This window comes from Ascidia mentula, chromosome 3 (genome assembly GCF_947561715.1).
Source record: "Ascidia mentula chromosome 3, kaAscMent1.1, whole genome shotgun sequence".
Lineage (NCBI taxonomy): Eukaryota > Metazoa > Chordata > Ascidiacea > Phlebobranchia > Ascidiidae > Ascidia > Ascidia mentula.
In genome coordinates, this window is record NC_138568.1 from 18,873,465 (window position 1) to 19,001,879 (window position 128,415).

The 128,415-nt window shown below is 37.2% G+C and overlaps 15 protein-coding genes across 19 annotated transcripts; 11 read left to right on the forward strand and 4 right to left on the reverse strand.

The window, feature by feature from the left end:
* The first annotated feature begins 1,414 nt into the window (after positions 1-1,414).
* On the forward strand, positions 1,415-4,084 carry LOC145895870 (uncharacterized). The gene is made up of 8 exons (XM_082984651.1): positions 1,415-1,553; positions 1,909-2,024; positions 2,269-2,325; positions 2,503-2,589; positions 2,867-3,022; positions 3,272-3,437; positions 3,493-3,558; positions 3,984-4,084. Exons 1-8 carry the CDS (start codon positions 1,415-1,417, stop codon positions 4,082-4,084), a joined length of 888 nt encoding a protein of 295 aa, XP_082840777.1.
* Positions 4,085-8,067: 3,983 nt separating this feature from the next.
* Positions 8,068-10,519, forward strand: LOC145894688 (T-box transcription factor T homolog 2-like). The gene is made up of 9 exons (XM_082983325.1): positions 8,068-8,166; positions 8,255-8,427; positions 8,502-8,670; positions 8,848-8,991; positions 9,119-9,180; positions 9,451-9,518; positions 9,595-9,822; positions 9,898-10,273; positions 10,333-10,519. The coding sequence occupies exons 1-9, from the start codon at positions 8,068-8,070 to the stop codon at positions 10,517-10,519; spliced, it is 1,506 nt and encodes a 501-aa protein (XP_082839451.1).
* A 5,086-nt stretch (positions 10,520-15,605) lies between these two features.
* LOC145895269 (uncharacterized) lies at positions 15,606-19,650 on the forward strand. Of its 2 annotated transcripts, XM_082984047.1 has the most exons (5): positions 15,606-15,812; positions 16,525-16,569; positions 16,643-16,831; positions 19,114-19,255; positions 19,489-19,525. In XM_082984047.1, exons 1-5 carry the CDS (start codon positions 15,630-15,632, stop codon positions 19,503-19,505), a joined length of 576 nt encoding a protein of 191 aa, XP_082840173.1. In that variant the 5' UTR covers positions 15,606-15,629; the 3' UTR covers positions 19,506-19,525. The 2 variants fall into 2 exon arrangements, with proteins under 2 accessions (XP_082840173.1, XP_082840172.1); XM_082984046.1 differs by having other exon boundaries at positions 19,114-19,650.
* Positions 19,651-20,581: 931 nt separating this feature from the next.
* LOC145895347 (methyltransferase-like protein 27) lies at positions 20,582-21,439 on the forward strand. Its single transcript, XM_082984135.1, has one exon. It carries the CDS (start codon positions 20,598-20,600, stop codon positions 21,270-21,272), a length of 675 nt encoding a protein of 224 aa, XP_082840261.1. The 5' UTR covers positions 20,582-20,597; the 3' UTR covers positions 21,273-21,439.
* Positions 21,437-24,314, forward strand: LOC145895346 (thymidylate synthase-like). The gene is made up of 7 exons (XM_082984134.1): positions 21,437-21,544; positions 21,608-21,754; positions 21,812-21,970; positions 22,532-22,686; positions 22,970-23,101; positions 23,325-23,448; positions 23,905-24,314. The coding sequence occupies exons 1-7, from the start codon at positions 21,541-21,543 to the stop codon at positions 24,120-24,122; spliced, it is 939 nt and encodes a 312-aa protein (XP_082840260.1). The 5' UTR covers positions 21,437-21,540; the 3' UTR covers positions 24,123-24,314.
* Positions 24,315-28,350: 4,036 nt separating this feature from the next.
* Positions 28,351-29,498, forward strand: LOC145894845 (methyltransferase-like protein 27). The gene has a single exon (XM_082983506.1). The coding sequence runs from the start codon at positions 28,382-28,384 to the stop codon at positions 29,060-29,062; it is 681 nt and encodes a 226-aa protein (XP_082839632.1). The 5' UTR covers positions 28,351-28,381; the 3' UTR covers positions 29,063-29,498.
* An 839-nt stretch (positions 29,499-30,337) lies between these two features.
* Positions 30,338-40,484, reverse strand: LOC145894540 (uncharacterized). Of its 4 annotated transcripts, none has more exons than XM_082983158.1 (19): positions 40,395-40,484; positions 39,047-39,132; positions 38,628-38,977; positions 37,832-38,520; positions 37,676-37,767; positions 37,245-37,590; positions 36,192-36,288; positions 35,499-35,610; positions 35,122-35,300; positions 34,996-35,057; positions 34,488-34,575; positions 33,985-34,056; positions 33,272-33,361; positions 32,996-33,140; positions 32,576-32,654; positions 32,077-32,142; positions 31,946-32,016; positions 31,527-31,562; positions 30,338-30,969 (listed from the first exon to the last, which is right to left on the reverse strand). In XM_082983158.1, exons 2-19 carry the CDS (start codon positions 39,082-39,084, stop codon positions 30,831-30,833), a joined length of 2,751 nt encoding a protein of 916 aa, XP_082839284.1. In that variant the 5' UTR covers positions 39,085-39,132; positions 40,395-40,484; the 3' UTR covers positions 30,338-30,830. The 4 variants fall into 4 exon arrangements, with proteins under 4 accessions (XP_082839284.1, XP_082839282.1, XP_082839283.1 ...); XM_082983156.1 differs by having other exon boundaries at positions 37,832-38,523; XM_082983157.1 differs by lacking the exon at positions 40,395-40,484 and adding an exon at positions 39,251-39,300 and having other exon boundaries at positions 37,832-38,523.
* A 1,898-nt stretch (positions 40,485-42,382) lies between these two features.
* On the forward strand, positions 42,383-50,605 carry LOC145894539 (nuclear factor related to kappa-B-binding protein-like). Its single transcript, XM_082983154.1, has 17 exons — positions 42,383-42,591; positions 43,144-43,271; positions 43,692-43,914; positions 43,977-44,095; positions 44,391-44,586; positions 44,646-44,727; positions 44,945-45,098; positions 45,422-45,506; positions 45,936-46,062; positions 46,289-46,410; positions 46,753-46,903; positions 47,392-47,591; positions 48,081-48,204; positions 48,588-48,687; positions 48,860-48,909; positions 49,143-49,912; positions 50,311-50,605. The coding sequence occupies exons 1-17, from the start codon at positions 42,529-42,531 to the stop codon at positions 50,485-50,487; spliced, it is 2,871 nt and encodes a 956-aa protein (XP_082839280.1). The 5' UTR covers positions 42,383-42,528; the 3' UTR covers positions 50,488-50,605.
* Positions 50,606-54,516: 3,911 nt separating this feature from the next.
* LOC145894726 (twisted gastrulation protein homolog 1-B-like) lies at positions 54,517-61,621 on the forward strand. The gene is made up of 3 exons (XM_082983372.1): positions 54,517-54,838; positions 60,571-60,783; positions 61,030-61,621. Exons 1-3 carry the CDS (start codon positions 54,580-54,582, stop codon positions 61,326-61,328), a joined length of 771 nt encoding a protein of 256 aa, XP_082839498.1. The 5' UTR covers positions 54,517-54,579; the 3' UTR covers positions 61,329-61,621.
* A 7,530-nt stretch (positions 61,622-69,151) lies between these two features.
* LOC145894800 (uncharacterized) lies at positions 69,152-71,428 on the forward strand. The gene is made up of 7 exons (XM_082983445.1): positions 69,152-69,291; positions 69,584-69,807; positions 69,970-70,091; positions 70,241-70,310; positions 70,494-70,645; positions 70,913-71,060; positions 71,229-71,428. Exons 1-7 carry the CDS (start codon positions 69,230-69,232, stop codon positions 71,327-71,329), a joined length of 879 nt encoding a protein of 292 aa, XP_082839571.1. The 5' UTR covers positions 69,152-69,229; the 3' UTR covers positions 71,330-71,428.
* A 169-nt stretch (positions 71,429-71,597) lies between these two features.
* Positions 71,598-74,101, reverse strand: LOC145894799 (uncharacterized). Its single transcript, XM_082983444.1, has 5 exons — positions 73,788-74,101; positions 73,407-73,586; positions 72,915-73,046; positions 72,284-72,398; positions 71,598-71,849 (listed from the first exon to the last, which is right to left on the reverse strand). Exons 1-5 carry the CDS (start codon positions 74,060-74,062, stop codon positions 71,598-71,600), a joined length of 954 nt encoding a protein of 317 aa, XP_082839570.1. The 5' UTR covers positions 74,063-74,101.
* A 1,178-nt stretch (positions 74,102-75,279) lies between these two features.
* On the reverse strand, positions 75,280-77,733 carry LOC145895065 (uncharacterized). Its single transcript, XM_082983815.1, has 5 exons — positions 77,308-77,733; positions 76,927-77,106; positions 76,446-76,577; positions 76,057-76,171; positions 75,280-75,611 (listed from the first exon to the last, which is right to left on the reverse strand). The coding sequence occupies exons 1-5, from the start codon at positions 77,580-77,582 to the stop codon at positions 75,360-75,362; spliced, it is 954 nt and encodes a 317-aa protein (XP_082839941.1). The 5' UTR covers positions 77,583-77,733; the 3' UTR covers positions 75,280-75,359.
* Positions 77,734-81,054: 3,321 nt separating this feature from the next.
* On the forward strand, positions 81,055-82,348 carry LOC145895871 (uncharacterized). Its single transcript, XM_082984652.1, has 2 exons — positions 81,055-81,496; positions 81,553-82,348. The coding sequence occupies exons 1-2, from the start codon at positions 81,055-81,057 to the stop codon at positions 82,113-82,115; spliced, it is 1,005 nt and encodes a 334-aa protein (XP_082840778.1). The 3' UTR covers positions 82,116-82,348.
* A 401-nt stretch (positions 82,349-82,749) lies between these two features.
* On the forward strand, positions 82,750-118,074 carry LOC145895872 (uncharacterized). Its single transcript, XM_082984653.1, has 39 exons — positions 82,750-82,916; positions 83,442-83,602; positions 83,881-83,954; positions 84,469-84,558; positions 84,884-84,915; positions 85,218-85,270; positions 85,499-85,537; positions 85,600-85,662; positions 87,219-87,305; positions 87,728-87,871; positions 88,176-88,454; positions 89,505-89,639; positions 89,868-89,993; positions 90,127-90,240; positions 90,487-90,687; positions 91,013-91,174; positions 91,291-91,413; positions 91,566-91,787; positions 91,960-92,088; positions 92,317-92,598; positions 92,893-93,075; positions 93,407-93,553; positions 94,101-94,199; positions 94,698-94,979; positions 95,047-95,837; positions 96,061-96,076; positions 96,256-108,162; positions 108,411-108,509; positions 109,391-109,426; positions 109,490-109,576; positions 111,493-111,564; positions 113,478-113,545; positions 113,957-114,141; positions 114,538-114,633; positions 114,931-115,093; positions 115,335-115,415; positions 115,651-115,751; positions 116,116-116,321; positions 116,881-118,074. Exons 1-39 carry the CDS (start codon positions 82,804-82,806, stop codon positions 117,015-117,017), a joined length of 17,385 nt encoding a protein of 5,794 aa, XP_082840779.1. The 5' UTR covers positions 82,750-82,803; the 3' UTR covers positions 117,018-118,074.
* Positions 118,075-119,180: 1,106 nt separating this feature from the next.
* On the reverse strand, positions 119,181-121,387 carry LOC145895873 (uncharacterized). Its single transcript, XM_082984654.1, has 3 exons — positions 121,241-121,387; positions 120,615-120,858; positions 119,181-119,302 (listed from the first exon to the last, which is right to left on the reverse strand). The coding sequence occupies exons 1-3, from the start codon at positions 121,385-121,387 to the stop codon at positions 119,181-119,183; spliced, it is 513 nt and encodes a 170-aa protein (XP_082840780.1).
* Positions 121,388-128,415: the final 7,028 nt, after the last annotated feature.

Below are 128,415 nucleotides of genomic sequence, written 5' to 3' on the forward strand. Positions count from 1 at the left end.
ACAGGATAAACACGTGATAAAATGCGATTATGACGTTGCAAGTTCGTGTGTGGCAATTTTCCGGATGAATGGAAAGCATTCGTCGGGAAATGAAAAACCGTGAGTGACATAACAATGCAACCGGAAGTTGGACATTCCTATGTTATTCTGGCGATCGTGCGACACATTTGTGCCTGACGAAACCCAAATACTTGGTGAAATTTGGTTTGGGAAGTCCAACTTAACTTTCAACTGAATTTTAAATGTGTGCGGCATGGTTTGGCCGCTCAACAATTCAATTTAAAACTTTTTTTCGCAAAAGGGCAATTTGTTTTTTTTTGATACATTGATAATTTCTTTTTTTTTTTAAAATGAATCCTTTGACTTTTCATTCAAATGCTCAACAAAAAGATGGTCTTTTGTTTTATTACAAAATGTGTTTTGTTTGGCCACTCAAAGAAGGCATAAAATACTAAGGAACTAAAGTAATACCAAATATGCTGATATGTCAATAAATTAGCAAATGACTTCCGCAGTTTATGGGAATAGAATTGACGATTTACTGAAAGGTAACGCAAAAGCTTTACAAATATACCAAAATCTCGTGCGTTGTAGGTGCATATTATTGCGTGACAAGAGTGGGGTGTTACGCCATAATAGCGATTGTCAAAACGATGACACATTAGGGATGTCGGCGTGGTACACCTGCTGTTCTTGGTTAGTGTTGATTCACGGTTTCTTACCTTGCTAAGAGGTAATTGTAAACACTCATAGCTCTTAACTGGAAAAGTCTGTTCCTGATTTGACCACTCCCACTTGACATTTTCACATGCAACACTCAGCGATGAACTGTTATTTAATGCCGGGCACATAAACTTGGTTTAGGGCGATGTCAGTCATTGAGAGCGATATTTTTCAACCCCAAAAATGTCAACATTCAATTTCATAAGAGCATATTTTTCGTCCCCAACCCAGTTTCATAACCTCGGTCCCTTTGAATTATTATCTTGTTTAGAAAGAGAAAGTCCATTAAAATCAATTGTTAGTCAGTATGTTTAGACATCTTGTCATATGTTCCACACATGATTCTAGTTTGGACGACTTGAGACAATACACACAAAGCAACTGTTGTTTGAGTGTTTCTGAAGTGAAAACTCAAAGCACACCTTGTTACACAACAATCGGACGATGACACTTGTGTGACGTAACAACAGAGAACTATGAGCGCACAATTCGTTTCAACGCTATCGCAGTTTAAAACATAATAATGTATGTATGTCAGACATCACAGCATTTACAAACGTCAGAAAGCAGTTGGTTGATATTCCACAGTGAAATCTGACTAACATTTTCAGAAATTTGTCGTGTAAAGAATCTTGCATGGTTTGCCTGAAAGGTTTTTAAATCAGATTTATTTGTGTACTGACGTCAAGTGATGGAATTGGCAGAATGTTGTGACGTTTACTGCACGTCATGCAAAATTTGGTACCTCAAGTTCCTTCGACCAGGGGACACTGTTCCTTTTCGAAAACCAAAGCATATTTTACCACTGGGTGTTGCAGAGATAATGATAGGTAAGAGAAAGACCCGTTGACAATAATCAGTAAAGTCATAAGCCTATGTATGCGTAATTTCAGGTGACTTTTTCATATGCAACTTCTATCATGAAGTTTCTTGACAAACATACATTTTCCTATAGGTGCAAAATACTTAGGAATGAAAAACCTTGATTAAGAAAAGGCGAATGCTAAAGTGGTGGCCATATTAAGCAAACGTTTTAAACACGCTTGTGTTCAGCAACATACATTTTATTTTTACACAAAGATCTTGAATATGTTAAAGTTCGTCAAAAAGGATTAAATTAAGTCGTTTTTTTAAAAAAACAGCTTTTCCAAACAGTAAAAGTTCAGACAGATTCTTTATTTACAGCTTGTGTGGTGATAGTTCTTAACACCCTTGCCTTGTTCTGCCAAAACATGGAATTCACGGCCCCAGCTCCCTCCTTTCTGGGTAGTCCGGGTTTTCCCCTTTGGATATCGACTTTGGTAAGAAATGTTTTAACACTGGATGGCAGTGAAGACCACTGTTATATTCCATTGTATTTCAGTAAACATGCCACTAATAATGATCATTTATTTTTATGTATAAGTCCTTTAATTTAAGTAAAAAGTTGTTAACTTGTCCAGCATAACAATTAATTAAATATACTTTGTGTGACAAGGATTTTAAAGCGGCAAATTAATACACGCCAAGTTTAAAGTACTGACCGCAGCATTATCATTGTTGCAGTTTATCGTGGGCGGTTGCACCAACGTCTCATGTTACAAAAAGAAGACCAGATTTTCAGTAAGTGTGTTTCCTTACATTCGCACACTTGTATGGTTTTATTGTTGGGTTTTTCGATAAATTGTACTTACGTGTTTTACACACTTGCCTGCGCATACAAATAACTAAAGTCCAAAGTGGTGATTTTGTTTGTTTATGGCGGTAATTATGGTTTAATGTTTTTATCTGTCGTTTCAGACCGCCATAGCGTTTGGTGTTTCAATCATTACAACTGTTCTCTCGGTGACGTTGCTCTCCGTGATGACGATGGCAATCGCACAGGAGGTCCACAATCTTAATTTTAACCCATCATCTTAAGTCTTTAAACCCTAACACCAAAATGTGTCTGTTACAACTAAATTACATAATGCAATGTGCCTTAAGCCTGTTCTGCCTACTACAAAATGATCAGCATCGGGCTGATTGAAACATTGGATCATGCAATGTACAAAACCTGTTGACAATCACCGTAATATCCAGTAAAAGGCGTCTGGGTTTATAGATGTGAAAACCAACTCACGGTCAGGTTTTCCGCCAAAACGAACTCAAATTTGTCGTACAGCTCACTTATTACCACGAAAGCCTCAACGCAAGTGGCGTGGTCATCTCTTGCGTAATTTGCACGCTTACTCTCGTGCAACTGGTAGTGGCGTCGTCTTCTGCTTTGCTGTGCTACCTCTCTCTGGCGTCACACGACGACCGGTGGTTCACCGACAGGGTAAAAACCCGATATTTTGTTTTCTCATTGTCATTTTCGTTAACTGAACAACCTGTTTTGCAAACAAGGCCTGAAATAATTAATGTATGATGTCAGTTAAACAATATTATGCTTTCATCAAACGACTACATTATTTGCGCCACACTGGGATTCGAACCCAGGCGGTTTTCCACTTGGCATATGGTTCGTGCGCTTGACCGATGTTGCCAATCGCCCCCACTTGTGAATAACGCGATTTAAAACAAACAGGGAACACAATATGACCCAGCAGCGACATCGTGCGACAACAATTCCAACGCAAAATTAAGCGTTCCAAGTGGTCAACCGGCTTTCTTGTTTTACGCGCCATCCAATGACGCAAGCAAATACACGTCAGTGTTTCGTGACGTCATGAAGGGTGTGGAGAAACATACCGGTGGGTGTTCGGTAAAACTTGGTCGTAATCGGTTGAAATGTTTGATATTTTGAAGGGCTGAAATCCCACCCCACGATCGACGAAGATTATGACGAAGAAACAGATGGACGGAAGACTGCCGGTAAACCTAAAACTCTTCAAATTAAATAAAGCATAAAATTGTGTTTTTCTGTAACTATCCTTTGGTATGATTAAGATACTGTAGTTAGGCTTATGCGCCTATGCATTTACGCGTAGTAAATTTACAAAAGTGAGAAACACTTTTTGTTTACTTTGAAAAGGAAAGCCAAAGCTAGGATGCTGTTGATCATATTGCTAGTGCAGCTGTTCAAGACTGCGTAGAATACGCAGAAAAGAGACTCCATAGCGGCGACCAATATACTTGGGTGCAAAATATCTGGAGTTAATAACTTTGAAAAGGAAAGCCAAAGCTAGGATGCTGTTGATTCAAAGTTATTAACCCCAGATATTTTGCAACCAACTTTTTATTGAATTTATATTTTTGCCGGTAGACCAACTTCTGTTTTATTAATTTTATGTCGGCAGACTTTAGCGATGGGACAACGATCGACAATCTGGAATCAACTGAGCCCCCTACAAGCAAACAGGCTCCTGATAACTATCTCACTACTCCTGCTAATATCTGATTTTAATGCTGTCTTTTCTTTGGGGCATTGCAGCGTTCCTTGTGGTCACTTCTTGCGTTTCGACTTCACGGAAAGTAACAGTTTATTCAGTTTAACTACGTTTCCAAGTACTTGAACATTCTAAACGTTCCTGATGTTCTTATCTTGTTATAATTGTGTGTTTTCTTTCTAATTAAAACATTGTGGGTTTTATTCTCCCTTAATTAACTGCAAACGTTAAACATGTATGGTGTGTAACGTATGATATCTATATGTTAGAAAAATCTTGGGGTTGAGATTATTGTGCGTTTTTGGGTCTTAAAAAAACTGTCTTCGGATGTTATGGTTGTTATCGAGACTATCGTTATTAATCGGATTTTTCACATAAATAAACATTCGTTTCTGATCTGGTGACGAACCTTCTGTGGCAATACATTACATGGTGTTAATTGTCAAAGCTTTTCCCTTTAAAAATCAATAAACTGGTTTTCATCAAGGTTTATAGTTTATTAAATTCGCTTTGAAGTAAAAGTAAAAACATGTCCCCTTTTTACGAGGTTGTACAAATTGATGTTTTCTGACCGATCACCTTCAAAAATAAAAAGGTCAACCATCCTATACCGAACCGAAAAATGATATCCACGGAGTCGGACTCAGACACAAATCCAATATTTCGACATCAACATGCAGCGTGCTTATTTTTTGTCCATGTCGACGGTGACCCTGTGTATAATACAAAATCACAAACAACCTGAGATTGGTCGTTAGGCATCTTTTGCATAAAATAAACATGAGGTTATGAAAACCACGACATTTCAGAGGCATGAAGCACGGGGGGGGGTCAGAAAATCACCAAAGGGACCAAAAAAGGAAAATATTTCGATGTGTTACGTCACGAAACGTTTGTAATCACCATTTGATAGATCAAACCAGACGTTCCATCGCGACGCACAGATTGTTGGGGGTGTGTTCAAAGAGAATTTCCAACAAAGTTGTTGTTTGTTGTGACGTAATAATGTATGAAGGTACGAGTTGGTTTGGGAATTCTTTTTTAAAAGCGTTTCGAGTGATTGCAGGGAACATAAAAATACACCAAACTCACATTGCAGTTTAAACTTGCATCGATTAAACGGTTCTTGGAATAATTTCCCATTCTGTTGCAGTCACCGTGGCAATTTCCACCGTATAGTTTATACTACAAGCCTGGAAACGTTTATTCCCAGCAGGTCAACATCTGCCAACTTTCGTACTTGCAGAGAAATATGTTTTGCTTTAAAATGTAATGTTCTATACGCGAATAAGACGCTGATTTTAATCTCGCTTTATTGTGGCAACTTTCTCCTATTTTATAAAATAAAGATTTAAAGAAAGTTACAAAGGAATAAACACATTGAAATGTGATTTTCCATCGCTTGTTCTTGCCAGAAGGAAACCAAGGCCTTTTTAACAACCACACTGTGAGATAATTTATTGCAACACAATATATCCAGCTTTATTTGGCGGAAATTTCAATCCTAGACCTTCCCAAGTTTCAATTATGACGTAACAACGGTTTTCGCGGGAGTACGCGAATTGTCAGCGAACAATGAGTGATTGTTTGCTCTGCAAATGCAAACGGGAAAAGCGAAAGTAAATATCCAGCTTTGCGTTGGACCAGACTGACTTTGCGGGACTTCGGTAGTAAACAAAATGTTTGTTTCGGTTTTCGCGCTCAAGGTGATGGTGTGGGATTCGGTTCCGTTGGTCGGTTTGAGATTGCGCAAGTGTTCGTCAAATTACCATGGATCCGAATCGATCATGTTGGACAATTTTGTTTATTGTAGCCTTTATTATTTACCTTATTTTATGCGGTTATATTTAACTTGTCTTATATTTAACGTTAACTATGTTCAATTTATCCGCTTGCCTGTATATGATATTACAAACCACACGAATATACACAATATATAAGTGTAAATATTGCAATGTTGTGCGTCACGCATGAACCTCGCGAATTCTATCCATATAAAAAACAAAAACAGCTCAAATTTTTAGAACAAGATCATTCACAAAACATCGACCTTCCACATATCTAAGGCCCTTTAAACACAAAACTATAAAAATATAACAAGTAATTAAAATGTCTTCTTCCAAAATGGTTTAGCGTGGAACTAACAAAGGTAGCCAGCAATCCCTTGATCTTTAAAGTAGTTCAAATTAAATGCATCCTCGTGTAATAAGACTTAAACACAAGTTAAAAAACCTTCGTTTGTTTGAAACTTTGTATTTTCATGTTCTGAATTCGAATTGCGCTAACGGCGCTCTTTGCTCCCTTGCGTCTCGGCTTTTTGCAAGTAACAATTCAATCGGTTTTAACCCGGTTCCCGAGTTCACACCCTCGTATCAAATAAACAGACATTGCAACGTTCGTAGGACATCAAAGCTCAAGCAAATGTACGGAGCTGGTTTTTACAAATTAAACGATTATCAGTAAAATCAAATTAAACGATACCGGGAATCACTCCACCAGTTTAGCCGTATTTGATCACAGCGATTTCCAACATTTGGTTTTGACCACATTTTTGAAAATACATGGATTTAAACTTTGGAAATAATTGTTCCATAAAAATAAATAAGTCCAGGAGTGAATTTTTCACAATTGTTTTTCATTGTTCAACCTATTTTGGATAAAAATTAAACCAAGGGTTAAATAAAAAAATAACACCTGCAAGATGATAAGAACAGTGTAAAAAGGTGATAAGGAAAACTTCATACAACCGCGAAGCTGTTTGGCCGAGGAGCTCGTTTTTTTTAATTTTTAAAAGTTATGGAAATAAACAAGTGAATATTACAGTGAACGTCACAAACGGAAACGTATTTCCTACCTCCACAGCAAACAAACAACGCACAACTTGCAACTCCAACTTGAAAACAAACCCTCTATGACGAAACAATGGAAAGGGAACGCGTGCCGGCGCGTCACAATAGTATGGAAGGAAGCACAATCGGAAAAACAAATATCGGCCGTGATGGGATTGTCAACATCAGGGGACTCCCCTGTACGAATACAAACATTTTTAAGCGTCTCCGACATGACCTGGTTCGATCCCCCGCTGCTACGCTAAGGCCACGTAGGCAAACCTTTAAGTTTGTGACGACAAAAAAGAGGCAATGTGACGTCACAGTTAGCGTTGCGGTGAGTATAAACTTTGCACCAGGGTGCCACTTGAAACCATAACTCGCTTCGGGTTTTCGAAGACTGGTGTGAGTGAGTTGCAGGCGACCAGGCAAGATTTTGTCGTGATGCTGATTATTAGACGAGTATCTTGTCACACCACAGTGAAGGTTTAGCGAGGAAATGCAAAATATTCGATAACAGGTTATTGCTATAGTGGAAAGGTTATGAGTTTTGGCAGCACAGTGCAATATTGTCGCATCATATCAACTACGATTTGAATGCGAACTTGAAGTACTTTTAATCCAGATCATATTTTATATTTTGAATAAGGCCATTTAGTCACGATTCGAGCCAAATTACTTCCATATATTTTCATTTGCATTCTCATCATTGTAAATAAATTGACAAAACATGAGCGAGTGCCGACAGAAATAAAATAGAACGAAGGGTCATAAAAATGCATTAACAAAGTTGGTAATTTGTGAATTCATTGCAATATTTCGTTACGACTGAACTCTTCCAGGACCTTAAGTCACATGTAGGAATCAGCATCAATAATATAGTTCACCGAGATTTAACAAATATTAAATTTCGAATGCCGATATCGTGTTATCTTACGAGCAATCTAAGATGTGGCCATTAACTAAACAAAGCCAACATCACATAAATCTTACGTCACAAGTTTCAAATTCGTTTTGACAATATCCAAAGCATTCCATTAAAATATTTAAGCAACAACAAAACTTCGATATGCTTTGATTTAAATGTGAAAAAGACTGAGGTAATTATATAACTGTTATTCTTCGTTTCAGACGATTACCTATTTAAAATATTGTCAGTTAACAAAATGAGTGCCGTTCACTCCAAAACCCCTAACGACATCCTTACATCATCAATCATGACGTCATCAACAAATGACGACGCAACTTCAAGCAGCGGAGTGAAAGTAAGTTCTGATACTAATATTGTAAAAATCTGCCTTTGCCAACTTGCATACATTGTGTTCTAATTATGACGTCATAACGTACGTGCAGATGACTCTTCTCGAACACCAGCTGTGGTCAAAGTTCCATAGTTTCGTCAACGAAATGATCGTGACGAAAAATGGTCGAAGAATGTTTCCAGTTCTAAAAACTTCAATCGCGGGACTCGATCCCAACGCCATGTATTCCGTCATGCTCGATTTCATTGCCGTCGACAGCAACAGGTGATGTCATCACTCATTGCGTCACTTATGCTGCGCAGGAACAGTTTGTGACATCAATATTTTTACACGCTCAGATGGAAATATGTGAATGGCGAGTGGATCCCCGGGGGAAAACCCGAACCTCACGTGTCTTCGTGCGCTTATATTCACCCCGATTCGCCCAACTTTGGCTCTCATTGGATGAAGCAACCGATCGGTTTCAATCGCGTGAAATTGACCAATAAGACAACCGGAAATGCGCAGGTTAGCTCTCACTCTATGTTTGAATCTTATGCAGATAAAATTGTTTATTAAATAATCGTACGCAGATTTCAAAACGTTAAAAGAGTCGTCCAACTAATTGAAAAAGCGAAAAAATATAGCGTTTTTGGTACACTTTAGCATAATTTGAAGTTATCATGTTTATTCTATCTTCCGCAGCAAATCATGTTGAATTCCCTCCACAAATACGAACCACGAATCCACGTGGTAAAAGTTGGTGGTCCGGACGCACAGAAGGTGGTTGCCAGTCATTCCTTCCCGGAAACACAGTTTATTGCCGTCACCGCTTACCAGAACGAAGAGGTACAACACATATTTACTAATACTTTGACCTTGTGATCACAGACATCTTATTATATATGTTATTTCAAGTTGATTGTAATCTAGGCACAGGTTTTCGAACATTGGTTGATTTTGTTTCGTTATCTAGGTTACTTCATTGAAGATTAAGTACAACCCGTTTGCAAAAGCATTTCTCGATGCCAAAGAAAGGTAAGATTTTAAGATGCCTGTAAACAGAATCTGGTGGTAGCTTTGCTTAAGTCTCTCGCAAACAAGACGGAATAAGTGTATTGACAGTGGTGCAAAAAAAAACATAATAAAATGTAATTGTGACGAAATAATAATGTGTCACAGTATCACACAATTTGAGATAAAGTTTGGACGGCTGAACTTTCACTTGAGGTCACCCGACGAGTGAGGGAGTGCGTCTCCCAATTTGATTGAAATGTCATACGCTTATATCAAACTTCTTTTCTTCAGCCGCAACGAAATGGAACCGCTGTACGGTGACGTAACAAAGACCCAAATCTCTCCCAACCCCCCTCAAAGTAAGTATTACCTCATAAACCAATTTTATTTCGCAAAATGGGATTTCGAATCAACTCTGTCTCGTTTTGCTCACAGTTCACTCCTGGGGATTACCCAACAACGATACCATGCCCCACCAGTTTCCCCCCTCTAGGGGATTTCCCGCTCACCTCTACCCACCGGTACCCCTGCAGCAGCCGATGGAGCACCCCGGGATGTTTGCAAACACCTACAACCACCCCTGCAAGGATCGCGCCACCAGCTACAGGTCGCATCGCCATTCACCCTACGCCTACACCCCTGTGCCAAGATCCTCACCAACAGGTACCTTGTGACGTCATACGGAATGTTTATGACGTCGGGGTTCGCGTAATAATTGTCTGCCTTTGTTATGGTTAGGCACCTACACCACTCCGTCATACCAGGATATGAATCCAACTCCTCCATCAACAAGCAGCCCTGCAGAATGCGTGTTTCCTCCAGCGGCCGAATCTTGGCCGGTATCTCAACCGCTAGAGAGCGTACTGAGCACCGAGCAGTTTCAGTTTGACGTTCCAACATCGCTTGAAAGCTTTGCCCACAAATTCGAGCCAAACCCGTACGGATTACCTGAAACCGAGTACCCGAATATGTCGGCCAATTATCCAATATCATCAGTTTATGACACTACCGGCCAATACGCTGGTATGACGTCATACGACGTACCTTACTCTTCAGAATATGTGGCGACAAATTTGGATGACGTAACGAACGGTGTGGAGCAGTCCAACCAACAGTGAGTGCGACGTTACGCATATTTATTGCAATTTATTGACCACTTGAATTGGATTTCAGATTTTTTTCGCTAATGACGCAACCGCAAGAAACCAACATCACAGTGACGTCACCGAACGGCAGTCATGTGATGATGTCATCACTTTACGACACCCCATCACCTCCAGTTATCGAAATTAGTCAAAGTTCGCCACTTCATCACGAAGGAAGCCCTCATTGGTCCCCGCTGACCCCACCTGCATTGTGACGTCATATATTATGTTCTTAAATAAATATTAAAAGCGCCAATTTCCGTTGTGTTTTCTCAGTCTCCAATAATTGCTGGTTTATTTTGTCTCGAGGCAAGTCGTAAACACGTGACCAGCTTGCTTATTCATCTGCAAAACACGTGACCTTTCAGGCGCACGTGCAAGATTTGCAAGGTCATTATGATAGGTGCAAAGTTGCTGATAAAGCCAAATTTAATCATCCACGCCCTGAAGAAACCTTTCGACCATAGGTCAGTAAAGATTTTACCAAGCATAGCTTCCAGGCGAATCATAACAACGTCTGCTGGACGCAATTTTGACACTTGTCTTGAATGACATTTAAAGAAATTTAATGCCCTCAAATTTGATCGCGCCCGAATTGCCGGTCTGTTTGCTGTTTGGCAAAATTAATCATTCCGATGCGAGCGGGTGACATTTCAAACATTAAAATTATCTTTAAAGAAACTGTCGCTCAGCATACAGCTTTTTGGAGCACAGTGAATTCAGGATTAAGTTTTGTCAACGTTCTCTGCCAGCAGCCATGGCAAATAAGGCCAAAAAATAAAACTTTCACTTTTAAACAGCTCACCAAACCGAACGCACGTAGGCAAATTTATTGCTTCATTTTTGTGCATTATTTGTTTTACTGCAACGAATCGCAATAAACGTTCCAGTTATCGTGCAGTGATATGAGTACAATCGCTCGTCTTATCGCAGTTCAATCGCGCCTTGACCTGGCTATTTTTTTTTGAAAAGGCAAATCATCTTCTGTTCAACAGATAAACAAACGATCTTGTGGTATTGTGGTGGTTTAACAAATACGGTTGCTCCATAGCATAAGGGATTATTCTTTCCAACATAAAGTGCCACCCTTTTCGACAAACTTCTGCTGGCCGATCAAAGTGCAGAAAACCAAGTGTTAAAAAACTTAATTAATTTTCCAAAAAAGTTTCATGCTGGATTTGATACACGACACGTGCGGACCACTGTGTTTCGCTTGTACACTCATGATTAAATCTATTTTTGCAGGATAGGCGTCTAATGTATCTAATCAGTACTGCAGTGGCTCCAAACCAGTTGGGCAGCGCTGACGCAATGTATATCTTATGCACATTCCACAAACCACATAATTATGCATCAAAGCAAACAAAGCGGAAAGTTGATTCAACGTCAAAGCTGTTGTTGTCAGCATTCTCAACCTCAGCTTTTTGCCGGGCTGGAATTGTGAGTTTCCTTATCTGAAATCACGTCTCGTGTGGTCGCTTTCTTGGAGCTCTGAGATATCGACACCAATGTTTAGTTTGTTGGATAGAAATCAAACGTGCTGCTCACTTGCACTTTTTTCAAGATTTGTTGGAGATGGTTTAGTAAAATAGGCAACCAGGAAAAAAATATGTTGCAGCGATCAACCGTAAACCAGAATTATTTCGGTCACACAAACATAAATACAAATGTTGAACACGGAAGTTTAGATTATCTTCTTGTGCTTCTGTGCAAAAAAAAAAGTTGTTTGTATCGATGCGATTTTAAGTAGCAAAACTCGAAAGATATCAAACCAGAAAATGTGGACTCGGGTTTCCCATCGTAATAAACGTGTTAGGGCACTTCAACACCCACACAAATCTCTAGCAAAACGCAAGAAAAAGAAAAATTTTAAAAAAAGAAAAATTTTATTAAACTTTGCCAAATTTGGGAACTCATTAGGCCTGTTCTTACCAGACCAGATTTTTTTTTAAATGGAATTCCTTTTACGATTTCTTTTATCATAAAGTTACCCGAAAACAGTTAATTCGTGCATCTACTCTCTTAGTATAAAATACCATTAATTTCTGTTAAACTTTGATAACTGACAATAAAAACGTGGCTGAATTTATTAGAAGTTAGGTTGTGAAACTTGGAGTTGAAAGATTAAGGACTATGTCCACATAAAAACATTTTAAGGCACTTAAATACCCGAAACACCCACGCAGAACCACCAAAACGCCACGAAGGTACCTTTTAGCACACTTTGCCAAATCTGGGCATGTTTTATGTCTTTTTTGGCGAACATTTTTGCTGTATTGGTTGCATGATACGATCGCTATTGCCTTCAACGTATATTCCCGTGGGCGATTTATCGTTGTATGCTACTGAAAAAACCGTGTGTGTATGCTACTGTGCGGGCGTACAAATTTACTCTCTAGTTAAAAATCATGAGAAAAAAAGCCCAAAACTATATTTTTCGACCTACATTTTCCACACTTTCCAGTATCTATAAAATATGCTAATTTGTGTTGAAAGTATTTTGTATCACAAATATTGAATGAATAAAGGCCGGTTTCTTTTGGGAGTAAATATGTTACCCAACACGCGCACATTTTGCAATTTTGTTTGCGGAAAACTGCAGCGATTCTAACAAAAAAAGCTTGGACAAATTGCATCTTATGTTTTTATTTGTTTTCGCAATTTTGGGAAGTTAGCCAGGAAATGGAAAAAAACTCTTCTTCAACGATTCGACTCCAAAAATAGGCGTTGGGGACGGACTGTCCAGGTGTTGCGAGGTGACGAAAGCCTTGGAAGCATTGATTGTTGTGCTTTGAGCAGAAAAAAAGGTCAATGAAACTAATGCTGATGACACAGATAAATCGTGATAAAGTAGTTGAACACAAAAATTTTAAATCGAAGACTATGCAAAGTAAACTGAAACTAAGAAAATTTCAAAAATTTTTTTTTTAAATTAACCGATGTAAAAATTATAACATATATAATGGAATGAATTTGTAAACGAAGAGTTGTATGAGCTTATTAAGGCGATAATTGCTTTCCAAAACCGCGTCACGACGCACGTGACTTTGCACCCCAACGGCTGATGAATTCTAATCAAGGCGGCTAAATTATTGCGCGGCAAAATATTTAGCCTGCGGCAAAGTAGCCGTACTTAATGGTGTCGCCTCTCGCATGCCGGGCAGGTAGACGCACCATTGTCCAAGTGGGCGTTACACCTCCATATATATTGTCAGGCAAGCTGTAATAACAGTATCTGGAGAGGGAAACCACCCGCAGTTTGTCAGTTATAGGACAGCTTATGAGTTTCGGGAATTCACTTTTTGTTAGACTCGATTAAATGCTGGTGGAGAATATGTGATTCGAAGTATTACGTGAAGGTGAAATCAAATTGGAAAAAAACAGGCAGTTCGTTCGCACATTCACTTTTAGAGAAAGCAAAGGTTCAAATGGGTTTACGGTTTTCGGCATTTTTTCATTTCAATGAGATTTTGGGTAGGTCACGCCCTTATCGCGATTATGTAACATTGAATGACGTCCGTAAATGCCATCATCGCTAGATTTGGTGCAATTTATGCTGCACAACGTTCTGTTATTTGAGGAATTGGCAAAACCTCATACTTTCAGAGCACTTTTAATAATCACGTGTGTGCAACCCAAATGCAGAAAAAATCGTTTTCAATTTTCATCCCTAAAATTGTTATTGAACCGCAAACCCACTGCTGGCTAATATTTTCGGGGCCAAAAGGTATTTCCCACAATAACCTTACAACTGATGACTTGTGGACCAAACCACACACAACTTTAATAACCCGCACATCTCTTTCTCCATTGATTTGATTCGACAAGTTAAAAGAAGGGTTTTAAGATAACGGTTTAACTGCAGCCCGAGCGGTTCAGTCTAAGCTGTTGTTTTAAAAACAAACAAATCATCCCAAAGCAATGTGAAGACGGCTATATTTGCCAACTATCGTGATTTGAGAATCATGAAGTCGGTTAAAGGTTGCTAGCTGCGTTTGGTGTAATTTCTCAAACAGCACCGAATAGTCCTTGACACTGAATTGACAAACCAAGCACCGGATAAAGGTATTTTTTTGGATCGATTAGGTTTTACTGGGAAAGATCATTGCTTGGAATTTAGCCTCTGGTTGTAACAAGAAAAGCTTTACTCATTCGATATGTATTTACATGTTATATATACACACATATCGTAAGGCCGACGTAACATTTATAGATGTATTGGGCAACAAGTATATTGATTACAATTTGTCGAAGCACATTTGCAGCCAAGCATGTGTATTCTGACGTCGGAATGCAATACACAGTAAAACTACGTATTTCTTTTGTTAATCCTTTGTACAACGACGATGAATATGTTATATATTGAACAAAAATAGGTCGCATTTTTCGGTATTGATCCCAATTACGTCCAAACAGAAAGTATGCCAATAAACTGCACGTAACGATTCACCGGTTAATTGGCAACTGGCATGCTTCCTTTGATGCCTGAGGCCTAATTTTTCCTCTATGTCATCGGCAACCGACGTCAGAAAATCGAATGCGGTCGCGACTCTGAATGACTCACTGAAGGTTGTGGGGTGGTGTCCCTAATTTGCTAGCGGCACGTGGATCGCTAGTGCCGGCGATTTTATCAAGATAATGTCACATTTTGACTTCTCCCATGTGTTACGACCGGCAAACTGGAACAATGTCATTTCATGGACACGTGCAGTGAAGGTCACGCCACGTTGTGTAAGTCAAACCGATGGGATAGCGTCGCAAAATGTTCACACGTTTAACTCCGAAGCGCGCAAAAGGCTTTAGAAAGTTTTGGAATGAATCACAGATATTAAATTAGGTTCATTACTTCTCGTGTGTGACTCGGAGCGCGGTTGCATGGTTCGTCATTGGAGGAATAAACTTTTTTCTCAACCTCACAATAAGAGCATCACCATTCCATCAATTTCGTGCGCGTTATTTAAAATTCCTATATATTGCTCGTGTGAGAGTGAAACTTGCGCAAACCAGCGGAGAAACAGAGCAGAATAGTGTGTAAGCATTTTGAGTGTTGGAACCTTTAAGGTTTTGTTTGTATTTTTTTCCGGATAGCAATTGATAAACTTAAAGACAAATATTTTGCAAGTTTATTCCTTTTTTTCAACATAAAGAGTGTGTCATTGATAAATACATATGAATATAAAGGCATAAATTTTAGTTGTGTTCAATTGCAAAGGAGAATTGTTTAACAAAAAAACTTACAGCCGCCTTTTCTGCAGAATTTGCTCAGATGGTTTAGCGAGTTTACGAAACGGAAACCATGCTGGTTGCAATTTTCCATGACTTAAAATGAGAATATATTCAACATTTGCTTTCATCACCATGTGCCTTACCACTGTTTCTTGCCACAAACTTCCACAAACGTCTGCACGACGAACCAAAAACGAAGCGGATCTGATAAATGTACGAAATCTGCGACTTCAACTTATGAGAAAGTTTCGACAATCCAGGGTCGATTTAAGAATATGGAAAGTAAGTATGTTTAAACAGATTGATAGCATAATAGCTTTCCTGTTTAGAATAGTCAACTCCACGTTTTTTGCACCTAAGTATGTTGTACAAATTTGTCACAGACTAAAGACTATGTGATATGTTGCCATAATCACGCTTTTTAAATGTAAACGTTGGATCTGTACAACACGTATGCTACAGATCTGAGCCCGAGTTTGGTTTCTTTCTCTTTATCTGTTTATATAGATTTTGAAACGACGCGGCGTGAATTTGTCAGGTTTTTGTTGTGTTTCCGACATAAACTGTTCAAAACACAAAATTAATGTAAAATTACACAGGATATACAGCATGAGTATCAAACAATATGACGTAATTAGCATTTAACCTCGCAATATGTTCACACGTAATGGAAATACACAAGCTGTTACGCCAAACTTACTGCTAAATGCTATTATGGTAAATTATCTGATACATTAGAGCAGTGCTTCTCAAACTTTTCCGCATGTGATGCACTTGGAAAGATTCACGGCACTTACAACGCACCAATCATATAAATCTACCAGGACGATTTGTTCCAATGTTTAGTGCCAAAGCGCTGACATAAATTGTCATTTGTGTCAATTTTTCTTTTGAAATTGTCACGCGGCGGCCCTGGAAATTCAAAACGACCAACCAGGCGTCGCGTCACACAATTTGAGAACCTCAACATTGGAATAATTTTTAATTTGTTTAGGAACAGTTATCTGAAGACTGCTTCGTCACCGTTCACTGGGATGAGGTAATATTGAATGCCTTTGACTCGTTAATTTATAAACACATGCTCATACGTGGTCATTCCTTTTTTTACACAGACTCTAGCTCGAACCCCGGGCTCGCATCTAAAACACCTGCTCCAACTCCAGCTATCACTCCATGCCCTCGAGACTCTCATATCGAGATGCTCTAATTCAACATCTTCTTCAAGTTCTGACACCCGTACTTCTTCAACATTCCGTGACTATCTGCGTCATTTTGACGAATATATGCGTCGTTTTGCCCAGGTGAGATTGCTTGAGGTTTCACTGGATCAATATAGTGACGACCTTTCGTTATGCTGCCCAAAACAGTGCCAACAATGATTGCGATATTCTTCAACCAAATGAAGTCTTGAGACCAATATCGCGACTTAAATAACGTTAAATTGGGTTGAAAATGATCCAATTTACCTTCGTTCGATCATCGTAGTAAAAAAATACAACGAACGTATTTCGGAACACATGAAATGCGCCAACGTATATATCTGTCAGCTGTTTTTGTCGGTATTAATGGGCCATCTTTTGAAGCTACTTAAAAGTTGACAATTGTCAGGAGTTTTAAATTCTGTCATTTGTCTGGAATGCATTTGGGTGCTGACAGGACACGAAGAAAATGTGTGAAAAAAACGATGCCGCGGTTTCCTTTCCTCGCCCTTTTGACATTAAACAATGCTTGCTTTGCGGATAAATATACTTTAGAGCAGTGGTTTACGCTTACGGACCCGGGAGCGGTCCTAGGCCATGTGGGGCCCGGTTAAAAAAATAATTGCGGATGTATTTCACAAAAAAGACTCAAAATTAGCGAAAACAAAATTTTGAGATTGGACGTTTGTTCTTCATGGTTAACTGTGGGATTTGGTTAAAACGGTTAAGTGTCTCTATACAACCGTGTGCGCACCGGTGCAATTTCAAACATCTAATGGCCCGCTAATTGAAAAAAAAATGGAACGAGCATCAGAGCATACTAATAAAAAATAATATTTAATATTGTAAAAGACCATACGCTCTTCAGCAGAAAAACAATTAACGTAGAAAATCTCTGCCTTAGGGTGCTCGACAACATTGCGAATTTTGTCTGAAAAGTCTGATCAATCATTTTGCTTGAAGATAAAAAAAAAAGATTTGTCAATATTAAAGTCATGTGAGATTCGATAATTGCTGTGAAACTCGGAAAGTCCGCATTAAATATGCGGTAGCAAATTTCGCAGCCTGAGGTTTTTTCTTTCACTTGTCAAGTCCACAAATTGGCGCCTTCCCTATCGCTTTCCGGGAGATCTTGCGCAACAGTTCACAGCTCAGTGACGCAAATGCGTGATCAACGCCGCTTGGGCGTGTCCGTCGAATCGAGGCCGTTGGACGACTCCTGAACTTTTGAACTTGCAACGCAAAAGATTTTGGAAAGATTTTGAACGTAAAGTGGTTGTTCGTGCGGCACGTTTAACTGTTTTCCCGAAGGCGTTGTAAAGTGCATTGAGCGTTGGAAAATGGCAAGGTCGTGTGCAACATTTTTACTATATTTGCTCGAGAATATGCACGAAGTTTTCCAAACCGACATCAGCAAATCGTGCAAACAATATTCAGATATTATTGGCTCCACATTGCTTATAATACTCAGATAATTTGATGACTTTAGCCGTATTGCCTTCCGCATCATGATCAGCCAATGATCTCCACATGTTTACGAGTAAAACATCGAGACAATAACAAACTGCCCGCATGTGTTGGTAAACAATGCTTTATCGCATCAAAATATCTGCGTTAAATTCCGAGGCGGGCACGTGATACATGAAACAGTCCAATGCATTAATTTTTTGCATGGTCCCACTTCAACTTCTTTTCAAAAAGTCCTAAAACAAGTAATGCATTCTGCATTAAATAGGTTTAAAATAGTTTGGCATCAGTAGTTGAGAAACGTTATTGTGTCTAAACAAACTCGACCTTTCAATTGTATTAGCTTGTGCATTTGCCATTTATAAATATTCATATTGTAGTTTGCGGAAGTTTCATCTCACGCATTGCTCTCCTCTTTGGGTTGGTTTGTTTCACTCCATACCAAAGGGCAGCCCTGTGCGTCATATAGCGTTCTCCAAATATAGTTTAATTTTATGTTGGCTGTCTCAAAGCGCAACATTATTCATCGCTCAAACAAGTTCCAATCGGAACTTCATCCGTTGTTGTGCCAAAGAGCTTATTGTCATGGACAACATCATATTGACCATTTTAATGTCATTAAATTTTCTCAATAAAGGCAGGGACTCAGTAACACCAACCAAATGATCGCTGTCTTGTCGTTTCGAAATGTCACTTGTTTGTTTGTTTCAACCGCATTTCGGTATGTTGCGCCATTAGTCTCACCTGACGAAGCGACTGTTACAATGTGCCAAGTTTGTCCTGTTATAATGCTTGTCCAAAACAGGGTAACCTCATCCGCTCTAGTAATCATAACAAAAACCAATGTTATATTATGTCCCAGTACCATGTGTAAATAATATGCTTTTTACGATAAACTTCTTAACTTTTGTTGCCAGGTGCATGCAATCCCCTCTTCGTCACCGATGACGTCATCTTTGACGTCACGTACATTTTACAGTCGTTGCGTCAATCATTTGCACGATTATCTGAACAAACTTCTGCGACTGAATCATCGAAAACGGCAGAAACACGTTGAAGGTCATGACCTTTCACAATTGATGGTTCAACATTTCTCAAAATGTTTATGACGCATGTAGAAATAACGTTATATAGATTATTGTGTATATTGTGTTTAGGAAATCTTTTTAATCTGATCTCTGGAATATGCAAACTGCATCTAGTTCAGAATTTTTCCTGCATTCTTCGCCGTCCAAAAACTTTCCAAAGTTTTATGGATGTATTTAAAACAACAAACTGTTTTGTTGTTTTAGAAAGCATTGCTTGTTGACGCGGAATAACTTCCCCAACTCCGCCGATGTGGATTGGCAATCTTGTGTTTTTTGTCGTAACTGTGTTTTACAATTATATTGCAAGTGACAATGCACGCTTTAAAATGTATTTAATATTCTTGCATGCATGCAAGCCTTAATCGTCGTTAAGTGTGTGTATGCAGTTTTGTCTTTAGAGGAATTTTGTGGATGATGTGGGATTATTCAAACTGTCGCAATATAAAATATTTCTGTTATACATATCGAATGTTTATTGAGACATTACACAAAAGAAGCAATGACAGTATGTTCAACTTTGGCAATATTTAGCGCTACCTTACAAGATGATAAACAAACCAACGGCCCCGCAAGGTGACAGCAAAGAAAAAAATGTCGACGAAGCAAATTTTTAAGAAAGGGACCATTGAAAGGAATTAAAACAAAAATCATGTATTTAATTAAATGTTTCTGTGGAAGTATTCGGTTATATAAAGATAAAAAAAAGTAAATTAAACTAAAAGCATAATGATCTCCAAAAAGATTTTGATGAATAATGGCGGGTAAAAATAGCTGAAGTCATGCTTTTGTTAGAGCTCAAATTATTTTTGTTTGCTGCTTCGCAAATAAAAAAGCAAAGCATTGCAACTTTTCCTGGCTAACCTGCAAATTGTGTGGAAAGGATTTGGCATATAAAGCGCCAAATATTTACCGTTTATTTTAATTTATGTTACCAGAACGGAGATGACATAATATACGAGTTTGGAAAGAAGGCATATTTTTCAAATTTTATTGGCCATTCGCTCAGAAAAGATAAACTGCTTCTAGGTACTTTTAAGATTCTAGTCCACACACCGTTTTTCCAATCGTCTAAACCAAAATAATACATGCAAATTACATATTTTTACAAATTACAAAAGAATTCTTCATCAACATTTCTGTGTTCAAAGTTTTCAATTCCATATTACATAAACCTGCAGTTCTGCACTGGTAATAATTGTTAAGATGGGTGGAAGAAAACATCCACTTTAACTCTTTTAAGCCTGTTGTGTGTTATTAGGTTTACTTTTGTTTCATGTTTATTTTTCCAAACAGATCATTTTTAATAATTAATCATGTCAGACAATAAAGATATTAAATTGTACAACAAAATATACGGTGATTACATCAATGTAAACAGCACAGAAGCAACTGTTTCCAACTACACAAAGCTTGCAGAAGATTATGAGAGTGATTTTGTTGGCCTTGGGTATGAAACACCACAAGTAGTTGCTTCTACTGCATTAGAGTTTATTAATGGCGGAGAGGGCAAAATACTTGATATTGCCTGTGGCACTGGGTTGGTGGCGGAAAAACTTCGCTCTGAAGGGTTTAAAGGTCAAATCGATGGCATTGATGGAAGCTCTGGTATGCTTGATATTGCAAAGGCCAAAGAAGGACTTTACACAAAGCTGGTAGAAGACTTTGTGAATCCAGGTGGCAACCTTCCATTTGAGATTGCATTTTATGATGCTGTTGTGTGCTGCGGGGGGTACGGTCCTGGCCATCTGATGCCTGTTACACTAGAACAACTGGCAAAGGTCACTAAGCCAGGTGGGGTAATAGTGTTTGCAACGAGGGATAATGAGCAAGCCACTGATTATGTCGTTGAACTCGGCAATGTTATTAAACAAATGGAAGAAAATGGAACATGGAAGCAAAAGAAAGTTGCGAAGACAACGTACTTCCGATTTGATAAGGGAAGAGACACCCCACTACATGCACTCATATATTGCTGCCAAAAGTGTTAATGTTGTGTGCCAATTGTGTCAATCATCTGAATTTGTGTGTTACCTGCAATTTATTTAGTGGGTCATAATGTATGCAAATGGCTCCTGCTACTGTAATTGCATTGTTGCTCTTCATATTGCATTTATGTATGGCACATCTAATCCTCGAGTGGTCTAATCATTTTACAGGTGCAATAACTAGATGTCTTTAACTTTTTAAAAAACAGTGATTTGCTTTAAAACTTAAATTACATCATTAAAGATTTCAAAAAGATCGTTTTTTTGCAATATGGGTAAGCACGATGAAATATGGAATTTTGATTGAAACCTTCTCTCCACTTGGTGTTTGTGTGCAGAGATTGTGGACACCAATTTACCATGTGGAGACCCTCAATCTATTAACAAGGAAAACATAAATTCAGAGAAAAATCACGACGAGCAGCAATACTTGAATCTAATATCTCAAATTCTTGAACATGGTCGAGTCAAAGGAGACAGAACAGGTAAATGTATGAAAAATCTTAGCATCAAGGCCTGTAAAAAAAAGTTCATTTTCACAGGTACTGGAACAAAGTCTATTTTTGGAGCACAAATGCGATTCAACTTGCGTGAATCTTTTCCCCTTCTAACAACAAAGCGTGTCTTCTTTCGTGGGGTGGCTGAAGAACTTTTGTGGTTTATAAGAGGAAGCACAAGTGCCAAGGAACTGGCTCAAAAAGGTAAATAATATACACTGCTGGTAGTGCAAGTTGTTTAAACTCAGGTGTGAACAACTTTAAACTTGCATGAAATAAAAAAGTCAAAATTATAATCATTATAAGCAAACGTTTTGAACACTGCTGTGCTCATCATCAGTGGTGTAAACTGATTAAGTTGCTTAATGAATAACATATTAGTTTTGGCTTTTCTGTGTGTTTAAACTTCGTTATGATATTTGAAAATCCACGCTATATAGTTTGTTTATTAAACTAATATTTTCAAACATAATGTTTCTGTTGCTGCCAGGCATATTGTAATTTAATAGTCTGTTCTTCTGGCACATTGAAACGTAACTTTATTGACCGACGTTTCGCCTGTCATCCAACAAGGCCTCCTTAGGGTAATGATACTGGTACAGCACACAACCAATACCAAGAAAACGTACCAACACGAAAAAATAACGGGAACACAGCTTGTGAATTCATGTGATGTTATTAAAAGTTTTAATGTGCCAGAAAAACAGACTATTAAATTAATATTTTCAATTTTAACCCTTTGTAAAAAACATTTTTATTTGATAGACGTCCACATCTGGGATGCAAATGGATCACGGGAGTTCTTGGATGGTTTAGGGTTCACAGATCGCGAGGAAGGGGATTTAGGTCCAGTGTATGGATTTCAGTGGCGACACTTTGGGGCTGATTACAAAGACATGCATGCTGACTATACTGGACAGGTAAAAACGTGACAAATATCACCATTCCATGTGTGTGGTACTTTCAACACTGATCATAGCAGACAGCTCTGTACCTGTGGACTTAGTTTCATTTAAAAAAATATATATTTGGCTTGAAGACATACATCATCAGTTTCTGCAACCTATTAAAATAGATCGTGTGCAGAATTGACAACCTGCCTTGGTTAATTTGATTCAGTTTTCTTTGTGTATTACCGACTTACACCATTCAATACTCTGGCACAAACACTACTATGTTTAAAATATTACCTTGCTATTTAAGGGCGTTGATCAACTACAAAACGTCATCGACAAAATTCGAAGCAACCCAAACGATCGTCGCATTATAATGTGTGCTTGGAACGCAGCTGACTTACACAAGATGGCGCTGCCGCCTTGTCACGCTCTCTGCCAGGTTCGTAGATTTAGCTTGTCAAAAAAAAATTGATTTTAGCTTGTCCCCTTTTTCTTCAATTAATCGCCTCTAGCGTCGTTTTTTTTGAATAAATAATTCAACAAAAAAATATGGATTTTAGCTTGACTAATAAATGTGTATTTTGGTTAGCCCTCTTCTGAAGAAATGCACATGTTCACACGCATATTTTGGTGGAACGATTTTGAGTACGTTATTTTCACAGTTTTACGTTTGTGATGGTGAACTGTCTTGTCAACTTTACCAACGTTCAGGCGACATGGGTCTTGGTGTTCCATTCAATATCGCCAGCTACGCTCTTTTGACATGCATGATTGCACACATAACAGGTATTCATCCAATAGGTTTCTTGCTGAATTATGAATTCCCAAAGCCACAACGTTACACAGTTATACTGGAAACAGGTAAATTTTAAATATTCACACGAATCAAACCGAACGATCGGCAACTCGCCTCCCACTCACTCGCGTGTTACGAATAACGATTTGGCAACTTGTCACACACTCACATGCGTGTTACGAAATAGTATTTACTCAAAAGGCCTGTGGTCATAGAATTTGATTCATGTGAGTATTTGAATTTTACCCGAGGACATATACTTCGTTTCGTGCTGCATCAACACCATCATGTTTTGGCGTAATTTTTTGTTCCCAATACTCAGCAGATCAACATACACGCACGCTTTGCGCCGCTGGAATCTGTCGGTTGTGATACTAAGCAATCAAACTGTGTTAAGTTTCCTTACTACACACGGTCGCCGTCCATCTAAAATTCCTATATTGCAGGTTTAAAACCTGGGGACTTCGTTCATACACTGGGTGATGCGCACGTGTATCTAAACCACGTGGAACCGCTTCAAACGCAGCTTGCAAGAAAACCGCGTTCATTTCCAACCCTGCGTTTTCCTCGAGAAGTTGAATCTATTGACGATTTCACCATGGATGATTTCGTTATAGAAGGTTACAATCCACACAAGAAAATCGCGATGAAAATGGCTGTGTAGAAAATATGCGTTGTTGCTTGATCTTCAACGTTGTATTGCTCGAAAAAATGAACTTGTCACCTTTTCGATTGTGTGTATGACAAAAAGTAGTACCTACACTACCATTTTGTGCCGTTCACTGCCATTTTGTACCAAATTTTTTTTCATTTTTGTGTTCAATCTCGTTGCTTACAATACAGTTATTTCTTTCTATACATTGAGTAAAGTTTACACCAGAAACTGTCCTTGGTACAGTAAGCTTTATTAGAGAGAAGGTACATGAAAGTGCATTATATGTAAAAACTATTGCAAAAACAAAGTTCTTTAAATCTGTTTGTTTCGACGAATTGTTATTTAGACAAATCTTTCAGATTACGAATTTACTAAAAAACTCGAACTGACCGATAAAACGATTTTCAGAATTGATTGAGTAAACAACATTTTATATCAAGACAAAGCTTTTGCTTTCTGGGCTCAGACGTAAACAACGTTACGTCCGCTTTCGTGGGCGCTTTGTCGCAAGTCAGTTAGTTCACATCACTGATGATGAGCACAGCAGTGTTCGAAACATTTGTTTATATTGATCAGCATATTAGCTTTGGATTTCTTTTCCGTATTAACTTTTACTGATATTAATACGCGTGTTAAAGAAGCAAAAGCGCGTGGCCAGGATTTAAGCTGTATCAAGAAAGTAACATAATTTCAGTTTTTCAAACTTCCTTTTGAATTTGGAGGACGTTCAATACTTTGTCGAAATGATGGATGGCGATATTTTCCTCAACATTACGCATCTAGCTACGTTTTGTGTTTTACTTAAACAGGATATCCTACGCGTTGCAGAGGGGGCTTTTGATTGGTATCTGCGATATGATGCATAGATGACGGTGTTAGCAATCACGAAGTACAATAAAAGTGTGGTTAAAATGCAGTTCTACATTTATTTTAGTAGGCGCACAACCTGCAAGGACGTTTGAAATGAATTTTGTCAGTCAGTTTAAATAATGAAATGACTTAAGTTCCTTATTTTGCGAACTGTTAATGTAATTGACTGCGACATTCGTGCTGTAAACTTTTAACACAGCATTTTCGTGAAGTATTCTTAAACCACCAGTGGTAACTTACTTGTAACCTACGCTATAGTTAAAGTTAAATTTAGGTAGTAAAAGAATTAATTATAAATAAATAAAATTAATTTGTTTAGTCCTTTGCAGTAACAGGAGTTTATTCGTGCAAGTAGACGTTTATTTGTTAAACTGAAATAGCATTTTTTTCTATAGAAATTGCAAGTGAATATTTGTGCTGGAACGAAGTTTATAATTGGACTCGTTAACTCATTGCTGTATTTCTGTAAATATATACAGAGAAAGAACCGTCAGTAAATTTGCAAAAATATTTCTCTTTTCTTGAATTTTAACTCACAATAAACAAATGCAATATATATCAAATGTTACATTAGATTAGTGCTTATAATGTATCAGGTGGCATTAATAACACATTAAGTATAAAAAAAATTCATTAGACGACTGCAGAATATAGTTCACCCTCTTTGAAGCGAAAAAAATAACGTGATATGTGTAAAGTTTATGTACAAAACGTAAGCAGTAAATACATGCTGCACTAAACGTTACTAATTTCACGAAAAAAACGTAATAGGGCAATTTTGTGATGGATTACAGTCACGCAGTGAAAGGCCAACTTCCGTTTAGTCAGCACCTTCAAATTTTCTTTACATGTTTGTCAAACGTGCAGTCAACGCAAAAAGTGTTCCATGTCAACGCATGGCAGGCAGGATTCAGTTCACTGGCATTGTAGTCAATCTGTTTAAATGCAGTTTCATAAATACTCGTTCTTTTTGTTAGGTAATTGAATTATTTTCATTGATAAAAATCTGTTGGCGTTATGAATGTGAACTTGTCGACAACGACCAACTGGCCATCAGACAACACAACTTTAGGAACTCAACTAACTCACCGGATTGTCACCACTACATTTGATGGTTTCTTTCTTCTTGTGACGCTTTGGATATTAATGTCATTTCTCCGTTACGGAATTGTCCGCAAAAAATTTTCCGCGTCACAGAAATCTGGCCGAATTCTGTTCCTGTTAGCAACCATAGGAGCTTGTCTGACTTGCGTGTACCACGTGACGAAAATTACGTCATACAACCTTGGATTTAACCCTGCAACAAGTTACGCCTGCACGATTGCCACAAAAGTATCAGCGCAATCGTACGTGGTCGGCGCCTCCTCTATTTATTTGTTTCTGTGGTTTAAGCAAAGATCTCTCTACAAGAGTTTTCTTCTCGAATCTCTGTACAAAGTATGGATAAAAGTGGCAAGTTTCCTCAGTATTACTCTCATGGTCACCGGTTACATTTCGGCGGGAATTATCTTCAATATTATCAACACCTATGCGGCCTCACCATATGGCTGTGAACGGGTGGAACCGTTTTACACGTGGCCGTTTTTGGTTGGTTCCGGCATCAACCTGCTCGGGCAATGCATGCTGCTCTTTCTTTTTATTTATCCCTTCCGTTTCGCCCGCGATAAACCCAACACCGCGGCCGGGATCCGACTTCTTAAACGCACCCTTGCCATTACGCTGTTGTGTATATGCACTGATATGGTGACAGGACTCTTCAACACGTTTGTTCCCTACTCAGTTTATCGCACACCCTTCATAGCTTACGGATGGACGGCCACCATGAACTTGATTGGTGTCCTTTTTACCTTCGAAACTTGGCGGGAAATTGTATTATTTCCATGCTACCGTCGTCCAAAAAGCAAAAACATGCAGAATTCTCAAAGTGATGTCACTTTACACAACGTAGTTTAAAATCAAAATTATTTTGAGAAACAAACTTAAATCATGCCAACATATTATAAAGTATTTGAATTTTCCTGTATATTGTGCTGTAAACACTACGTCAATATTTTCAAGCGAGCAAGTAAAGAAAACACCTTTTGGGCAACTATGTTTTTGAAACTGGTCAGCGATGTTGGAACTCGTCCGTTTTGTTATTGTTATAGGATTCATACACATTGCTTGCGCCGATGGGATATTTGTTTGTTCTATTGTCATTATTATTATTAGCCTATTGTAGGCTATAAGCTGAGTCGCGATCGTAAGCTCCCGATTATAAAGTAATATGGAGATTATAGTGTGCCTGGACCTGACTATCTCCAATATATTCCGAACCCACAGTACGGAAATAAACAAGTCTGAAAGCTTTTGGAACAAACGAAGTCCATGTCCTAGAAAGATGTAAAAGACTACATTTGCGGTGTACTTGCGGACGTCACCACGCGACCGCACAGACCCAAACTTGTAATTGCGGCATTCGCATACCCCAAGATTTCAATGCGAACATGTAAAGTGTTGTGTTTTTGCTTTATCGCAACCCTTTCAGTAAATATCCTTTTTTTGCTTTTGACGCATGTTGTGTTTGGTTTCGTGTCTGCATAATTGTGTTAGGCCCGAATAGAAAAGGTCCCTGTCCTACAAAGTGGTATATCGTGTTGTATCAGCTGCAGTTAATCAAAATAAATATTGTTTGTTCATTGTAAAGTCAACTAAACATTCTTAGATGGGCCAATGATGATCTGCAGCCACGGTCAGCTATACGGCCATCTTTTTGTATTATGTCGTCGCATGGTTGGGGATACTTCGGACATCAGAGCTAAGAAATTGCAGGAAGATAATACTTTTTTAATTGTTCGCACAATTGTGGGAACGTATCTGAGAGTCGAATTAAATTACTCACACTATTTAACGCCGGAAATTTCGGCTACACCAACGTTTGCATTAAATAACAATGTTTGGTTGTAAGCAAAAAACGTTGTTTGGCCAAATTTGACAGTATGATAAAAAATTGGCTATCTTGCAAACCTGTTGCGGTGACAAAAACGCCTGTTTCTTGTAGCGTGAACACAAGTAGGGTACGACGACATAGGAGGAAAGCAAGTCGCTCCCTCTCATGCATGTTATTTACTGGGGAAAAGTAATTTAACTTGCGGTGTCTTATACCCAAACGATCGTGAACTTTTATCGTATGTCAAGGAGTGATGTGCAAGCTAATAAACATATGTGTTTGCTGGTTAAATTACGCTGCAAAGAAAATGAGTTTTATTCATTGCAAATTAAAGAACGTGTGATCGACTTGTCTTCATGAGATGAGAGAGAAAGGAGAAAAAGGCAATCGTACTGGACTTGTCTTAGCCAGAGTCATAGAAATGGGTTTGGTCTAAAAGCTATCTTCAGACCATTTTGAATAATAAACCATGTCAAGTAGCAAAGAAAACGACGTGAAATTGTTCGAAAAAATCTACGGAGAGTACATTGATGTAAATAGCAACGCAAAGACAGTTTCCAACTACACAAAGCTTGCAGAAGATTATGAGAGTGATGTTGTTGGCCTTGGGTATGAATTACCACAGGCAGTAGCCTTCACTGCATTAGAGTTTATAAATGGAGGAGAGGGCAAAATACTTGATATTGCCTGTGGCACTGGGTTGGTGGCGGAAAAACTTCGTTCTGAAGGGTTTAAAGGTCAAATCGATGGCATTGATGCAAGTTCTGGTATGCTTGATATTGCAAAGGCCAAAGAAGGACTTTACACAAGGCTTGTTGAACACTGGGTGAATCCAGGTGGCAACCTTCCATTTGAGATTGGATTTTATGATGTTGTTGTGTGCTGCGGTGCATTTAGTCTTGGCCATCTAAAGCCTGTTACACTGGAACAACTGACAAAGGTCACTAAGCCAGGTGGGGTAATAGTGTTTGCAACGAGAGATAATGAGCAAGCCACTGATTATGTCGTTGAACTCAGCAATGTCATTAAACAATTGGAAGAAAATGGAACATGGAAGCAAAAGAAAATTGTGAAGTCAACTATGTTTCGCATTGATAAGGGAAGGGACACCCCATTGCATGCACTCATATATTGCTGCCAAAAGTGTTAGTGCTTTGTATTATTTTTGTTGAAAGCTGTGGATGTGGAATTGTATTTTATCTATGTTTTAATTTATACAGTGGGTCATTATGTATTCTTAATTTTATTGCATTTTTAACCTTTACTTGTCTAATTATTTAGTGGTTGATACTTTTTATGAAAGCACTTTTCCTCAAGATTTGGTGATTTTGCAATATGGGTGTGTAGGTACATTTTATGTTTATGGTCATTATTAAAAATCTCATGACTCGCACAATTTTATTGTGAACCAACCTCCTACCTTCTGTGTGCAGTAATTGTTGATACCATTTGTCATGTTGAAATCCCAAAACTTAGTTCAAAAAAGGTCAAATTGCTACCTCATCATCACACAGGCAACTGTTGAGTTGGGTAACATGTGTTTGTAGTATGGTGCTTCGCATTCTTTTCTATACAACAAGTCTATGCAACTCAAAACTAGAAGGAACAATAAACATATTTTAATCGTAAAGGACGTATGAGAATGTTATGTTATTGGAAAGATAACTGGAAGCTGGGTCTTTTGATCTATGGCAATATTTGCCCAAAGCAGACAATAATCTTACACTGATACACAGCACCGATTTCCATTCTTTTCTGAAAGCAACTAAAATATATCGATGCCACCGCTGACTTATAAACAACAACAAGAAACAACCGTAACTCGTTCGCACATGTCACCCAACTTGACCCGACATTAACTGACAGACACTATAACGTTTGTAGTTACAGCAGCAACATCAAAAAGCTTCAAACGTTGCATCCTTGACTGCCTTTTTGTACCAGCGTTTACATCTGCTGGGGAATTTCAAAAAATTGGGGTTTTAAGACTTTTTGCTGTTCTTGCAGTGAAAGGTGGTCGGGTGTAGTTGCGTGACATGTGAGAAAGGTTGAAAGGTACTTGCAAGCAAGCATACAATTGTCAAAACCTAAACATCGGATTTTACATAACATGACATTACTTCCCCAATATTTAAAGGTCGGAAGTCGTAACCGCTGTTTGTTTTGGGTGCAAAAAGGCTACGACTGACTTTTTTAGCCACGAAAATATTTAGTATTATCATATTGAGACTTCGTTAATCCCTTCAACTTGGCTTTCTCACACGTTAACGACGTTGAAAACCGTTTTTACGTCTTGCATCAGACGTTCCTGGTATGAAACAAGATGTTGTTAAATTTAACATTTTATCATAAAATCAAAACTGCTTTTAATTTATATTAAAAATAATGACACTGGTTTGATATATTACAAAAAAATAACAAATTTTGACAATATTTTATTCAAGTTAAACACTAAATACACAGTAAGTCATTAGAAAGCACAGTAGCAAAAAAGAGATTGCAACGGGGGGTAGACATTCGTGCAGAATTAACAGCAGGTGAAATAAATTACACAAACATGTATACAATATGTATATATATCTATATATTTATAATGTTATAGGATATTAATTTGAAACAAAAGATGGCACGTCCTTTAACTGGGCAAGGTGGTTTGCTACTGAAACACTGAAGGAATAACATCCAAAACATTTGTTACAGCAATTTCAGGCAATGAGTTTTTGCACTGGTTGCACCTGTTGGCATTCTGCACAGCTGCAAGGAAAAATAATATATGTACAATTGTACATTACTGTTTGTTGTGCCACTAGTTGGTGCAAGTAGAGGCACATTTCACTTTGTGGTATATCTGGAAAAGCTTATTGGATAAAACTCATTTGTTTTGAGTGCATTCTCTCAGGTTGTGTATTGTTGTTGTTTTATTTGCTGCCTTTCACAGAGGCCATGAGAACTTTGAGTTTCTGTTCCGCATCGTTAATTTTTTGTGCAAATTCTTCCTTGAGATCTTTCATCTGATGGAGCTGACCAACAGCGGACTCCAAATCACAGTTCACTGAACTAAAAATACAATTGTTTGTTGCAAATTTATATTTAATTAGATCAGCATTGTAAACAAATGGTACCATTGAGTGCACTAATTTCTAATAATGATAAATTAATTTGGTCTGAAAAACTTTAGCTAATGACAAGTGTTCAAAACAATGATACAGGTGAATAATCTACATCACACTATTACAGTTAAATGTAATGTTTACAAGCAAAAAACAGCAGTGTCTCAGTTTCTGTCCTTCTAAGTATGTTGTTTTATCAGATGTGAAATGCCAGAAGTTTAAAAGCAAGTGTCTTCTGAAAACCTATAGTTAATCCAATCGTTCTAAATGACTTGCGGGATTGTTACCATATGTTCACAAAACTTTCATACCACCAACATCCAACAAAACATAATGAAGCAAACTCAGTAGAATGTGACAACTTTTTGGGACATGGCTAAAGATATAGAGCATCTTGCATGCAAAATGCTTTCTGTTAATACACTTGCATAGGATCTAAAGCTGGTTGAAAAATTAATTTGCTTTTCTACTTGTTTTAGTGATTGTGAATTCTACTTGGTGTACCTTTCCGTAATAACATACAAACATTTTGACGACATTCTGAAAACGACAAAAAACACATTTCTTACCACTTCTATGGCCAGCATAATTGAAAGCTATCATTCAAATAATAAAGTGATAAGTTGGTGGTCTGTATTGTATTGAACTGTATTATTATGTAAACCCTACGGTCAATTTACTGAAATGTCAGATGGACCCAGAAATTCTCTTCACGCAGTTACTATATAACTCTTTGTGAAAGATGAATGGCAATTACAGGTAAACAGCAGACAAAGCACATCTCATCCTTAAAAACATCCTTAATACAACTTTTTTGTCTGCCACAACGATCTTTTCAGTATTACAACATGCTATGGGACGACTGGATCCGACCCATGTAGCAAATTAAGTTGTATGCTAGCAGTGTGACGTGTGCTGCTTACCTCAGTTCAGTTTTGTACCATGTCGGCTGTGTTTCCCTTTCCGTTTGTGTCGAAGTGTTCAGCAAGTCCAGCTTAATTTTGCAAAATTTAGATTCCAGCTTATTTTATGTGTGCTTGTTGGATACACTTACCACGCTTTCAGGATTGTTTCTATGTCTTGAATGAGTTTGTTCTCGGTGACCAGATTTTTGCATCTCCTGAGGAATTAGAACTATTAATCTCAAGCAATAAAAAAGGTAAAGTTCTTCAAGATTTTTTCAGCAAATTCCGAACGGATAAAAATGTACACCAAAAAAAATAAATTCTTTTAATTCAGGGGAATGGATAACATTGGCACCGCTTGTATGGTCACATGACCAGGTGTGTATCGGGTGTAAAACTTTCATGATATTTTTTTCTTGTGTTTTTAGTGTTTATGTGCTTGTTACATTATTGTTGACATAACCCTGAGGAAGTCTCGCCGGATGGCAGACGAAACGTCCGTTTCAAATAAACACTTTAGAAACTTAAGTGCCAGAAGAGCAATTTTGTTTAATCAGTATATATTAAATTAAAACTTTGACAGCAAAAAGTATATGTAAGTTCAAAAATATTAAATCAAACAACTGTTGGTTTTAAATAAAGTCTCACTCTTTCTTTCTTTAGGCTAAAGTTTTCTTTGCGAAGTTCGTCCATCTTTTTAATTAAATTCAAATTTTCACTTTCCAATCTGAACAAAAAAGTCGGGTAAGAAATATGTTGCAACAAATTCTTCTGACAAATGTGAACAAATCAACATTTTGGGCACAACAAACCACATATTACTGTTACTTTGATAAAGGGGTTCTCTGCCATAATGTGTTGGAACTATATTATCATGTCCTATAAAAATTTGCAAATGAAATGTGACTGCAAATCTTGGCACTTACAGGTCACTATGCAATAGTCAATTGGATAAACACAAATGTAATATTTATCAAAAAGCTGGTTTTCGATTTACAAACTTAAAATGCTGTATTATGTTTTTTCAAAAAATCCACAGATGCTTTTCACCGGCACAAAATGCTTTACCTTTTTTTTTGCTTCTCCTCAGCATCTAGGGCTTTGTGAAGTTGTTCTAATGCACCACGTACAATCTTGTATTCCTCCAACATCTCATCCATCTTCTCTGCAAGTTTGTCACCACCGGAGGCAGCAGAAACATCGTGTTTGTTGTCTGCCAGCAATTTTTAAGTTTGAAAGCGATCATTTTTCAATATGTTGAGAAAAAACTGTGCATTTTTATATATTAGAAAATTTTTATAAACATCTTGACAGACTGATTTACATGTGTCAAAACACCTTTACCTTTAACATTGGCAGGACTTGAGTAATTCTGTTGGAAAGATTTGTCGATGTCAGATGTGTTTAAGTATTGATCCACCATTCCATTCAGACCTAGTAAAAGATAATTTAATATTCTACTGCAATCTAGTGGTGTTTGTGCATAACAATGACAAACAGAAACCCGTCGTTTTCTCAGCTGAATGTAAAATTGGTTTTTAATTTATGGCACAATAAATACCCATGCCACCTTCAAGTTTGTGTAGCTTGGATTAATTGGCTTGGCTAAACAAATGGCTCCTAAAGCAAACATTCCATTCTACAAACTACATCCTAAGGCCATAAAAGCCATTAAAGGCCCCGTTTTCACAACGCAATATATAGTTGCATAAATATTTACCTTCCAATAATAAATATATCACTTTAAAGACATTAGGTACATATTAGAAACACGGTTAATTATTACTGGGAAATTTCAGTGTTATCAAAACACTCAAGTCATATTGAACTTTAAAATTATTAAAGTGGAGTTTTAAATAAACAAGTTTACTTAGATTGTATGTTACAGCTGGATCATTTAACTGCTGCAAAAAAGTACACATTAATATATTTTAATAGAAATTTGGTTAAGCTAACTAGGCTTATTTTATCATTTACAACAACATGCAAAGACACAAACAGCTTAAGTTCATTCCACTGATGTAACGCCAACCATTAAAACTTAACACCTCACTAACCTCCTTTCAGTAGTTTGTTCACAGATCTGTGTTGACTTGGTGTGAGTACTTTCCTGTGGGAGGGTAAGGAATCTGAAAAACACACAGACATTTTGTTACTGTCATGGTATTGAAAACAAAAAGTGTAGTGTAATACATACTCACATCAAAGACCAAATACTACAATAAGATATTTTTGGGTTGAAAATGACATCAGCTTTAGACTAAAATTTATATTTTGTAAGATTTTACGTAATGTCGATCAAGCAGACAGCTTATGTTTAATAACAGAAAAATAGATTTTGCCTTGAAGAGGCATAGTTTTTTCATCTGCAATATTTTGCGATGCAATAAAATTATTTCTTATTTTTAAAGGACCCACGAAGCTATATAGGACCCAGCAGACTAACAGCCAAAATTGTTCAAACTACATAATCCCAGCTAAAACAATCTCATTGTTCAAATTAAGTCCCATCATAGAGGCTTTCGGAATTAGAGCCTTATTTTATGAATACAAATCTCACCACTAGGTTTGATTTTTTCTGGAGTAAAAACTTCACTTTCCATCGAGAAATCGGCCATCATTGCAGTGCTGTTTAAACTTGGCAGATTCTGAAAAATAAATTTAGATACTCGCTGGTTGGTTAACAACAACATAACCCGGTCATCTGTCATTTGAAACCCTTAAATTGGTTGGGAGTGCTGAAGGAAAAGAAAAATGATTAATTATTCAAGGTAATTAGCTCCTGTATTGATTTTTTTAAGAAAGTGATAGATCAGGGTCTGGTAGTGGTAGAATACAGATTTTCGGTTTTATGACAAAAACATTTATTATGCTGATATTAATTTTACTTAGATTTTACATTTCCCACTGATATACAGTAAAAAAATTGTTCGAAAAATAGAATCTATAATCGAAGTCCAGGCAATTTTCTTTATAATTACTAAGTATGGCAAACTTTTTCAATCTCATTTATGGCAAGTTTGCTACACTTTTATAAAAAATAAATGGAACAAAATTCCTAAACTTACATCCAAAGCACTCAAGTTTAACTCACTCTCTTCTTTGGAATGATCATCGGAAATTTTCTTTTCTGCAAAAAGAAATCACCAGCTTAAAAGTTTTATTCCAGAAAATACCTTTACATTTGTACACACCATCTTCTCCCGATTCTTTGACCTCTTTGTCTTTTTCATCAACAACCGCGTTTTTGTTTCCATTCTTTTCAGGAGTTTTGACCCTTCTCACTGGAGAGACACTTCCACTTGACGACCGGATCCTTCTCCGCTCGGTAACTCCGTACATCTCCTCGGGGGCGTAGTTTCCTTCCTTCTTACTGGAATCAAATAAACATCATGAAAAAAAGTATACTGTGGCATCAAAAACCTAGTGTCACAGCATGTCAAAAATATGTGATACACACAAATAAACACTACATGATGTTTGGTTACGACAACACAAATGGTGTCAATAATGCTCAGCAAACAATTTTGTTGCAACAATGTTTTGCTTTTTACAGAATTTGAAAACTTACACTCTCCAGTGCCCAAACGTCACTATTTCAGGGTTTTGCAAGATTTCCATGTAGCGTTCATTTTGTTTCAGTCGATCTTGCATACGCACTATATCCTGTTTTGCTGAATCTCCTGCACATTTTGTAATAGAAGGAATAGATTTGTTTATTTGTTAAAGGAAATGTTGATATAATGCTATTTTTGCTGCCAGGCATACTAATTAATCAGAATTGCTCTTCTGGCACTTAAGTTTTATTTGAAACAAACGTTTCGTCTGCCATCCGGCGAAACTTCCTCAGGGTTATGTCAACAATAAAGCAACAAGCGCATAAACACTAAAGATGCAAAAAAAAAACAGAAGAAAAACATAAGAAAAAAGGGAAATGGATAACATTGACAGTTGACACCGCTTGTGTCGTCACATGACCAGGTGTGTATCGCTACACAGAGCAATTCTGGTGAAATGTTGATGGTCACAAAAAGACTTTTTAAACATTCAGTCTATGTTTATAGTAATTGCAAACACAGAAGTATTGGCTAGAAACAACTCATTATTCCAATGGTTTAAATGACTCATTCGTAACATTTCGCTTTGCTTATATTGTTAAAAGCCACAAATTGGCAGATTGGGAACTAATTTACACACACAATCAACTTGTAGCCATGGTGTCGCTTGGATTTCAACAGACACTGTATAGAAAAAGGTTATTTACCACCAGCAGTATGGTCTCCCCAATTACTTTCTGTGTGAGATGAGGAAGCGGTGTTGGTACTGTAACCACTTTCTTCCCCAGATCCAGGAAGAAGCTTCTGTCACAACAACAAATAACATCATTAACGCACTATTTTGTAAACCACAACACTCGCTAAGTACTGCTACACTCTACGCCACTTGGTATTACATTGGTTTTCTTCAAATTTTGCAATTTGGAAATATTCGCTAAATTCTTTTTATGAATCTTGTCCTTACACTCACAAATTTAGCAGTTTAGAAGTATATGCTGCGACTGCAAACTGTTTGCATGCAAAGATAAAAAACACCAGTTGCCAAAAAGCAAAACTTGTTACTGAAGAATTTTTTCTCACCAGAGACTTCCTATAATGTGCAATTGACATGTTTCAGATCCGGAAATACCAAATTGCAAACACAAAATTTCTAGCACAGTAACTTGTAAAAATGGTCAAACTGCAAATCTGCTTGCTACTTTATAAACATTCTGTCTTAAATCTTTGCACTTACATAGCAGCAGTGAATCACAACCAAATTTGGTCATGTTCGGACACACAAAGCATTTGATGACATGTGTGATAGCTTATTAATCAAAAATTTGGAACGTACGACTAAAGACGTCTTGGTCATTTGAGTGCAAACTTTGCTGTTTGCAGCATAAATTTTTAAAAACATATTTTTGTGATGCAAACTGTACAACAGCATTTCATATTTTTATGCCAGTTAGTAAATATTTTAATTTATTGCAGAAACATGGATAGTACATTGATCTGAATTTTATTGGTGTATTTATAGTAAAAATAAAACATATACTCAAATGCAATTGTACTTGCCATGTTTGTGTATAAAAGCCTAAAACACTTTTTTTTATCCAATATACAGCATAATATAGTTTATCTTTAACTTTGGATCAGGCATTGTATTATTTTAATATCATGCACCACAACATTTGTTCAGTAATGAGTTGATGACATTTTCACTGCGTAAATTACGTCAGCTGCACATAATGCACACAATCGTCAAATCTCTAACAAACCTTGGAGAAATGTTCCGAAGCTCTCCGTCGAGGTCGACTTCTCGTTTCAGTGAGTGTGGTGGAAGGAACACTCGACCTCCGGGTTCTTATTCTTTGGCTCCAGGCATCGTTGTCATTCGATTCGGCAAGAAAACTATCCAGTTTTTCTTCGTTTTCTGTGTCCACGTCACTGCTGTCTGAGTTTTTGTCTTGCTTTGGGATTGTTTCTGGCTTTGATTCACTTTCTTTAGGATCTGGAGTGGAATCGTTGTTTGTGAGCTGTCTGGATCGTGGGGGTCTCAAAACAGGTCGCGCTATCTTTGGGCTTTTGCAAGCAATGTTGCTGCCAGATGATGTGGGAGATTGTCTGAAAAAAAAAGCATAAAATATGCAGTTTTAAAAAAGAAAAAAAATACAAAAATCCTAATGACAATAAATACAAAAAATATTACATTTTACTGTTAGTAGAGAAGTCCTTTTTTACTCTTGTTTCCTGGTACTGTTTCTTTCGGTCACCTCGTGCTGAAGGTACTTCTTGTAAGGTCTACAAAACAGTCATACAACATGTAAATTTGCATTGCAACACATTAAAAATATAATGCACTTACATCTTCAGCAGAAAGCTGCTTTGAATTTCTCCGTGGTACATTCATGGCTGCATCAATGTCAGTGGACCATTTGCCATCATTTCTGGTTGCAGTATTTGCTGACGGTCTGTGACCCATGCGATTGCTTAGGTCCGTTTTCCCATTATACCTGTGCATTGTTTGTGGCTCTTGCATCCCCCGACTGCGTCTTCGGGGAGCTGATGAAACTTCACTTGAGTTTTGTGCCCCACCAGTAATCTTTCTGACATAATCCATCGCGTTTGATGGTGATATGTGTAGCTCTTTACCAGGCAAGCTTACTTTGTTTTGTTTGCTGAATGTCTTAGAGCTTGGTCTTGACTGACTTTTGTACTCAGTCTTTGGTTTTAAGTTCGATCTTGTATTCGCTGACTTTTGAGCAGGAAATTTTTTGCTGTTTCGTAGCAAGCTTTTTTCCGTTTTCAAAGCAGCAGACGAAGGTAATGGAAGTCTTCCTCTTCGCGGAGGTGTGGTGCTTCCTTCACTAGTTGGGCTCGAAGCACCTGAATTTGCTGGGGGATTGAGTACTTCTTGAAAACGACGAAATGCCACCAGATCAGGAGCGTAATTGTCTATCACAGGTTGAGACAATTCAGTGTCGTGAAAAGATTCAAAATCACCAACAAGAGATGATGTGCTGAAGTTGTCAACACTGTTGTAGCTGATCAGGTCTGCTAAAAAACATATATTGGAAATTATGTTTTTGTAAGCTGCAATATAAAAATTATATATTTATGATTTTTGTCAGTCATGAACACCTAAATTAAAGCTACTATACCTTCGCTGTCAAGTATTTTTATTGGCGACGGTCCAAGGGAAGAAACAGATAGCACTTCACAGTTTTCATCAAAGTCCTTGCTATCTTTGTTAAAACTCCCTTCTTGTACAGTGGATGTCACAGGAGAGGCATCGTTGTCATTGGGATGCAGTTGCGGATTCGGTGAACAAATAAATGCAACGTTGTTGAGGTTTTCGTCAATTTCGGTTCTTGTGTTTCTGTTGTTATTAGTTTCGTCAGACTCGTAAGGCTTGGTCTTTTGTTTGTATTGCGTCGTCGGAGAAGGTTTGAGTTTTGAGGTTGGGTGTGGAAGTCTAGTGGCAATAGGTACTCCAGGTATTCTGGAAGGTCTGCCACAGAAACAACAAAATCACTTAATTTATATTGATACCCATTTTAATGCAGAAGTTTTTACTTACTTGCCATGAGGAATTTTCGACTTTACAGATGTTTTCATTTTCAAATGTATTCGCAGACAGCCGACCAACACAAATCCAAGCAGAATCTGAAAAAAAAAACATATCTATACTTACACATTATAAATGCAAAAAATATTTTATTGTTTTTAACTGTTAGAAGTAGTCACAAACTTAGTTACAAAAATACATGTTAAGCATACTCACCCATGATTAAAGCCTAATTATAAACACATGCACATAGAAAGCTACAACCTATATAAGAAAGCAGTAAGAAACACAATCAAGCACAACTTTGTCAGAGAGACAGTGTATATGATTCAGTGTCTACCAGACAAATATGCAATTAAATCCTAATGGCCAGCTCTGTTCACCATTAGAAAAAAGCATTGTCCACAGTGTGTACATTATACAAAAACAAGCACAACATCAAACGACTAAGTCCTCAGATACATGTTACTCAAGAAGTCTGTCAGCCTTAATGGAACAGAGACTCCGGTAATAAAGTTTACAATATCGCGCTGTTGACAGGTTAAATATTGTCTTAAGACTTGATTGTTACATGACCCGGTGTTTCAAAATACAGCCCACAAATAAATAACTTTACGCTGAAAGTATGTAAACTCCTCATTGTTTGTCCACTTTCAACCTCTGACCTTTTGCCTCAAACAATTGTTGGTCAATGAAGGTGGGACAATGTTTACTGTCTGCGATAGTGTGAATTATGATCTTATCTCGAATTCCACACAGACATGATCAAATGAATCACAAAATGATTTACAGGGAAGAGAAAGCACACATGTCAACAAGTTAACATTCCAACTTTTTGTAATATTTCACAAAACCTACTTCTGAACACTAAAACGAAAACATGTAGTTTAAGCTGATAAACAGTCTACTAACCGCGAGAATAGGATCTAGTTAATTGAAGCTATGTTAAGTGACTGCACTACCCATTTTACCAACTTCTCATGCTGACACTTGTGACCACTCAACAACCCTCAGAACAAAACAACGTCTCTTCACAATTTAAAGGCAGGCAGGACACAAAACTACTGATGTGTTTAAACAGAACGACCCTTAAACCAGCAGATGAGACAAGATAGCAGTGAAAGCAACAGATCTGGTTTCAACTCATCTCATCAGCACATTGTTGTTGATTTGTAATCATATTGTGTATACATGTTTCACATTAATCACAGAAATACAAAAGCATTAGGTTTCAATACATTCAGGACATTCCATGTCACAAAACATGTCCCCACATAAAAAAATATATATATTTAATATCGTTTATACAAAGTTTTAATAAAAATATTCTTTTTAACAAACTTAAAAAAAAAACACCAACCTTAGCATCCAGACCTTTTGGTATGTGCTGAGAAGAGCAGCAAGTGACTTTCAAACATATTTACAATAGATTTATAATAAATAAATATCTGCAAAATCAAATAAATATGCTAACATAAACATTACAGACGACCTTTTTCAGCGCAGAACTTTACAGCTATTCCCTCTGTGAATAGTTGAATACACCAGGGACTAAAACAAATTTGTAAAGGAAGCCCAAAACTTATTTGCCAATTTCGATGCCAGGCAATTTGATTGTTATGTTCCTACACATATGCACACTCCTTTATAATCAAAAAGATAATGTTTTTCAGCAGCCCAACTCTACATGTAGTAACTACATTTGTTCAAAAGGAAGTGTTCTAGTTTGCATTTGCAAAAACAAGGCATGCATGTGTGATCTGTAACGTCATTACATTTATAATAAAATTTTTGTTTGCTGCACATTGCAAAATTGTGATGAGGTGCAATAAATTATTAGGACTGTTTGGGAAACTACATTTTAAAAAAGTAAAAAAGGAAAGTAACCTGACCTGACAACACTTAGTCCAAAGCAAACTATCACAGTTAACAATAAAAATTAACCACAATGTTTTACTGCATAGTAAACAAAGAACATAACAGAATTGATGTTAAACCGGTATTTTAAGCACTGTATTTTAATCAGACAATCAATTAAGTAGACTCAAGAACACATAAAATACATGTTCAGTTGCATCACCTAGCAGCTGCGTCATCGTACATACAAATGATACAATTCGTTGTTATACGTGTAAACGTAGGTACTTCTGTTTGCGTGCATTTTATTTAGCAAAAGTTTAATTAGAAATATAAGAGCAGTACATCACCCAATCTTTAAAATTTTGATGTTGGCATACAAAATGCATTTCATACAAAAGGTAAATCTTGATTAAATAAACCAGAAATTCGCCAATTAAGCTTTAAACTGCGCACTTTGCCCAGGCTAGACTTTGTTTTCTCAGTGACGAATTTGATCGGGTCACGCATGATCGATTCCTGAGTTCATGAACATCTGTTGGCAGCCAGGCGGAACGACGACGCAGAGTTTGATTTGATATTTTACCATTTGTATCTTTTTTAATGGCAGAGATTTGTGTGAAATTTTGGGTAGCAATTACGAAATAAAGAAAATATTTGTTGTGTCTGATTATTGCATAAAAAACATACATTATTGAGTTGTTCGTCACCTAAGTCCGGGATGTTCGGCGAGAAAATGACCAAGACATGAAAAAAATATAGCACACGCTTATTTTCGCCCTCTTTGCCTTCAAAAACATAATTTGACTAAACTTTTCTGCTATCGCACTTTCTGTTGAAAATGAATGACCTAACGTTGAAAAAATACATCTGGGTTTTTAAATCCAACTCGCCAGATATTGGTAAATGGGATTTTTCCTGAAATGTCCATAATATACATCTTAATGTTCATGTAATATTGCACATTTGCGACGTCAGAAACCAGTGATCGACCATATATAACCAAAGACAAAGGGTCATCACTGATACGCGCTGAAATATTTTGTGCGTTATGAAGATATGGATCATATGGTTGCCCTGTTTAAACTTTTGGTAGTCGCCGGGGAACTTAAAAACTTTAATAAACTAACCGCTTCAATAATACAAGAAGAAGAACACAAGACCACGTATTATCATACGTCAAAGAGAGATCCATACATATTATAAAGATAAATATTTCTTGTCAATTAAATTGAGGTTTACGATTTATTTCTTTTTGGGCAGGTATTAGTTTACCAACCAAGATGCTGGTAAACACCGTTATTCACCCAACATGGGTATTCTCAATAACATTTTTCCAATAATGCTGTATTTCTTAAATTTTGTTTTGAGGAAATTTATTTATTTGACTATGAGATGAACCTATACCTACGAATATTACAAAAACATCTAATATTGCCTCCGTAAATCACCTCGCGCTGCTTGGACAGAAACAAGCAGGCAGTTCTTGTTGAAAGGTAGCATGGCGTGTTTTGTAATGCAAATAGATAGGCGGCCTTCTCTTGTAATGGCGGACGTGGTGGCGGCAACATTGCCTTGCTTGAGTCACAATCATATTTCTCGTTTTTTGGCGGAAAGAGACAAACTAACTTGGAATTATGGCATCAGAAATTATTGTGGATGGCGAAGTTATAAGTCTTCCAACTGATTTGATCACAAATGTAAGTAAAATTATCACTTTAGTGTATAGTATGGTGCTTACACGAATATTACAGTTACCTAATATTTCGATCGTGTTTTTATTCATTGAGGCAAGTTATTTGTTGTGTACAGTCTTATTTGTGAATGATTATGATAAAAAAAATCACTCAGATTTGTCATACTGTAATTGGCAAATCGTGGAAAAAAGGCTTATTTGGCCAAACTCACAATTTAAACCAAAACTAAGTATTTTCTGAAACAGATGATTTAGTTTTTTCTAAAATTGCAACCTGGGCATAGACCAGATTAGACAGTTTGGTAATTTTTACAGATTTTTTTTCATTGAATTTTGATCATGTTGCTAGACAACCATTTTTTGAAATGTAATGTATAATTTTTTCTTCGTATTAACGAATAAATCCTCTGAATGGTAATTTTTTGATCCAGAACAGAAGTGATCCTCATAATGTTGACCTAATTTAAAATAAACATACACAATTTAATCATACCGACTCTATGCATATTTTCCTGACCTATGCTATAGTTACCTGTGGGACTTTTTCACTTTGCAGCCTGACCTACTGGCAGAAATACTGACAACATCCACTTGGGAGAATCAACTGGATGAAAGTCACAAGAACAGTTTAAAAAAGTTACTTCCTTCCTCTCTTGATGATAAGGAAACAGACAAAACACTCAAGTATGCTTTGATTTGATTGAATTTGTTTCAACAAATTTTTTCACTTTGATAGTTTATGCATATTTTTGTGTGAAATATGGAACCCAAACTCCCAGAAGACAGTTTGCATGTTATAAAAATAAACCTGCTTTACTTGTAAACTGTGACTGCATACTGTAGGTTCCCCACCTAGTATTTTATCAAAATTGTATTGTTACTCTATTGAAAAACCAAAAAAAGAGTAAAATATAATGTTATTGAGCAGATTGGCTAATTTTTGCAATCTGATAGCACAAAGTTAGTTTTGAATTTTTTCAGTAATAAATTTCTTTAAAAATATAACAATTGTAAACACATCTGGCATTGTTCTGGTTCAGACAGCCGCCAACATGTCTTTCCATTGGACTGTGATTAATATGTTTAAATTTAAATGTTAAATAGGATGCTTCTTTCTGGGGAAGACATTAATTCATTTCATGAGTTGCTGCCAGAACAGTCTGGAAATCCCGTAAAGCAATTCCTCAGCCAAATTAAAAATGGTTACCACAGTCCTCTTGCATACCAAGTTCGCAGAAGCTACCTAAAAACAATGAAAGTGAAAGGGAAGTTATTAAAACACAAATATTACCACCAACTGTTGAAGGAAGTCATTGTTTCAAGACAGGTAAGATATACTCTTGACAGCTAAGGATGCTGTGCATGGATTAAAATTGTTACGTTCTACAGTGTCATCTGGCAGTTGCTGCTCACCCACAATCATTTAAACTATCGAGAGGAAAAATGCCTTCATTACCTGAAAGTGAAAATCCACAAATCCAGGAAGCAGCTGACAGACTTTATTACCAGTATGTAATTTTAAAACATGGATGTTGCCAATGAATAGAAAGTAAATTTCCAAATTAACATTTGGTTTTCCTTGGTTCGATTATTTTACAAAAAAAGTGCTCTATGTCTATGAAAGAATATAACTGAAAAGGTTCCCTATTTGGAAAAAAATTATTTGGCATTTTGCCATTTTTTACGAAAAAGCATTTTTTACCATTTATAAATACATATGTACACAACATTTTTATTGCAAGTTTTGTTATGTCGATAATAAAAAGCAAATATGAGGGTACATACATTTCAAACATCCTGTAGATTACTTGATGGGGCAAAAACAGAAGCGAAGGCGCACCAGGATTTTGCCGACATCAACACAAATAGTTGGGATTCTGATTCAGATCAACCAACATCAAGTGGGGGAAAGCCCCTGTCCCACAATCCCAACTCAGTGTCCTTCAGTCAATTCAAAGAGATGCTTTTGCAACACAAGAGGCGAAGAGATGCTAAAATTGTACGATTTTTGACTATTTCGATTTCGTATCTTTTTGTTACGTATTTTCTATATCATAGAACACACCAGATTTAAATGTAAATGGGATAAAGCTTGCCGACGTAATTGCAAGAACATTTGTTGGAGCGAGAAAGGCACAAGGTAAGGGCAGAAATGGCACCCATTTAAACATAGAAGTACTTAACCATGAATTCTGATCTGACATTCAAGTGCCTAATTTTAGTACATTTTAGGTTTTGAATTCTGCTTGTTTTAAACCTTTTTGTATTATTTCAAGTCATAAAAATCTGAAAAAACGATTTATATAAAAAATACTTAGATTGATATTCTGTCATTATTTATTGATTTTTGCATTTAGGGCCGCTGGGGAAAAAGAGAAAGCATACAGAGGTGATTAAAAACAAACAGAAACGTGTGAAGGGAAGTTTTACCAGTGGACGGTTAAAAGTAATTAACAACACTGGGAAGACAGATGGGAAAGGTCCACGATACAACATAAAGCATGGAAAAAGGTTTGCATACAGCACATGTTTGTAGTGGTTGACTGACATGCACATCTGGGCACCAGTGCTGTGAAAAAATGTATGAAATATAATAAATACCTTATTTTTGAGCCAAAAAGGGGCAAGTTGATTCGATACATTTAAATGTGACAAAGCTGTAGAAACCAATTACTGCATTTACGTGTGATTGGAATCTATAAAAAAAAGGATGTTAATTGCAATTCTCTGACATTTCAAAGCTCAAATCGTTGTTGCAAATGAGTATGTCCATCTTCATTGTCAAATAAAGTGTTTATCGTTTTTTGATCTCAAATTAATGCATGGTTTTGCAGCCAGAAGCAGATGACACAGCCATCGTGTTACTTGGAACTAATCAAGGATGTCATAATTTTGTCACAGGACAAAACCTTGTCAAGCGTGAGTGTTCATGTATTACATTTATTTCACAAAACTTCTTGCTTAGTTATCTGCATTAGAAAAATGTATAAGAGGTATTCATGGTCTATGTAAAACTTTTGTCATAACTTTTCTTTTATTTATTTTATGAATTTAAAAAAAAAACATGACAAAATTAAGTTTTACTCCTTCAGGAAAAGTTGTTAGCCGATTCCTATGTGGTTAGTCTTGTACACCAGCTCTTGTCATAAACTAACGAGTGTAAAAGCCAAGTGTTTTGTCTAAGAAGCGGAGATCTACTTAAACCATTACAAACGACTTGTGGTAATTTGATTGGGGACCACTTTTGATTGGAGACCACTTCAATCAGTCAATTGCCCTTTTTTTTGGATTTTTGCTCTACCAAAGATGCATACACTGGTTGTTGTTTAATTAACCATTTGTTGTTAGGTTGAACAGTTAATTGGAGGTTGGTTGGCCTCTGCTGATGCTTCAAAATACATGTGGACAACCACAAGAAAAGACTGGTTAAAACTGCTAATATCTGCCCTTGATTACATGAAACAACCACAGCTGGGTAAACAGAAATAGGTGTTTTTATTGTGTATGTGCTTGATTGTAAGCATAAATAAGGAAAAGTTTTATATAAATGTCTATATTTGACCTGTCAGTTTGAAAGCTAAACATTGTTAAAATTTATTGAGTAATCAACACATGGATGACATTTTGAACACTGTTTTTTTGTAAATTTCGAATTCACAATCCTTTAAATGTCACTTAGAGATTTTTAATATTTCTAACAGTGAATGGAAAGGATGTGACTTTGGTTACTGACAGTAATGGTGTCCTGGCATGGCTTGGGTTCGCCGAAGAACAAGATGAAGCAAGTTTATTAAAGCAGAGTTGTGAGCAGTGGCTCCTACAGGTAGTCAAACATAACAGTGTTCATAAAGTGTTTTGTTATCAAACATACGATTATTTTTCCCAAAACAAGTGTTTACACCAGTAGGTAATGCAATAAATCCAGACATCTAAACAAACTCTTCAATATTGCTTAAAATTTTATTAAATTTCTTCACTTATTTTAACAAAACTTACCTGGTATCTGAAAACGCAATTGTTTATTTTTTTGTGTAAATTCAATCGTCCTGGTAAGATTTTTTTTTACTTCACGAATATATGATTTTTTTTCCATAAACAAAAAGCTTTTAAACCAGTAGCTAATGGAAGAACTCCAGAAGTCTAAACAAACTCTTTAACATTACAGCTGCCCCAGATGCATTCCAATGATTCCATGACGTCACCGGACGATGAGGTCACGACTTTTCAACTCCAGGAACAGCGACGTTATCGTTACCCCCATCAAGCGTTTGTTTACACGATAAATGGAAACCGCTACGCTGTGCCTCCTGTTAAGGGTTCGTTGCACCTTCACAAATATATACTTGTCATAAATGCATTGGACAGAGACTAAAACTCAGGACAAAAAATATTTTTTGGTATCACATGGGTAGCCGCCTGGTAGTGGTAACAGTTTGCTGGTAGCCATTGAAGACGCAACACGAGTAAAATAGTTGTGACAGAAATAAAGCTGTAGGCTTCTGCGGCAAATCCAATAAATAACTGAATTATCGTCCTACATAGCAAACGTGTCGAAACTGTGTTAACCCAACGACTGGGAACAGTGTATCGTTTCGTTTATGATAATGACGTCGTCAATTCGAATCTGCCTATTACCAAAACTACATGCTAGTATTATATAGTTTTGACCTCTATCTATTGGTCGGAAAGAAGTCTGCCTGAACTACAGCTCTGTAGTGAAATCGGCTTATGAAGTGACGTCCAACATATATATGAGTGGAAACTCTTGTATTCCACCCACCTAAATATAATTGTTCTTTTGCAGGAAGTACGGGTCCTACCAAGGAAGGTCGGGTTGCTAGGGAACACTACCTCCTGCGTCCCGAGCGTCCTCCCCAAGTCACTCTCCTCGCACTGACACGTGACGCCGTTGCTAGGTTACCCGGGGGAACGGGGGCTAGGAATGACGTGTGTAATTTACTACGTCAATCGCAATATCTCGCTGAGGTCGTCACGGACCAACAGGTATATATGACGTCACCTTTTTACCCCTGCTTCACATTTTAGTCTGTAAATATAATATTTTGGGGGGGTTTGGAAGGTTGATCATCATCGGTTATTGTAGCTTTGGTCGAAAAAGAATTTTTGGCTATTGGTTATCATTATTTGCTTTGTAGCTACGGGAATAGGCTTGACCTCCTAAACAATGATGCAATCTCTCAGAAAAGGTTCTTGTATAGTGTACACTCATGGGCCGTAACTTCAGTTATTATGTGAAGATAACTGGTATCCATACTTCCGTGGCACATTTTAGGCGATAAAAGTTTAAATACACCAGGGAACTCGCTGAAATTCGCTGAAAAAAACTGCAAGCATTTGTATGCCTCCCTTAAAAGCATTTTGTGTGTCTCTATTACTTGGAAAACTTGGAACACAAAACTATACACAAATTACTATACCAGCAAACATCTTAGCAAGTTCTAATAGTTCTGTAATTGCTGTTATTTCCATTAGATCAACTCTGCTGTGAGCGGGGCGCTGGACAGACTTCACTATGAAAGCGACCCGTGCGTGAAATTCGATGCAAGCCGAAGGTTGTGGGTTTACCTGCACGCCGACCGATCCATACATGAACTTGGTAACTGTTTATACGGACTGTGTAATTAACTATTCATACGGACGCTGAAATGGAAACCCCGTGTATAGTGGAGCAGATGAAATAACTCAAATTCAGCATCCAGAACGTTGAAAACGGCAAAAGACAATTCTTCTAAGCGCTAAAATAAACTAAATATCCGAACCATACGTGTTAAATTCTAGGATTCTAGGATTTAAATTTCTAGGATAAGTTACATGGGTATCCTTCACGTCAAGCAGCGTAGGAGCACTTTCTTTTGTAGTAATTCGGTTCAGTTACACAGTATTTCTCACTGGCTATGTATAACTATACGGCTCTTGTTGTTTGCAACATAATTACAAGGATAGCGTTTCTGAAATTTCGACTTGTTTATATTGCTCCAGAGCGCCTCCATGTGGAACAGCTGGGCGCACCGAAAAAGAAGCGCATAAAAGAGAAAACAAAGAGAGCAAAAACGAAAGGAAAAGTTGCGGAACAGGAAAAGTGAGTTGGGCCAATTAAACATTTCTATCAAGACGCTCCCCGCAAATAAAAAGGAAACTGTTTCTTGCAAAATGTTTTCACTTAGACCAACTTTGTACAATTTTTTAGGTCGAAACTGTGGCCATCTGTCTGCAGCTTATACACAATTTGTACCATTATTTTTTTGTTTTAGTGATGGAAAGCAACAGACAGCTGGAAATAACATTCCGATCATGGGTCCAGGTTTGCTTTTCGAATGGTTTTATAAAGTTCTTTCAATAATCAACAGATAATTTCCGGTTGTACAATATACATATATTACGTTGTTTTGATAATCTAATCCAAACACCACAAACCATATCTTGGCGGCAATTGACCTTGCGGTAATTTTACTTGCTTTAAAAAAAACAAACCAAACGTATGTATACTAAACATTAAACAATATATATTGTAAAAAAGTACTGTCCTTCTTACAGTCGACCCTTCATCATTGCACGTGACTCAACTCAACCAATCAGATTCCAACAAAACCGCACAAAGCACAAAAGTTCATCCAACAAAAAAGAAAACCAAAAACATTACGTCCTCAGTGACGTCACAATCCGATGCACAAAATACCGCCCCCAGTGGCACTACCACTATCCAGATGACGCAGAAACAACTTTTGGCAATGACCAGAAACATGTCAACCGCGTCACAGGGGTCACGGGAGGTCGTGATTACACAGCGTGACGGCGGCCACTCGGGGGCACTACACAAACACGTCAAGGGCACTTTAGTCTCGCAGCAAAATGGTCAGCCCAGTTTAAAGTTAATCCTCAAGCCTGCCGTTGACGATCAGCAAAAGCCCACAGCCGAGCTTGTCCGTGTTCTTGACGCAAAATCAATGGCCAAGCAGCACGTGCTCACTGCCGACACGCTTCGTCGCCTCTCCGAACAGCTCTCTGCTGCCTCCAGCCGGCCGATTAAGATCGTTCAGCAGCAGACAGCGGGAAAGAGCTCGAATACAGGAAAGCAGCGGGTTATCAACATCTCTACAAAACCCGAAACTCCGACACCTAGCGGTGTAAAACTCGCGGTAGGACAACAGCACGGTGGCGACATGGCGCTAGACGGGACAAGAATCGTTTTGACCGCCTCCCGATCAAAGACTTCGGCGACAAGTGGTAAAGCAATTCCTCCCCAGCTGGTCGCCAACTCGAGTAGACTCGTTATGACACAAGGTGGCGCCAATCAACCAATACAGGTGGGTTATCATGAATATATTGGTCAAGACGCTTGACCCACATTTTGATTTAAATACTTCACTGAGATTCGGCAACAAGAAAATACTTTCCTCAGCAATTAATACATGTTTGAGATAAGGCGATTGTCAGGGGCCGTTTGTCATTGTTTTTTTTTATTGTGTTTTTGGCGGGTCAGTTTTCATTTTGTGTACCTTTTTTCTATCCTTAAAAGGATTTTTTTGATAACTTGGCCCTACTTATTTGTTGTACAACAAAACTGTTTCTCTAAACTGAAATAAACATCCAACTCAAATCTGTTACGATCGATGTTTAAACCATTCACAACAAAATGCGATTAAACCATTATTCTGCTGTTTTTCCTGTCACTTATTCCTAAAGTCTTGTAAATTTTATACAGATGATGTCAGGCAACCCTCCCAAAACTCTACAAATCATGTCTGGGGGTAAAGTCCAAACCGTGCAGGTACTTACCCCTTCCGGAAATCCCCAACAAGCCCCTCCCAGAAGTCTTGTCCTCCCCAAGGCGTCTAACGTTGTTGTGACGTCACTTCCTCAACCGCTTGGGGAAAGCTGACGTCATTAAAATGCGAAAAAGGGATCAATCGCGAGCTTTTGCATGGGTCATGTGCTTTTTTGTATTGCAGTACTGTTTACTTGCGCCGTCGCAATTTTAATCAAGTTCGTGAAAAGTTTTTTTCTGGTGTTGGTGTTAAAAGCAAAATGTTACTGAGGTTTGCAAGGCAAACAAAGTTTTAATTGAAGCAGTGATTCCCAACCTCTTTGTGGTTGCGTACCACTTGGAGGTAAAACAATTTCGTCGCGTACCACCTAGTTGAGTGTTACAAAGTAACCTAGGGGATGAATTAACAAACATAATACGACCTAGATCCGCAAATTACGGAAAGGTGCTCGCGTACCACCTGGAATGCCGTCGCGTACCACCGGTTGGGAAACACTGTATTAAACGGTAGGGTGATTGGTGGTGGGCAGGAAATGCAATATATGATAAGTAAATTGATTTTCAAATGTGTTTGACTAATATGACGAAGAACCTAACTGCGAAGTCAGTAAAAAGCACTCACTGTATGCCGAATATCCGATGACAATGCTGATGCAAAATTAAGTATTTACTTTACCCTTTTCGAGGTCCAGAAAGTGGTTTTGCAACTACAGTCTAATTATTGTACATTGTTACCAAGTAGCTTGCTTATTCTTGCTGAGAATGGGAAGTTCTTTCGAAACAAGATAGTAGCAAACCAAATGCAGAAGTTACATAGCGGAGGCATACCTGTTATAATGTGGGTAAGCAATTGTAAGGGTTCTGATTCCCGTGGATCAACTTTCAAAAAGCTTTCACGTCCTTGGTGATGTTTTTAAAGTGGAAACAAAAATTAGAAAAGCTGACTAATATCCGTTATGAATCTGCGCAAACCCCGAGGTTGCAAAAAGACAAGGAGGCGGTGGTTTTGAAAACCTATTGGTCCAGTTCAGATGTAAAAACGCACACGATGCGTTTATGGCATGTGTTTTTGCTCTTTGACCATTACGACGTACTATAGGCAGTTTAGCTTGAAACACTTCAAATAAAGTTGCGATCTCTTTTGCGTGGGCAACTTAACCTGAAAAATGTGCCTTTGTGCAATCCGACCTACCAAAAGCAAAGTGTGTAAAATGTTGCTGTTTGTTCATATCTGACCCCCTGACAGTTTGTCATCTAAGTACGCATGGCCGACCAATGGTAAAGTTCAAGTTGCGGCATGGCTCCATCGTTTTGCTTAATCAGGGAGTGTCAAGCAGACGCACAAAACTTGGCATTAGTGGTGTCGTATTGCGCGATTTCTTCTTTGCAAAATGCCGGTGTGTTGGGTGTACACATCACATCGATTGGGAAGAATTTCTAGTTTGACCTTGCGGGTGTCAAAGGTCGCAGTTTTGCACGTGGCTGTCACAATCTTCCTTTGCTTCACTGAGCTTGACAGACAGTCGTATATATGCCTTCTCTGCGTAAGATGGTTTGTTAATAAAACGATTAAGCAGACAAATAAATATTAACCCATGTGCATTTAATATCCACATTAAGTTTTATGCTGTCGCGCTAATCATGAACATGAATCATAAATGGAAATTATCTTCCGTTATCCCCTGATAATTAGCACTAGAAACCTTTCCTGACAAGCAAAATGTTTTCAAAATTTCAGCTGATAGAAGATCTAATTAAGTTGGTTGAAACCAAAGGTCTCTATTAGCTTGTCATGTATATTATATATCAAAAAACCGTTGTTTAGCACATTTCAATCCAGCCATTATCACACAAAGCGGAAAACCTTAGCCAAGCTAATAGATGTTTAATGCCAAATATGCTCACGGAAAGGCTGTCTTTGTTATCGCAACAGAGGCCCCATTGTTTCATCAAACAACTACTGCGTTCGACAAACTCTTAGCGCCAGGATGTCTGGAAAGGCGCTAAAATCACCACCAACTTTAGCACATCGTTATTAACGATTTTGACACATTTGCATGCCATTTAAAATAAATTTAAAATCGCCGAGTGGTTAATCGACCTTTTTCGAAACTCCGGATTAGTGATATTATAAATTACAGAGAGGAAATAAGAATATAAAGTTAAACGCCTTTTTATCACTTGTTTTTTGGTTTCACAAACAAAACATTTTTTAACATAAATACAATTTTTCACCCATAATTTTACTTGGAGCGAAGTATTAAAACAAGATTTTGCTTCTAACAAAAAGGATTATATTGCTTATGCACACAATAGCATTAATTTTAAGTTTAAACTACCCGTACCACTTGTTCTGTTATCCTAGCAGATACCCCTAAGACTTAGGCACACAATTAAGCAATGTTTGGTCGTTTTGTTCCATCAGTGGCGCCAATAAATGTTTACAGTTTGCCTTTAATCGGGGTTTGGACAAATATTTGTTCAAGGTAATTAGCGGATAGCCGGAAAGGGAGCTTGGAAAACAATTGACTTCGTACTCTATGTTTGTGAGATTATCATTACTGTCGAAAGCCTAAACCCGAACGTAAACCACAATCCTACCTATTATAGTTCACGTTGTGCCCTTGAAAAAGATTTTTTTGGAGGACTTGATGCCAATTTATACGTAGTTAAGTTTTTATAATCACAGATGCCGAACACCTAACAGGAACTTTGTGTGTCACGGCAAGTCGCCCAATATCAGAAAAAACTCGTTTTGAAGGCAAAACCGGCACTTACACAAGTTCGCTTGGAAAACAAAACCACTTGCCTTTACACAAAACCAACTTGTGTTTTCTATGCACAAAACGTCATCGACTTTGGCCATCTCAAAGTTAATGAAGCTGAACCGATGAATTGTCATTTGTTATTGTAGCATTCCTCAAGTGACAATCGGCGATTATTTCCTCACAGGGAATTTATTATTGCGCTTCACGCTTGAAAGGGCGTACGTGTGAGTGCGCCGTGTGTTTGTTATCGCGTACTTTTTCTCCCGCTTCACGCGTTTTACGAGCTTACGACTTTATTTGCCCGGCAGATGCTTGCCATAGTGAGACATAGCAGGCAGAGAGAGTGAGTCGTTCCTTCTGCCTCGAATGGTTATGTAATGAAAGGAGATTATTGTGTCATACTTGCAATGGTTTGTCGATCTTGCTGTATCTGTAAGCTTCGGCAAGTATTTTTTTTACATTTTCAATACGGGATGTCAAATTGTAATTAGATTAATGGACAGGTGTTTAACTATCAGCTTAGTTTTCATGCCCTCATTTGATATGGTTGTGAGGTGGTCGAGGTGAACTGTACATTTTTTATCTGATGCTGACCTGTAACCTATTTGCTTTTGTGAGTAGTTCTGTTTGCGTAAGGAATCATGCCGAGCGAGACTGGCGATTATACGTTTAGTCACTATTAGTTATGATATGGTTACAGGTGGACGAAGTCGGGGCATACAGATTGTCAGAAACTTTGTAATTATCGACGGAAATATTTCTTTGTCGTCATGTTTTAAAGGTGTTTTATAAGAAAAATCGTCTAAGAAGCAGATAAAATTGTAATCGTATTCATTTTTTTTTCGAACATTACTACAAGCAATTAATGAAGCCAGATGAGCCGCCATTCACGTTGGTTACATGTCTGGAAACATTGAGGTGAAATCTCCAGGATATCATACTGTAACATTCTACTAAAAAAGGAAAAAAATGCATTTGATGTATGCTATTAACCAAGTCTTCGCTTAGCGGTTGAATTCAGCCGAATGTCAGCAAGGAAGTGCTTGCCCTGTCGACGGCAATTAGCCTTAAGCCCGTGCCCAAACTTTTCCGGGAGTCGTTTCGCTTTCGAAAAGGTTTCGCGCATGGTTTCGCCGGGTTTACAAACATTTTGGCACTTGTATGCCGGACGTCAGTCTGGCTGTCACCGTCGTTTGGGTGGGCGACACGTAATTTGTGTTTGTTGTGTTCCGGCGGGTATATAGGAGCGCCCTTATTCAAAGGCCTTCAGCTTCCCGCTGGTTCGCCAATGCGGGTTGAAGCGTTTTTGAGCCGGGATAAGTGCTAAAACGTGATTACCGGATAGAAGAAATGGCTAATTTATGTTTACAGATATTTGTTTGGATAGGAAGAACCCCATAGGTTTTTAACATCCTTTCTTCAGTAACACTTCCACGAAATGAAGTCATTCAGCATTTTGTTGTCTGTAATATTTCTTGTCCTCCTATATGGCGCCGAGGAAAGCAATTCTACGAACGACGAAATACATTCGCACCCCGAGGAGCACCACACCTGTGACAAAGCCACCTGTGCTTCCATTGTGAGCTATTGCTTGGTCGAAGGTTCGTGTTCTTGCAACCCTTCAGTCAATTGCTCTTGCTGTGCTGATTGCGCAGTCTGCCTGGGAGATCTCTACAGGAGGTGCTGCGATTGCGTGGGTAAGTGATCGTGTAACCTAGCCGATATGTATGGTATATGAACCACGCACGAGACATTCCAAAAAAGTGTTTACATCACAGTAATGTGAGTGTTTGCATGTCCAGCTTATCTTTTAATGCGGGTATATTTTATTTATGAAACTGTTTGGGTTGTTTTTGAAATTATGTTCTGGTATTATCTTCCGAGTTTTGGATCAATTCAGAAAGATTGGTTGTCCAAAAACATGAGAAGGGTTATTCAAAATCATGTATGAGTTTTTTGAAGCCTTTCATAAATATATGTATATATAGTATGTAAGGTTTTATCCAAACACATTATTGTTCTGCGCTGGTGTTGGTGCCAGGCTTAATGTAATTTTCAATATAACTGAGCTTCTTGCACAAAAATTAGCGCAGGTTTTTTTTCAATCCACTTTTCATCTGCCATATGCCGAGATCTCGTAGTACCCTGATTTGGCTCATTGCAATCTACGTAATTTTTTTTGCCAGGCGCCCTATCATATTATGAAAAGTAGCAGCAACGACAACGCTGTACAAGAGTCGTGTTGGAGAAAACGATGTACAGTATTTATTATCTTGTATGAAAGGTTTTGTATGAACTTGGTGCACCAAAGCCAGGCCGTACCAACAACGCAAGGCAAAACAAGCATCACTTGCCACATTTCGCTCGGCGCGCCACTGCTTTCCCATAAAAGCGCAAAATCTTTTGTCCGCCAGATCAAATCCACAGCGCTTGAATGGCGCGGTCTACGGTTATATCCAAATCCGCCCTGCTCTACACGAAGCCCCCGTTCCTTCGTAGTAGCTGGCAGTTAATAGTACAGACATTTATTGTGACATCACAAACGCTATTGTTACACCATATAGTGTAACCATTTCATCTCGTTGAGTGCAACCTGGGTGGTTGTTTTTAACGGATTTGTGGTTGAATTTGGTAGAAGTTTAAAATACTTCACATAACGAAATACAATGAGGAAAATGCACTACAAGTTGTTTGACAATTTTAGGTTTTTGTTTGCGACAAAATTTCTTCAGGGTGGTTCAAACCATGTGACAAATTTGTTGGCCTGCCATAAACTTTAGTGCATTTTTAATACATGGAGTTTGAATAGCAGCTCAAGTGTAAAATTTCGCGCAAGTATGTCTCACACCGGATGGTGTCTATCACGCAAGAAAAACACGAACGTCAAATATATTTGGCCAATACATCAAAGCTTTCGGGAACCAGTCAGACCTCCGCGCAGAAGTTTTGTACTTAGGCGAGTGATGTACGAGTTAAAAACAGCGGACGCAAGGCTTAAACGTACAAGAAAAGGTTGTCACTCACTGCCAATTGTTTGAAATCAATCAGGGTAGACAAGCGCTTGCAGTTCGAGCAGACGGGTTTTCCGGCAGCGGACGCCACTCACCAGCCCAGTACAGACTGTAATTAGGTTTGGCGTGTACACACCAAGCTGCATGTTGATTTTTCGCGGATTAGCCTGTGTTGTTAAAGCAAGGGAAGGGTTTCAACTGATTTTTTTTATTTTTTAACAAGGGCCTGAATCTTTTTTGATGTCTCCGATCTATTTGATGTCTGGTTATTTTGCTGGGATCTCGCTTCTCTTAAAGGGGGGTGGCGGGTTCGCGAACTTTAGGGGATTGACATTTGCTAAAAGGTCAACGCGCGACGCTGGGACGATTTACACAAACAATGTACACCCGCACACTTTCAAAACTTACACCGAGTTCTTTGTACGAAAACCCAACTGCAAAAAACTCGCCATTTTGTGACCTTTAATAGGACGAACTTTATTACGTTGCATTCCATGCCCATATAAAACCTGTACACCATTTACGCATCATTTAACACCGCCTTTGGTCCATGGCAAAAAAGGATTTAAGCGCTATCGAACTCTAATCCTTCTGATCGTTAGAGGAAAGCCGAGATATTCTGAAGCTGTCTGCTGTGGGCCCCAAATCCCCACGTTCCTCCGCAATACCCCTTTCGTGTGGTAAACAGGTATAGATTGAACAGATAACGTCTGAATTCGCACCCCTTACATTTCAAGGTCATTATTCAACGCCGCTGGTCAACAACGAAGTTGTCGTTGTTCTTGCGGCCGGTGAGCTGACGAATTAGGAAATAATACATGGTTTTACAAACACTGGATATTAAGACGGTAGAATTTCGAAAAACAATCTTTCCATCCGATATTTAAAAACGATCGAATAAACGATAAATTTATCATTTGTTTCTAAGTGGCATTTAAGTATAGCGCCCTCAGAATTTTAGAATTTTTTTTTAGAAATTGGGGAAATGACGTATTACTTATATTACAATCAAGTTTAAGCATTCACTAAACTGAGTAAACGAACCGTAAATTTGCATCTAGGAAGTTCGCAAGACGAGTTAAATTTTTAGAATTGTTCTATAGCGGGCATGTTCAAAGATGCAAAGACATTCCACTGCTATCTGGGACAAATCCTTATAAGCGAGGGTCAAACCAAGCAGGTGTGACGATAAAATTGGCCGTCGCCTGATGCACAGACACCTGCACTAACAATAATTCGCAGCCTTTTGCGCAACTTGAGCCGCAATTATCGCGCAGCTTAAGGCCTCCGGCAGGTCTAGGCGACATTTTATTCAGCGATAAGCGATACCTGGGTGGTATTTACTCCGCCCACCACCCTATAATCTTATCGACGCGTCTGTTCGAGTCTCTAAGCCGTTATTAGGTCTATCCACTGTGCTTGAAGTCAATAAGTTCGTCATGCAACCGCTACAGGATTTGCAATTGTTGCCAAATGACGTTTTTTCGTTTGATCTGTTGTTAACCAATCCCTACGCATTATTCGTTTTAATTAACGTTGCTACAACCCCAACGTTTTCGCAAAAGAGTGTTTATACTTCAGTAAATACAGATGCAATTTAACTACTGCATGGGACGAATTTATCAGCACTCAAGTTGTGTAAAAAAGGCTGATTATGACATCACGATTAAACAAACAATTTTTACAATAGCACTATTGCCATACAAGGTGCACAATTCCCTTTTAAATAATTTCGTTCAACAGTGGCTTGGTCTTTGGTCATTCAATGGTTGTGGAATTCTGCAAAACGTTGCTGTAATTACGAATTTGTCACGTAACAACTCAGCAAGGGGTGTGTGGGCTAGGCGATGTTATCTTGTTGCGGCAGCTTGTCCAATTCGCCTGTTTGAAACGTTTGTGACATGTTTTGGAACGCACCTGTGTCAACCAGCAACCGGCCTGAATCAACAGTCACTCGACCCACAAAGATTTCGTGCGTGATAGCTTCCATCTTTTTCCGCTGCTTAGTAATTTTCTAATTCTACAACCTGTGTTTAACAGCGTCGTCTCCTTATTCAACATAATGACAGTACTGCGTGATGGCGGCGGTCTTGCAGATGAAAAACTTTACACATGACGGTGGAAGTTGAACGTGTAGCGTGTTGGTCCTTCTTGTGGGTTGTTTTTCGGGAGAAGTAGCATATTGATGTGGTTTATCAGGTGCAATTGTCACAATAAAAATAAATGATGAATTGCCATTCATAAAGCACGTGCACAAGCATACCTCCCAGTTAAACTAAACGTTTTCTGTATTTCTTAAACGCTATTAGAACTTGCATATTGTCTTGCAAAATTCCATTTCGTTGTTACAGCCCGGGGCAAACTGATGCTCAGGGTGGTTAATGCTAAATGTTGTTTTAATGGCGTTCATGAGATTCATGGCTAAACAATCGAATAGAACGCAATGCACGTTAGTTTTAGATCTTATCTATACCCACCTATGAATTACTACCTATTCAAAGTAAGCGTTCATTTGCTTTACGTTTGGTGAACTCACTGACGGGCAATTTTAGGATTATTAACGATAAGGGTGTTTTTCTTATTTGATAAGTCAAATATGGCACACTCCAAAAATACTATGATTGGACTCAAAACGACCTTGACGAACATGTAAATTGCGGCATTTCCGCCGTGAGCAAAACGCAGAAAACAGGAGATAATTCTTCGGTAAACATTGCCTCGAATCCCGGCGGGCCAAGTTAAACATTGCCGAACCGCAGTGGTTGAGCAATGGCGTTGCGTCGATTGTACAAATAGTAAACGAGCAATTTATGGCCTCCCTGTAGTGTTTGATGTCGAATCGGGCGTTGTTTTATCCCATACTCTCGGGCCGTTCCTTCCATATTGATCTGCTATGGGTTTTCACTCAAAAGGTTCAAAACTCCTTCACTATATGCCGTGGTGGCTTCCCTTGTCACAAAAGAATGATTCACACCATAGCTATGGAATATAGTTGTTTTATAGTGTGAGGTGTTTTTTCTCCTATAACCGAAACCAAACATAGCGCCAGTAAAGTCTATCGTCACCTCGAAACGTCTCCTCAAACTTGTTTTAGGGGTTGTTTGGTTGTTTTTCTATGTGACATGCGCTAACAGGTGATGCCCATCTATCATTGTTGAAACGACACTGACTACCGGTCAGCCGTCAAGTCACCGGTTTCTCAAGAACCCGCACTATAAGTTTTATCCAAAACATTGCTGATATATACAGTAGAGGATATTTTTCAGGTTGCTATGCATAATTTAAGGACCAATCGTGATTGTATGTGTTCAAGAATAATGATAACTGCATATTCCTTTCTAAAAAGTTTTAGTTTATGTCTCGGAACATTTTTAGTCAGTTCACTTCTCGCTAGTGAAAGTCTTCTTGCCTGTTTTTTAAACGTGAGACGCGGTTGACCAATAATATGCGGTGGTTAAAAAACCTTCTCTGTATTAAGATTGGAGGTTTCGTGTCAATTTGACAGAGTGATGACTGATCGGCACGCGGTAATGCTTACGCAAACAAAGGGACGTCCCCACATCTCTAGTTGTCCAAAACCACCCACGTTCTAGGGTTTTGAAGGACTGGGGTAATATAATGGTCTTTCCAGGGTACATTAACGATGCCACAAACAAGCATTAGTTGCCTCACGTTTCAGTTTGATCGATCGCTGGCTTCGCTAAGTTTCTAGGTAAGGATAAAACCTTTCGCTCTATACGTCAAGAGAGGGAAAAGCCTTATTTTGAAGTATGTCAAATTACATAAAACAATGCAAAGAATATATACGTGCTTTAAGGTCCGATAATATCGGCTCGGAGTCGATACCACATAAGGTATTATCGAATCGGAACCAATGCTAAGTCGTTATCGTCACCTATACTGATTTATGTAACACTGCTGAAAAAGTATGGTGGGTGCGGAAAGTCAATGATAGCTGAAAATAAGTCTTTGACCACCAGGTATCATAATGAATTATGAATCTGTCATTCTTCTGGTGAAAAACAACAAATATACACCTTTTGTTTAAAAAAAAGATTGTATTTTTTCTGACAGTCGCAAATTTGTTTCGTCAACAGCGTAAGTGAAAGGCGCAAACAATGTAAACAGACGTTACGGAAACATTTATTAAAAGACGGGCTTTTAAGCCATTTGCTTTGTTCGAAGGAAAGCAATTGTGTATCCGTTGGACAATGTTATTTTATGAAAGTATCGGACAAACCTGCATGTAACACTTGGAATAGGAAAATACGTTTACTGAAAAGCTACTGACAATATTGAACAAAAATTGGCCTTCGTGCTCCTGTGGGTTATGTCATTATTCCCTTTAGCAAAATACCCACGTCATTCTACGTGAATACGAATAAGTTTAATAAATTTACTTCATTGTTAACATACAGGTCTGCGGAAGACTTCGAATTACACGGCCGATATTCCAACCATTACCAGCACTGTGGCCGTCCTTGATAATCCGATACCCGAGCTTTTCCAATCGTACACCGACCGACAACGCCCGAAGCTCCGTTACACCATCTTGCGGTTTCCAATTGTAGAAGAGTTGGCCGCTCACAGGCACCGCCATCTCTACAGACATGGCCATAACTCAAGACAAGGTGAATTTTGCATTGTTTTCGCCAAACAAACAAACACTTTGGGCTCTCCATTTCCTACAGTGGACAACGATTAATTTTAAAGCATGGCGTATTTCATTTGAGGGTGTACGAAGAAAACTACACGCATGGTTTGAACGTAATTCAAAAACTGGTTCTTGCCAAGGAATAAACCAAATTCGGCTCTAAAATGTATTTTTATTTCTGCAATTTTTTTGATTAAGTTACAAATAAATTTCTCTATATTAGAACACGAAGAAACTGTACGCAAAGAGTCGAGAGCAGATTTTACATCGCAGTCTTACTGGAACGACGTGCAGATGGTATTGCGCAACTCCTACGAATACGACTTGCGTCGCGACACGACCACGCTATGCTCAGTAACGTACTTCGACCAATGCCTGTCTCTTCATCAGTGCGTCCAGAGCTGCGATCAGATGGGTGCTTCTTCATATCGATGGTTTCACAACGGTTGTTGCGAGTGCGCTGGCGCCAGCTGCCTTAACTATGGCAATATGTACCCTAATTGTACGGAATGCATGCAGTAAATTTGATTTTACTGCTTTTAACTGCAATTTGGCGCCAGCTATGTTTTTTTTTACTTTCAAGCAGTCCCGCTGCAATTGCGAAAGTCAATATTTTGATATTTAAAAATCCAGAGCGCAATGCAAAAAAACGATGAAGATTGCTTTGAGCTGCGCCGAGCTTTAAGTGTTGGTAACATTTGTACTCGCCTTGAATTAGTTTCATGTTGTGTATTTTTTTGAGATGCTTTTTCTACATTGTTCCTTGCGTTTTCTTTTCTATCTTGCGAGTATTTAAAACAGAATAAAAGCCGTTAAAATTCATTTTTCTGCTGAAAGCGATAGATGCCGAACTTGGATGTGCAAAAATGCGTTGGTGATGGGCCTACACCGTTCTCTAGATGTTATTGCTATGGATTTCGTCTAGCCCGAAGTGCTGTCTTCATTATTATGTTATGTACATTACATTTTAGTTTTGATTTAAAAAACATCGCCCGCAAAGGCTTAACGTTATACCAAGTGCAAAAAGGTCAAGAACCATGCACTGGTTTAATTTTTTTGCGCGCTTTTTAATTACTATTGATGAAAAGATAAATCAAAAACATATTTCTAGCAATGATTTCATAACTTAAAATTCCCGCTTTCAGTGATGGGTTATCCAGGGTTATCATACCTTTTTTTCCTGCGCCGAAAGCATAAATCGGATGAACTTTTGTATGATCAGTAGACCGTGACAGTTAAGGTGCGTTGCGTCAGAACACCACCCTCATTCTGGCAGAATTCTGGCAGAATAATTTTGCAAATTTGCCACATTTTGGAAGGTACAACAGGCATTTACTCAAAAAATTGGTTTCTTTTGGATTAGAATCAAATTACAGAGATAAGCAATCAGTTCAAACCTCAAAAAACATTTAAACAAATTTTTTCGCAGCTGTATCAATCAAAAAAATTGCGAATTAAAAAAATCGCCTGGTTTTGCGATTCAGCATAATGGCGGCATGCAAAAAACTTCCCTAATAAAACAATTCTGCTCGGCGTTCTTGCAATAGGTGCCAATATTGACCAACATCACGAGAACGGAAATTTAATGCTCTACCACATGCAATTAACAAATTTGAAATTAAGGTGCCGGATGACCTTCAAATCGCCCATCGAAGACGACCCGCTTTTTTGCGAATCAGCAGCATAATGGCGTATTGTCGGCATGCGAAAAACTTCCCTATTAAAACAATTCTGCTCGGCGTTCTTGCAATAGGTGCCAATATTGACCAACATCACGAGAACGGAAATTTAATGCTCTACCACATGCAATTAACAAATTTGAAATTAAGGTGCCGGATGACCTTCAAATCGCCCATCGAAGACGACCCGCTTTTTTGCGAATCAGCAGCATAATGGCGTATTGTCGGCATGCGAAAAACTTCCCTATTAAAACAATTCTGCTCGGCGTTCTTGCAATAGGTGCCAATATTGACCAACATCACGAGAACGGAAATTTAATGCTCTACCACATGCAATTAACAAATTTGAAATTAAGGTGCCGGATGACCTTCAAATCGCCCATCGAAGACGACCCGCTTTTTTGCGAATCAGCAGCATAATGGCGTATTGTCGGCATGCGAAAAACTTCCCTATTAAAACAATTCTGCTCGGCGTTCTTGCAATAGGTGCCAATATTGACCAACATCACGAGAACGGAAATTTAATGCTCTACCACATGCAATTAACAAATTTGAAATTAAGGTGCCGGATGACCTTCAAATCGCCCATCGAAGACGACCCGCTTTTTTGCGAATCAGCAGCATAATGGCGTATTGTCGGCATGCGAAAAACTTCCCTATTAAAACAATTCTGCTCGGCGTTCTTGCAATAGGTGCCAATATTGACCAACATCACGAGAACGGAAATTTAATGCTCTACCACATGCAATTAACAAATTTGAAATTAAGGTGCCGGATGACCTTCAAATCGCCCATCGAAGACGACCCGCTTTTTTGCGAATCAGCAGCATAATGGCGTATTGTCGGCATGCGAAAAACTTCCCTATTAAAACAATTCTGCTCGGCGTTCTTGCAATAGGTGCCAATATTGACCAACATCACGAGAACGGAAATTTAATGCTCTACCACATGCAATTAACAAATTTGAAATTAAGGTGCCGGATGACCTTCAAATCGCCCATCGAAGACGACCCGCTTTTTTGCGAATCAGCAGCATAATGGCGTATTGTCGGCATGCGAAAAACTTCCCTATTAAAACAATTCTGCTCGGCGTTCTTGCAATAGGTGCCAATATTGACCAACATCACGAGAACGGAAATTTAATGCTCTACCACATGCAATTAACAAATTTGAAATTAAGGTGCCGGATGACCTTCAAATCGCCCATCGAAGACGACCCGCTTTTTTGCGAATCAGCAGCATAATGGCGTATTGTCGGCATGCGAAAAACTTCCCTATTAAAACAATTCTGCTCGGCGTTCTTGCAATAGGTGCCAATATTGACCAACATCACGAGAACGGAAATTTAATGCTCTACCACATGCAATTAACAAATTTGAAATTAAGGTGCCGGATGACCTTCAAATCGCCCATCGAAGACGACCCGCTTTTTTGCGAATCAGCAGCATAATGGCGTATTGTCGGCATGCGAAAAACTTCCCTATTAAAACAATTCTGCTCGGCGTTCTTGCAATAGGTGCCAATATTGACCAACATCACGAGAACGGAAATTTAATGCTCTACCACATGCAATTAACAAATTTGAAATTAAGGTGCCGGATGACCTTCAAATCGCCCATCGAAGACGACCCGCTTTTTTGCGAATCAGCAGCATAATGGCGTATTGTCGGCATGCGAAAAACTTCCCTATTAAAACAATTCTGCTCGGCGTTCTTGCAATAGGTGCCAATATTGACCAACATCACGAGAACGGAAATTTAATGCTCTACCACATGCAATTAACAAATTTGAAATTAAGGTGCCGGATGACCTTCAAATCGCCCATCGAAGACGACCCGCTTTTTTGCGAATCAGCAGCATAATGGCGTATTGTCGGCATGCGAAAAACTTCCCTATTAAAACAATTCTGCTCGGCGTTCTTGCAATAGGTGCCAATATTGACCAACATCACGAGAACGGAAATTTAATGCTCTACCACATGCAATTAACAAATTTGAAATTAAGGTGCCGGATGACCTTCAAATCGCCCATCGAAGACGACCCGCTTTTTTGCGAATCAGCAGCATAATGGCGTATTGTCGGCATGCGAAAAACTTCCCTATTAAAACAATTCTGCTCGGCGTTCTTGCAATAGGTGCCAATATTGACCAACATCACGAGAACGGAAATTTAATGCTCTACCACATGCAATTAACAAATTTGAAATTAAGGTGCCGGATGACCTTCAAATCGCCCATCGAAGACGACCCGCTTTTTTGCGAATCAGCAGCATAATGGCGTATTGTCGGCATGCGAAAAACTTCCCTATTAAAACAATTCTGCTCGGCGTTCTTGCAATAGGTGCCAATATTGACCAACATCACGAGAACGGAAATTTAATGCTCTACCACATGCAATTAACAAATTTGAAATTAAGGTGCCGGATGACCTTCAAATCGCCCATCGAAGACGACCCGCTTTTTTGCGAATCAGCAGCATAATGGCGTATTGTCGGCATGCGAAAAACTTCCCTATTAAAACAATTCTGCTCGGCGTTCTTGCAATAGGTGCCAATATTGACCAACATCACGAGAACGGAAATTTAATGCTCTACCACATGCAATTAACAAATTTGAAATTAAGGTGCCGGATGACCTTCAAATCGCCCATCGAAGACGACCCGCTTTTTTGCGAATCAGCAGCATAATGGCGTATTGTCGGCATGCGAAAAACTTCCCTATTAAAACAATTCTGCTCGGCGTTCTTGCAATAGGTGCCAATAAAAGATTCAATTTTGTGCTTCATCCCCTTGAACATTTGGTGGTTTTTCAACTAAACTTTTCACAGCACCCTTCACCAAACGTCTGACTGACTGAGAAGAGCAAAAATTTGCACTAAAACTGCACCAAACACGCTGAAAATCGCCCTGGCTACACCACGTGACTTCTTGCTCATTAAACAGAAAATTGACCCCAATGCATCACCGGTTGCCTTGTGACGAAACTGAGACTCTCTATGACGCAGGAGTACAAGACGGGCATTCCCCGCGGGCAAAACTATTTTAATAGAATTGCTGACATGCGGTCTTTAGTCCTATTTTGATAAAATAAAGTTTGGTCCTGGCCTTGAAATTCGTTTTGGTCGAAGATTGCCTTTCTTTCTGTTTGTCCCTTATGACGCAATGACTTTGATGTGGACATATTTCACGCGTTATCGTTTGACTGTACTGTTGCATTCTATTAGGATTTGATCTCAGATACCGAAGGGTTTATCAACTCGTATGGATTCGTGGTACCTAACATGAAAATTTTATTAACCCCTCTCCTATTATCTCCTGACTCCCCTACCAATGACACATTTGCAGGAATTTACTACATTTTCAATTTTCTTTTTCCTCAAAAGTAACCATCACAATTCAACTTTTCCTTTTTTTTCGAACTGAATACGACCTGCACAGAAAATAGAGCATATTTTTTTTACAGTATTTTGTCACAGAAATCAATTATGCAACACATGTCACAGGATAAACAGTAAATACATATGTTTGTGTGTATTAGAAAAAATAGTATTTAGCGTTATATATGTCACATATCTCTAAAATTTGTTGCCATTTTATCCAAAGAGCACATGAAAAAGAAATGTAGAAAGCAATCCATCATCTAAACATGTAGCAAAAATGTTTTGTATTTGTTTACACCAAGGGTGTACAAACTGCAGTCCGCAAATCAATATTTTGTAGCATGTCGAAGGCTGCTACGTGGCCCGGCCCCGGAAGTCAACAAATACAATTTTTTACAAATAAAGTTGTGTATTATTGCCAAGTTTGCTGATTTGTGCAAATGTACATGATTGAACACATGTTGTACTTGCATACTGCTAAAGTTATAAATTTAGAAGGCTTATTGGTCAATATGGTCAAATTTGGTCAATATTGGCACCTATTGCAAGAACGCCGAGCAGAATTGTTTTAATAGGGAAGTTTTTCGCATGCCGACAATACGCCATTATGCTGCTGATTCGCAAAAAAGCGGGTCGTCTTCGATGGGCGATTTGAAGGTCATCCGGCACCTTAATTTCAAATTTGTTAATTGCATGTGGTAGAGCATTAAATTTCCGTTCTCGTGATGTTGGTCAATATTGGCACCTATTGCAAGAACGCCGAGCAGAATTGTTTTAATAGGGAAGTTTTTCGCATGCCGACAATACGCCATTATGCTGCTGATTCGCAAAAAAGCGGGTCGTCTTCGATGGGCGATTTGAAGGTCATCCGGCACCTTAATTTCAAATTTGTTAATTGCATGTGGTAGAGCATTAAATTTCCGTTCTCGTGATGTTGGTCAATATTGGCACCTATTGCAAGAACGCCGAGCAGAATTGTTTTAATAGGGAAGTTTTTGGCATGCCGACATTACGCCATTATGCTGCTGATTCGCAAAAAAGCGGGTCGTCTTCGATGGGCGATTTGAAGGTCATCCGGCACCTTAATTTCAAATTTGTTAATTGCATGTGGTAGAGCATTAAATTTCCGTTCTCGTGATGTTGGTCAATATTGGCACCTATTGCAAGAACGCCGAGCAGAATTGTTTTAATAGGGAAGTTTTTCGCATGCCGACATTACGCCATTATGCTGCTGATTCGCAAAAAAGCGGGTCGTCTTCGATGGGCGATTTGAAGGTCATCCGGCACCTTAATTTCAAATTTGTTAATTGCATGTGGTAGAGCATTAAATTTCCGTTCCCGTGATGTTGGTCAATATTGGCACCTATTGCAAGAACGCCGAGCAGAATTGTTTTAATAGGGAAGTTTTTCGCATGCCGACATTACGCCATTATGCTGCTGATTCGCAAAAAAGCGGGTCGTCTTCGATGGGCGATTTGAAGGTCATCCGGCACCTTAATTTCAAATTTGTTAATTGCATGTGGTAGAGCATTAAATTTCCGTTCTCGTGATGTTGGTCAATATTGGCACCTATTGCAAGAACGCCGAGCAGAATTGTTTAAATAGGGACGTTTTTCGCATGCCGACATTACGCCATTATGCTGCTGATTCGCAAAAGAGCGGGTCGTCTTCGATGGGCGATTTGAAGGTCATCCGGCACCTTAATTTCAAATTTGTTAATTGCATGTGGTAGAGCATTAAATTTCCGTTCTCGTGATGTTGGTCAATATTGGCACCTATTGCAAGAACGCCGAGCAGAATTGTTTTAATAGGGAAGTTTTTCGCATGCCGACAATACGCCATTATGCTGCTGATTCGCAAAAAATGGGCGAGTCTTCGATGGGCGATTTGAAGGTCATCCGGCACCTTAATTTCAAATTTGTTAATTGCATGTGGTAGAGCATTAAATTTCCGTTCTCGTGATGTTGGTCAATATTGGCACCTATTGCAAGAACGCCGAGCAGAATTGTTTTAATAGGGAAGTTTTTCGCATGCCGACAATACGCCATTATGCTGCTGATTCGCAAAAAATGGGCGAGTCTTCGATGGGCGATTTTAAGGTCATCCGGCACCTTAATTTCAAATTTGTTAATTGCATGTGGTAGAGCATTAAATTTCCGTTCTCGTGATGTTGGTCAATATTGGCACCTATTGCAAGAACGCCGAGCAGAATTGTTTTAATAGGGACGTTTTTCGCATGCCGACAATACGCCATTATGCTGCTGATTCGCAAAAGAGCGGGTCGTCTTCGATGGGCGATTTGAAGGTCATCCGGCACCTTAATTTCAAATTTGTTAATTGCATGTGGTAGAGCATTAAATTTCCGTTCTCGTGATGTTGGTCAATATTGGCACCTATTGCAAGAACGCCGAGCAGAATTGTTTTAATAGGGAAGTTTTTCGCATGCCGACAATACGCCATTATGCTGCTGATTCGCAAAAAAGCGGGTCGTCTTCGATGGGCGATTTGAAGGTCATCCGGCACCTTAATTTCAAATTTGTTAATTGCATGTGGTAGAGCATTAAATTTCCGTTCTCGTGATGTTGGTCAATATTGGCACCTATTGCAAGAACGCCGAGCAGAATTGTTTTAATAGGGAAGTTTTTCGCATGCCGACAATACGCCATTATGCTGCTGATTCGCAAAAAAGCGGGTCGTCTTCGATGGGCGATTTGAAGGTCATCCGGCACCTTAATTTCAAATTTGTTAATTGCATGTGGTAGAGCATTAAATTTCCGTTCTCGTGATGTTGGTCAATATTGGCACCTATTGCAAGAACGCCGAGCAGAATTGTTTTAATAGGGAAGTTTTTCGCATGCCGACAATACGCCATTATGCTGCTGATTCGCAAAAAAGCGGGTCGTCTTCGATGGGCGATTTTAAGGTCATCCGGCACCTTAATTTCAAATTTGTTAATTGCATGTGGTAGAGCATTAAATTTCCGTTCTCGTGATGTTGGTCAATATTGGCACCTATTGCAAGAACGCCGAGCAGAATTCTTTGTATTAGGGAAGTTTTTTGCATGCCGCCATTATTCTGAATCGCAAAACCAGGCGATTTTTTTAATTCGCGATTTTTTTGATTGATACAGCTGCGAAAAAATTTGTTTAAATGTTTTTTGAGGTTTGAACTGCTTGCTTATCTCTGTAATTTGATTCTAATCCAAAAGAAACCAATTTTTGAGTAAATGCCTGTTGTACCTTCAAAAATGTGGCAAATTTGCAAAATTATTCTGCCAGAATTCTGCCAGAATGAGGGTGGTGTCAGAACAATAACATTCAAGAAAGACTGTAGTGTGTTGTTTTGATTAGCGTTATTTAATAAACAATGCGTTTTCATGACTTTTTTGGAGGCTTTTATCCAAACGGGCGAAATAGTGATTGGCAAAGGTAATTGAAAAAAACATTGGTTTGTGTACATTGTTCAAAATAACTCCCAGTAGACTTGTGGCATCACATGGGCCATGGCATGCATTTTTAAGTAGGCTAACTAGCGAGCTCCAGATCGGAAAGTTTGTAATTTGCGCGGAGTATTTTTTGACGACTACCGATTAAACGGATTAGTGAATGTTTTTTTATTTTTTCGCTCCAATCTCCCATCAAGTTTGAGATGTAACCGCTGCATATGACATCTCCAATTAAAAATTTAAATGTCCTAAACTTTACACTATTTTATCCATAGAGATCCAAATGAAGATGAAGACAATTTCTTTAGTGATGAGCATAGCGGTGATGAGTCACAATTCAATGATGATTGGTTTAACAACGACCGAGACAAACAAGGAAGACTGTATAGGTTTGGTGTAGATGGTTTCCATGATGATCTGTTCTCCATTATGGATCAGTTTATGAAAGGGTTTGGTGCAAACCATTTTCCCTCATTTGGACCAAACCAGTTTACTCCTGGTACGTGTATTGGTAGAAATATTGCTTTCTGAACATATTCTATTGGTTACGAAACTTTCCTTTATCAGGCATGTTATAAGTATACACAAACGCATATATGATGGATCACATTGTAATCTATGCAAAAGCTTACTATTTATCTTCTGGCACCCAATTTTATAGATCAGTCACTGCCACCAGTTCAAGAGCCTTCACTGCGTGATCAGGTTTTGAAAAAAAATCCTGATACTCCAAATACACATGACATATTGCCAAGGCAACCACCGGAAAAGTTTAACTCCTTGGTTCGTAACTTTCCGTTTGCCTTTGGGCTGTTTTCTCTATTTACTATATGTTTTTAATCTTTTATTTTTCAATAATTGAACTTACTATTGAAATGCATAATATGTTAACACCTTACAATCAAGTTGCATTTATCTATGATTGTTGCTAGCTACAAGACTTTTTTGGGCAATCATTTTTTGCACCTTTTCTTGAAGAAGTTGTACCTAAAGAAGACAAAGGTTGGTTGAAATTTTTACATTCTGTTTAACTTTCAAGTATTTTTATTTATTGTTTAGTTACCGGCCTTTTAATTGAATTGGTAGTAGTCAAATTACTAGAGGTATAATTGTAAGATTGTTGGACTTGTACCCTTGTGGTAGTGAGTATCTCTGGTTAAGGAAATTTGTTCAATAACATTGCAGATCTTGATGAAGAAGTTATGGATAAAGGCCTGGATTTGATCCTTGATCAGCCTTCTGCTTCACGTCATGCCCCAGTGCCCTTTGGAAGACAAGGTCATTTTGTTTTTCATGGAATGCAAGAATCAAGATCAACCATTCGAAGAAGTGATGGTGTAAGCCTTTTATTCTAGGTTTTAAAACCAACCAACCAGACAGTACTAGCCAGTCTCATTGAATTTCGAATGTGTAGTGGTAATATTTTTTAATTGGTTTTATTACTGTGGGAATACCAACTCAAAATAAACAAAGTGACATGATGTTACATGTCAAAAATTTGGCTAGTTCCCAATATAACTATATATATTTCCAATCATTTCAGAACAAAACATAACAAATGTAATGTTTTTTTTGAATAGTATGAAGTGGTTAAATTTTTGCAGAGTTCAGAACAGCGAGTTACCAAACGAGATTCACAAGGAAATGAAGAAACCACAATAATTTACGAGTCAGCTGATGGACAGTGCCACACAGTGGTAGAGCACAGAAAAAGTGATGGGACACTCGACAACGCCCCAGAGTCTTCCAATTGTAAGTCACTTTGTTGTTTTTTTTGTTAGATAGAAATATGTGTCTAAATCATTTTGCCAAACCTTTATGGATACCTGTAGAAAAGCTGTTTTAAAACCACTTTCTTTGACATTTAATATGGCGGAATAATGTCTGTTTAACAACCAGTTTTCATCAAACATATTGCAGGGAGGTCTGGAGTTTTGAAAGATCACCAAAATTCACAAGCACCAGGATCTGGCCTATTTTCACAAATGATAAAAGTTTTTGAAGAAATTTTTCCAAGATAAAGAATGCTTGATTTTATGTTATGTTCTATTCTGTATATTTTTTGACCTAAGAAATAAATGATAAATAGCCTGGTGATAATATGTTCAAGGGTTTCCAGTTAGCACCGACCAATAGTTAAAAAGAACACACATAAATTTATTTGTTATTTCAACAATATTGGGAACTCACAATTGTTATACCAGTGTGCTGATTTTTTCCCATACTAAACAAAAACATAAGGTATTGAAAAATGATACACTGCTGATATCGACGCTTTGCATGTATACGTTAATCGGTCACTTCAGCACAAAACATTTCAGCAGTATTGCTGGTTGAAGTTTGGTCACTTTCAAGTGGAGGTTGTACTGCTGATATCGGCACACAGGGCTTATTGTTCTGAACAGTTCCTTCCACATGCACTTGAATGCAGTCAGTGTAGTTAATTCCATGCTTTTGAAGCATGTGCTTACCGAGGTTGTTTTCTGTTGTAAGATTACGGTCGCACACTCCACACTGATAGAACCTTCCGGTGCAAGTTAACTGAAAATTAGAAGTGTACAAATCAGTCCAATTCGATTTGTACAGTGACCTTGGCAACGATGCATGCATTTGTCTGAATAGAGACATTTTTACAAAAACCCATGACAAAAATAATATTTTCAAGAGCCTTAAAAACACAATGTTTAGTGCAATTGAAATGATAAATGCCAATATGGCATCCATTTTTCCAAGTGAATGCCAAATTTTGCATGTCAGCGATTTATTTTGCACCCCTGGCCTAAGGGATATCCAACACAAACTATAAAGGTTATTAGGTGTAATTCATTGATAAGATCATATTTCGTAGGTTAAACAACTGTGAAATTTTACAACTGTAAATACCAAAATAAACAAGATGTCTACCCAACATACATGACATTGCATTGTAGTGCGGAAACTAGCTTCTACACATTTGTGAGTTCGGATATACAAACCTTGTGTTTTTGAAGGACTTCTGGTTGTTGGAATGTTCTTTCACATGAATCACACTTGTGAAAGATTTGACCTGCCTTCGTACATTTACGGAGATGCAGGGCAAAACTAGCCCTCCTGTAACATGCAGTAGAATACATGTTAAAGTTTTAGAAACAATTGTAGAAATCCATCCAGAAATGGCTGAGATATTAAATATATCTATCGCCATCTAGTGGCAATAAGGCTATAACTTAAAAGTATGGTATATCGAAAAGTACATGGTTCAAAACAAAGTGCAAGTGTTTGGGCTTTGGCAAGTGTACCAATTTTGGGCAAAATCCAAAAAGGTCATGCTTTATGGGTTGGGTGATTTCGCATGAAATCACTCATGGGTGATATTTTTGGTGACAAAATTTGTGCAACAACAAAAATAACAGAAATAGCAAATCCACAATAGAAATGAGTAACAAAGCGGGAATTTTTTACTGATGGTCATATAGCTTTGAATATAAAAACTTAAAATCTATTATAGGCTTAATTGATTCTATGGGAATTGGTGGTTTTGCCAAATCTTTTAAGGTCAACCTATTTGCATAAATGTTACAAATATCCAGATATGAAACAGTTTTAGAAAAAAAAAACATTTCTTACCCAGTGTACTTCTTCCCACAGTATTTGCACAGGAATATTTTTGACTCATGAGCATGTTTCTCTTTTTTGTGTTGAGCTAAACTTTTCTTGTACACATACTCTTTTCCACATACATCGCACACTTCTTTATTTCTAGAAATAACCACACAAACTGTCAAAGCTATTACCCGATACCATCTTCAGAACAAGATATATGATAAAGACAACAAACTGTCGAAAAACCTAATAACATAGCAAGAAAAAAAAAACATAATAAATGATTATAAAAAGAAAAAATTCGGCCGATGGTTCTCAAATTGTGTGCCCATGTAGCAATATAAACAAATTAACCTAGTTAAGTCTGCTTTCTGTGACTGATAATTGTAAGCGTGGAAAAAAAAATGGTCTTGGTGGATTTATAATTAGTGTATAGCAAGTAAGTTAAATTCTTTCCAATACGTTGCACACCAAAAAGTTTGAGAACCACTTGGTTGGGTTGTAAATTAATCTTACGATTTATTGTGTGTGATGAGGTGATTTGATAAAGTGCATTTCTGGGTGAAACCTTTTTGGCAAACATGACAAACAAAAGGTCTTTCTCCAGTGTGAATTCTTTCGTGTGTTCTCTTGTCTTTCAGGTAAAGAAACTTGTGTTTGCAATACTGACAAACATGTTTTTTCTCCTTATGCACCCTAAAAATCAAACGACATAAACCTTGAATTATAAAACTTACCACAAGCGATGCAAAATTCTACAAATATATTTAGTGGTCAAAAATTTAGTGTTTTTCCTGCATAAAACCACAGAATTAACAAAATATATGATTTGTTGATATAGTTAGGTTTTCAATAGTTCAAAGTTCTGAAAACACAAATGACAGAAGCACAATTTACCTATAATGTCTTCTAAGCTGCAGCCAAGTGTTGGTGTTTACAGAACAGCTTGGATGAGGACATAGGAAAGGTGGTTCATCTGGCAGGAGGTGGTGCACGGAAGAATCTTTTAATCGCCGCGTTTTACCAGCTACAACATGAGATTCTTTTGGTTTGTTTAAAGTTGGCGTTTCTGGTGAAATAAACAGTCCAGATCTTGCATATTCGTTTGCAACTTGAGAATCGTCGCTGTCCAGCTCCAAATCCACTGTTATCGTCTCCATTTCGCCGTACATGGTAGCTGAACAATTGTTAAACTTGCTCCTCCCTGCTGTTTATTTTTATCTAAATAATATATTGAATAACAGATTTTATGCACAGCAAAGTTGTACATCCTTGAAATAAATTTCAACTGCTATGTGTATTTGAAACATATCTGTATTGGTTAGGTGAAATTTCATATTAAAACAAACTTTGTTAAACAATCCTTCAGGAAATAACTACAACAAATATAAAACCTGGCAAACTATTGTGATATACGAGCTTGTTCGGTTATTTTTTTGGACTTTGTAAAACCGTTTCTTTAACGAAATATTGTAGATCCGTTTTACTAACATAGTCATTTAGTGCCCTTACAGTAAAAGCGAACCAAGTAATATATAAGTCGTGAGTAAACGCTCCGTTCATAAATATTATACAGATTATTAAGTTCATTGTCTTATAATAAAACTAAACGAAGTTTCCATCAACGTTTTTACGACACAAAGACGCTCAAGGTATTTTAGATCTTGAAATGTTTTATCGCGTTGACGCCAACCGCACTGCTGGTGTGAATCCCATTGGCGCTTTAAAAAGCGCGGGAAAAATTCGCGACGGCTACGCATCGCCGGCCGCAACCGTCAACAGCGTCTGGTGTGCACTGTGCAGAGCGGAAGATACTTTTACACCGGGTCACAAAGTTTTTTCCAAACATGATCCACATATAAGCCTACGTAACATAGAAATCTGTGCGAATATTAAAGCTACGATTTCGTGTAGTATTTCAACTGTTATTTATAAACAAAAATAACAGGCTGTGGCCTTGTTCACGCCTAATCATTAAAATTCGCACAGATTTCTGTTTTACACATATTTATATGTGGATCAAGTTTGGAAAAAACTTTGTGACCCGGTGTAGTAGTATTTTCCGTGCAGAGCTCAAGGTTTATTGCAGTGTGGCCCAACTTTATTTTATCGCCAGTCATTACAAACCATAATTTTTCCTGTGGGTCAGTGTTACCATAAAAAATCTCGATTACTTTATTCTGCTGTTAAATTTTTTTACCTAGATTTTCTTCTTCATAATGCATAATCATGCAAGTGGAATGAACTTGGTCCAACTTCACTGCCTCAAAGCCATTTTCCTTTCAAAACTTGTTTCATATTGCCATTGAAACCTGGCATCTCTCAGCACTAGTATTGTCTTTGACTATTCGTATATTTTCAAAAAGATGACAAAAAAATACTAGTGTGCTGATTTATTCCCATACTAGACAAAAACATAAGGTATTGAAAAATGATACTCTGTCGATATCTATGCTTTGCATGTAAACGTTAATCGGTCACTTCAACACAAAACATTTCGGCAATATTGCTGGTTGAAGTTTGGTCACTTTCAAGTGGAGGTTGTAACGCTGATATCGGCACACAGGGCTTATTGTTCTGAACAGTTCCTTCCACATGCACTTGAATGCAGTCAGTGTAGTTAATTCCATGCTTTTGAAGCATGTGTCTACTGAGGTTGTTTTCTGTGGTAAGAGTACGGTCGCACACTCCACACTGATAGATCCTTCCGGTGCAAGTTAACTGAAAATTAGAAGTGTACAAATCAATTCAATTTGCTTGTACAGTGACTGGCAACGTTGTATTTGTCTGAATAAATACATTTTTACAACAACGCATGACAAAAATAATATTTTCAATGCCTTAAAAACACTTGGATATGTTTAGTGCAATTCAAATGATAGAAGCCTATATGTTGTGACAGTATACACACTAAATATAACATCTTACTCCTGCCACTTTTTGATGTGCATGCCAGTGATGCATTTTGCACCGCTGATCTAAGGGATATCCAACACAAGTTTCTTAGGTGAAATTGATTGATAAGGTCATATTTCATAGGTTAAACAACTGTTAAATTTTACAACTGTAAACACCAAAATAAATAAGATGTCAACCCAACATACATGGCATTGCATTGCTGTGTGGAAACTAGCTTGTACACATTTGTGACTTTGGAAGTACCAACCTTGTGTTTTTGAAGGACTTCTGGTTGTTGGTATGTTCTTCCACATGTATCGCACTTGTGAAAGATTTGACCTGCCTTCGTACATTTACGGAGATGAGTGCAAAAACCAGACCTCCTGTATCATACAGTAAAATATATGTGATATTTTTGGTGACGATATTTGCGCAACAACAAAAATAACAGAAATAGCAAATCCACAATAGAAACGAGTAACAAAGTGGTTATTTTCTACTGATGGTCATATCCTAGAATACAGGAACTTAAAATCTATTATTGGCTTGATCCATTCTTTGGAATTTGCTATATTTTTTGAGGAGGTCAACCTATTTGCATATATATCACACATATCAAAATATGAAACAGTTTTAGAAAAAAAAAACATTTCTTACCCAGTGTACTTCTTCCCACAGTATTTGCACAGGTATATTTTTGGCTCATGAGCGTGTTTCTCTTTCTTGTGTTGAGCCAAACTTTTCTTGTACAAATACGCTTTTCCACATAAATCACACACTTCTTTATTTCTGAAAACAACCACACAAACTGTCAAACCATTATCCAATACCACCGTCAACACAAAATATTATATGGAATACACAATAAAGTATTAACTGTTGAAAAACCTAATAACATAGCAAAAAAAAACATAATAAATGATTATGAAAAGAAGAAATTGGGCCAGTGGTTCTCAAATTGCGTGCAATGTAAACAAAATAACCAAGTTAAGTCTGCTTTCTGTGCCTGACAATTGTAAGCAAGGGAAAAAAAAATCTTGATGGATTTATGTGCATCGCAAGTGTGTTGAATCTTTCCCAATGCGTCGCACACTAAAAAGTTTGAGAACCACTGGGTTGGGTTATAAATTAATCTTACGATTTGTTGTGTGTGATGAGGTGATTCGATAAAGTGCATTTTTGGGTGAAACCTTTTTGGCAAACATGACAAACAAAAGGTCTTTCTCCAGTGTGAATTCTTTCGTGTGTTCTCTTGTCTTTTAGGTAAAGAAACTTGTGTTTGCAATACTGACAAACATGTTTTTTCTCCATATGCACCCTAAAAATCAAACGACATAACCTTGGATTATAAAACTTACCACAAGTGACGCAAAATTCTATAAATATATTTAGTGGTTACAAATTTAGTGTTTTTCCTGCATAAAACCACAGAATTGAAAAAATATACGCTTTGACGATATAGTTAGGTTTTTAATATTTCAAAGTATCTGACAACACAAATGTCAGAAGCACAATTTACCTATAATGTCTTCTAAGCTGCAGCCGAGTGTTTGTGTTTACAGAACAGCTTGGATGAGGACATATAAAAGGTGGTTCATCTGGCAGGAGGTGGTACACGGAAGAATCTTTTAATCGCCGTTTCTTGCCAGCTACAACGTGAAGTTCAGTGGGTTCATTTAAAGTTGGCGTTTCTGGCGAAATAAACAGTCCAGATCTTGCGTATTCGTTTGCAACTTCGGTATCGTCGCTGTCCAGCTCCAAATCCACTATTATCGTCCCCATTTCGCCGTACATGGTAACTAAACGATTGTTGAACTTGCTCCTCCCTGCTGTTTATTTATCTAAATAATATATAGATTAACAGATTTTATGCACAGCAAAGTTGTACATCCTTGAAATAAATTTCAACTGCTATGTGTATTTAAAACATATCTGTATCAGGTGAAATTTCACATTAAAACAAACTTTGTTGACCAATCCGTACAGGAAATAACTACAACGAACAAAAAAAAACCTGGCGAACTATTGTGATATAAGAGCTTGTTCCGCATGACCGATTTTTTTGATCGGGGTCATAATTATTACGGCAGACCGGCAGACTACAGTCAGTAAAGGCCCGTTTACACACGAACACAGTTTGGCACGGCACAGCACAGTCTGGCACACACGGTGTTTACACTAGTGGAATAGTCGAGCACGACAAGTGCAAGTGACAAGTTACGTTGATAATTTTTTAAGGATGTCACTCTTGCCTTGCATTTCTCTGCCTCGCCAGCGATATTATAAGTACAAATTGAAGTTGTTTCTATTGGCTGTAGATATTTATGAACAAAGGGCATGTACTGTTTTACATAGTTAAGACATGTACTGTTTTACATAATTTTTTACGACGCAAGGTAACACTACAGTTTATTGAACCAAACACCACAGATTCTGAAAACAAAGATGGTATAATTGAACCAGGACAATGGTTTTCCACAGCAGCATCCCGCTGAGACGCCATTCCACATACCGCTTTGTAATGCAGCTACGGCACCATTTCATACGCTCAAAAAAATCGCTCACATGTCAAACGCGGTCACATCACACAACCACAACTAAAATAATATATGTCCTCTATTTTTAGGCAGTCGCGCTGCACTTTCGCATCAATGTGTGCCGAAATGTGCCCAACTGTGCCCGAATTTATGCTCATCGAGCAAAAGCGAGCACATCCTAGCACAGACCGGCACATCCCATCCCAGCACAACTCAGCACGCGCGCACAATAAAACAAACACGGAATCGTCTGTAGTGTAAACGGGCCTTAAGGTTTATTGCAGTGTGGTCTAACTTTATTGCCGCCATGACTGCAGTCATTACAAACCATAAGTTTATCCCGCGGGTCAGAGTTACTATGAAAATCTCGATTACACGTATGTATATGGAATTGCTAAAATGGACAACGAAAAAAATGCATTTAATGGTAAATAGTCCTTGTGATAAAAAAACAATGCCTTGACACACATAACACAGAGAGATATTTACAAACTTTTGTGTCGTTGCCTAGATTAAAATACGCGGGCCAAAAAAGGCGAAAATAGATTGCGGGCAAAAATTGGCCAGTCTACAGTGGACAACGCTGATTGTATCATGCTATCGTATTTTGTTATCATAAAGACAAATAAGCAAATGAAAAATAATTGTCGTAAATAAATGCCATGGACAGAAATGAAACCATGAAGGTTGCAGCGCTCGTTCAATAGGTTCGGCTGTTATTGCTACTACAACTGAAACCAAGTCTGCTTTATGCGTGTTCTTCAACATGCTACTAAATTGTGAGCAGACTTATTTGTTAATTGCTAGGCATGTTGCAATACCAGCAGACCGACCAACCGGTTATAACAACCAAATCAGACAGATACCGATCACCGTCTTATTCAAAGTTAAAAATCTAACTCGATCGTGCATGTTTCTGTGTTCAAACTTTAGCAATGTGACAAAACCTACAAACAAGATCGCATAACGTACACATATTTGACAAGCAGAGTCGTTGTCTGAAGTATTTATTTCTTTCGCAGGGTAGGCGATTAGGAGTGTTTTTAACCTTTTGTCGCCAAAAAGAGACAACGCCCATCAACAATGGTAGTGATGTCACAATTCTTTTCAACGTCACCGACTGTTGAGTGATTTGCGCGTTCATGCGTGATAATGTAAATATCAAGTAAACTTTACGCCAGGATGTTTTAATTGTGACAATGAAAAGTATTTCCAAAAAGAATTTGAAGACAAGTATCGGTTTTGCTGTCGTGTCACAGGTTGATTTCAAACAAACAAGACGTTGTACTTGTTCTAGCTTGGCGGGGAAAGTTACCCTCACATGTTTTGCGAGTCAAATTGTTTCAATTTTTATGTTGGACACTCATAGGAAGTTGTCAGAAGAAACTTGTTTTGATCAGTGGTAAGCTCAGTGTAAAGCAGTCCTTACGCGATATTGGTCATTAGGAAATGCATATAATAATTTTTGTCTATCATTTAAAAAATGGTTAGCTGTACAAGTACAATAGAGTGGGATTCAAACAGGAGTGAGTCTTCCCCTTTTCCACGTTATAATTTTCCTTTTGTGTTGTTTTTACATAAACTGAAGGTGATTTCTAAGCAAAATATATTTGTCTTTCAAGAAAGCTGAATAAAGCTTGAAAATTAATGTTTCCATGAATGTTGTTTGAAAATAAATAGTTGTGAAACTTTTTTCACCTTATTTTATGTTTTGGTATTCGATTTTAAGTTAAGCTCAGGGAGCCACATATGTGTAATATATATATATTTTTATATATTTATAATGTATGTATATATATATGTTTTTTTGTGTAAAAACTTTTGTTTATAAAGCAATGCTAATATTAGTCAACAAACTTACATTTCTTAGGCAATTTGCATCCCATTACATATTGTGTAAGTGTTGTTTCTCACTTTTTACTGCAAAAATCGTGCTAGCTGCCATCAGCTTTTCTCGGAATATGAATCATTAATGCATAGTAAGATCAGGAAAGTTGAGGGCGGCCCTTTTCCTGTTCATGGCATACATAATTTGTGTGTGGTTTCGGGTCTGTTATTGCAAGTGATTAAATGTTCATGTAATCTACTTTTAAGTTTGGTATCTTATGATACATGGCACAATTCTTGAAAATGCAAAACTGACTATTGTTTGCATCCTTTATATTTCTGTATATTGTCCAAATTGTAATACTTTCCATTGGTATTTGGTGTTCCAGAAATATGTTTGGCAATAATGAAATATTTAGATATTATATATTTGTTTTATTATTGATGTGAAAAACCCAATGCACCACAGATGTTTATCAGAATAGAGTGGTTTTACATATTCGTATTTTTAATCTTGAGTTTTAAATTCTGTTGATTTTGAAATATGTTTACAACAAGCAGTCATTCCAACTTAACCATTTTTGTATATGTTTGCCCATCATAATAATTTAGTATTTTTCTGAATTTGAAAATTGGATTCTGGCCAGTTATGGAAGCTCACAGCATTACATTGACAAATATCCAGTGATTTCAAAGGTATAAAAAAGAGCCATATAAACTGGGAGTTGTTTGTCAAACCTTTAATGTATATAAAGCAGAAAGCAGCTGTTTTATTTAGAACTAACAATTGATGTAAAGAACAAGTTTGACTTAGGGTCATTGTAATACTAGTTAAGTTAGTACATTATGTCAAAATAAACTTTTCCAGTTCATAAAAAATCACCTTTGGTTTCAAGAGAACAATGGCTTGTGGTATAGGCAGTATACTAAATAAGTGCTGTGAGGGTAGCTCTAGCTTAACAAATTATACTCCAACTCCTGAAGAAGTGGAATTACTTCAGTATCGAATACCAACTGACACTGTGATTACTTCAGTATGTCCTGGACACAAAGCACAATTTTTGAGGATGTTTTCTCTTCGTGAAAGGAAATGTTGTGACCCATTCAAGACACACAAAGAAGGCAAGCCTGTAAAAAAGAGTATTCGCTTCATCACCTTGGAATTAACAAAACAACATGATAAAATTGGACTGATTCCAGGAAAGAAAATTTGTTCGCAGTGCCGTAAAATGCTTTACAAGCAAGCCTCTTCATCTGATAGCAGCAGTGCAGATAGTACAGAAGATTATGAGCCAACAACTGCAGGCAAAAGAAAGTGTCAACAAGAAAAAAATAAAATATCTGGTGAGTTAAAAACTGGCTAAAATCAAACTTTTGTTTTTAACAACTGTTTATTTCAGATACAATCAGAAAACAACCAAAAATGGACCAACGGAAAGTGACAACTTATCAACAAAGTAAAAAGGAATTAGAATATGAAGCCTTTATTACCAGTCTAAAAGTAAAGTTTGCATCAGCAGAAAAAAACGGTCAAAAACTTCAAGTACTGACACTTGTTGCTGGCTCTTGGAGTGTTGCGAGAATAATGAAAGAATTTGAAACAACAGAGTACATGGCAAGAACTGCTAAGAAATTAACCAAGGAAAGGGGCATATTATCAAATCCCAATCCTAAAGTGGGACGACACATTCCTGCACAGATTATCAATCTTGTCAAAGATTTTTACCAAGATGATTTGGTCAGCCAAGTAGTGTCAGGGAAAAATAATTGTGTTTGTGTTGAAGTGAGAGGTCAAAAGCAACACTGTCAACAGCGTCGTATTTTATGTACCTTGAAAGAAGCTTATCAGTATTTTAAAGCTGATCATCCAGAAGTTAAAATAGGCTTTACAAAATTTACAACTTTGCGACCGAAGCATGTGCTGTTACCTGGTAGCACTGAAACTGCTAATTTAGCAGTGTAAGTGTGCCTCATTCATACTCAATTAATTAACAAGTCAAGCATGGAAAACACTCTGGAAATTAAGCTGGGCATTACAGCATTGTGGTTGTGCTATTGGATCATATAAAAGCATTGACCCACCAGCAGGAAAAAAGCTTGCAGTGGTGCACCGTCTTAGCAGGAAACTATGGTCTATGGTGTGAAAATAAACGTCACTTCCTTATTCCCTTTACTTGAGCTCCGCGCTGCATTCTCTGTCACACCCTCTATCAGCTTGTGCCTATCTTGTAAAATGTAATGTGCAAAATAGGGAATAGTTTTTCTTTTTTTTCTTCAAAATTTTTTTCTATAGGGTAGTTCTTTTCAGTTGATCAATCAAATAACTACGTATAATGCAGGCAGTGTTGGTTAGTGAAGTTGTGTCAAGTCAGGTTGTAGATGGTAGAGTGTTCTTCGACTGTTCACTTATTGCACTGAACGGCCTACACAAAAGTTATTTCCTTTTTGCTTGTGGGGAAATGCAACAGTACTGGACTGGCACTTGCATTCAAACAAAACCAGAAAATATATGGGGTATGATTGTAGCATTTGTGGTTAAAAAAATGTGTAAATTATTCTGTACAATCATTGTTTAAACACAAATCTTTTGCAGTTTTTTAAGTTTTTCTCTGTTGGGTTGGGCATTGTGCTCAGTGTTTTTTTCTGTAAGTATGGACAGCAGCATTCTTGATTTAACTTTTCTCACTGAGACGGAAAGGAAAATGATTGTCGAGGTTCTCAACCGAGATGAAGCTCTACAGAAGAAGGAAGATGAAAGAATAGCGTAAGTGATTAATGCCTAATTTACTTCCTCAAAGCAAATGCCCACTGGCTTTACATTAAAATTAGTTTTTTTTATCTGAATCATTATCTGATGATGGTGTAAGTTTCATAAAAAATATTTATTTCTGCTTAATTGCTTGTGATACTACAACAACCATTTCTGTTTTACCTAGATTTTGTTCTTCATAATGCATAATCATACAAGTTAAATGAACGTGGTTCAACTTCCACTGCCTCAAAGCCATTTTCCTTCCTAAACCTGTTTCATTTAGCCATTACAACCCAGCATCTGTCAGCACAATATATTATTTTACATACAAAGCGCTTATGCAAATTTTAAGGAAGTCAAATAAGTAACTATTGGCTCATTAGACCTAAAAAGTTTTTGTTGCAAATCTCATTCCAGGACACATTAGCAGCTACTTGAATTTGGTGTCTATTTTTGAATTTATCACATTTATTTCCTCATGAAGGTTTAATGAAACTACCATTGAAAAACAACAAGTATATTTTCTTTGGTTTGCAGGAGACTAAAGAGCAAAGCAGCACGCACCAACAATGCCACCATTAAAAGGAAGATCAAGCTACGTTCTGGTGAGTGGTTTTTTGACCTGGTCCAACCCAACAAGAAGTCAATTAAAAGTGGAAGAGAAACTGTCAGAGCTTCCATCAGGTCTAAACCAAAGTGTAAGTTTTTACCTTTCAGAATCAAATTTTACACTTAGTCGTTTACATTTAACAGCTTTCTTATTGTTTTTATGGTTTCTGCCATTGGTGGAGTTGCATAAACATAGCAGTGTTTTACTTGTTTCTTTATGTCTATATGTGTTGGACCTTTGTTTTCAGTGATTTTGACAATGATTTGTGTATATTTGTGATGTTTGCTTAAAATTAAACTAAATTGTATATTTTCAAATATTATGAAAGTTTATTAAACTGACATTAGACAATCTCTAAATGTGCAGCATCCCGAAAAGCCCCACGACCACCACCGGATGTCCTACCACAACATGAGATCATAATGGAAGATCACGATCAGGTATACATGAAGATAATCTCATTGCAATCTGTTACTTTATTTTAATAATAAAACCATTTATTGATGCCTGTCTACAGTTAATAACACCCAGTTAACTAGTGTGTATTTGAATTTTAAGTATGCATGTGTAGTTTTGTCAGTTTGTTACCACAAAAAAGACCTGTAAATTTTTGTACACAAAGTAGATCAACACACAAATCGCTTGGCTATACTTTTAACCTGGTATATATAATAAAGCTAAACAAAAATTGGCAACTGTGGATGTTTACCGTTCACAGTTCACCTTGTTTAAAATTTGTGAGTGTTTGTTTTACATGGTGTATAACTGTCTAAAAATGGTATATATTATTGATCAATAGCCACATACATTTCCATGGATGTTTGCCATGAAATATCTAATGCATGTCCCACAAAAATGGAATAATATTTAATGTGATTCCAAATATGTGTTTTAATATTGCATGCCAAGCTCTAACTTATGTCAATGTCCAATCCTTGCATGGTGTGTGTTTAGCCTCAAGCTGTTGTTATGTCGAATGATGAAATCGAGATCCAACAATATGAACCCGATGCATACGAACCGGAAATATCCCCATACCAACTTGTAATTCTTGTTGTATTTTTGCAAAAACTAACACTTGCATATCAAATAATTGACAAAAACATATAGATTTAAGCCATGCCTTATATGGTTTAGATAGTCTTGAAAAATAAATTGCCTGCTTCTATTTGATGTGTTCAACTTCTTTGTATTAAAGAATGAAAGATGTACTAACACATTTTGTACTGCCAGTTGCTGTGGCTTGCATGAATATGTTCATGGTAATGTTTTTGGCAACTGATAGTAACACACTATTTCTGGATCACAGGCCAAAAGTATTTAGTATTGTTCTTAAAATTGAATAACATTTTCCATATGCTCCTTTCAGACTTATGTGGAAGATGACACCTCGATCAACAGGTGAGAAAATACATTTTATTGACATTTCTTCACTTTTTTATGCCATATGACATCCATTTATTTTGTCAAACATTGTATTTTTAGCCCATACTATATAGCGCTGGGGATATGCCAGAAAATATTGTTTGCAAGTGTTTTCTGTACTTTCACGTCTCCATAAGCAGTGGATTTTGCTTCAATAATGTTGAGTGTAAAAAGAATTAGAATACTGCATTGCGCAAGAAAGTTTAAATTGACCTTGTTGAAGCTAAGCAAAATATAACGAGTACTTAGATTTAAACCCAAGATATTTTATTACACAGAGTGGGCGCTTACCCAGATGATGTTGAGTCTTACGATAGCGATTACAACAAAGGTTTGTGATAAATTGTTTTCTACCTTTCTGCGAATTCGTTGCATGTTATTGAACGTTACCTAGTCTTCAATGTCTACCCGCACCAAGGTAGGTCTTTTGTATAAAACTGTGCTCAAATTAGGGTGGTTGTATGGTCTTCAAGTTTTTTTCTTGGTATATGGCAGCGAGCATTCGGACCAATTTAGCACCCACAGAAGGGTGGTAAATTGGTAAACTCACTTTTTATAGGTTCTGCTTTTGCAAACATGCATGGAGCTTTTGTGCAAGGTAAGTCCATGTCATTTATTTCATCTTGACAATGTAAAGCAATTCTAATTGGCCTTTTGCAGAAATCCCCAAATCCCAGATGACTGTTGAAGAGGAAGTACTTCCAAAAGTGCCACCACAAACTGGTAATTTTGTTGTTAACTTGGCTACGATTTGACAAAATGTGTAGCAATTAGTTAAGTATGTTTCCAGCCAACATAAAAGCAATGTTGCTGTTTTTGAAATACACTTTTAAGAATTTAATGTATTTTATTGATAAAACCTCCAACCTTGAGATAAGTCACCATGAAAGCAGATTGGGCAACTAGTATTTCAGGGTGATACCCAAGTCATTCTTTAAATATTTATTTTCATCATATTTTTAATTTTGTTCAACTTTTTGTTGTTGCCATTATTTTATATAAGGAAGTTTTAATGAAACTAAATATCTGATTTAAAAAATATGTCGAAAAACATCATTAAGACAATCTGAGCATTTTCATGGGACAAAGCAATTGCAGATATTTTTATGGCATTTTACTCCAAACAAAATTACGCAACAAATGCAACTTTTATTACAATTACTGAGGATATGTCCCTTTTCCAAGCTTAGTAGCTTCAGCCTCTCCATATGCATCGCATAATCCCACAGCCTTTTATGTTGTGGGCAATTTCCTTGCACAGGCTTCCTGCCCATTCTATTTGTATCCACAACCATTCATAAACACATATGTAGGCCTTCATACTGTTTAACAACATGACCAGATGTAATCACATGTTGATATTTTAGTCATTCCTAAAACTCTATTTGTATTATAAACTTCAGCATTGTTTGGTGCAAGCCATGAGTTAGACTCTTTGTTTTGCAAACACTTTTATTGTTACACTCACAATTTTCAATTATGTTTTTAGTGCACTACCCAACTGTAGTTTAAATCAAGTAAAATGTGTAGTTCATGCCAAGTTCGTAAAAAAACTGTACCTTACACGCTGTTTATATAATACACACAAGAAACACTTGCTAACAAGGGTCAGTGGGTAGTTTGCTGGTCATATGATGTAAAAACAATATACAACATTAAAAGTGTGCAAATTTAATGTCCATTTTAAACATGTATTTTATGGCCGTATGTTGTGTTTATGTGACAGAAACTATCAATATCCATAGGACGAAATGTATATTCCCTCATTTTAACCGACTGATTGTGTTAGTAGCGAATGTTTCTTGTGTGTACTATTGTTACTGAAAGTAATCGGCACATGTCTGCAGTTGTAGTATACATCCAGATCCACAAACTTAAAACTATAAGTTGTTGTTCACAATTTACATGTGCGTAACCACATGCAGTCTAACTTTAATTCCAAAATTCATGTTGAAAATGTCTGCCAAAATCAATTCTTGACATTTTCGCAATGAATGTATAAAGTTAAATGCAATATTGAGGAAACGACAAACTTTGTACAATGGGTGGTGGAATCTGCTTTGTCAATATGCTAAGCACACACAATAATATTATTTGTGTACATATGGGATTCTATAGCTGAAAGATGACTTCTGTGGCCTCAACTTTTCCCCTCCTTTTTATTTCATACTTTTATTACATTTTAAATCTTGTTAGAGGTAAATCGTGATATTCTGTAGAAAAAACATATTTTCCATTTCAAGTTTTGCCTAATGTTAAATTTTGTTTTAATATTTTAGAAATACCAAATATGAAACAAAACAAAAGAACACCTGAAATTCCTGAAAATTATGAATACCTTCAACTGACGGGAGACGAACCAGAAGGTATATATTTATATTTATATGTATGTTTTTTGATATGTTTTTGTGTGAAAAACTTCTGCAAATCATTGAAAATAGTGTCTTACTGTGGAAGTTTGGTCACCACAAAAGTAGTTTATGTTTGTTCGAAACCATTTGTTCTTACCTTGCAAATTTACAAGAACTTTACATGTAAACTGAACCAAACCTGAAAGGCACATGGTGCATAGTTAGTTCCACTACTAATATGCATCTAAATATTATGTATTTTATTGGCATTGTAATGACTTTGTTAAACAATTGCTTAATTGCTAAAAATCAGAATAATTAGGATCGTTGCACTAGTTGCTGTAACCGACAGTTTGTTGAGAATATTATAAGTACTGCATCGTTTGAGCATGCAAGGATTGCATGGATATCCCGTTAATACTTCCTATGTTTTTCAGACGAACAACAAGAACCAGTGTTAAGGCGAACCGGCAGTATTCGTAGAAAATCAACCAAGCGTGACAAACCTCATGGAAATGCACCCAAAATAGTGTTAACATCATATGATTCACCAAGCACCGAGCTCCAGTATGAGCAGGATGGTAATCAAAGTTTGTTTTGTGGTAAAACCTGAGTTTGTTGTAAGCATTTCTCCTTTTAGTTAAACCTTTTGTCTCTGTTTTGCGTGCATTCGTTATATGTCACTATGCTGTAATGCCTTAAGATGTACAACTAATAAGCAAAATATGCAAATGAGGGAAGTTATTTAAGTTAAAATAAGTATTATTAAAGTAAGGTTACAGATATATAGGAATGACCCACAATTCAAAGCACATTCTTTTATTTCATGTATTTTACTTTTCTATTGTTATAAGTATCCACTAACATATATGTATGCCTTCACAGAAAATCCTGACAATTCAAGTCAGTTTGCATTGATTGAGGGAAGCCAGACAGATGAGTCTTCCCAGACCCCAAGTGTCATCAGCTCCTCCACTGTGACTGAGAGCATCGAAAAACATGACGAGTTTGTTGATGAAATCCTCCAGCAACCGGCAGAATATGACACTACAACTGACTACAGTGTTTCCGAGTCAGAAATCAGTGTTGAAGTTGCTGATGTCCCATTCCCTGATAGTGAAGTTTTGAATACGATCAATGAAGAACCAAAGCCCGAACCACAAGGTACATTTTGATTTATGTTAATAATTTTTGGGTGGTTTTAACACAAAATTTGTCACTATTTCTGTTGCACTTTTGATTGAACTAACACAGCAATGTGTATCTGGTCTGGCGAAACTTGTACCAATATGCAGCTAAAGAAGTGCGTCAAATTTTTAAGACTTGCTGTCCCAGTTTTTCGGAAAATGGTTAAAACTGCAGCACAAAATCATGTAGCAAATGTTTCAATTTATTCACTGTGCTCACTGCGCTGAAAATGTTTGGTGAATTTATTGAAACATCCGTACAGTTGGTATGAAGTTTGCTGCAATAGTTTTTGCGCTGATATGTTTGACATGAAGTGAGTTGCGGGCTTTGCGGTTAGTTTTACTCGAGTCGGCATTACATAAATTAACATAACAGAAAAGTTCAGTAATTGGCCCAGTCTTCCAAAACATTAGTTTCAAGTGAAGAAGTGTGTGTTGTTATTTTGGTGGCATGTTGTATTGGAAATCTGGAATCCAGCCAATATCTGTCGTATGGAGGTAGGGTGATTGTATAAAAAATGTACCTGTTAGCTAAACTAATGTATTGTTATGCAACCATTTCATTCTTGCAACCTTTTTACTGCCATTCTTTAACATGCAACAAACTTTTTTTTGCTACAATTTTGCTTGTGTGAAATGAGTTTTTCATCACATTTCAGGCAATTTTGTGGAACTTTAAATGAGAAACATATTTTTTGTACTTTCTGTTGTTTTGCAGTATTTGTAAAAAGTACCACAAAACATAGCAAAATGAAAAGAAATTATTAACACCCCACTTGTTTCACCTTTACAAAATGAATATAATATTTCCTAAACTACACTCTTTTTGTACTTATTTCAGTAAAAGCAGCATGTTTGTTGTCAAGCACTTTTGTGTTTTTATGTTGCTTGCATGAAGAGTTGTTTGTTGAACCGAATCAAATACATGCATGTTCTGTTCTGTTACCACAAACTATCCAGCCCATGTATGTGGAACTTGGCTTGGTTAAAGCCACCCACAAATAACCACAAAAAAATACCAATCCAGGTTTAAATGAAGGCAATACTGGAATTCATTTTGACATCGATTCAAAAGTTGAAATTGCAGAAATAAGCGAAAATGTTTTGGAGGAAAGTGTTAATCTTGTGGATGAAAATGAAGAACTGCCTGAAAGTCCATTAAGTATGTGTTGTTGGTTCTTCTCAGGGCTTCTCGAACTATTGTTCTGAGACCCAATTTGAAATAAGGAACCTCATAGCCACCCTCTAGAACAGTAATCGGCAAAAGCTTCTGTATAAAAAAAGATCATATTTTGTCCTTTCATAACTTATTTGTTTTTATCTGAATTAGCATTGAAAGTAAAAAATATGTTCCCATTTCCCTAAAAATACATTGTTCATAATCTTGCAGACAGAAACACTGCCCTCCGAAGGAGTGGTACCGTTAGAAGGAAGAAGGGGCCAACTAGAAAATACGAAACTTCCCCTGACCTTGAAACACTGTCACAAGATGACCAACAAGAGCCAAAAGCAAATGGTGAATAATTAGTGTATTTTATATGCTGTTTATTCATGATGATTGCCGCATATTGGTTAGGATGTAACAGTCTATTTCTATTTCTGTATGTATGCCTGTGTCCAACTTTATTAAAGCTAAATATCATTTTAAGACTTAATTGAGGAAGTTGAATTACCTGACATTGCACCCGAAAAAACTAACGATGATTATGATGTTGCTATGGAAACCAGTTATGATGCTACATCAGTTGACAAATTTCTTGAAGGTGATTTTAGTAATATTGTCTGTAACAATAATTATACATTGTTATGATTTCAGGTGTTTATTTTGTCAACATGTGTAAAATGGTTGTTACCTGCATATGTGTTGGTTTATTACAAATAAACAACTTAATATCTTTCTTTTATATTTCTCTATATGACAATTTAGGTATATGCATGTGTGTCGTATGAACAAAAGTAAATCCACAGAAGAGAAAAAAGCATTAAGTTTCATGGTTGTTTTGTCACAGATCATGCCGAGGACGCCACTTCGAGCAATGATGATATTAACTTTTCAAAAGAGATTGCTGAGGAAAAGCAAGCTGTGTTTGCTGGAATGGAAGAGATTGAAATAAATAAGGAACCAGTTGCAAAAACTTGCGATGTTGATGTTGTTGAAAATGAAAAAGATTTTCAAGAAAAAATGGAAATTGCAAACAACCTGATAGAAGGTAGTGTAAAAAGTGTGCTGTCCTACCAGCATCAGGGAATGCTGGAAAATTAAACTTCTGCCTTTGTGTTGAATGAATACAAATTTAAAGACTGTTGGTTCAAAGTGATTTAATTGATCAAAACCACTTACCCTCATATTTCACAAACTAAAACATTACACATGTTGTTGGGAACATTTTGTTTTAATTTGATGCCTCAACAAATTTTACTCAAACTATACACAGTAAACCAAACCTACGTTTCAATATAAATTTTTGTGCTACGTTTGGTAAAAGTTTTTAGAAATTAAAGATAGATCTGTAATGATGACAATCTTTTTTGTAGTTGGCTTGGAAAGCAAAATTAAACGTAAGGGAAGCAGCAGAAGAAAAAAAATTCCAACTGAAGCAGAAACAAATGAGACAAAAGAAGAAGTCGTTTCAGACACTCCACAGCACTTGTTAGATGACACACAACCTCCACCAGCTGAACCTGAACAGGAATATGGTAGGTTATCAGTATTTGCAACTTTGGTAACAAAAAGGCCTGGTTCTTTATCTTACGTAGTCATTAAAATTATCAAACTAAATTATATGACATTTTAACAGTACACTTTTTTTCAGACATGTCCTTTATTGAGGAAGCCATTACTGAAAATCTTGAGTCATCAGAGATGAACCTATCAAGAACTGATGAGGAAGTGCTGTCCTTGGAAGAACCAGAGAAAAAACCCATAGAAAGTGAAGGTATTGTACCCAAATGTGGTAGAACTGCATCAAGATTAAATTGCATGTATTTCCAATGAACAGTATAATGTTGTAAAAAAAAATTCTAATTTTTGCATTGTTTTAATATGCACCATTGCTATTTTACGCTACTAATGCTGTTTATTACTCAGATGTCCAGTCACCAAGCAAGTTGAAACGGGTTCATGGCAGCAAACGAAAAAAGGTGGTGATAAAAAAGAAAGCCGTATCTGAACCTCATATGCCTGAGAAAACAGGATCACATGATAATCAACAACAAGTTGAGTCAGATCAAAACACAATGGCTGACCCTGCATCGACACCTGGGTCAATCGTTCCTGCAGATCCTGTTTCTATGGATACCAGCATCTCAGGTACAATGAAGATTTATTATCCTGATGTACTTCCTAATACTTCCTTGTGGTTCTAACGTTGGTTAAATATAAAAAAGGGACAATTGTTGGGTCCTTGAAATATATTTTTTATTTGAGTGTACAAGCCTGTTTTGACCTTTTTTGCCAACCTGACATACTTACGCTTTTGTAGAAATGCCACAAGATGTTAGTGAAAGCGAAAAGATCAAACCAAGTGATATACCTTGTTCCAATATTGATCAGCCAACTGAGGAGTTCCAAGAAAGACTGGATGATGGAAAAAACATTGATGAGATGCAAGGTTTGACTTTTACACAGCTAACTTACAAACTATTTTCATAAAGTGGTTAAAGGATTTTGAAGGCCAGTATGTTGTACAGCGTGGCAGTTGTAGTCTTAAAATTGTATACTCTGTATGTTGAACAAAAGTACATATTCAAACAAAAATCATTGGCCAAAATATTTGTTCACTGATCAAAAAGCTAAAAACATCTTGCCCAGATCTTTCTATATTAATTTGTTTTCTTAGTAAAGAGATCTCCAAGCAGAATAAAAAGGGTTGGCAGCAGTCGGCGAAAGAAGGTCAAACTGGTAAAAAAAGCAACCGGTTTCGCCATAAGTCAAAATGTTGACGATCAACCAGTTGATGATGAACCTGATGTAAAAACCACCACAGTTCATGATGAAATTGACAAAACTGTGGCTGAAATACCAGAAACACACAACGTTGAGATCCAGGACAATCTGGCAGAAGCTTATGATGTAACCATGGCAACTGATAACATTCCTGAAGAGGAACAGAAATTTCATGGTGAGCAATTAACGGTTTCTTGTCAAAAACACTAAACTTACATAAAATTTTATTTGAGAATATTTTCTTGCATGATAATTCATGTACATATGCTTGTGCCATTAGAAACACCTTTGCTGTTTTACATGGAAACAAAAAAGTTGACTCATAATGAACTTACAATAAAATATTTTGTATACGTTTCAAGGGAAACTTAACCTATGATCAGTGAATTGCATTGTGGGCCATCCGGTTCGATCTGTTGTGTTTTACTGACAGCAAGTCCTTTACATAAATGTATACACAATATTTCAGATGAAGTTACTGGCTCAATGTGGTATGACAAACAACTTGATGATGAACCATTAAAACAGAATGAAACCCAACCAACTCCTAACGATGGTTTCCCTGCACCGGAAACATCACCTTATAACAATGATGGTGGGAAACCTGGTGAAGAATTGTTGAATTCAGAAAAGGATATTGAAATGCGAAAAGGTATGTTGAGATTTGTGGTAATATGTCTGTTTAATTGGGTCGGTTGCGAACACAGTGTTATATTTTTGTAGAGATATTGTGCGAAAGTTTGTAGTGGATTTTATTCACCCTTTTAAATTGCGTTTGGACAAGTGGGCAGCAAAATTGAATCTTGTAGTTCTTTCAACATGTATCGAAATGTGTAACATAAGTTACAAAAACAAGCACATCTACTTCATTTAAAACTCAACACCTTGTTTATACATGTTTACATCAACTCAAGAAAATGACATCATTCTTCCATTTTGTGTTTATGTTTGGGCCCATTAAAATTTGTTTTACATTTCTTCAGATGAAAGTGAACAACGAGAGTATTACGAAGAAAGTTATCACCCTGGAGAAGAAATTGATATTCCAGAGTCAAATGTTCCAGGTTTTGAAAAAGCAGATAAAGATGTTGATTACGATGGTGGTGAAAGAGTCAATGCAACAACTGAAGGTACATTTTATATTTTGACCAAAACTAAACCAATTCTTTGTTTTACTGATACATTGCTTTTTTTGTGACAACTAAATGATTACCAAAAAACGTCAATAACTAACTGAAATCGTTATCGATGCGTGACACTGTCATGCCTTTGTTTCTTAGTACGTTTATAATACAAGAAGTAGAAGATCATTTTAAACTCAGTTTTAGCAATTTGAACTAAAAGATTAGATTAAGTCAGTGTAGTTTTTACTGAGAAAGTGTTGCTTGAAAAACATGTGGCATAACCTATTTGAAATTATCGCTTGAAGCATGGGATGCTTTCACTTTAACGGAATCATTTCAACCCTCAAAGAATTGAAAAACTGGTTATTTTCAGGTAATTAAAATCTCACTCTGCATGTTTCAAGGTGCCTGGTGACTAATACAGGGCAATAATTTTGCATTTTTCTTCAGACCATGCTAACAGCATAGTCTGATTTTTATGCACTTTATGTTTTTCTTATACTGGTCTTCGATACTGGTTGTTTTGTGGTGGCTTTTTAAATTTGATTTTCAGGATACAAGGACATGCACAAATATATAGAGGAGGAGTTTGTTTGTGCTGTTGTGAGTGAAGTTTTGTCGCAGTCAATGCAATCAGATGCAGAGCCTAATGGTATGCATTCTTACATGTTTTACTGTATAGCTCTTGTGTACATCATACACATCATATTATTGTCCAACCCAAATATGTCACATAGATGTCTCCAAATACGGATTCTTAATTTTGGTTCTAAATGTTGCCCTCAAATGCTATCTGCTTTACACATTCAATAAAGATACACCGTTAATGCTGTTTAGTGAAATATTTATTTTTCACTTCGACATGGAATTCACATTTCCATGAATGTGCTCAACAAATAGTTCACAACAAACAGATTTATCAGAAATATTAATTTCGCCTATTGGCATCCTCAGTTTCTGTCTTATTCAAATGTATTTGAATTTCTGTTAAAAAATAAAGACCATACACTGTCTCAGGAATATAATATATTGATTCGTAAATAGACAGATCCGCCGGTCACCGACATGCACAGGCTGATTCCCGTAGTCATTTTTAACCCTTTCTCTATATATTATTACATACTAACAATAAACAAATGCTTTTTCACAGAGATAGACGTTGAAGTGTCGTTTCAAGATGACAACAGCCATAAACAAATAGGTTCATTTTCTGATTTTATGGAAGAAATCGATTTTAACTATGATGAGGATTGGTTTCAAGATATTATTGTGCCAACAATCACAATTACAGCACCTGATACAGATGATGAAAATGATGACTCATGTGATACAGATGAAAATAGTCTCAGCATGGATGACATTGATAACAGTGAAAATGACCTTGAGTACTATTCAGCCAACAGCGATCTTGACCAAATATATGCAACTGAAGGTTGGCCTTTTCCCTATATTGGATTAAGTCGTGCTTAATGAAACTAAATACGGTCTATTGTTTTTAGATGCCATAGGTAACATGCCAGCAGATGGCACAATGCTAGATAGAGAGCTTACCACACATATTGAGGTCACACAAACAGTGGATAAAACTTCACAGCCTGATGATGTCACAAAACCAGTGTATGATACTTCACAGCATGATGATGTCACAGAACCAGTCGATGATACTTCACAGCATGATGATGTCACAGAACTAGTTGATGATACTTCACAGCATGATGATGTCACAGAACCAGTGGATGACACTTCACAGTATGATGATGTTACAAAAACAGTGGATAATACTTCGCAGCATGATGATGTCACAAAATTAGTTGATGAAACTTCACAGCATGATGATGTCACAGAACTAGTTGATGATACTTCACAGCATGATGATGTCACAGAACCAGTGGATGACACTTCACAGTATGATGATGTTACAAAAACAGTGGATAATACTTCGCAGCATGATGATGTCACAAAACTAGTTGATGATACTTCACAGCATGATGATGTCACAGAACCAGTGGATGACACTTCACAGTATGATGATGTCACAAAAACAGTGGATAAAACTTTACAGCATGATAATATCATCAAAACAGTGGATGAAATTGTAACACCTGATGATGTCACAAAACCAGTGGCTGAAATTACAACACCTTATGATGTCACCAAACCAATGGATGAATTTGTAACACCTGATGATTTCACAAAACCAGTGGCTGAAATTACAACACCTTATGATGTCACCAAACCAATGGATGAATTTGTAACACCTGATGATTTCACAAAATCAGGGGATGAAATTGTAACACCTGATGATGTCACAAAACCAGTGGATGAAATTGTAACACCTGATTATGTCACAAAATCAGTGGATGAAATTGTAACACCTGATGATGTCACAAAACCAGTGGATGAAAATGTAACACCTGATGATGTCACAAAACCAGTGGATGAAAATGTAACACCTGATGATGTCACAAAACCAGTGGATGAAATTGCAACACCTGATGATGTCACAAAACCAGTGGATGTTACTTCACAGCATGATGATGTCACAAAACCAGTGGATGAAATTGTAGCACCTGATGATGTCACAAAACCAGTGGATGAAATTGCAACACCTGATGATGTCACAAAATCAGTGGCTGAAATTGTAGCACCTGATGATATCATAAAACCAGTGGATGAAATTGCAACACCTGATGATGTCACAAAACCAGTGGATGAAATTGTAGCACCTGATGATATCATAAAACCAGTGGATGAAATTGCAACACCCGATGATGTCACAAAATCAGTGGCTGAAATTGAAACTATTGATGAAATGGCAAAAGCGACAGAAGATATTGAAGCAAAGGAAATTGCTGAAGAACCTAAACAGGATGCAGAACCGTCTCCAACCAAGATTAAACATTCCACTAGCACTCGAAAGAAAAAAGTAAAAGTAATAAAAAAGAAGCATGGTCCTGATATCGTTAAATCAGAAAACATCATGGTTGAATCAGTTGAATCATTCACTGATACATCACAATCAACACAAGATGACATTATTCCTGAAAACAAAACTGCAATCAAGTCTGTTGATGAATTAATGCCATCACCGAAGTTAAAACGTGTTGTTAGCAACAAAAAGAAAAAAGTCAAAATTATGAAGAAAAAAGTTCCACTAGATGAAATGGCTTGTGATGCAACTCATGATATCACAAAGCCAGCAGATATCACCTCACAACCTGATGATGTCACAAAAGCAGTGGATGACACCTCACAGCATGATGATGTCACAGAACCAGTCGATGATACTTCACAGCATGATGATGTCACAGAACTAGTTGATGATACTTCACAGCATGATGATGTCACAGAACCAGTGGATGACACTTCACAGTATGATGATGTTACAAAAACAGTGGATAATACTTCGCAGCATGATGATGTCACAAAATTAGTTGATGATACTTCACAGCATGATGATGTCACAGAACTAGTTGATGATACTTCACAGCATGATGATGTCACAGAACCAGTGGATGACACTTCACAGTATGATGATGTTACAAAAACAGTGGATAATACTTCGCAGCATGATGATGTCACAAAACTAGTTGATGATACTTCACAGCATGATGATGTCACAGAACCAGTGGATGACACTTCACAGTATGATGATGTCACAAAAACAGTGGATAAAACTTTACAGCATGATAATATCATCAAAACAGTGGATGAAATTGTAACACCTGATGATGTCACAAAACCAGTGGCTGAAATTACAACACCTTATGATGTCACCAAACCAATGGATGAATTTGTAACACCTGATGATTTCACAAAATCAGGGGATGAAATTGTAACACCTGATGATGTCACAAAACCAGTGGATGAAATTGTAACACCTGATTATGTCACAAAATCAGTGGATGAAATTGTAACACCTGATGATGTCACAAAACCAGTGGATGAAAATGTAACACCTGATGATGTCACAAAACCAGTGGATGAAAATGTAACACCTGATGATGTCACAAAACCAGTGGATGAAATTGCAACACCTGATGATGTCACAAAACCAGTGGATGTTACTTCACAGCATGATGATGTCACAAAACCAGTGGATGAAATTGTAGCACCTGATGATGTCACAAAACCAGTGGATGAAATTGCAACACCTGATGATGTCACAAAATCAGTGGATGAAATTGTAGCACCTGATGATGTCACAAAACCAGTGGATGAAATTGCAACACCTGATGATGTCACAAAATCAGTGGCTGAAATTGAAACTATTGATGAAATGGCAAAAGCGACAGAAGATATTGAAGCAAAGGAAATTGCTGAAGAACCTAAACAGGATGCAGAACCGTCTCCAACCAAGATTAAACATTCCACTAGCACTCGAAAGAAAAAAGTAAAAGTAATAAAAAAGAAGCATGGTCCTGATATCGTTAAATCAGAAAACATCATGGTTGAATCAGTTGAATCATCCACTGATACATCACAATCAACACAAGATGACATTATTCCTGAAAACAAAACTGCAATCAAGTCTGTTGATGAATTAATGCCATCACCGAAGTTAAAACGTGTTGTTAGCAACAAAAAGAAAAAAGTCAAAATTATGAAGAAAAAAGTTCCACTAGATGAAATGGCTTGTGATGCAACTCATGATATCACAAAGCCAGCAGATATCACCTCACAACCTGATGATGTCACAAAAGCAGTGGATGACACCTCACAACGTGATGATGTCACAAAACCAGTGGATGTTACTTCACAGCGTGATGATATCATAAAGCCATCAGTTAACACCTCACAACCTTATAATGTGAAGAAAACAGTGGATGAAATTGTAACACCTAATGATGTCACCAAACCAGTGGATGAATTTGTAACACCTGATGATGTCACAAAACCAGTGCATGAAATTGTAACACCTGATGATGTCACAAAACTAGTGGATGAAATTGTAACACCTTATCATGTCATAAAATCATTGGATGAAATTGTAACACCTGATGATGTCACAAAACCAGTGGATGAAATTGTAACACCTGATGATGTCACAAAACCAGTGGATGAAATTGCAACAGCTGATGATGTCACAAAACCAGTGGATGTTACTTCACAGCATGATGATGTCACAAAACCAGTGGATGAAATTGTAGCACCTTATGATATCACAAAACCAGTGGATGAAATTGCAACACCTGATGATTTCACAAAATCAGTGGCTGAAATTGAAACACCTGATGATGTCACAAAACCAGTCGATGAAATTGTAACACCTGATGATGTCACAAAATCAGTTGATGAAATTGTAACACCCGATGATGTCACAAAACCAGTGGATGAAATTGTAACACCTGATGATGTCCCAAATCCAGTGGATGAAATTGCAACACCTGATGATGTCACAAAGCCAGTGGATGAAATTGTAAAACCTGATGATGTCACAAAACCAGTGGATGAAATTGTAATACGTGATGATGTCACAAAACCAGGGGATGAAATTATAACACACGATAGTGCCACAAAACCAGTGGTTGAAATTGTTACACCTGATGATGTCACAAAATCAGTGGCTGAAATTGAAACTATTGATGAAATGACAAAAGCGACAGAAGATATTGATGCAAAGGAAATTGCTGAAGAACCTAAGCAGGATGCAGAACCATCTCCAACCAAGATTAAACATTCCACTAGCACTCGAAAGAAAAAAGTAAAAGTAATAAAAAAGAAGCATGGTCCTGATATCGTTAAATCAGAAAACATCATGGTTGAATCAGTTGAATCATCCACTGATGCATCACAATCAACACAAGATGACATCATTCTTGAAAATAAAACTGCAATCAAGTCTGTTGATGAATTAATGCCATCACCCAAGTTAAAACGTGTTGTTAGCAACAAAAAGAAAAAAGTCAAAATTATGAAGAAAAAAGTTCCATTAGATGAAATGGCTTGTGATGCAACTCATGATATCACAAAGCCAGCAGATATCACCTCACAACCTGATGATGTCACAAAACCAGTGGATGTTACTTCACAGCGTGATGATATCACAAAGCCAGCAGTTAACACCTCACAACCTGATAATCTGAAAAAAACAGATGATGAAATTGTAACACCTGATGATGTCACAAAACCAGTGGATGAAATTGTAACACCTGATGATGTCACAAAACCAGTGGATGAAATTGTAACACCTGATGATGTCACAAAACTAGTGGATGAAATTGTAACACCTGATGATGTCACAAAGCCAGTGGATGAAATTGCAACAGCTGATGATGTCACAAAACCAGTGGATGTTACTTCACAGCATGATGATGTCACAAAACCAGTGGATGAAATTGTAGCACCTTATGATATCACAAAACCAGTGGATGAAATTGCAACACCTGATGATGTCACAAAATCAGTGGCTGAAATTGAAACACCTTATGATGTCACAAAACCAGTTGATGAAATTGTAACACCCGATGATGTCACAAAACCAGTGGATGAAATTGTAACACCTGATGATGTCACAAAATCAGTTGATGAAATTGTTACACCTGATGATGTCACCAAACCACTGAATGAAATAAAAACACCTGATGATGTCACAATTCTAGTGGATGAAATTGTATTACCTGATGATGTCACCAAACCAATGGATGAAACTGTAACAACTGATGATGTCACAAAACCAGTGGATGAAATTGTAAAACCTGATGATGTCACAAAACCAGTGGATGAAATTGTAATACGTGATGATGTCACAAAACCAGTGGATGAAATTGTAATATGTGATGATGTCACAAAACCAGTGGATGAAATTATAACATCCGATGGTGCCACAAATCCAGTGGTTGAAATTGTAACACCTGATGATGTCACAAAATCAGTGGCTGAAATTGAAACTATTGATGAAATGGCAAAAGCGACAGAAGATATTGATGCAAAGGAAATTGCTGAAGAACCTAAACAGGATGCAGAACCATCTCCAACCAAGATTAAACATTCCACTAGCACTCGAAAGAAAAAAGTAAAAGTAATAAAAAAGAAGCATGGTCATGATATCGTTAACTCAGAAAACATCATGGTTGAATCAGTTGAATCATCCACTGATGCATCACAATCAACACAAGATGACATCATTCTAGAAAGTGAAACTGCAATCAAGTCTGTTGATGAATTAATGCCATCACCCAAGTTAAAACGTGTTGTTAGCAACAAAAAGAAAAAAGTCAAAGTTATGAAGAAAAAAGTTCCACTAGATGAAATGGGTTGTGATGCAACTCATGATATCACAAAGCCAGCAGATAACACCTCACAACCTGATAATGTCACAAAACTAGTGGATGTTGCTTCACAGCGTGATGATATCACAAAACCAGTGGATGAAATTGCAACAGCTGATGATGTCACAAAATCAGTGGCTGAAATTGTAACACCTGATGATGTCACAAAATCAGTGGATGAAATTGTAACACCTGATGATGTCACAAAACCAGTGGATGTTACTTCACAGCATGATGATGTCACAAAACCAGTGGATGAAATTGTAGCACCTTATGATATCACAAAACCAGTGGATGAAATTGCAACACCTGATAATGTCACAAAATCAGTGGCTGAAATTGAAACACGTTATGATGTCATAAAACCAGTTGATGAAATTGTTACACCCGATGATGTCACAAAACCAGTGGATGAAATTGTAACACCTGATGATGTCACAAAATCAGTGGATGAAATTGTAACACCTGATGATGTCACAAAACCAGTGGATGTTACTTCACAGCATGATGATGTCACAAAACCAGTGGATGAAATTGTAGCACCTTATGATATCACAAAACCAGTGGATGAAATTGCAACACCTGATGATGTCACAAAATCAGTGGCTGAAATTGAAACACGTTATGATGTCATAAAACCAGTTGATGAAATTGTTACACCCGATGATGTCACAAAACCAGTGGATGAAATTGTAACACCTGATGATGTCACAAAATCAGTTGATGAAATTGTAACACCCGATGATGTCACAAAACCAGTGGATGAAATTGTAACACCTGATGATGTCACAAAATCAGTGGCTGAAATTGAAACTATTGATGAACTGGCAAAAGCGACAGAAGATATTGATGAAAAGGAAATTGCTGAAGAACCTAAACAGGATGCAGAACCATCTCCAACCAAGATTAAACATTCCACTAGCATTCGAAAGAAAAAAGTAAAAGTAATAAAAAAGAAGCATGGTTCTGATATTGTTAAGTCAGAAAACATCATGGTTGAATCAGTAGAATCATCCACTGATGCATCACAATTAACACAAGATCACATCATTCCAGAAAGTGAAACTGCAATCAAGTCTGTTGATGAATTAATGCCATCACCCAATTCAAAACGTGTTGTTAGCAACAAAAAGAAAAAAGTCAAAATTATGAAGAAAAAAGTTCCACTGGATGAAATGGCTTGTGATGCAACTCATGATATCACAAAGCCAGCAGATAACACCTCACAACCTGGTGATGTCACAAAACCAGTGGATCACACCTCACAACGTGATGATGTCACAAAACCAGTGGATGAAATTGTAACATCTAATGATGTCACCAAACCAGTGGATGAAATTGTAACACCTAATGATGTCAACAAACCAGTGGATGAATTTGTAACACCTGATGATGTCACAAAACCAGTGGATGAAATTGTAACACCTGATGATGTCACAAAACCAGTGGATGAAATTGTAACACCTGATGATGTCACAAAATCAGTGGCTGAAATTGTAAAACCTGATGATGTCACAAAACCAGTGGATGAAATTGCAACACCTGATGATGTCACAAAATCAGTGGCTGAAATTGAAACACGTTATGATGTCATAAAACCAGTTGATGAAATTGTTACACCCGATGATGTCACAAAACCAGTGGATGAAATTGTAACACCTGATGATGTCACAAAATCAGTGGATGAAATTGTAACACCTGATGATGTCACAAAACCAGTGGATGTTACTTCACAGCATGATGATGTCACAAAACCAGTGGATGAAATTGTAGCACCTTATGATATCACAAAACCAGTGGATGAAATTGCAACACCTGATGATGTCACAAAATCAGTGGCTGAAATTGAAACACGTTATGATGTCATAAAACCAGTTGATGAAATTGTTACACCCGATGATGTCACAAAACCAGTGGATGAAATTGTAACACCTGATGATGTCACAAAATCAGTTGATGAAATTGAAACTATTGATGAACTGGCAAAAGCGACAGAAGATATTGATGAAAAGGAAATTGCTGAAGAACCTAAACAGGATGCAGAACCATCTCCAACCAAGATTAAACATTCCACTAGCATTCGAAAGAAAAAAGTAAAAGTAATAAAAAAGAAGCATGGTTCTGATATTGTTAAGTCAGAAAACATCATGGTTGAATCAGTAGAATCATCCACTGATGCATCACAATTAACACAAGATCACATCATTCCAGAAAGTGAAACTGCAATCAAGTCTGTTGATGAATTAATGCCATCACCCAATTCAAAACGTGTTGTCAGCAACAAAAAGAAAAAAGTTAAAATTATGAAGAAAAAAGTTCCACTGGATGAAATGGCTTGTGATGCAACTCATGATATCACAAAGCCAGCAGATAACACCTCACAACCTGGTGATGTCACAAAACCAGTGGATCACACCTCACAACGTGATGATGTCACAAAACCAGTGGATGAAATTGTAACATCTAATGATGTCACCAAACCAGTGGATGAAATTGTAACACCTAATGATGTCAACAAACCAGTGGATGAATTTGTAACACCTGATGATGTCACAAAACCAGTGGATGAAATTGTAACACCTGATGATGTCACAAAACCAGTGGATGAAATTGTAACACCTGATGATGTCACAAAATCAGTGGCTGAAATTGTAAAACCTGATGATGTCACAAAACCAGTGGATGAAATTGTAACCTCTGATGATGTCACAAAACCAGTGGATGTTACTTCACAGCATGATGATGTCACAAAACTAGTGGTTGAAATTGTAGCACCTTATGATGTCACAAAACCAGTGGATGAAATTGCAACACCTGATGATGTCACAAAATCAGTGGCTGAAATTGAAACACGTTATGATGTCATAAAACCAGTTGATGAAATTGTTACACCCGATGATGTCACAAAACCAGTGGATGAAATTGTAACACCTGATGATGTCACAAAATCAGTGGATGAAATTGTAACACCTGATGATGTCACAAAACCAGTGGATGTTACTTCACAGCATGATGATGTCACAAAACCAGTGGATGAAATTGTAGCACCTTATGATATCACAAAACCAGTGGATGAAATTGCAACACCTGATGATGTCACAAAATCAGTGGCTGAAATTGAAACACGTTATGATGTCATAAAACCAGTTGATGAAATTGTTACACCCGATGATGTCACAAAACCAGTGGATGAAATTGTAACACCTGATGATGTCACAAAATCAGTTGATGAAATTGAAACTATTGATGAACTGGCAAAAGCGACAGAAGATATTGATGAAAAGGAAATTGCTGAAGAACCTAAACAGGATGCAGAACCATCTCCAACCAAGATTAAACATTCCACTAGCATTCGAAAGAAAAAAGTAAAAGTAATAAAAAAGAAGCATGGTTCTGATATTGTTAAGTCAGAAAACATCATGGTTGAATCAGTAGAATCATCCACTGATGCATCACAATTAACACAAGATCACATCATTCCAGAAAGTGAAACTGCAATCAAGTCTGTTGATGAATTAATGCCATCACCCAATTTAAAACGTGTTGTTAGCAACAAAAAGAAAAAAGTCAAAATTATGAAGAAAAAAGTTGCATTAGATGAAATGGCTTGTGATGCAACTCATGATATCACAAAGCCAGCAGATAACACCTCACAACGTGATAATGTCACAAAACCAGTGGATGAAATTGTAACATCTAATGATGTCACCAAACCAGTGGATGAAATTGTAACACCTAATGATGTCACCAAACCAGTGGATGAATTTGTAACACCTGATGATGTCACAAAACCAGTGGATGAAATTGTAACACCTGATGATGTCACAAAACCAGTGGATGAAATTGTAACACCTGATGATGTCACAAAATCAGTGGCTGAAATTGTAAAACCTGATGATGTCACAAAACCAGTGGATGAAATTGTAACCTCTGATGATGTCACAAAACCAGTGGATGTTACTTCACAGCATGATGATGTCACAAAACTAGTGGTTGAAATTGTAGCACCTTATGATGTCACAAAACCAGTGGATGAAATTGCAACACCTGATGATGTCACAAAATCAGTGGCTGAAATTGAAACTATTGATGAAATGGCAAAAGCGACAGAAGATATTGATGCAAAGGAAATTGCTGAAGAACCTAAACAGGATGCAGAACCATCTCCAACCAAGATTAAACATTCCACTAGCACTCGAAAGAAAAAAGTAAAAGTAACAAAAAAGAAGCATAGTCCTGGTATCGTTAACTCAGAAAACATCATGGTTGAATCAGTTGAATCATCCACTGATGCATCACAATCAACACAAGATGACATCATTCTTGAAAATAAAACTGCAATCAAGTCTGTTGATGAATTAATGCCATCACCCAAGTTAAAACGTGTTGTTAGCAACAAAAAGAAAAAAGTCAAAATTATGAAGAAAAAATTTCCATTAGATGAAATGGCTTGTGATGCAATTCATGATATCTCAAAGCCAGCAGATATCACCTCACAATCTGATGATGTCACAAAACCAGTGGATAACAGGTCGCAACGTGATGATGTCACAAAACCAATGAATGATACTTCACAGCATGATGATGTCACAAAACCAGTTGATGAAATTGTAACACCTGATGATGTCACAAAACCAGTTGATGAAATTGTAACACCTGATGATGTCACAAAACCAGTTGATGAAATTGTAACACTTGATGATGTCACAACATCAGTGGCTGAAATTGATACACCTTATGATGTCACAAAACCAGTTGATGAAATTGTAACACTTGATGATGTCACAAAACCAGTTGATGAAATTGATACACCTTATGATGTCACAAAACCAGTTGATGAAATTGTAACACCTGTTGGTGTCTCAAAACCAGTTGATGAAATTGTAACACCTGATGATGTCACAAAATCAGTGGCTGAAATTGAAACACCTGATGATGTCACGAAACCAGTTGATGAAATTGTAACACCTGGTGTTGTCACAAAATCAGTGGCTGAAATTGAAACACGTTATAATGTCACAAAACCAATTGATGAAATTGAAACTATTGATGAAATGGCAAAAGCGACAAAAGATATTGATGCAAAGGAAATTTCTGAAGAACCTGAACAGAATCCAGAACCATCTCCAACCAAGATTAAACATTCCACTAGCACTCGAAAGAAAAAAGTAAAAGTAATAAAAAAGAAACATGGTTCTGATATCATTAAGTCAGAAAACATCATGGTTGAATCAGTAGAATCATTCACTGATACATCACAATTAACACAAGATGACATCATTCCAGAAAGTGAAACTGCAATCAAGTCTGTTGATGAATTAATGCCATCACCCAAGTTAAAACGTGTTGTTAGCAACAAAAAGAAAAAAGTCAAAATTATGAAGAAAAAAGTTCCACTGGATGAAATGGCTTGTGATGCAACTCATGATATCACAAAGCCAGCAGATATCACCTCACAACCTGATGATGTCACAAAACCAGTGGATGTTACTTCACAGCGTGATGATACAAAACCAGTGGATGACACCTCACAACCTGATGATGTCACAAAACCAGTGGATGACACCTCACAACGTGATGATGTCACAAAGCCAGCAGTTAACACCTCACAACCTGATAATGTCACTAAACCAGTGGATAACACCTCACAACCTGATGATGTCACAAAACCAGTGGATGACACCTCACAACCTGATGATGTCACAAAACCAGTGGATGACACCTCACAATGTGATGATATCACAAAGCCAGCAGTTAACACCTCACAACCTGATAATGTCACTAAACCAGTGGATAACACCTCACAACCTGATGATGTCACAAAACCAGTGGATGACACCTCACAACCTGATGATGTCACAAAACCAGTGGATGACACCTCACAACGTGATGATATCACAAAGCCTGCAGTTAACACCTCACAACCTGATAATGTCACTAAACCAGTGGATAACACCTCACAACCTGATGATGTCACAAAACCAGTGGATGACACCTCACAACGTGATGATGTCACAAAACCAGTGGATAACACCTCACAACCTGATGATGTCACAAAACCAGTGGATGGCACCTCACAATGTTATGATGTCACAAAATCAGTGAATAAAATTTTAACACCTGATGATGTCACAAAACCAGTGGATGTTACTTCACAGCGTGATAATATCACAAAACCGGTGGATGTTACTTCACAGCATGATGATGTCACAATACCAGTTGATGAAATTGTGACACCTGTTGATGTCACAAAACCAGTTGATGAAATTGTAACACCTGATGATGTCACAAAACCAGTTGATGAAATTGTAACACCTGATGATGTCACAAAACCAGTGGATGAAATTGCAACACCTGATGGTGTCACAAAACCAGTTGATGAAATTGTAACACCTGATGATGTCACCAAACCAGTGGATGAATTTGTATCACTGGTTGAAGTCTTAAAACCAATGGATGAAATTGTAACACCTTATGATGTCACAAAATCAGTTGATGAAATAGTAATACCTGATGATGTCACAAAACCAGTGGATGTTACTTCACAGCGTGATTATCTCACCAAACCAGTGAATGATGCTTCACAGCATGATGATGTCACAAAACTAGTAGATGAAAGTGTAACACCTGATGATGTCACAAAACCAGTGGATGAAATTGTAACACCTGATGATGTCACAAAACCAGTGGATGAAATTGTTACACCTGATGATGTCACAAAACCAGTTGATGAAATTGTAACACCTGATGATGTCACAAAACCAGTGGATGAAATTGTAACACCTGATGATGTCACAAAACCAGTGGATGAAATTGTTACACCTGATGATGTCACAAAACCAGTGGATGAAATTGTTACACCCGATGATGTCACAAAACCAATGGATGAAATTGCAACACCTTATGATGTGACAAAACCAGTGGCTGAAAATTTAACACCTGATGACGTCACCAAACCAGTGGATGAAATAAAAACCCCTGATGATGTCACAAAACCAGTGGATGAAATTAAAACAACTTATGATGTCACAAAACCAGTGGATGAAAATTTAACACCTGATGATGTCACAAAACCAATGGATAAAATTAAAAGACCTGATGATGTCACGATCCCATCCTATGAAACTACAACATCTGATGATGTAATGAAACCAGGCAACATGTGGGAACATGCAGATGTCATCACTTCTGATGACAACATTAAATCAACAAACCTCAGTTTGACATGTGTTGATATCACAGAACCGGTGGTGGATATCACAGTAAATCGTAATGTCAAAAAAATTGAAGATGACATCACAATCTTGCATGATGTTATGGAAGGTGCAGAAAACAAATCTAGAGGTGATTTGAATTTTGCCTCAATGGTCAGTAGACACACTAGAGGTCGAACAACAGCAGTATTTGGCACATCACTATCAGTTGGTGATAGTGAATAAATTTCTGTTTAAAGTGGAGTTTCCCCTGTTTTTAATATTTTCCCGACAATTTCACATCAACCACAATCTGTGACAAGTTGGAATATATCAGTAACATGTATCTTTTGTATTAAGTGTTTACACCCATTTCAATAAATCCCACCATTCTTTCAGATATGGCGCATAGCCAAGCTGCGGCAAACAATGCACAAGGTTCAGAGTTTCATTTGCCAATTGACCCACATCACAATGTGCTTGAATCTCTGACAAAGGGTAATGGCAACAGATATCACCCTCACGCTGCCATGTTTTGCCTCATATTATTTGCATGCCACTATTTCTGCATGAGCTTACGCAATCAAATCTTTCATATTTCTCTGTGCTGAAAGTGTTGAAAGTGAGACTAGTGGGAATTGTTTCTTGTAGCAATTTAGAATTTTTTATAAACTGTTTTTGTAGTTTCAAGTTAAGTGGTAGAGATGAGATATAATGCTCTTTGTGTGGCTACAGGTGTCTGTATTTGTAACTAATGCTTTACGAAACTGGAGCAACATGCAGAGCCAGTTCATGTCTTTTTTTCTGCTTTGCTGCTTTAACTAACCTAAAGTTTTGATTAATTTGCCAAACTTCTAACTTTCTTATTTGATTTATTTCACCAATGAAAAATTAAACTATGTTCGTTAAACCTTTGTCTTTTTCTTTGCACAAGGTCAGATTTCACGTTGATTCAGTTAGACTTGAGATAATTTGTTGGTGTGTGCTTAGGCTGTACTGTAATCAGGCTGTTGTTGCGTTTTGTTGCCAAGCATGGCTAAATTTGTGGGACACTAGGTTTGCGCAATGCCAACGTCTCATGTTTGTCCAAACATCATTGTGTTATTGTTAATTACATGAGTAAAGAGATTCTTGAAATGTGTGGTGTATAACATAATTTAAATTCAAACCCTTTTCTAAGTTATAATTTTGTTGACAAATAACAATGACCAGGTACATTTTTTTACGACAATCAATTCAAAATTGTTTGCTTCAATTTGTAGTGAACGAACAATTTTTATTATTTGACACATTAAACTCAATATGCATAAAAACCTGTACCTGATGTTAATTGATATCCTCAAGATGTTTTTCACCTAAATGGCCTTTGTTTTTTGCAGATCCTGTTCATGACTATGGCTATCAGGGCATGCAAGGTAATGTTATGAGTTCAACTTTTGTTGGAATTAATAACTTTATTCTTTTTCTCCCAAACACAGATGAAGCAAATGATTACACTGGATACAGAACACCTCCTGCTATTCTTATCACTGATGTAGAAGCTGATAACCATGAACAAGAGGAAGGTATGAAAAATATGTTTGTGTAAACCTTCTTTTAGCTTCTGGCACAAAAATCTTTCAGTTTGAAGTTATAGTTGTGATGCATTGGATGTTGTAATAACACCTATTCGCTTATAAGATGGAATATGCAGTACACTGAAATGATCATTTGCATTAAAGGTTATAATTGCTTTTATTATGGTCATGACACATAGGTCAGGATCTTTAAATGGTTCTTAGTCATTGTTGGTTATTACTTGAAGATCTTTCGTTTCATTCCGGGGAGCAAATTAAAAATGAATTTATGTCAAATATATTGAAATTCTTACTTCCACATAAAAACATATGCAGATTTTTGGTCATTTAGCAGAATGAGTTTCAACAACTTACAGCAAAACAGACTTCACTAAAATAGGTCTTTCTTAACTAAATTTGTAAATCTTGCAACTTGTTTTTTAATTTGTTCCATTCATGGTCAATGTTAGTTGCACACACCTACTATACATGTTGAATTTACCTGAACCTGTTTTGACTTTAGATCAGGTGGAAAAACCCAAAGGCTTACAACGTGGCAACAGTGGCCGCCGAAAAATTGTCAAAAAAGTTGTGAAACATGATCATTCTGGTGACGAGGCAGACCCTGGAAAGTCCCCAAAGAAAAAGGTTGTCAAAGTTGTCAAGAAGAAAGTTCCAGAATCAACAGAAGATCATGAAAATGAGGATGATGAATCCAAAGGAAAATCACCGAAGAAAAAAGTGGTCAGAGTTGTCAAGAAGAAAGATGCCAGTAAAAAGTCTGATGATGAAAATGCAGATCACACTGATGATCATGATCAGCCAAAGAAAAAGGTTGTCCGCGTTGTCAAGAAGAAGAATGTGGAGAAAAAGTCAGATGATGAAAATGTTGATCCCACTGAAGAGCAGCCAAAAAAGAAAGTCGTGAAAGTTGTCAAGAAGAAAGAAGCGGGTGATGCTGCTCCGAAAAAGAAGAAAGTTGTTGTCAAGAAGAAGGCAGCAGAGTAACTTTTTTTTAAGAAGATTCTCTCCCTTGTTGATGTCTCTTCAAATTTGTCTCTTGTATTTCATGTAGAGCAGTATGTATACTGGTTGACTGTTTACAAATGAAGTGTGTATCCTTGTCTTGTTTGATTTAAAACTGTATGTGTTATAAAAAGTACTGTGAATGTTTGCAGCCACAGACTATCATCTGGGTTAATATTTGCTTTGTATTGACAATCATTTTCTGTGCAATATCTGGTCATTTTAGTTGCCGTAACATGGACTTTCTATGTTTTTGCCTGGTGAATATGCAAGCTTTATTTAACACGCCTTTAATTCACAGGCCTATTGATATTTTTGTACCATTAAGTTTAGCCATTTCTTCATTTTTGCTCAAATGCGAATGCCAAATTGTAAAACACAATCACTGTCTATAAACTTTTCAAGTTAAAGGAGGTACCCACACACTGTTTAAAATTACAAAATACGGGCAGAAATTCTTAATTGCTGATAAGTGAACTTCATTCCTTTTAAACTTAATCAACAAAACAACTTTTTTACATTATTTGCTAGCCAGAATGTCAGTATGCTTTTTCAAAATATTGCACTCCCCCAACATATTGCCTTTACCACCAGCATCAATGCTCACCAAGTTCCCTTTTTTGTGTGTTTTGCCAATTCTTTTCCGTCTGTTAACCTGCACTGGATATTATTTCCCACTGTCAATAGACCCACTTTATTCTTTGCTATACTGTTATTTGTGAACCAAGAAAGTGAATAAATGGTTGCATTTCAGTTGTGCCAGTGAAGGTTGTGTAAATTAAGAATTGGCTTTTATTTATTTTTTTTATAATCAGCATGATTATTTATTCCTAGTGATTCTGGTTTACTTTCAACCTAATCATTTTTCAGTTGATTTATGTTTTTGTGATTTTGCACAGAGAAAGTTGATGGAATATCAGATGCTGTGGACTTCTTACAATCACTTGAAGACGTGAGCAGACCAAAACCAGGTAAACCCCAAACTTCAGTAGATGCATGATTCTCTCTCTTGCTTACATAAACACTTGTAGTGCAATTCAGACTGATCTTGCAATGTTTTTTGGAGCTCATAAGCATTTAATTTTACTTAAATTAACTAAATGACCATTGTGCAAAATGTAATTTAAAACGAATATAAAAACTTGGTTAAAATGTCGCACAAGTCAATTTCTGCATGTTGTTGTAGCTCCACACAATTTTGCCAAATAGAAAATTGTCATCACAAATGTAATCAAATAAGCAGGACTAAAATGCATTGCACATCGCATGTGTGTCTGTAGGAGCTGAGAGTGTGGGTGCTCTTGGGGATGTTCTTGCATGCATCTCGCGTGACCGTGTAAAGCCAGCATGCTTACTTGGTGGAAATAACACATCTATGCAGTTAAACACTGTTAATGCTGATGTGGGCGTGGTCACCGACATTGTTTCATTCTTGGCAAATGCTGATGACAAAAAAGCAGCCACATATGACCCTGGGGTTGAAGATGAGGTTCTCACAATGCAACAGCTTTCAAACCATCAAAAGCTCTCCGTAAAGAGTTCAGCAACGTCATGTGCAGATGAGCAGAAATTGGAAAAACTTAACAGCGTCGTTAGTTTGCTCGCAAACTCATCATATGATTCTGAGGCCGATGAGTTGCAAGCAAACGTGAATGAGACAAAGACAAACTGCCACTGGCCACAGTGTGAAATTGACCCAGAAATTATTGCTAATATTGTAGCCAAGGAAACAATGATGACGAGTGGCACATACTAAATATTTGTTTGCCGACAAGTTTTTTTCCATATTGTCACTTTACCATCTTAAATTAATTTGCAGACATTTGCTGAAAATGAACATCTAGCAAAATACAACTGAAATTTGCATCATTTATCAATGAAATTACAGCCATTGTGTGCATTTACCAATCTTTTACATTGAATTTCTTATTGCAGTCTATGCAGAATCATGTTTTTGTGCCTTGGATGCTGTTGCTTTAAATTTTGTATGTTTTGTGTATCAGCAGGAAAAAAGAATAAAGGTTGCGTATCATGTTATTCATGTGCACAGTGAACACAAATATTTTTATTTTTGTTGGTGTGGTGGTAATACACATTTAGATACTAATTAGAATATTGTGATAAAAGGTTGCTGCATGCTTGTAATCTATTAATTCATGTGCATGTGTGATGTTGCATGACTATAATAATTTTTTTTCAAGCATATCCTTTAGTAATAATTCTTTTACGTACATTTAGTTAAGTACTTCAAAATATTAGGGTTTATATTTATGTTTGGGGTTTAAATGAATTTAGAGTTTTTATTTTGTGACTAACCGTCATTAACAATCAGTTGCCAAGCAAACTTATTTTGCAAATACCATTGAAAAGCAAGAATGTATATTTTGATCGGATTAGGTTTATTTTGTTTCACAAACTTTTGTCATTATTTTTTTGAAAAGAAATTACCATAGTTGTTTGTCTTAAGTTTTACTAACACTATATTTTAATTTAAAATTTATGTAAAAACATATTATTTTGTGAAGTTTTTTTTTTTAATTTTAACTGAAAAAGAAATTCCATAAAAGAATGTTTGAGGTAAGAATTGTTAAGCAGGCATTGACACATTCATCTTATCAATAAAATTAAAATAATAACCAGTTTTCTTAGGATTCACTACAACAAATTTACCTTAAAAATTAACCTGTTCTTTTTTAAATTTATCCCAAAGTGTTTTTTATTTAAAATTTTACAGAAATATATATTTAATTCATTATAACAAAACAATTTAACTAGCAAGAAAAATGTGTAATAAACAAATAGATTTTGAGGCCATCAAATAAACAAACTGTTTTTTAAATACATCCGCTAAAATTGTATTTTACTTATTTCCTGATATCAACAGGCTCTGGCAAAAAGAAATCAAAGACAAATCTTATGAAAGGCACAGCACAAAGCATGCCAGCCTTGTCAGTAAGTTAATCTAACCTATGCTGGATTCAAACTGTTAACAAAACTTTTAAATCAAGTTCTCTGTTGTGACAAAAGTGCATTTTTTGTCCAAATAATTATAAAAAAGTTCAGGTCAGTGGTTGTCAGCAACCAATTTTTGTGTAAGAGCTAAATGTGAAACCTCAAGATTTTAAGGAGCCACACAAGTAAAGACATGCCACATGAAAGCCACAAAAATGGCTATTTAATCTGATACTTTCTGCTGCATACATCTGTTCCACTGGAAGTGGTGTTGATAATTTACAGTTGTTTTATAACAGCCACAAAAATGATGGACACTATTAAAAATCATTACACTTACTTTTCATTATTTGTACTTAATAATGTATTCAAAGCTTTGTAATTTTATCCAAAGTGTTGTACTTTATATAGAGACTTAGTCTTGGAGGAAGCACATGGAGTGTTTATAGTGCTGCAGCCCACGACCAAACAGGAATTGAAATTACCGGCTCTGTTGAACTGGGTTTCACTTACAGTTACAAAACTGGAGCACTCAATATTCATGTCGGTTCTTGCAAAGACCTGGCTGCGGTAGAAGGGAAAAAAATGAGCAACCCGTAAGTGTGTTAGTTTTCAATTATGTATAATTCAAATCTTCTTTTATGATGTTGGTAATGCTTGCACATGACAAGTTTAAGTGTTTTGCTGAAAACATATATAGACTTTTGTTTTAATACAACCCACAAGAATGGCCTGCTAGTGGTTCTTTGGGCCAGTTTCTCCTATGTTTATTTCTGGACATTGTTGTTTTGTTCCTTATGCTGTTTATTTTTATAAGTTCAAACTTATTGACTGATGGCAAGGAGTACATTTTTTATTACTTCAAAGCATAAAAGAAATATTTATTTTTTCAACAGATGGTTGTCATCTTTTTCTTTTCTGTTTATATAGGAACCCCCTCAGGCAACTTGTCAGAAACAAACTGTTTAAACTTCCTTTAAAATGTGTTTTAGATATGTGAAAACATATCTTCTACCTGACAAGCACAGCAAAAAGAAAACGAAAACAAAGAAACACACTTTAAACCCTGTGTACAATGAAGTACTTAAGTATGTATACCTTTTTTCCACGAACACATCACCACAACTTTCCTAAGTCAAATAAATCTACAAAAAAAGAACAGACTGGCTATTTACTCTGATTGATATTTGGCAAAAAAAATTAACATTTTGTGTGCATCTCAATTTCGACATAACATTTTTAAACTTTTATGTGGATTTTGTGTGAAAACATCACCTGAACAAACATTGTAACATTTGAAAATGGGATTGTTCTGTTATGACATACATTTTTCAATAATGGCTTGGACAGCTTTCAAGTGGTCTATTCAACCAAAATATTTTCAGATACACAGTTTCAGAAACCGAGTTATCGACGCGGACATTGAACGTGGCTGTGTGGCACGACAAACTCGGAGTCAACAAATTTCTTGGAGAAGTCAATTTGAACTGTGATCAGTTTGAGTTTTCAGTGCCTGTAAAAATGCGAGATTACGAACTTGCTCCCAAGGTGAGTAATAACGGTGAACCCGTCTCAATATCATGTTGAATTCTCTACAACAGATTGTAACTGTTATATATGAACATATTTATTGTCTATTAGAATATGCAATTCTTAGTTTTGGGTTGTATTGTGGTGTATGGTAAATTGTTAGCTATAGTTTCCCATCGAAAATTGTAATACATAGCTTAGTTTATATTGTATATTGTGTCTTTAAAGCTAAACAATACATACGAATGGCATATTTCAGGATATGGATGCCTTGGTGGGAAATAGTACCTATACTGGTGATGTTGAAGTTGCATTGCGTTATGTGCCTTCCACGGAAGACGTAAGTGTAAGTTTTTTTTATGTGGCAATGGAAAATAAAATAACTGCAAATTTTTGTTTTCTACCAAAAATGGATAATACAACATGGTTTAATTGATTCATTCAAGAGCACATTTTTTTCCGTTGCTCTTACGTTTGAGCAGGTTTTGCACTATTTTTTTCATTATAATAACCATTTATTTTAATAAATTGGTGACTTTACAATGTAGTCTGTTTAATTAATTCTTTCCTTTTAGTCTTTGCATGGAACTGGCGACTGCCGATTGGAGCTTGTATTGAAATCTGTAAACAACATTGCCACAAAAAGTGGAGCCTCAGCCCCAATCTACATAAAAGGGTGGGTAAATAGTTTCCTAAAAAATCCTCATAGTTTCCTAAAAATATTATTTCCTTTGGGGAGTAGCATTGATATTAACACAGTGATTATTTGTGGAAAACTTTGTCTTGTGTCATGTAAAAATGACAAGAACGTATATTTTCCGATAAAGCATAAAATATTAAAATTCGTTTCAAAACAACTAACCAACGATAACTGTAATTAAACTCAAAATATGGCACAAATGGTTGTCTAAATTTTGTTCATCACTATAGCCTGTTTGGTCTGTCGTGTAGGGCTCTTTCGTCCAGTGACCAAATTGCTATAATTGCACCAGTGAGTTTTACTCCTGCTACAACTTGACATAACCATCTTAAAATTACAGATATTTCCTTCCTGACAAGTCCCAGGAAACCAAACAGAAGACTCCTGTCATGGCAGGAAGTTCCAAAGTACAATTCGACCACCTGTTTGTGTTTACTGGCGTGAATAAGAACGAACTCTACAATCGTTGCGTGGAATTAACTGTTTACCAACGCGAGAAGATTGGTCAAAAGTTGGTCGGTGGCGTGAGGTTGGGGACGGGCACAGGTAAATAACGCACATGAGTTAACACCTGGAACTGAATCAAATGTGTTTGTTTTGTGGATGAACTGTTAACAGTGGGGAAGCAATACAGAGAAAACATGGTTTTCCCAATTCACTTAATTCAGGATTCGGTTTTAGTTTGGCTCCGTCGAAACGCTATTGCAAATTTACAAACCATACACTACATTTGATAATTTGGATTGCACAGGGAAAAAAATATTATGCTGATTGCACAGGGAAAATATTATGCTTGTGCATTACCCCGGTTGTTAGAGATCACATTAGATTGCTTAACCTGTCGGTGGAAATACTTCAGCTAAAAATCAACAATGACGTTCGTGTCTCCCCCTCCTTTGGTAATCATGGGCCTCCATATGACCCTAATGGGCCCTGATTGGCCGCGCCGGTTGCAGCCCCTCCCCGTGGGGCTAGGAATGGTGGTGCCCAAAGTCCTGTAAAAACAACATATTTCAAAACAACAACCGATCAACACCCCGTTGCATTTGACCATGTTCGTGCCGATTTTTAATGTGTTTTTTTATGCGTTCTGTTTATTTGTCAGGAATGAGCTTTGAGAAGTCGGTGCCTTGGATGGATTCCAGAAATGAGGAGGTCAATTTGTGGCAGAAAATGATTCAGAGTCCCGAGGCGTGGATGAACGGAACTGTTTATCTACGAAAGTTTGAGCCGTGGAAATAAACCACAGCCATTTTCTTTTTAGCATGAATTGCTTTGCGTGGATTTGTGGCTGTAGAATTACTAAAATTCTTTCTGCACAAGGAGTAAAATTAAAAGCCGAAAATTGGATACGAATATAGAATAATTGAATATCTGATACAAATTGTTTAAACATAAACATTTTAAAAATATTATCAACATTGCAATTCTTCATGTTGACAACAGGAACACATATTTTCTGAAATTCAAAAGTAGTTAACTGTCCTTGACTGCTGTATTTATTGCGAAGATTTTATCCACGAACAACTGCAAAACAGTGTTGTTAGTCACAGACAATTTTTAACTATTATAGAACAAACACCTTTTGTTTCAAAGACAATGGCCAAACAAACTTAAGTTCCATTTCTTGCAGAACAAAGCTTAGACAATCGAACATTTGCCAATGCTTGCTTGTTGAGAAACTTTTGCGTACGAAGCATCTTCATTTATTGTAGTTGAGTTGTGTGCCTTGCTAATTGCCTTTACACTAGACAGCTATGAGTTATACTACAAATCAGCCTAAACTTCTTCTGTGCCTTTAGAATTTTGTGCTCTTACTAGAAATTTAATAGGCTAATATTTTGTTGTCAAGTAGTGTGTTCTGTGCGAGAGGCATGTTGTATCCTTAATAGTAGTATGTCATCAAAGGCTTTTTTTAGGTATGAATCCTGGTGCAAATCTTACTAGCACTTAATATATCGAATACTTGCTGTTTTTATCTTTGTTACTGAAATTTGTGCTCTTACCAAACTAAACAACATCATTTATGCTCACTGATTCTTCCAACTTTGTACTTTGCATGCTTGTGTTGCATGTAAAATCAGTATAATTTTATTGCAGTTTATATTTAAACAAATACGATTTTATTGGTGTTGCCGCTGGTGCCGTTTTCTTGTGAACTGTACACCGTAAAAACTGTACTGTTTAAGGTCCTAAATTTTTAGCAGCCTTCTAGACTATAATCGTGTAAATATCAATGTACTGGTCAACAAAAAACTGTGTATGTCAAACCGCAATCTTTGCAATAGTTGTGTGTAGAACCTGCATAATAAAGCAATATAACATTTCAACAAATGTACATGTTAACACGCAGTGCTGATCCCATCACAAAGGCTTCGGAAAAACAGCTGCACTTCCGATATTTGGCAGTATTTGTCTAAGCGATTTCAAGTCTGAGGTCACAAAAGTATGCAAGAAACCTTACATTTCGTAAAATTATAAATCTTGGATAATCTCGTTGACATGTAAACCAATTCTGGAAAGCAATTCTACTTTTACTTTTTTTAACAGACAATTATTGGTAGTTTACTGTTTTCTTTAGCAATTGTTATCAAACAATTGAAGTCAAACGCTGAATCTATTTTCTCCCGTTGTTGTTACAACAGCTTTGGATTTAATTTTTGTTGGAGTCTAGAACAACAGGTGCAGCAGATGGCGCTTCCTATTAACTAAGTGATAATCGTTGGTCGTAGAGTTCGTCAGTGAACTTTAATTTACAGAATATTGTCTGTTTTAAGGCAAACTACTGTCCGTGTCCTAATGACCAGGTTTTCTGTTATCCTCTTGAGTAATATAATATGCTCAGTCGTCCGATCCGATCAAAATATGTTCATTCAGTCAAGTTTTGGAAATCCAATCAATTATGCGTTACAGAGTTAGCATTGCATTGATTCTCGTTGAATGAAATGAAATGAAATGGCACTTGACAGCGCGAAGTAAAGGAAGCATCGGTAATTTTCCTTTGTGTTAATTTTAATGTTAGGGCAGCGGCTCAAGAAATTAGATCATTGTAAGCCACATGGCTTCGTTAGTTTGTTGGATGTTCGATCCACACAATGGCGTATTTAGGAACCATGGCTCTCCACACTTTGAGCCAGCGTTAATAAGAACGAACTTTCAGGCTACTATGATTAATTCGACCTCTTGCTGCGTAAACTTTCCCGAAGGCCAGAGCGAAACATTGATTAAAAACTGGTGGTATTGTAAGTCTACTTTAGTTAACAGTAAGGGTTTGGTGTCATTTATTCACTGTCCCCTATAGCAGTGCTGCACACAAATAAGTAACTTTTCCATAAAACACGACTGAGACAGTAGAAATGCAGCGGTTTGACGTAAGTGGACACGATAATATAAAAGAAGACGTTTCTAATTCGGTAAATTTGACTTTAGAAGAACTTTGATCAGATGGTTTAGTTTCTCCATGGGAAATTCACCGTCGCTTTCATCTTGATATGAGCTGGTGCACGTCACTTCCGGTTTGCAGTTTTCTGAACAAACAAAAGCAAATATGTCGTGCGGTGAAAAAGATATCTATATATATATATATATATGTGTATACTATTTCCAATACACTAAAAAAGTTTGCTTTTGGGCGATTTTTATATAAATATAAATAAATATGCAATAATTAATTCCGGGTCTTGTGTTGGTTGTTTATCTGCTTAGCACAAGAAACATGGTTTTCGCTTCCAAGTAGCATTCGTTTACGTAAAGGAGTAAAGTTGGTTTTTAGTAAACCAAGGAAGTAAACGAGCAAAGAGTTCTTTCATACGGGAGTCAAATTCCGAAACGGCACAATTTACATTTTGATTGAATTTAAGCTGATGATGGCATAAGTTCTTGCATAAACGTTTCTTCGTATGAAACATTGACAATAGTTTGGACCATGGTCTCTTCATTCTCATAAATGAATTTGTTTTTTAATCGGGAGAAAGTTTTAATTAAACGTAAAAAGAAAAAGCCACGATCAGAACTGACCGAGATCTTCCAGTGGAGATATTGCCACCAAATTACCCTTGCTCTGGGCATCATCACGTTGTCTTGCGCTTACTATAATGTGTTTGGCAAGTGCAAATATCCCCAACGGAATTGTCCGATAAAATTTGGCCCCCGCGCTCAGTAATGATCAGTAATATGCGCGATTAATAATTTACAATTCCCTCGGAGAAAAATTGCGGCCAATATCCCCAAGGTCACATGACCTTGATTTCTCGGAGGAGTCACGTTTTATTGAAATTTTGACACATTTTTTTGTCTCACTTCCTTCGTTCCAACCCAACGATATCATAATTTGTGTGTTGGAGAACTGCTTTTCGGAACTGATTAGTTGTTCACGCATTTCACAAAGTACAGTATATCGTATTTATTCATACTTTCCTATTAGTTTTACGTTAGTGGAAAAAACTTCCGCATAAAACTTCACAAACATTGTAGCTACGATGTTTGATTGATGGACAACCTTGCCTCAATTGTTGGTTTCCACATTCAATTCCCCGCGATTGTTCATAAACAGAAAGTTTCCTTTTGTACAATTATGGGTTTGCATTTACTATAATCGGATTGTGACAACCATGATTTTGCAATGCATTTTAAAAGTGGTATGCAGAAATCCCGCACAAATTTAAACTCGACTTAAACCGTCTCAAGATAAGCGGGGTTTCTGCATACCACCCTTAGTTTGTATGGAGATTATACCTGGCCTTTGTGATTGTGTGGAATCGAGAAATGTGGTATCAGTTTTCTATTAATTTGGGAAAATAAACCTCACTGACACAAACTTTTACAAAAGATTCTTTTTACCTCCGTCACAGCAGATCCCAACTTTGACGCACAATCTTCTATCGGCTAATTTATCCGGGTCCACAGCGTTCATGTACACTTGGAGCGCCTTCGTGATCCTCTTCAAGATCATGTCTTCCAGCGGTTCGGGCTCTGTTGTGAAGGCGTTGCAATCACGTGATCCGTATACGTCACTTCCACAGCAGACCTGTGTCCCACGAAACTCACATTGGGGCAATTCCCCACCGATTGACACGTCCTTGCACTGCGCGGGACAGAGGTTCGTGTTAAAGCTATAGTAAGACGCCCGAAATGTTGCTGTTGTAAAACTTTGGCAAAAGCTGTAGTTGACATCAAAAGTACAAGCTGAAATTTCGCCCTATTTGAAATCAAATACAAATTCCTTAGCTTGTTGATGTGGATAGAAAAAAAACGTCAGATATTTGACTGCAGGAATCAGCCTTTGCAGATCGGAAACCGACAGATCTGTCTTTGCAAATCAATATAACATTCCTAGAGCTCCAAAAGGAGTAAAAGAGGATCACGCCAATATAAGATCTTTATTAAAGAAATATTAATTTCGCCTATTGGCATCTTCGGTTTATTGATTTTTCCTGCCACTAAAATTGTTTGTTAAAATAACTTACCTGGAAGAGTTTTTTGGGGTCTCCGATTGACTGACTTTTAGCCATCACCATCCGCATGATAGCAACAGAGTCGTCGTTCTTTTTACTCCACGAAAACTCGTTGGGACAATTGAAAAAGTAGCAACCACTCACAGTTTGGCACGTCATAACGGACATCAAAAAAACACATTTAACTATTTGCAGCATTTTGATTGGTTGATGATAATTACAGAGATGAAAATCTTATTTGTTGAACCTTAAAATTTATAAACTATGAATTTTTAATTACGAATATTTTCGTATTTAATTTATTTCTCTTTTGGAAAACCACGTTTTGCGTCGTTAACTAAATTGAAAATTAGTTCTGTTTGACAGGCCCCACGAGAGGGGGGTGCAGTCGGTATGGGCCACCTGGGCCCCTGTCCGTTAAGAGGGCCCACGAAATAACAGATTTCTATCGTAAAAGGCTGGGTTTCACCGACAATGTCAGGTGATCTAAATTACGACAGGTCCCCACATAGGCACCTTTTCTTCTCTCTCAGGTGCCCTGTATACTGAATTTTGTTGGCAGCCGTGTCAGATAAAGTATGGACCGCTGTTAGTTTCGTTACTCGATCCTCCCATTATCCGTGACAACTTAGCAAGCGCAGGAACTCATAGAAACGTAAACCGTGACTGCCGGTGAAAAGTTCATTCAATCTTCAAACTCCACGCGCGTCGTGTTAATAAGTAATGGCGACGACGTCCTTTCTATGGTACTGTTACATTCCCCCACCTGTAATATCCCCATATTAATTTTTCATATTGCTTTTCTTTGAGAAACGTGGTACACTAAGTGATAATGTTTAATTCATTCCAGGATGTCTATTTCATTGCAATTTAAAACGCAATGATAGCCTTTCCAAATACGCGACAACCATCGTTAAGTCTTTCAAACTCAAAACATTTCGCAGCAAAGCTTTTAAGTGTACATGGTGAAAAAAAGGAATGTCATGAGAGCTTTTTGAATATTTTTAACAATTAATGTTTTTGAAAAGTGCCAATACGCCGGGAGGGTTGTAAGTTAGAACTGCAACGTCTTACCGGGAATGCCCAATGACAATTAAAAGGTTAAATGGTTGATGATTTAAAATAAATGGTTGTTGGAATAATTCGCTTTAAGCAAAGGTTAATTTTGTTTCTAACCTAATAGGTTGAAATCAATAGGTTGTTTTGAAAATGCTCCGAGGGCATGTTCCATATTTGGAAATGTTCGGGACAAAACCGGACACATTATTGGAGAAATTTGAAACAAAACCTTTCAGAGACCGTATGTTTCTTCCACCTTTTACACATCCCATCTAACCTGAACATAGTCTTGCATGTTGTGGTCAGAACTCGAGCTCGTCCCGATTCACATTTTATTATTAATTTTTAGACACAAATTCGACAACTAACTAATAAATTCGCCTGTCCGTCCGCAATAAGTTTCCAGTAGCCGTATTCCGAATGTTGAAGCACTCCAATAGATAAACTAGCACTGATATTTTTTTAATATCTGCTAAAATTCAACATTTACCTCTATATCTTTTCACAAGACTGCATTACACATTACATTTTAGATAACGACTAATATAATTGAACCAATCGAAAACTCCTTAGGAATTCAACACGTCGTGGTTGGAAAAAGCGCAGAAGAACAATTTGCCGGTCTTTTTTATCGAGCTATCTCAGCTTATTTAAGACAAAAGTAATTTCCAGGAATACAAGGCTTCATTTTAAACAAAAACAACAAACATAGAACAACCTATTTCAGACAAAAAAACGCGTCATCTTCATTGTTGGTTTGGCAAGTTCATCAGTCGCGTCTGGCCCTTATAAGGCTGTTTTTCTTGGGCCACGCTGTCGGGTTAGTTTAATTGGCGTGTTTTTTGAAACTGGCTTTTTACTGCTGCAGAATAAGCTGTTGACAGTCTGCCCACTTTTTTAATTATGATTCCGTTACCACTGTACAGTAATTAACACATCACAATCAAACTATGACGTCACAATATAACGTAACTTGACGTGTAACCACTTAATTTGTGACATCATCACAACTTATTGACAATTCAACCTATCGAAACAGTTACATTTCCACTATTTTCACTTTTTGATGGAAGCAGCACTAACGTAAACTCCATGTGAATCGTGACCCCAAGAAGGGTGGGCAGCTCCTTTGAAAGGCGGTACATGTCTGTAAATCGATTATAACGCGTTCATTTCCCTTGTGGAGGGCTAACACGAAAATCTGAGTGAAATTTTTCGTTTTATTCCGATGTAACTGTCGGGAGGGAAGGTGTTGAATTGATCGTTTTCGAGATGCGTTTTAGTTTCACACCAGCCTGATGTCAAACATGCTGCCTTTGGTTTGCTGCAATCTAACATTCCGAAAGTCTTTTACTGTTACGATATATTTATCTCTATGGTAAACATATTGTAGTTTGGCTGTGTAAAAATCACGGCTTCAGTGGTTTGAAATATACAAATTAAATCGTGAGTCACTATAACACGCACGAAGATGCCACGGGCACAAACTAACCAACTGTGATAACCTCTTCGAGCGTTTTTCTCTTTTGTTTTTAGCGCCGTTACCGCATTCCATTTGTCCCGCCATTTGCAGCACCCGATGAAGCGAGATTAAGCTGGCGAAAGCTCGGGGGAATCAAGTTTTTCTTAAGTCCGTCCCAAACAGTGCACCAGCAATTACTAAAGTTATAGACCCGATACAGACATATTGTATTTTAGGAATTGAAATTAAATCAAATCCTTTTATTTTGCACGCAAAATTACCACGCAAATGAACAATAAACGTGATTCATAAATGGCATGGGCACCGCAAAAAGCATATGGGTTACAGAGTCGGGCGCCCATATTAAACTGGCTGCTGAGAAAAATTCATGACATTGAGATTTTAGTTTCGAAAGAAATATTATAGTTCCATCACAACTAAACAGATGCAAGTCAAAATATCACCAATTTCGTATATTTTGCAAAATTCCTTACTGTGACTGCATGAGTATAATTGATGTTTGTAATAACCTCGTCACTTTCAAGCTCAAAAGGCTTTCTCATCTGAACATGAAAGGCCCCAGACACGATCTTATATAGCCAACGACGCAATATACACCGACCTGGAAAACCCCAAATCAAGGAAAAAATCGCTCTCCTTTCTTGATACGTAGCAGCAAATTATAGCGGACAAAGGGCAATAATTGTCTTGGAAATTTTGGACAACAAGGCGTTCAATACAAAGCTTGACTCGGCAGTGACATGATGACGAATCGCTGATGTTAATTTTTTTCAAAAAAAGCGATGGCAAAAATTAAACTATGGACTTCTCAATGCAGAACAATTTCGAGTTTTTCAAGGGATCTTAAAACTATTTCATTTTACAGTTGATTTGTTATTTTCACATGCAATATAATAATGATTGCCATCTAGGCAAACTTTATTTCATGCAATATTACATTTTCATTGTGATTCGACACTACAAAACGTTTCAACACGTATAAGTAGAAGCATTTTGCAATAAGCTTGATGGCTTTTCCAGTTGATCTCTCTTTCAAATATTCTCAAAAGCATTTACAATCGCAGGCTATTCAGGCTTTATCATTTATTTGTTTTTTGTTACTTTTGCTGTCAGAAATATGATAATTTAAACCAGACTGCTCTTCTGGCAAAAATTAACGTACCTAATGTCTCCGCCATTTCGTCTGCTATACAGCAAGACTTAATCAGGGTTTACCACCGCAATACCACACAACACCAAAAGGTGCAAAAACAAAAAAATGACACGCTAGTACCCCTTGTTAAATCGCGTTATGGGTCAGAAAATATAACGCGGGAGGCGCAACAGTTACAAGTTGTTGTATATTGCCGGGAAATACACACATTTTTTGTTATCATCAAGACATCCGCTGTTTTTATGGATGTGGAGCGTTTCAAGAAAGAAAAATAAAGAACGTTAATACGAACAAAATAGCCCATACAATGCTGGAAAACTTCATGCAGACGTTTCGATTGTGTTCTACAATCATTATCAATGCAAATAAAGGCGAACCGGCAAAAGTACGTTAAATTATGTCAGAAGAGCAGTCTGGTTTAAATTTCTTTGCTTTGTCTGCAAACTTCATTCTATACTGCAGACTGTAATGGTTGTTTTGTTTTCATTTTGCCTGGAATTGCGGCAAACAACTTTCATATATAGGGTCAGTTGTGGCTGATTTCATTATGAACACTAAAACTAATTGTGATGTAATAGGTCTATCACAGAAGCACCTGGTATATTTTGGGAAATGTACTTGACCAAAACCAACTACACCGAGGGCTACTTACAACAGCCACGACACCGCATCTGATTCGTATTTACGTGGGTAGCACCTTTATGTAAAAAATAATGTGATTCGATTTCCGGACTGGACATCAGACAAAATCGCTTAAAATCCCCAAAATTGTATCTTTTTACTGGTTTCTCCAACAACGGGATATAGGAGAACTAAGGGTTCAAACTGGAATGAAAATCGTAGAAAAAACAAAAGTGTCCATCTGTCAAGCTAATCCGGGTATCAAAAAATCTTTTTAGCGTCCAGTAAACGCTATGTATTATTGATATGTGAAACGTGGAGAGCAATATTACGTAACGAGACCACAGCTATCAATAGAAAGCATAAAAAACACACAAAGTCAACGGGGTGCCGATTGACATTAATTATTAACATTGTTTTATACGAGGTTTTAAACCGGAGAAACGAAAAATTGACCACGTGGCAAATACAACGATTATCACATCGCGAATGGTGATATGACTTTCATGCTCCCGTGGGAGCGCTTTTCCCGCGTACCCCGCGTTATATGACGTCATTTAATATGTGAAGGAGGGTTTCCAACAGAGCTTTCCTTCGTGTTGCGATATTTTCCGCGAAATCGTATATTGGCAATTAGTCATTGTCATAGGCCGTTTCTCCAGATGTGCACTTTTGGTGGCAATGTATTTTGATTGATGCGTTGTGGTCATTAGCTGTATGTAATAATCATATGTTTGCGAGAAGAGAACATTTTGAACAGATTACAAGTCGTAAAATAAAAACGGAAACTGAAAGCGCCCACAATGCACCACAAATTTACTTTCATGACAAACATTCGGATGAATATTAAACAGCCCGAAAAAAAACACTGCAATTTTTCTCAATGCAAAATTCGACTAAAACATATTTTTCGTCTTAACTCGGCCAAACAAAAACGCTGTTACTGCGTCACCTGGCGCACTATCCCGCTGATCAAAGCTTGATGTTAAATATATAATGAAGTATGTGACAATCGTCGCGGATGTAGGTTAGAAAGATGTTTAAACCCTGTACTGTTATCTGCATATCTCGATGCTATCGCAGTTTTTCATATGACATCATATTGTCAACAAGTTGTTTGCCTTAGAGATTGAGTTTTGATACCAACGGAGTGTGTGTTAAATTGGTATGGTTTTTGTTTATGGTAAAACAGATTAATCACTCCGTTCTTTTCGGCCCAAAGATGGCGTTTATTTTCCAAAAACCGTCATAGAGACTGGGAAATTCTTTGCTCTCAGACTATATTGTCGGAAATTAATTTTTCTTAAACGTGATTTTTTTCTTGATTTGTGATGTGGTGGCAACTGTAAGACAACAATACAAATTTCACCAGATTTAAAAAAAAATATTTTAAACACTGCTCTAAAGCAAGGGAATGCAAATTCTTTTGGAAGACTCACACAAAATAATCCTAATGTTTCGCTAGCCTCTGACAAAAACATTGTGTGTAGTTTCACTTTCAATCATTTCTGCTCAAAAGTCGCGACAATCCCAACACAGTACAACTGAGACGTAAGAATGAAACATTGTAAATTGTTGTGTGACAACTTTAGCGATAATAAGGAAAACAACTAATGTATTGTGAACGTGTAGAAGAACACTTCGTCGTTATATTTACATTTTTCGTGGTCAAAATAGCATTCTTGCGACTGCAACCATGGACGATTAGTAGGTGGCGCTCAAAGATTATTTTACTTCACAATGATCAAGCATTTTTCTGAATTGTGTATAAGCTGCAGACAGATGGCCACTGTTTCGACCTAAAAGGTCTCATCAGTGCAGCTGGTGTGACTATAAGACCCAACGGATGACGGTGATTGTATAGTCACCACAAGGTGGAAGTCTTTGCTAGGCCGTTTGGTCACCAAAGTCGTCTTATAGTCACACCAGCTGCACTGATGAGACCTTTTAGGTCGAAACAGTGGCCATCTGTCTGCAGTTTATACACAATTCATATTATTGGCTCCACATGGCTTATCATTTTTATGAATGTTAGCTGAATTTAAAAGTAATTTTAGCTAAAATGACAACTGCAAAGCGATAGCGTATATACTGTGACGGAAACGACGTTTTTTTAAGCAATAGACACGTTTGGTATTACATTCTTTTCAACTTTTGTGGCCTGCAATAACTTTCTCCATTCAGAAGTAGCCCGCATCACTTGAAAAGTTGAGTAAACCCGACCTACAGTTTCGACCTAATAGCTCTCATCAGTGCAGCTTGGTGATGGATGACCGCCAAACAGCCAGGAAAGACCACTTTGCGGTGGTATGCCGTCGTCAACTTTCGTTGGTTATAAAAGAAACGTTCCACATTTACACAAGCATGGAATCGAATGAGCATTAGATGTAAGAGTGCAAAAGATAATAGGTTATGATTTTTAGGGAATATACCAAATGTCATGCCGATTGGTTCTGGCTTTTAATTGCATTTCGGAATATTGTCCCATATCCATTTGACAGCCCAACCCAAATGTTGACGCGTGGCATCATACCTGTTAATAATTCATCATGCATCATTGTTCGTGCTGAATATATTTCAACATATAATAAGCTTTTAGTTTAACAGAAATAACATGTGTTGGTGGATTTATGCCAATATTAGCCGAAGAATTTCAATCCAAGGAAACGGGGCCCCTTGTGGCAAATGACGATCAAATATATAACTCACATTGCAGTGACTAATACAAAAGGATTACTGCATATAGACAAACTATATCACAAATTGTGGTGGCTAGTAACACACTACAGTTATTGGGTAGAACTGTGATTGGCTCAGTTTTGTGTTAGGGATATCAGTTGTTTTTCAAAAGTGTTTTAATGTGAAACTATT

Bases quoted from the DNA above. Each gene is read 5' to 3' on its own strand.
- LOC145895870 (XM_082984651.1), top strand. From the start codon at position 1,415: ATGGAATTGGCAGAATGTTGTGACGTTTACTGCACGTCATGCAAAATT. The intron at 1,554-1,908 runs GTAAGAGAAAGA...CTTTATTTACAG, and splicing joins TGTTGCAGAGATAATGATAG to CTTGTGTGGTGATAGTTCTT. The intron at 2,326-2,502 runs GTAAGTGTGTTT...CTGTCGTTTCAG, and splicing joins AAAAGAAGACCAGATTTTCA to ACCGCCATAGCGTTTGGTGT.
- LOC145894688 (XM_082983325.1), top strand. From the start codon at position 8,068: ATGAGTGCCGTTCACTCCAAAACCCCTAACGACATCCTTACATCATCA. The intron at 8,167-8,254 runs GTAAGTTCTGAT...ACGTACGTGCAG, and splicing joins CTTCAAGCAGCGGAGTGAAA to ATGACTCTTCTCGAACACCA. The intron at 8,428-8,501 runs GTGATGTCATCA...TTACACGCTCAG, and splicing joins ATTGCCGTCGACAGCAACAG to ATGGAAATATGTGAATGGCG.
- LOC145895269 (XM_082984046.1), top strand. From the start codon at position 15,630: ATGAGAATATATTCAACATTTGCTTTCATCACCATGTGCCTTACCACT. The intron at 15,813-16,524 runs GTAAGTATGTTT...TAATTTGTTTAG, and splicing joins TCGATTTAAGAATATGGAAA to GAACAGTTATCTGAAGACTG. The intron at 16,570-16,642 runs GTAATATTGAAT...TTTTTTACACAG, and splicing joins TCACCGTTCACTGGGATGAG to ACTCTAGCTCGAACCCCGGG.
- LOC145895347 (XM_082984135.1), top strand. From the start codon at position 20,598: ATGTCAGACAATAAAGATATTAAATTGTACAACAAAATATACGGTGAT.
- LOC145895346 (XM_082984134.1), top strand. The intron at 21,755-21,811 runs GTAAATGTATGA...TCATTTTCACAG, and splicing joins AGTCAAAGGAGACAGAACAG to GTACTGGAACAAAGTCTATT. The intron at 23,449-23,904 runs GTATTCATCCAA...CCTATATTGCAG, and splicing joins CATGATTGCACACATAACAG to GTTTAAAACCTGGGGACTTC.
- LOC145894845 (XM_082983506.1), top strand. From the start codon at position 28,382: ATGTCAAGTAGCAAAGAAAACGACGTGAAATTGTTCGAAAAAATCTAC.
- LOC145894540 (XM_082983156.1), bottom strand. From the start codon at position 39,084: ATGAAAACATCTGTAAAGTCGAAAATTCCTCATGGCAA. The intron at 34,576-34,995 runs GTAAGTTTAGGA...TTTATTTTTCAG, and splicing joins TAAACTTGAGTGCTTTGGAT to AATCTGCCAAGTTTAAACAG. The intron at 31,563-31,945 runs GTAAGCAGCACA...TGTCGTTTTCAG, and splicing joins TGGTACAAAACTGAACTGAG to AATGTCGTCAAAATGTTTGT.
- LOC145894539 (XM_082983154.1), top strand. From the start codon at position 42,529: ATGGCATCAGAAATTATTGTGGATGGCGAAGTTATAAGTCTTCCAACT. The intron at 46,063-46,288 runs GTAAACAGAAAT...TATTTCTAACAG, and splicing joins CATGAAACAACCACAGCTGG to TGAATGGAAAGGATGTGACT. The intron at 47,592-48,080 runs GTATATATGACG...TATTTCCATTAG, and splicing joins AGGTCGTCACGGACCAACAG to ATCAACTCTGCTGTGAGCGG.
- LOC145894726 (XM_082983372.1), top strand. From the start codon at position 54,580: ATGAAGTCATTCAGCATTTTGTTGTCTGTAATATTTCTTGTCCTCCTA. The intron at 54,839-60,570 runs GTAAGTGATCGT...GTTAACATACAG, and splicing joins GAGGTGCTGCGATTGCGTGG to GTCTGCGGAAGACTTCGAAT. The intron at 60,784-61,029 runs GTGAATTTTGCA...TCTCTATATTAG, and splicing joins TGGCCATAACTCAAGACAAG to AACACGAAGAAACTGTACGC.
- LOC145894800 (XM_082983445.1), top strand. From the start codon at position 69,230: ATGCGTTTTCATGACTTTTTTGGAGGCTTTTATCCAAACGGGCGAAAT. The intron at 70,311-70,493 runs GTTGGTTGAAAT...ATAACATTGCAG, and splicing joins TGTACCTAAAGAAGACAAAG to ATCTTGATGAAGAAGTTATG. The intron at 71,061-71,228 runs GTAAGTCACTTT...AACATATTGCAG, and splicing joins CGCCCCAGAGTCTTCCAATT to GGAGGTCTGGAGTTTTGAAA.
- LOC145894799 (XM_082983444.1), bottom strand. From the start codon at position 74,062: ATGTACGGCGAAATGGAGACGATAACAGTGGATTTGGAGCTGGACAGC. The intron at 72,399-72,914 runs GTAAGAAATGTT...TGCATGTTACAG, and splicing joins TGTGGGAAGAAGTACACTGG to GAGGGCTAGTTTTGCCCTGC. The intron at 71,850-72,283 runs GTTTGTATATCC...TCTAATTTTCAG, and splicing joins AAGTCCTTCAAAAACACAAG to TTAACTTGCACCGGAAGGTT.
- LOC145895065 (XM_082983815.1), bottom strand. From the start codon at position 77,582: ATGTACGGCGAAATGGGGACGATAATAGTGGATTTGGAGCTGGACAGC. The intron at 77,107-77,307 runs GTAAATTGTGCT...TTTGATTTTTAG, and splicing joins CAGCTTAGAAGACATTATAG to GGTGCATATGGAGAAAAAAC. The intron at 75,612-76,056 runs GTTGGTACTTCC...TCTAATTTTCAG, and splicing joins AAGTCCTTCAAAAACACAAG to TTAACTTGCACCGGAAGGAT.
- LOC145895871 (XM_082984652.1), top strand. From the start codon at position 81,055: ATGGCTTGTGGTATAGGCAGTATACTAAATAAGTGCTGTGAGGGTAGC. The intron at 81,497-81,552 runs GTGAGTTAAAAA...TGTTTATTTCAG, and splicing joins AGAAAAAAATAAAATATCTG to ATACAATCAGAAAACAACCA.
- LOC145895872 (XM_082984653.1), top strand. From the start codon at position 82,804: ATGGACAGCAGCATTCTTGATTTAACTTTTCTCACTGAGACGGAAAGG. The intron at 88,455-89,504 runs GTACATTTTGAT...ATACCAATCCAG, and splicing joins ACCAAAGCCCGAACCACAAG to GTTTAAATGAAGGCAATACT. The intron at 108,163-108,410 runs GTGATTTGAATT...CCATTCTTTCAG, and splicing joins TGCAGAAAACAAATCTAGAG to ATATGGCGCATAGCCAAGCT.
- LOC145895873 (XM_082984654.1), bottom strand. From the start codon at position 121,387: ATGACGTGCCAAACTGTGAGTGGTTGCTACTTTTTCAATTGTCCCAAC. The intron at 120,859-121,240 runs GTAAGTTATTTT...TGTCCCGCGCAG, and splicing joins ACCCCAAAAAACTCTTCCAG to TGCAAGGACGTGTCAATCGG. The intron at 119,303-120,614 runs GTAAAAAGAATC...TTGTTTGTTCAG, and splicing joins TGGGATCTGCTGTGACGGAG to AAAACTGCAAACCGGAAGTG.